The following is a 135,043-nucleotide window of genomic DNA, read 5'->3' on the forward strand; positions in this document are numbered from 1 at the left end:
ACAAAAGAAGTCACTGGAATTGTCAATATTTTACTTTCTATATGTCTGCATTTGTCCAGCTATAAAAAAATTATATTCATCATTTATTAAATCACCTCAAATAACCAGATTAAGTTTGCTGGAATTAACAATATGGTATCAGGAAAACACAGACTTTAATGTGTAACTGAAAATATGCTTTTATTATTTCACTGCTTGTATTCTATGAACAAAAGTATTTTCTTATCATATGTCGTATATTCAAATTGCTGTAAGTCAAAGTGATCAGTCATAGCTAGCTAGTTGTTTTAACTAAAATTCTTTCACTAAGCTTTTGGTTTCTGCTTTTCTGTCCTCGTTACAACAAAGGTCTTCAGATTTGAAGTAATAAAATGCCGTGCATTCCCATGGATAAAACCAGAGCTTAAAAAAAGCTCAGAAAAGATTTTGCACAGTTCACATGTCAGACAAACTTGTACAGGCTCACGTTGCAGCAGAAGACAAAGATCAGAAATTCCTAGCAGTCTGTACGTATGCATTCACTGAAGTTGTCTGTAATTTTCGAGAGATATTGGTACAATGTTGCATGGGCACAGAAGAAACCATGAGCAGTTTACAAAAAATCTCCTTTTCTAGGAGTCTGAGAAGACAAAAGCAAGCAAAGACAATGAGAAGCCTGCATGCAGATTCCCAAGCTATTTCAGTCATGGGAATGCAAACATGGGTCAGTCGTGTTTTTCAGTAAGATGTAACGAAGTGACTCAAAGACTGAGTGCAAATTAGTGTGGTATTACAATGCCATGGATACTGAAAACATGAGAATTGCATACAAATATTATCAGCTGAAAGAAAAGTCTCAAGTTACATTATTATTTGCATAGATAAATGTATGTACACCATATGCAGACTCCCTCCCTTGACTTCTAGTACAAAAACTCAATGAGAAGCTTTTCCTTCTACTCTTACACTTTTTCTTATGTTGGGCCACTTTGTCCTCCCTTCAATCCCGTTTCCCACAGAAAGGTGGTACAGGTGGTTCCATCAAGAAAATCCAGTCACGGTACACTGAATGGTGAATATAAGGGACTTTCATCTAGCAGATAATTTACCTAAGAGGTTTTACTTCCTTTAGGTACCAATTCTGCAACAAACATCCTTCAAATGATAATGAGAAAGGCTGGAGGACACTGTCTTTTCTATTACTGCATAAAGCTGTAGGACTGCTTCAAAAACATGGTCTATTACAGGACTCACAACCTAGATTTTGATGCTTTGATTGGCTATCAAATCTATGTCTCCTAGGAGAATTTCAAAGGATGGCCCATGCTTCCATGATGCAGGAAATATTGCCAATATTATCACTGCTGCACGCTGTATAAGCTACATCGTACATCTCTGGGGTCTCAGTGAATGGCAAGATAATAGAATGTTTTTATATAGTACTTGAGTGTACATTTTTATTTCCTACACTTATTCTGAAGTCCTGGACACTCCTGTGGTATCATTGGTAGTGATGGCAATGTAAATTACAGTATGGATAGAATATAATATATCCAAGGTAGAGATCATGTTTAGCACTGGTGTGGATTCAGAGTTATATCAATATGGTTTCAGAGGTCTGATAAATATCAAGAGTAACTCAGTAACAGTGAAGGTCTAATGGCTGCAATGGCTTTTTTGCACAAGAATTGCAAAAAGGAACATAAATTGTATACTTGAAGTGCACTTCTTTCTCTAATACATATGAACATTAAGCTCATTAAGCAGGACTAGACACTCAATTGCATTTTCCAAACTGGTCATTTTGTAATTTTTGCCTCACATTTCTTCATCATGAGAAACACAAATTAGACTCATAGTTTTTACAGAGGTATTCACTGTAATATTTATGACTACAGCACTTTCCTATTTTCACTTAGCATCCCTGTGTGGGAGATTGAAGTTCTGTACTATCATTACCCTGAACAGTAATAAAAAATGTTTTTATTTAAAGTGAATATCACTTAGACAATACAGATTTTTACCTGCTATACATGAGAAGTAATGACCCAAGTAAAAATAATGAAAATAGGCATCTGGTGTGATGAACATAACACTTTAATGCACCTTGTCAAGATACTGATTTAGCTTGAGCTCTGGAGTGACTACAGCATCTTTTTATATATCAGTATTCTCTATTTTTTTTAATGGCCTATCTTTTAGGTTTCTGAGAAAGCAGTGACCATAAATAGTAGCAGGATAAAATATGTTAGAGCATATTTAAGTAAGGATAAGATGTTCAACCAAGACATCATTCTGAGACAGTGTGTAATTAATTCTATCATGGCAACAGGAGATCATCTCTGCTTAACTTGCCATGTTTTCCAGACAAGCTTATCCAAAGGACTCAAGCTTCTGGTCATTAATGATCATAAAACTGCCTAATGAATTAGTTACACTCATAAATTTCAATATTCTGTCAAACCATATTTCAGAAAGATATGTTTCCATTAAGTCCTCCAAATTTTCCACTGGGGTTTTAATTTTCATTCCTTTAAAATATGTCAGTCAAGGTACCCCTTCCAATCACCCTTGCCTTCACTTGGTTAAGTTGATGTCATAAATTGGAAGAAGTCTTGTGAGCACCTGTGTTTGATTGTAGTTTGGTAAGCTTTCTTAATTATTATTTTGCTTCCTGTTTCTATTTTTTGTAGGTAGTTTTTTTTTTCTTCAACAGAAAGTATCTGCACTTTATCAAAATATTAAGACATATTCCTGGCTGTCTCAATATTAATCTTATTTGTGGTAAAATGATGAAAATGTTCCCTCTGGAAAGTACAGAAGAGATGTTACAACAACCAGTGGAGTCAGTTGATACTGAATCTATTGTTTGATATGGGTAAGAAATTTTCATAATAACCTCACAAGTGTTACATGGCTCAGGTTCAGAACCTACAACTCGGTGTCATGACTGAAGTTTTAGTGTATGCCACTAAGCTGGAAAAGAAATCAGTAGGAGGTCAGTAAAAAATTACTTTGATTGTATGTCAGTGTGCACAGGCCTCCAAAATATTAAGCTCTCCCAAACTATATCCTTCAGTGGAACTAAAGACTTTGTCATGTGGATTAAAAATGTAGGAGTATGTTCTGCAAATTACTTCCCTTGTGGGGTGCCAGAAAACAGAAAACATCATCCAGATTTCACATTTGAGATGGATGCCTCTGAAGGGAGAAGTCTTAGAGTGGAAAATGGGTTTGTAGCACCATTTCTTATAATTAGTCAAGGGTAAATCTCAGAAAAGAGTGCTTTTAGACATGAACTCACATGCATATGTACACTTATGTCCTCATACACGTGGAGAGAAGAGTAGCAGCACACAAGATTATACCAACATCCAAACGAGCCTCTGTGTCCTTTAGAGTCTGACACCCCTGTACATGTGCACATTAAAACATGCATATACAAGAGCTGCATATGCATAGTTATGCTTGGGATTCATGTCAGACAAAAGCTCACTATGGAAAGAAGACTGATGGTATTAGAGCCTCTGAGGTTTTAACAGATGCTGTTCCTTACTCCTTGTGTATTCCATGAAATTGTTGCTCTCAATATCTTCCCTGTATGCTAATAGTGTTTATGTTCTTATGGGACAGTAAAAAATTTAAAAAATAAAACAAACTGACAAGAAGATAACAACTTCAGAAAAGTAGAAATAAGTAAGGAAATCCAGAACTTCCAAAAGGTATTTTATTGCTTGTGCATGTGGAAAACAGGACTCACTTCTGGCAATTAGTGAAGTTGGTACTCCACTACAGAGATGCTCAAAGATTCAGCACTGGGACACTGATGGCAAGAAATTCTGCACCTTCCCTTCTGCAGCTGTTCTGAGTCTGGGCTGGTTACAGCGTGGTGCCAACAACTGGCATTACAGCACAGTGGACAAGGCACACAGCCAGCAGTGACCAGAGAGGGCCATAACAGGGCTATTTAGAAAGGGTGCAGCATCTCTCCCCTTTGCCTTGTAAACTGTAGCCCATTTTCACTTAAAGGATGCCCACACACGTCTCAATTTCCTTCTCATAACTGTGCAGAGGACACTGAAGTTGTCTCCAGTCACATAAAGTCTGCCCAGGTGCAAACTTCATACATAAATGACTTGAACAAATTATGATGAATCCTGGCCCAAAACATAATCATAAGACTTCCCTTTCCCTAATTTACATGTCTATAAAGCCAATGCCTGCATCTGAGCTAGTTAGTTCAGGTTTTCTAATTGCTCAAAGTTAGAAGCAGGCACTTTCACAGATATGTTCATCTATTTTATTTTTATTGTCCACTTAGGATGAGATGCACTGCACTACAAAGATGCCTTTTCCTCTACACTGTCTTTGAAGAAAATCCAGAATGGAAATAGGAAATAATAAATATATCTTTCATCAGATTAATCCCTCTATGTTTTTCAAGTCAAAAAACACGTTGTAAAAGACACTTCCTCTAGGTGTCCATAGGTTCATCCTGAGCCTCAGTCTTTATGTACAGTCCATGTGACAATTTAATGACCTTAGCTGAGCTTTTCCTATCCTGCTGTGAAATTTTTATTCTGGAGGGCTATGGCAGGAGAAGGAGGGCACTCCTTGTTAAACTACTAAACTTTTTAAGAAGCTATGAACTGTTACATGGCTTCCACAAAGCCATGTAATGTACCTTCAGAGGAGGTTGCCATAACCACCTGAAGAGGCAATTAGCCATAAACTGTGGCTGCACCTTTACAAGGTTTCCTAGAGGCAGCTGGATGTGCTATAGGGATGCAGTCCATGGGTGGGAAAGTGCAGCTTCCCCAGCTCTGTGCTGTGCTTCTCTCCAAGAAGAATCTGTTTCAGTCATTCAGAGGCTGAAATTGGATCTGTTGAGTTGCTGGGGCTCCATCCATTAATTACCCTGAGGATTAAGTTTAAGGCCTTCAGCTGACTTTGGAAATGGTCTGAGGCCAAAAGGAGAGTGGCATGAACCTCTCTTTTGCAAATGTCTGAAGCTAGTCAGCAGAAGGTGCTACACTTTACAACACATGAATGAGTCATCTTCGCCTACACCTACAAATTCTGTGAATTATAGTTACTCTGCATGGAAGGAAACAATTGTTCTATTTTTTTTTAATTAGTCCCATGAATTTTTATTCATATAAAATATCAGAAAGTTACACATTTGCACCTACCTCGGTATTTTAATATCATTAGTTGTCTACTCTGAATACATCTAATTAACTTTCAGCTGAATTTTACATAGAGAGCAAGAAAGTTCTTTTTGTTAGCAGGAGATCTGGTTTTGAATGTTCATATTCCTGTTTGGAGTGATCTACACGTAGTCTGGAATCCTATAACAGGGAAGATTTTGTAGAAAATAGCTGGCTGCCTGATAGAGTCAAAAGTAGCTGCTGCAGCAGTAAATCTCTGCCACAGTTTAGCATAAAGGCATACCTAAACAGGGAAACAGAGCCTTGCATTTTAGAAGCATATACGAGAAATGGAAGTGTCACAGGGGACAAAAAAATGGCTATTTCACCTGGCAAGGGATATATATAAAATCAAAACATGCCATGAAATTGGATTCTATGATACATTTCAAAATGAGGGTGAAACCAGAAGATTAATGTTATTTGTACACTTTCAGCAGTCCTGCAGTCACCTTGTACTTAACATTAGCCACAAAACTATGGCAGAATGAAACTCAGTAAATATTTATTTAGCTCTAAGGTATTAAAGACTAATCCCTTCAGTTTTCCCTTCTGTTGTTCTTTCACACAAATGTGAAAAAGTTGGCACATGCAAACTTCAATTCAGTAGTTGTAAGCTAAGGGGATATAGAGCCATTTTAACTTACTTGCATAAGCACTTACAAAATCATTATGGTGTTGCTGTAAGAGAAAAGGTTTAAACTTTGTAGTGTGGTGGCTCCTAACTGACTGAGGGATCAGAGATCTTCTGTACAAAGGCCTGAACCCCATCCTTTCATGAGGAGAATTTTGTACTGAGGATTTCTGTGCTGCAACCAGGAGCTGACAGATGCTTGGTGGGGTTTTACTGGATCAGCTTTACATCAGTTCAGAAAAAATCAAGTGAAAGAACATGGTCCAAATCCTTTTTGTCTTTTGCATCAGCACAGCTTTTTTAATAGTTAACACTTGTATATCCTGGAATGGTGCCACATATCCTAACTCTTCTCTGCCCATTTTATGAGCCCTGCATGTTCCACTTCCATGCCAAAGCTCTGAAGCTGGGGTCTGGTGTGTTCCAAACACATCTTCTAGATATTCATTTCTGAGTGCCACGAGCTTTCTGTTCCTGTAGCTGTCCCATTCTGCTCTTCAGCAGATCTCCATGAATTCAGGAAATAAAGCAAGCTGACACCTCCCCTTCTATCTGTCTATGTAGGATGGCCTTAAGCCAGTTTTTCAATGAACTCTGTGGGCTCTTGATGAGCTTCTTACCATGGCAGGATTTTTCTGCAAAGCTGCCTGGTCATATCCTTTGCATCTTTCAAAGGATGTTTGAATTAAGCCAGGCCTCCTTGTAGTCCTGACCTCATCCCTTGTTCTAACATACTTCAGTTCTGACAACCTAGTTAGACTGGTCATGCATTCATACATGGTCTAGACACCTTTAGTCCATTGTGTTACCTGTGAACATTGAAAAAACAAATTAATTGCATTGTCACATATTTATGAAAAAAATACATTTATGTGGGTATTTTCTTCCAAAATGTAATTTGATTAAAATTGATATCCATACACTGAGTTATTGACACCTACAATTATTATTAATACAGAGAGCAAATTATGATTCTATTTTGTTCAATAATTGCAATAAAAACATGGAAAAAAATCTTCTACATTGAAATAGAAATGGACTTATTCTGTGTATTTTTCATTGTAATGTTGCATTTTGTTCTCAGATTATATGCCTCCAATTATTTTGTCTTTAAAAAATATAGACCACTTGCCAATAAAAAAATGTTCTTTGAAAGAAGAAACCCAAAATGATTCATTAAAATATGTCAAAATAAGCAGTTGGTGATTTTAAAATGAAACATTTCAGAGCTTTTTACACTGCTTCCATGTTTTTCAGCTGTAATTATTTGCTAAATTACATTCATTGGTGTGAACAATTTTGGTCACTTTAAAACTGTACTTTCAGTAACTTTCACAGTAATTGAAAGAAAAAAAACCACCTCTCCCTGCTGTTATAACAATAAAGAATGTAAAAATATTCTCTGCAAAATGGAGCAGGAACAATAGACACAGTCATAACAGCTGAATAGAAACAATATTTCTGTTTCATGAAAGTAATCCAGTAGGCATTTTCCAACCTGTCTGCATTTAACAGTTGTGAGTGGTCTACAGCTATATCTAAAAGCTTTCTAGCACCTCACATAAAACATTTTTTCATCTCCCAGGCTGATGTTCCTCTCTTGCCAAGTTAGAGTCTGCATTTGAGGCCCAAATACAAATCCCTGTATCAGTACTTTAGTGACTTCTCTCTTTATCAGAGCCCATGCTGTCCTCTCTGTCTACTGAAGACGTTTAATGTAATAAACATGATTTGGTAAAGAGGGGTTTACATGTTTCACTTAACTTTTAGTCTTGGGGATTCTCACTCTCACCAGAAATGTCAGTCTTTTTGAAAATGGTGTATACTCCCTTGTGAGAAAATCTGATTTAAATTCACCTACATTTTCTGATTATAACAATAGATTTTGGTGCAATTTCCCAACTCACTGTAATCAAGTCAGATCAGTGCTTCTGTACTGTTAAGATTAACACATAGGCTGAATTCTACACGTGCCAGAGACATTGTTTTGGTCATACCAGGCATATAAAATAAAGCACATGCATAAGTCTTTGCAGGATCAGGTTACTCGTAAGAAAAGTCGCATCTAACACACCTATTTAAATAAATATATTCATACACAGGTAGAAAGACGCAACATATGAGAATGATGACTAGGTTGCAACTATAATTCTATTTTGCATAGAACACAAGAAATGTTCCTCTGGTAACATATAACTAGAAACCATAAATTACTGTCTGTCTTCTACCTCTGTGACCTTAACTTTTAAAAGACATACTTATGTATTACTGGTCAGGGACATATTTAATGGCATAGAGCTCTGCTCATAATACACTAAAATTAAGGACTACAGCATTTTTCCTCCTGGAAAAGGAGTTGTGCAGTACATCATTTACCCTATATTCCACACATACAGTAGAGGGTACAATGTCATCTCTTTATTGACTGAACAGACCACCAAAATCACCTTTTTGGCCAGAGTTCTAACACCCCAGTTCTCATGCAGGGTTCACATCCTTACAAGTGAAGTTAGTTATTAGCACCTCACTTAAGTTGTTTACTTCCCTCATGGGATCCTTATGGGTACAAGTTATTCCTGAGCACATTTTGATTAGACACAAGATGAAAATTTTTCATAGAGAGAATAATCAGCCACTGGGATCCTGCCAGAGACTTCCCAACACTGGACACTTTTAAGATTCAGTTGGGCCATATTTTTCCACACTATGCTTTTGCCAGAAAAGATTGGACCATATGATCTTGGATGTCCCTTCCAAGCCAGAATCCTATGATTCTATGAATCTGATTTCTGAGACTATTAAAAAGAATATTATCAATCATAATACAAATCAGTCTGACCCTGGAGAAGCTTTTTTATCCATTTGTCTTTCTGAGAACTTACAACCTTGATGGAGGTGTCTCATGGAAATTGCATACAACCAACAAACAATACAGCTAAAAATGGCTGCCAGGGTTTAGACTGAGTGTTTTAGATCAGAGTCAGCCAAGAATCCTTGAAAATTTGATGACAATTGGCTACACATCTTTGTTATCAAAATATGAAACTTTTCTGTCCTGGAGAAAATTTGCTTGGTTTCTCATTGAATATCTACATGTTTTTGGGGGCTGTTGGCATTTATGCTTGAACACCGCCTCTCCCCAACAAGATCTGTTAGAATCACTCTGTTACTGATATAACCACAACTGTTTATGCAGTTTATTTAAACTCCATGCTAATAAAAGCATTGCACCATTATATAGTTCATGACAAACCATCCATTCCTGAAGAGTCAGACTTGAGGTGTCAGGTGTTCAGGATGACCAGGACTACCTGCTACTTCTCTGTATTTCTCATTTTACTTACTGTGAGTTTCATTCAATTGATTGCCAGCAGAGAAGAACATAACTGATTAAAAATAAAGAATCACTATAAATAACATAAAATAATAATTGCAATTTGAAACACTAAGTTAAATATCCAGCCCACTCAAGGCTAATGGCAGTAGTCTATAGTGGAACATGTAATCTTCTCTAGAAATGCAGTTCATGAACTGGATGCTGCCCTTCCTAAACATGAAATCATTTACTCGACAGAACTACAAATATTAACAAGCTTTTGTGATCATATTATCATAAACAGGTAAGAAATAAAGAAACTATGAGAAAAAACCCCATGAAATTCCATGCCCTGCAAAGCCATGAGGTAATGGCTTTTTTTGTCATTACTGCCCATGGCAGAGGGATTGGAACTAGGTGATCTGTAAGATTTTTTTACAAGCCAAACCTTTCTATGATTCCATGATTCTGTGATTCTGGGATTCCATGGTAAGAGGCCTGACAGCTCCCATTGCCCCAAAAGTGAATATGGCCACCATTGTGGTGTTTCATGATGGAGTAACTTCAGGAGAAAAATCTGAAAAACAGGATTTGTCAGGCTGGCATCGTTTTTCATGCTCATCAAACTGCTTAGAGAGTTTAGCTGAAGTAAAAAGTGAAACAGCATAGTAGCTGGTGCAAAAAGATCCTGAAACATTTGATAGACGATGTATGTGAGAGAAAGCATTGCTCTGACTGAGAGAGGGAGAATTGCAGCAAAAACCCCAATTTATTTTTGCCATTCTGCCCATTATACTTAGAATTACAGCAGAAAACAAAGAAATAATGGCGTTGTTCCTTTCAAGTGCAAAGTGTGACTGACTGCACTTCATTCTGCTCCATCCCTTCCACAGATTAAAGCCCAAGAGTGACTACTATATTTTCACACCAAAATATAGATACATAAATAAATCACTAAATAAAACTGATCATCTGCTGCAGGACAGATGTTAACAAAACACTTGTGGTACAGAAATGAAATTGATATTAAAAACATTTGCAAACAACTCAATGACTGGCAAGCATCAAAAACCTAGAGATTCATATTTAATGTTGGTACTTTTCTCTAATTCAGATGTATTAAAAAAAGAGACACCATATGCTCAGGGGTGGGAACAGGGTGGATACACTAAAGTGACATTATATAGAAACTATAATAAAATCACTGTTGAAGAATTGATCCCATATGACATGCTGTTGAATGTGCTTGGATGTAAAGGAACTGACAAAACATAAATAATTAAATATATAATTAGGCCTTAAAACTTGATGTTGAAGGATAGTATTAAGGATGCAACTAATTTTATGAGGCATTAGCAGGTGTGAGTTTGTGGGCAGGAGAAATATGTTTTACAGCCTGTATTTCTCAAGGTATTTTCATCTACATGTCACTTCGAGTGAGTTTTCTTTTAAGTGGGTCTGTCTCATTCCTAAAGTCACATAGGAGTGTGTTCTACTAGTCAGGCCTCTATTCCTCCTGGATCGTGTCTGATAAAGGATGACATGAGAAGAAAGTCAGGTGTTTCAGTTACTGCACACCTCATGTAGAATATTCCTTTAAACTGATATATTTCATGTAAGTTGAACAGAGGAATTTGTATTTCTGTTACAGGATGGACTGATTTGGATTACTTAATCCTTTCTGAGTGGATTGCTACAAATTAAGGGAGAAAAACCTCAGGCCTTGTGAACACTTAAATAAGGTGTAGGTGTACCCTAACTCCACCCTCCACCCCCACAAGCTAAAATATTACAAATCCAAACCTCATCTTTGCAGAATCTGAAAACATTTGTGAATTTGGGACAGCTTCCAGAAACTTGCAGAATGTCTCATTCTGGAGGACTGCAACAAGGAAACAGTAAATATTTCTGAAATGAAATACTGATACTTCACATTTAAATTATGCTTTTGTTTAAAAACTGACCTAATTTGAAGGGGTCAGAAACGTGTACAAATGCCAAAAAATTGAGCAATTTTTTTTGGCAAAACTGAAATTACATTTTTTCCTGGATGACCAAATATAAAAATCCACTATTATGTGCTCTTAATCTACTTAGATTTTGTGCTTGTTACATAACGATTTTGATCAGAGGGTGATTTCTACATAAAATAGTTACATAATTGCAATTTAGGTGTAGCAATAATCAATAAAGGCATTTTTTTTTTTTCCTTACAGGTATAAGGCTTTTTGCTTCTTCATAAATGCAGCTTTCTCTTGTATATGGGAATAATTGAAAAGGTGCACATATTTACATAGATGACGACTCCAGCCTCAGTGATGTCTTCATGTGTAGCAGTGTTGTTTCTCTTGGTGTAAAGACACACCTTGGGACACATCTCAGGTTAAAGCAGAGTTTTTGAGGATTTTGGTCTGCTTGTAACAGTGTATATTAAAAAGATGTGAAGAAATGAAGCACTCTTTGTGCACAGAGACTTGTTTTTAAAGTTTAATAAGATTCCTTCAGGTTTTGGGTTTTTTTCCTCGAAGGATCAAAAAGCGTATAGGTACATTCTGGGCTACCCTTTTCAGGCTGAAAGTAGAAGGAGAAATTCAAAATTCAATAATATATGTAAAAGTGTAAAAGTGAAGTGTAAAATCTGTCTAAAATTAATATGCACTCCTCTTTGCCACTCATAGTTTTAAAATACTTGATCTGTATTATGAGATAAAATGTGCTCAAAAATCATTCAGAGACTAAAACCTTCACTTAGTTTCAGGCCAACATCAATTTTTGTAGATACTCAAAAAAGGCAGAACAGAAAATGTAATGTACACAGGCTTCATACAGTAGAAACCTACAGGTATAACAATGTGGCCTTTTATTACTGAACCATGCAATGTTTCAATCTTATGCTGGTTTTTGAAATCACAGAAGATGGTTTCAAGTATGGATGTCAGCAGCAGGAATACAGCATGTTACTGTAGTTACCTTGTGACTTTAGCTTGATGCATCTTTCATACACTACATCTCCAAGCTGTATCCCTAAGGCACAGGCAGGCATAACCTTTGGGTTCATGCACTCCACTTATCACACTGTGGAAAACCTGCTGCATTTAACTATCAATCCACAGAGGAAAAGATGAGGGAAAAGAAGAAAAACAAAGTTACACCATTTTTAGTAGATAAATTCTTGCCAAGATGTGCTCATTTATAAGGGTAAGAATAAGCACTCTCAAGGAAAATGAAAAGACTAAGGGAGGAGCAGTTGAGAAGATGAAGAGAGTAAGTCTTTTTCTTTCTAAAAAGAAGAAAGAGCAAGCTCCTCCAGGGAATTCTAAACCTGCTTCTACTCCCATAATTAAGTGAAGCTAGTGTAACAGTGCAGATACTAAAAATGAATAAATGTTCGCATTAAAATGAATGTTAAAACTCTCTTTTCCTTTTCCTTGAATCAGGAACTAACCTCCTGCTGGGGCTGAGATCATGTCAGTGAATTGGCATAATGAAAATACCATTGCAAAATGTAGGTACGCACTACAAAATTGTGATCTCATTGAGACATATATTTCTTTTTTGGAAGTCATCTTTCTTCTTTTTTGACACTGTAGAAAAGAAGACTGATTTTGGTTATCTCTAGTTGTGAGAGAGCCCTCTGTGAAGACAGCAATAATCCTCCTACAGAGCTGGACCAGGACCATCTTGGATAATCATCCCTCCTCCACCACTGTGCCTCAGGGTCAGCGTCTCTCCCTGGTGCAAGAAAATCAGCCAGACTGTGGAGGTGTCTCCAGCCAGACGCCTGGAGGCGTGTTTGGCCTCTGGAGAGACCAGTGCCAAGGGCAGGGAACTGCAGTATAGGGATGTCCAGCTGGCAGCAAGAAGACTGGCCACACCCTCTGCTGCTGGCTAAGAGTTTTAGGCAGGGAGCAGCCCCAGGGTGAGTGACACCACTTAGCATCCTCCCTCTGCTGCACCAGCTACTCCCCAGATACAGACCAGGGCATCGTCCTTAGGATTTCTTCCCCTCTTTCAAACTTCTGACCACACACCTGCTTTTAAAATGTCAGAGTACCACAGCAAGCTCTCACTCGCTTGTTCTCTCCTTTTCCTCTCTTCTTCACCTATTTCCTTCACTTTTCTCTTTCTTACCTTCCTGTGCTCTTTCTGCTGATCTTAAGTATATAATGCTGGTGCCTAGAAAGGTTGTAGTTTTAGAAAAAAGTATGCAAATTGTGCATCTGTCCAAACAGACACATATGAATCAAGGATGTTTTGTATTTATTAGCATAAAATATCACACTTCGATAAAAATAAAAATAAATAGTTAAAGAAGAAGAAAGAAAGGCAAGAAAACAAGCGTACAGAAGGAGAGCAAAAGACTACAGTAAAGGGAAGCAGAGCAGAAAGAAAACAGGGAAGCATTGTCTTGCAAATATGCTTCTGAGAGGAACCCTGAAGTTTTCTGTTCTCTTTGTCAACGAGGTAAGTGGAGATAGATCTAACTGGAAAGTCTACCATTTCCTCACTTATTGTTTTTTGTCTGCCAGAAATGTACAAGGAATTTACTTAGTTGGCTGTGAGTTTTAAATCTCTTGGCTGAGACAACAGGAATCACAGTTGCACTGCAGATTGGAGAATAGGTACTCCTGATCACGGGTATGAAACACAATGCTGGAGAGTGATTATTGTCAGTAACTGCATTACTCTTTTGTGACAAAAAGCCTGAGGTCTGGAATATTTCTGAGACACATCGAGAGCTTGACCACTCTGTGAGCAAGAGAACCAATTTTCTAGTTGTACTTTGCAATGCAGAAGGAATCAGATACTCATATTTCTCCTTAAAGGGATAGTATTTGATTGAAACAAGATTTAAGTATGTCATCCTTAACAGGATTGGCAAATAGATTTCAAAAATATCATATACCATGCAACTGTATGTATGTTATTCTTGGCTAAGGTTGTTTGTGATTTAAATCAAAATATTATGAAAGATATTTTATGAGGTGACAACACAGATTGTTTTTCATTATACTGAGCAAAGAGTGGGAAACATGAGAATAATCCAGCTTTATAATATATTCCTAATTTTAATCATTTCTGCATAACAGTCATAGACATAACTCATAGGTTATAGAGCATCCTTCCCCCAAAAATTCCTCAGTGTATCCAACAGTATTAAAAACACATTCTACCAGTGGCAAGCCAAACTTGGGGTGTTGTCTGAGCCCTTCCCAAACACATCCATGGATGATCAGAGCAAGGAATCCACCACTGGGTCAGGAAATGCATGCACATAAATACGCAGACCGTGTCCTTTGGTCTTGCTGGCACTGCTGTCAGTCACGCCTGCTGCACAGCCTACAGAGATGCTTTTCCATTGCTCTCTAGACAAGGAATTGGACAGGCACCTTTCTGCATACAGCACAGAAAGCAGTCCCTCGGGCAGCAGTTTTGCTGAGGCACACCCAGAGACAATTACTCTGACTTCAGCTGGAGGGACGATGCTGAAGCACAACCACCTGTTAGCAAATCGCAGAAACTCCGTGCAATAACAGGCTAAATATCTCACCCAGCTGGAAGCACATGAAAAAAAGAGGCAGGTTTTGTTTGGGGTTAGTTTGGTGTGGTTTTATTTTAAAGGGTCATAACGGGTGGTGGTGCACAAGCATCACCAGGGAGGCCCCGTCCCATCCACTGGAATGGAGGAGAGAGTGTTGAGAAAAGCACATTGTTCTGCCACAAATCTATTTGCCCATTCCCACTGAAGTGAATAGCCCTTCATTCCAGGGGGAATTTGTGCCGTCACTTCAAATGTTATGCATATAAGTTAATTTCACAGTGCTTCAGGACTTTGTTTTCAAACTACCAAAAGGGTTAAGAACTGAGAAGGAAACACTTGCCAAACTCCCCGGTCTAAACTAAGGGTAAGGGATTTTTTTTTTCATGGGGGGAAGGGCAGGTGGGTGGACAATGGCCAGAAAGAGAGGGAAATAAAGTACAGTCTTTTGTATTTCTACAGCTCAAAGATGCTTTTGAATAGGAGTGCTGCCAAGTGTGGAAAACCATCTTTTTATGGAAAAAATATGCCAGTGACAACAGATTTACAAGAACTGAGCCAGTGTGTCCTATACGCGTTTATTCCATATTATGCAAGATTAATTGTTTGGAGCATCATGCCTTCAGGAGTGTTCTAAGCATCAGGGAGCCAAATTTAGACTTGATATCATGAAGTCAAATTTCCTTTTGTACCACAAAGTCCCCAGGATGTCTGATTACAACAGTGCTGAATCTGGCAGTGGAAGATGTTACCTACAGACTGGGCACATTTCTGCTTAAATATGACAAATTGCATTTGCTTCCTTAGCCTGCATGAATTGATGTACATAATTTGGTGCTAGACCTTCAAAACATTTTATTTTAAACAGACTTAATGCTTTTTGTTGTCTTGGAATGAGAAGGAATAAAAATATAGCAGATGGCAATTTGAATATACTTGTCACAAATAGGATTTTAAGGTTGCACTCTCAATTACACTATGGCCCCATTATATTTCCTACCCATCCTAAGAATGCCTTAAATTCAGTGTAAATGTAATTATGAAATGTAATTTGTTTCAACTGCTAACTATAAAATGGGATTTATCTATATAGGACTCATCTACACAGGGAAATGGAATAATTACACCCAATTAAAACATCTACCTGGGATGTTACATCAGCAAAGGCATAGCAGTACAAATTATTCTGCTACAATTATGCTCGTTAGTTTTCCTGGATAAAAAGGCTCTTATCATAAATAAAAATGGGTCTCTAATGATTAATTCGGTATTATATTTATCCAGGTTTATTGGCATGGGGGAATACATTGGTTACCATGGAATCAAAAGGCAGAGTCTAACAGCAGAGTAAAGGACCAGGCATCAAAAGTATCAGCAGAGTGAGAAACTCTTAAACAAAAAGGTTTGCCATATGAACATGTCTGTGAACCTTTGGACAGCATCCTGTGTACCACTCGAGTGACCCCACATTCCTAATGCAAATTGGAATGAGAACAGTTTTGCACTAGCTGAGGATTAGACTGGTAAAATTACATTGATTTCATAAAACTTTGAGTCCTTTGAGTTATGGTGGTTTTCACAGCAAAATGTTCCGAAATTTCCAACATCCATCATAGCCAGCAATTTGCTTGTAGTAACTCTTCGCCCGAATTCTGTTTTGTTTCACAATTACAAATTAATGGGGCCAGTTAATTGGCAAACAGTGTGGCTGAAGACCGAATGAACATACTATTGTGAGCATCTGATAAACTTAGCCATGCATATCTTTGAGAGAAACTGTTCTTCATGTCCACTGTCGAAAGAAATCATCAAATATTACATTATTTTGGGGGATCCGCGAAGCACGTTTGCCACAGATGTTTCAGCAGCAAGTATGGTATTTATAGCTATTAAGCATTTTCCTGGAGGTTTTGCAAGGATAGTGCCTCTGAAATGAAAAAGCACACCTAGACTGTAAAGAGACAAGACTCTCAAGCTACTTCTTTTAAAGTTCTGTATTTTGCTGTTGAAAATCTCACCTAGGGATACGTGCACTGACACTGCACCCACAAAACTGACGATCAGCACCGAGATGCAGTAAAGAAACTGCATTTCCTAGAAAAGTCACCTTTACTTTTGTGACCTGGTTACAGACTGCTCTAATTCTGAGACAGCCCTTCGCTGGACTCCTGGGACCTTGGGCAAAGGCACGAATTCCCTCTTCACCTCTCGGGCCACTCTCCCCCGTCAATACTCGCATCGTCGCTCTCCGCCCGTGGCTGGAGCACCATGGCTCCCTGAGGGGCAGCTCTGCCCTCGCCAGTGGCAGCGTTTCCCAGAGCAAAGCTATGTGCTGTGCCACAGCCAAGAATCCCTGTAGGGGATTAGCGTGACAGAAACGCTGCCTGGTGCCCCCGGACCCCCGCCGGCCCCTCTGCGGGGCTGCTCAGGGCCGTATTTGGTATTCCTCGGTGAGCTCTGCACAGGGCTCGCTCTGCTCCCAGATGCTTTCAGACCTTCGGGTCCTGCCGCCTCTCGCGGGCTCGGCACCGCCTCGGAGCCGTGCGCCCCACGCTCCCCGAGCGGCACAAGCCCCGTCGGGAGGAGCTGTGGTAGCGGGGCCCCTGCCCGGCCCCTCGCTGCCCGGCGCACGCTGCGAGCCCCGCACGGGCAGCGAAAGCGATGAGAGGACAACGCCGGGAAAGTTTATTGTTGGCAAAACCACGGGGCAGGGGCTGCAAGCCCGCAGCCAGCGGCCCCAGCGCGGGGTTCCAGCCCAGCGGCCAGCCGCCCCCGCCGACCAGGAACCGTCCCGGGAGCGGCCCCGGCCGGACCTCCCGGCTCCCGGGAATGCTCGCGCCCGGCGCCTGGCAGAGAGGGCTGCGGCCGGTCCCCCGCCGGTCCCCGCCCGGGCCGAGCACTGCTGGCTGGTCCCCAGCCCGTGGGGCAGTGGCCGCCCAGGCCACCCCGGCCCGGCGGCGGGGAGCGGGGGCGGCCGGAGCCTGAGGGGCGGAGGGAGCAGGGCGCGGGTGCCCAGTCCGGCCGGGCGCCCCCGGCCGCGCCCGGGTGCGGGCGGGAGGGGCGGGGCGGGGCGGGGCGGGACGTACCAACAGCCCCCCGGGGGAGGACGCCGTGACGCCCCCTCCCACCAGCCTCCCGCGGCCCTCTCGATACCAACGGGAACCCCCCGATGCGCAGGGCGTGTCTGCAAGTCCCACAGAGCGGGGAGGGAAAGAGGAGGGAGAGGCGACTCGGCCCGGAGCGGGGGAGAGGTGGTGGGGGTCGCGGTGGAGGCGCCTGGCACACGCGTCCCGCTTTCCCCCGGTCCCCCCTCCCTGCGGCGGGTGGTGCGGCCCGCTCAGAGAGGGCGGGAGCGGCGCGCCCCGCCCCGCTCAGTGACACAGGCACCGTGTGGGGAGGCGCCGGCGGCGCGGGCAGCGGGACCGGGCGGGACTGACCGGGCGTCGTAGCGGCGGCGACTGCGAGCCGAGCCCGGAGCATGGCAGGGGCTGGAGCCGCTGCGGAGGCTGCTGCTGGTTTCCCTCCTTCGCCGCCTCCTCCCGCCCGCCGGGAACTTTTCCTAGCGGCTGGTGGCGGTGCCTCCCCCCGGTGGTGGCAGCGGCGGCGGCGGCTGCTGCGTTCGGCAGTGCCTCCCGGGCCGGGGCTGGGGCTGCTGGGGCTGGTTTTCTCTCGTTTCTGCTGCAGTAAGTGGAACTTTTCCCCTTGGCGGACGGGCGAGGGGGCGGGTGGAGGAAGAGGAGGAGAGAAATCCGAGCCCCAGTAGTGCCGGGGGACGCGGCCGAGTTGAGGGAAACTTTGTGTGGCGCCCGGCGGCGGGGAGGGGTGGCGGGGGCTGCCGGCCGCCCTGCGCGGGGGGAACCGGGCCGGACGCGGCCGGGATGGTGGAGGAGGGAGGGATGCGAGGCGGGGTCCGAACCGCAGCCCGCACCGCGGAGACCCACGGGCTCTTTCCCCCGGGAACATCCGCTGCGGCCGCCGCCGGGAGAGCGAGTGTCCCGGGAGGCCAAGTTTCCCTGGCAGTCGGGCTGGGGTGGCCGCGGCCCGGGTGGGGCAGCCGGGGAAGTTTATTCTCCGTGGCCGGGGCTTCCCCCGGCGGACGGCAGGTTATCCGCTGTAATTTCCGTCCTGAGCGGCGGGATTTCGCTTGTTTGCGGGAATTCACGGGCACTTCCCCCCCTTCTCCTTTCCTAACCTTAGAAAGGACAGAAGGATCTTGGTATTGTCCGGGTGCGCCTGGGGGGAGGAATAGTACGCGCTTTGCCTCCGGCGGTATCGGCTCGTTTCGTTGTTCCCTCTCACCGAGGGTGAAACCCGTGCTGGTTTCGGTCACTCGCCGCCGCTGCTGAGGTGGGACCGTGTGCTTGCTGTACATCACCCGCATCCTGAGCAGCTGCTGCCGGCGGCACTGCGGTGCGGGGCCCCGCCGGGCTCGGCGTGACCACCCGCAGGAAAATGCCATCACCCACCCCCCTTCCCGTTCATCTTCCTGTAGGGAACAAACAAGCGATGTAGCAGCTGGAAACTGAGCAGGAATTTAGTTATTTAGTTATGTTGTACTGGATGCGGTGTGGTGTATGTAGTGTCATTTCTTTTTTGCAGCAATGGAAGATGAGAGGGGATAAAAGTAGACTTGGACAAGAGCAAATCGAAAACCCTCATCCTGCCGTTGTACTCCCAATGCAGTAATGAATAGTTGGCAAGGATGTTTTATTATAGGAGACGCCGTGTCCCTTCCTTCTTTAATGAAGGAGGAGCAAGTTAGAGAAGGTAGTCTCTGGAGGTTCATGTGATAAAAATACCCAGGAACGAGCAATCCATGCCGCCGTAAAACACTTGTGTAGTATCTGAGAAATGCTTTCTCAGGGAGGGAGTTGAGGCGCTGTCGGATTGTGCCTCGTGCATGTAATAGTCTCCCCCCTCTGGCAATGATGTAGCTTTCAAAAAGGATGATTGTTACTAAGTTTGTAAATACTGAGAAGGCATCATATTTCCAACTTTAAGGCTTGAATACTTAGTATGGTTGGCAAACTTTTTGCACTAGCACTTTTCTCCCCTCCCTTTGTTCAGAGTTATTTCTGCTCTTTTGCAATTAAAAAAGTGAAGTTGCAGACTTGACATAACCTTGAGAAGCTATTTTTACATCTAAATGTGAAGTTAATAGTAACAGTGAAGCTAAGAGCATCCGTGCCTGGTGTTATACAGCGACTCAACCATTTTAGTCTTGATGAGTGTAATTCAGATGTCAATCTTCCCAGATTCTTTTTTTTGCATAAGTGAACTTGACTGATAACACTTCAGAACATCCGCCAGAAGCGGCAATGTTGTGTTGAAATAATCTTGTTCTTCAAGCACAAGATTTATCATCTCTGGATAAACGGGAAAACTTTAAAAACTGCTATGGATTTTTGGACTCGGAGGTAATCAACAGGGGAAGAGGTTTTTTATCAATATCTTAGGTTTAGTTACCTTTTCACCTTGAAGTTTCCCACAATTGTTTTCATTATTACTGTAACTTGTGACAATGAAGGAAAAATATTATTACTGTGGATCTTGAGTGCTCTCAAATATATTTTAAGTATGTTTACATGCTGACAGAGCCCAAAACTGCTTGTTACTTTTAGTTGCCTTTTTTTCCTGCTACTCAGCCAATTCTGATAATGCTAGCAAAACGAAGATTTGAAAATGGTACCACAAAAAATCCCAACCTTAGTAGGATAAAGTCACTACAAAACCAAATCAATTTTTATCCAGTCATTTTGATTGACCGTTAGAAACAATGATTTATTTGAGCTGTAACTCCTCAGAGAAATATTGCCAAAAACCTCTCAGCACTCACACCAAAAAACTGAAGGGGGCAAGAGAAAATATATAAGGAACCTGGAATAACAGCAACTTTCTATTTTTGAGTAAAAATAGACCTGCTTTAATAAATGCTGCTTCTTTTATGAAAGCAAGACTACTGGCTTCAGGTTATACGTCCAAGTACTTTTTCCCCTTCCCGTCAAACAGTGCACGATGCAACGAAGTGAGAACTAAACTTACATGATCAAACTAGTGTAACCTTGGACTAGGGGACATGCATGGCATCCTTAAGAAGCCTCATCATAACCTTTAATCTAGAAAGTAACTTATTTTGCATTGCAGCAAGTATTTTTCAGCTATGTTGTACATGAGGACCTGTGTGCTACTAAATAATTAATTCCTCATAATACCAGTGCCTCGTTAGTTTGCACACAGTGAAAAGTTTTTTGCAAAATTTTTTTGAATGTAAGCATGAATTAAAAATAAGCAGAACCGTAAAGTGAGGTGAATAGAAAGGAAAGACGTATAAGATGCATTTTTCAGGTATTTTGTTGAAGAAATAATTATTTTTTTTTCAATTTAAATTGGTGGTGTTATGTTAAGCTTCTCAGACAAAGAAGTATGCACATGTCTTCTAAGATTCCAATAATTTATTTTTTTTCTTAAAGGAACCAGGAATACAGAACTCCAGACTAATAGTAGGGCTGGAAGGATTGGGTAGATAATATAAGTGTGCAGTGTACCATATGCAAAAATAATTTAAAAAAAAGAAAATTCGCAAGTAATTATTGACAAGAACAATCTGATGAGAAATGTTTTTACTAATTTTTCGGGTTAAGTCATGGCAAATCAGAATGTCAAGCCAAGCAGGTTACTAACTTGGAAATGAGAAGGTGTAGTAGACTGATAAGAAAGACAATAAAATGTGTTTTTTCTTCATTATATGTTAAATGTTATGTTAATAGTTTAGAAATTGGTGTCTAAATATGCATTTATTTTTTGAAAATGGTATGGAAATAAATGCCCATTTGAACAGGTGTTTGGTGAAGCAATATGACAGCAGTGAAAGAAGGAATTGGAATGCTATAGAAAGGTATTTGAAAAGTTGGAATGAAATAGTGGTGAACCATATACTAGGTTGGGCAGTGTCTGAAACTGCTGTGTGAAGAAACAGAGCAGCTGCACTGGTAAGAACAACTGATAGGAGAGTTTAAATCTGGATTGCTTGATAATTAACAAAAAATTTGTAAAAAGTTGCCAGAAGTTTGTCCGGCTTGTACTCGAGGATAACTTGTTGGAGTATGAGGCGTGATGTTTTAAAAGAATTCTTAGATGTTTCATTGTGGTAAGTCTGCCGTTTTTCAATGTTACTGTTCGACTGTGATGCTTTTGGTGTGTAAGAGCTCCTATATATATGGAAATGAAGTACAATGTTATTTGAGTTAGGATCTGAACGCTTGGAGTATCATGAAAGAATTGTGATGGTTGTTTAGCCACATGTGCTACATAAAAGTTGAACCATTACATGATTTAAACAGTGTTTCTCACCTTCTTAATTTTATGTCATGGAATATGAAAACTGTTTGACAGTGAACAAAAGGTAGCTCTAGCAGAATTTACTTTTTGTGAGATTAGAGAGTCGAGTATCCTGTTTAGAAATATGATCAAATTTAGGTTGCTTTCTTTCTTATCTCTTTTGTGTAGTGTTGCTGACAGGGTGATACTGAGAAATAAAGGACTGTTCTGTAGCAGGAAAAGCAAAAATATGTAACCTTTATAGAGCACTTGTACCAGCTGATTACCCTTCAGGTGCTGGTAGTCGAGCTTTTAAGGTAGGCACAGTCTGATGTAAATTGCATCTGATGTGAGGAGGGAGAAGGCGTTTAGAGTGTGTTTCTTCAGAAAGCAGTGTGTGGGACTAGTGAGTGGAGCACTTGTGGAGTCAAAGGAAAAATAAGTTGGTAACTCTAGAATCAAAAGTCTGAATTTTAATTTGTAGAAACAAAATCCAGAATAAATGAAATTAAGGTAAGAGAAAAATAAAACCTGGTGCACAGAAGATAGTCTTGCTAAGTGCCTGCAGTGCTGTTGGTAAATGTTGTCCTTTTTTAGTGTTGATTTGGTTGTCTGTTGAAGAGCTTTGCATCCGTTGTTACACCATCCTGCTGCTGTGGAGGTGGCCTGCCCTGCTGTTGTGTGGCTGAATTCAGTTTTGTCCAAACTGCTCTTTATCAGAAGGTGTGGCTGCAGACTGCTTGGATTTGAGAGTGCTGAGATTGTGTGTACTCTCTGCTTGTTCTGGAGCCCCTGTGCACTGCCTCTTAAAGGTGGCTCTGTGATGACAGATTGCTTTGCTCCAGCACTGTTTGTGTTTGCACTTCTTGTTTCCAGCTTTGAATGAATGTGTTTTATTGAATGAGGATTATTGGAACTTTGGTTGGTTAGTTGGTTTTTTTACCCTGATGACTTCTGTTTTGATTGGTATGTGGATTGTTATGCAGCAGTTTCTGTCAGGAATTTCCCAAGGCTATAGATAGTTGGAAGTGAGAAACCAGATTTGCTAAGTGAAAAATAGTTATAGGTGCAATTATTTAATTACTATTATTTTGTTATGGCACGTGTTCTTGGGTTTTATGGTCATTAGAGGTAGAGGTATCTATGGTCTTTAAAAGTACCGTTAGCCAAAACTCTTCTGTGTTTCCGTGTTTTCTTTTTGGTAGGGCTAGCCTGTCTAAAACGAGATTTTTGAGCAGTGCATATTTGAAGGGCAGTTGTATTCAGTGCCTCAGAATACATAGGTATCTGAAATACAGTAATGTATTTTTATTGAGCGGATGGAGATGATGACTTTTTGATTAGGCGTGAAATAGATTGATCAAGCTTTCTTGTTAAAGGTAAAGGGGTCATTAGTATTCTTTATTCCTGGTTAGAAAGCAGAAGGATTGCCTGGAAAAGAATATCATCTGAGTATGGAAATCACAAGAAGAGCAGGGTGGAAAGGTGGGAATAGCTGAATGTGGAAAAATGCAAGGAAATATATAATAAGCAAATAGTGACATGTGCAGTAAAGTCTGTGTCAGGGGGAATAATTGTTTCTGTCTCTGTTGTGGGGAGAGATGATGAAACTGTTGGCTGAAAGCTTGTCTTACTCTGCTGGATGTCCTGGATGGTGAAGGTGCAAAGCAGTGTGTTAAAAGGAGGTGGAGGTGTGTATGAGTGAGGCTTCTGAGGGGGCTCATGGAAAATATTTATATTGGTTCTAGAAAATCTGGCCCGTGGTTGCTTATTACACAGCTTAGTACATAAGCTCGTGATGAAGAGAGCTTCAAGGTGTAGCACAACTTCCAAGTCATGGTGAAAACACCAAACCAACTTTTTTGTGTTATCCAATACATGAATGCTTCAGAAGTTGCTTTTCAGGCAATTAACTTTCAGACTTTGGACTATTTCAAATGTGAACCCAAAAATTGGTCTTTCTGTCCATAAGTTAGCAGTAGAAGAAAATTAGCAGCAGGAATGAAAAAAAAAAACTTTAAAGTCTTAAAGCTTCTGTTGATGTCCTCTATCCTTTTGCCTTGTTTTTTCCAAGTGTATGGGAAGGTAAAGTTTAGCATATTATCAAGCTTACTTTCCGTTCAGGTAGTGAAAAGCATTAACAAGCTTCCAGACAATCTTTTATCATAGCTGTATTCATTTGTTCAGTATTTTTGCTACTTTTCAGTTGTTTTTCAAGAAGTATACAGGAGTAAAAGCAATTTTAATTTTTAGTAGTGTAAAATTGCATCCATCTTACTCTCAGTGTGAAGGCTTAGTTGAGTGTAGCTCTTGAGTTGACAGGGATGCTAAGATTATCTGCAGCAGTAGACAGCTCTTGCCCATTTCCCTTCCCACATCAGATTTTCATTATCTGGCATTTAAGATAACGTTATATGTCTACAGGGATTCATTGTTTTCTCCTTTTTCATTAGTTAGGGTTTGTATAACATGATAGCTCTTAAACTAGTCCTGGGATTAGTTTGTATGGAGCAGAATGTTTTCCAAAAGTGACTGTTGTTTTAAATGCTTGGCAGGTGCCAGTACTATCAGCATAATGCAGTGGCATGTGCAAAATTTGGAGTCATTCAAATGGCAATCTCCTGCTAAAGGTGAATAAAGACTAGTCAAGCAGGTCTCCATAGCTGAGATGTGTACGCATGACTAGACAAAAACAACTGAGCTAGTTTGATTTATTTATTGGTTACTTCTGGATTTGTTATTTTTATTAGCCCCTCAGAAGATTACAGATTAGTGGTGGATTTAAGTTTCTCTTACTCCTGCATTGTGTGGGCATTCTTTGCCCACTTCTGTTGCTTTTCTTGCTTGAAATACCACCCATGCTGCATGTGGTGTATTGGTATAAGCTGAAAGCTAATTATTGCTGGGACAAGCAAAACCAAAACCAGCCTATTGGATGAAGAGGTGCTGGAGAAAGAGAATATGAAGAAGTTGACATCAGGTTCAAGATGGGTAACTTAATTTCTTTTCAGTGTATATAATTTGGTAGAGGAATAGTAACTTTAATCAAGTATGAGTTAAATTACATCCAATACCAAGTCACTTCTTAGCAACAGATTAACTTAGGGACCAAGACTTCTAACTCATATATAACTTGGGCATATTTTTTTTTCCCCAAATTCCTTTAATTTCTCCAACATTGTCTGTTAGCCCTTGCCACGATGAATAACTAAGTCTACTAAAGTTGATTGCTAACAGTTGAAGAAGGGAAGGCAAGAGCTGTTAAACTTAACATAATTTTTTAATATATTTGTAAAGATTGATAATTGCGTTGTAAAAACCCACTTAGCCCTTCACCAGTGCTGCTGTTCCTGTGTTTTAAACACTCCAATGCACTTTTAATTTCAACAGATAAACTTTCTTGAAACAGAAAGTCATAATGTTATTATGACTTCATTAAAGCACTGTATCATTTAAAAAGACACTATAGTTATAAACTAATCAGCTATGAGAAATTGATGGTTATGACCATACTATTAATCACTTTTTGGGTACTTTAAATGCATCCTGTTGAAAGTTTCAATGTGTTACTGGTAGCTGCGGTAGCATAAAATAATCTCCCTCTGGTAACTAGCAAGTGTAATACAGCATTTATGCAGGGTACTGTCTATAAGGAGAAGCATACTAAGTTCTGTGTAGCTGTTTGAGGTATTAGAGGTAGTTCAGGCTTCTGCATGTGGCTTCTATGGTCTAGTTCCTATCTTTATGGTCCCTTCCAACCTAAGCCTTTCTGTGATTCTCTATGTATAACACAACTGTTAGGTTTAACAACTGTAAATTAGTAAGGTTTTTTACTATAACCAGATTATTACAACTGGTGTATCAGTGACTTCACCTGAGTATTTAATAACTTATGCTACCTCCTGATAAATCAGAATGTAATATTTTGTGGAGAAACAGAAACAACTTTTGTATAAACTTCATGGAAAATTTTTAAACGATTCTGCAGAGAGTGTTCTACCTTATAGAAAGAGGTGAGGACTATGTGACTCTTCTATAGAACTGTTAGGGAAAGTTATTTTTGTGATGAATTTCCAGAGCTTCTCTTCAACTGTGTATTCCGAGTCTCAGGAGACATGGTTTAGGTATAATAAATTGATGTGGCTACAAATAGGTGAAAACCGAAGTGAAGTGTGGAAGAGCAGCTACGATGGTGTCTCCACAACCCGACACTGATGTGAAAAGAGGTCCTGAATTGATTGCTGTAAATACGTGGGACAAGACACTGGACAAAGGAAGAACAGTGGGTGTTATTAACCTTTAGGGGCTTTTAATAGGATTTCCTAATATTTCCTTGTAGCCAAACTGGTGAATATGTTTTGGGAAGTGGATTATTATGGGTGAACATTTGTGTGTCCTGCTGAACTCACACGGTTCTGATCAGTTGTATGGAGTCCCCCTGGAGGCTTGTCACTGGTGGCACCAGTGCAGGGGCACTTTGTCTGCATGCTGACCTCTCTTCCAGGTTGTAAGGAACTTAAAGCAAATTTGTGGATGACTGTGAGGGTCAATTCATCTGCTGGATACTGGGGCTAATTGAGTGGGATGTCCACAGGTCAGAAATAAGTGTTGGAAACCTTGTGAAATTGAAAAGCAAGTGCCAAGCCAAGTCTCTCTTGGGAAAGATGACCCCATCCAGCAGCAGAGGTGTGGTGCAGGCTGGTGATAAGTACCTTTACAGGAAAGAACATAAGGGTCATTGTGGGACAGTGTGTGTGCCTTTGTAGTGCAAAAGGTGAAGAGCACACTGGGTATGGTCAGCTAGTTGAAAGAAGCAATTTGGACCTCTGCTATTTGGAGCTTGTGAGACTGTATCAAAAGTACTGCGCACAATTTTGTGCTCCCAGATATGAGGCAGGTGCTGAGGTGCCTGTGAAAGGCCACTAAGGTAGGAGTCACCACATGATCTATGAAGAGGGCTGGAGAAGTGAGTTTGCTCAGCTTTGAGAAATGTCTGAAGTGGGGCATCCTAATTGCTGCTGGCACTGTGTAATAGGCAGTGAGAGGGAAAATGAAGACGGACTCTCCTTAGCTATGCAAAGAGAAAGGATAAGAGGCAGCGGACACAAGCTACAACAATGGAAATCACTATGATGTGTTAGCAGTATGTTTTCCCACACAGAGAATGAAGCACTGAAACAGGTTGTGGAATCTCTGTCCCTGAAAATATTCAGAACCTGACTATGGCATGACCCCTGAGCAATTTGATCTGACTTCAAAGTTGGCCCTGCTTTCAGTTGAGGATGGGATTGGATAACCTCCAGAAGTCCCTTTCAGTCTAAATGAGCCCTCATAGTGTGCATGGACAGGCAGGAGCTGGTATACTACAGTTGCTAGCCCTGGAAGAAAAGTAGAAGTAGTTAGGAGTCTTCTATTTAGATTAAAATGTCAAAGTCTGAAACAAGTTTTTCCTATAAATCAATTAGACTGCTAAAAACATACTTCAAAATTAGATCCCATTGTTACTTCCTAATGTAAGTTATATCTATTAGAGAATTTGTTAAATAGAGATCTGGCTACATCTTTTCTGTTACTTCACTTAGCCAGTAAGACTAATCCCATACAGCACAGAGCTGGGTGACATACTGAAAATATAGCTTAGCAGTAAATCGAGCAGTTATTAAACAGCATTCCCTAGGCTAGCTGTCCTGATGCAGTTCCTGGACAAAAAAGGGTTAACATTGTGGAATGGCCTGCAGCGAGCTGGCCTTAAGAGCTAAAAAAAAAGCCAGCAGTGTCAGCAATGCAGGGGGCAGCAGGCATCCCGTAACTCTGTAATGTAACTAGTAACTCATCAGATTTCTTTTATAGACAGCTGATATTTGCTGCTGCTGACAAAATAAGTTTGTTTTATATTTCTTTGTATGACCAAAGCTGTTCAATATTGGCAGATAACACTAAAAACTTTCCAGGTAATTGAAAATGTGAAGTTAATATTTAGCTGTCCTGCTGAAGTTGAGACTTTGCAACATTACATAGTTCAAAGTACAGCCTCCTTTCTCTTCCTGCGGACCTCAGTTCTGCCCGGAGTGGGTGGTGTGTGGAAAGACAGCATACAAAGAGTGAAGGAGTGGTCGACTTAAGGCAGTCGGGGCTTTCCTAGGGATTGAAGGTCTTGTTCCTTCCTCTAGAAGGACGTCACACACATCAGTGCTCCTGACCGGTTTTTAATGGCTTTCTGGTTTCAGTGTAGGAAGTACAGTGCAGAGGACAGGGAATGCTGCGTGTTTACAACTTTTACTGAATGCTGAGAATTTGAGCTACCACTTACTGAGTTCACAGAAAAGCCAAAAGAGAAACTCCCCAGAACCCCAAATCCTGATAAGTGTTTATTTAAAGCAATTCAGAAACTTGGCTTGTACAGAAGTTTTTGGTAGTGCAAAATGCACTGGGCAGTCTCTCTGATTCTGCTGTGTCCCTTTCTCCATTTAAAGTTGAAGTCATGTTCAGTTCTGTGTGACTTGAATTTTTGCTTTAGTGTTCCTGTGTAAAAGTAATATTCTACTAAAGACAAAGATGTTAATAAAACAGTATTTTTTCATTTGCCTTATTCTCGCCAAAATGGCTGAAATACCCTAGATAATTGGTTTTGTGGTGTATTTTGTTTGTTTGTTTTAAGTTATCTCAAGCCAGGAGGGTTGTGCTTAAAACCTCTTGATTAGGTTAGAAGTTTCATAGACCTTGCTTTTCAGTATGGCACACCTTTAGATGTCAATAGTTTTGGCTTCTCAAAACCTGCTAGCATTTCTGGTGGTAACTGTCAGAGTTAGTTGGAGGGGGTTTTTTTTGTGTTTTTTTTTTTACTTTACTGCATTGTTTATACTGGGTGAACTAAGACAACGGAAAGCAACCTGTGTACTCTGACTTCATTGGCTTCATTCATCTGAACTGAACAGTTCAGAAATCTTCCTTTCCACCCCTACCTTTGAGTAGGTAAAATACAGCGTAGTTCTAGGATATGTAGCTTGAATGTGATCATATTTTTGTTAGGCCTTATGTCTAATAAAGTTGAACAGTAATTGTGAAATTCAGAAATTGCCAGTTAACTGGCTCTCTGAGTTAACTATAGTATTGGAAGAACAAAATATATACATATGGAAAATTGCATTACTGAGTAACAAAATAATTAAGTACTGATATAGCACTGCACAGGTCTGTAAATAAATACAGGCACAGAAATATGCTAATTCTTGATTTATGTCTTCATTGTTTCTCCTAGCCAGCTGGGTTGACTGTCATTTCAGCATGTGTTCTGTGCAGTCTTGTAATTAATATGTAGATTCTGGCTGACCATTGCAGCTTTCCTGTGCTGCCTGGTGTAAATACTGTGAAATGCATGAAAGATCAGGTATTAATTAATTAGTCTTCTCTAGTCACTGAACTTTCTCTGAGGAGCAAGGACTACTGAACCAGGGGCAGGGTCTGTCTGATGAAGTAAGGTGGACAGCTCTTTTCCAAAAGCATTGCTAGCTTATGAGGGGGGTTTTAAACTATGCATTTTGAGATGGCCTCTGATTTTTCCCTAATCTGAAAAGGAGCAATCAACAAGTGTCCAAGGGGATGTGATGGAAATAGTTTTTATTCCTTGCATTGTGAAGGCAGCACAAATGAGCACAATTGCAGACTTAGGATTTCATTGGGATTCCAGCAATGTTGTGGGATAGCTTGCATGGCTGGAGTCATGCAATTATCTGGATTTGTACCTTTCAGGAAAGGCAGGCTGGCAAGGCGAGGAAGAGTGTCTAGAATGCTTGGAGCTAGATTGGTATATGGCTAAACAGAGAGCTGGGATTCAGGAAAAGGAGAGTTCGTGAAATTTGAAAGAAGGGGCAGGCAACTCAGGAGGACTACAAGGATGTGATGTTTGCATGTGGAAAATTAAAAGAGCCAAAACCCAACTGGAACTTAATCTGGATATTGCTGTAAAAGAAAGTAAAAATTATTTTTATGAATATACAAGCAACAAAAGGAGGGCTGAGGAAAATCTCCATCCTTTATTGAATGTGGGGTGAGACAGTGACAAAGGGTGAGGCACATAATGAATTTTTTGCCTCAGTATTTAATGTTAAGAATAGTTGTTCTCTGGGTACCCTCTGACCTCTGAGCTTGGAAGACAGGGATGGGGAGCAGGATGAAGCCCCCATAATCCAAGGATAAATGGTCAGTGATCTGCTGTACCAGTTGGACACACACAAATCTATGGGGCTAGATGGCATCCACCCAAGACTGCTGAGAAAGCTGTCAGAAGTGCTCACCAAGCCACTTTGAATCATTTACCAGCAGTGCTGGTTCTAGTTCACTGGAAGTTAGCAAATGTGATGTCCAGCTACAAGAAGAACTGGATGGAGGATTGAGGAGACTGCGAGCCTGTCAGCCTGACCTCAGTGCCAGGGAAGATTATGGAGCAGATCGTACTGAGCGCCCTCACTCAGCATGTGTAGATGTGGCACTTAGGGACTTAGTTTAGAGGTGGACTTCGCAGTCTTAGCTTAATGGTTGGACTCAGTGATCTTAAAGGTCTTTTCCAGCCTAAATAATTCTGTGATTTTTAAGTCCCACATCTGTACTCCATTCAACAGCATAGGCTGTGGTCTGAGGGGCTGGAAGGCAGCTTGGCAGGCACAGGTACAGAGCCCTGGTGAGCAACAAACAGAGCAGTATCAGCAGTTTGTCCTCAAAGCAAGGAAAGGACACCTCATCCTGGGCTCTGCTAAGCATGACAGCAGATTGAGGTAAGGGATCATTTACCTCTCTTCATCACTGGAGCACTGTTTCTGGTTTGTTGCTCAGCGTACCATGGGGACACTGAGCTACCAGAGCAAGCCCAGAAGTGGGTCACTGTGTTGACTGGAGCACAGGGTGTGCAAGCAGAGGCCACAAGAGCTGGGCCTAATCAGGCTGGAGAAGGGAATGCTGTGGGAAAGGAGCCCTTATTTGCTGCCTGATGAGAATGTATCAAGAATATAGATCAGTGCTTTCTTCAGAGATAGCCCATACAAGGGAATCAGAAAAAGTTGAAGTATGGGAAATCCTGAGCCTGTCAAGAAGTAAAACTTCTATGTGGGGGAGAGGGTGCCCAAAATATTTGAGGAATTGATGTCCTATGGTGATATTCCAAACTTGACTGGATGAATCTTCAAGTCTGATATAACTGGACCTACTTTGAGCAGGACTGAGTGGCCTCTCGAGGTCCCTTGCCTCTTTACCTACATGAAATCATTTTTCTCTACATCAGTATTAGATCTTGTTTGACTTTGCCAATGATAAATGCAGTATGAAGAAACCAGTGCCTAGGAGTTCACTTGTGTTTGTGGTAATTGCTAGGTGACCTGGTTGGAAATGATTGCTGTAGCTTACATCTCTTTCTGACATGACCTCTTGAACACTTCAGAGATATCACAGGATTTCTGTGGAAGTTTTGGTTGGTTTGGTTTTTCCCTCCTCTCTACAGGCAGGCACTGATGAGCAGTGATTCCTGTGGTTTTTTGAGTCTGAATGCTTCAGTCTGACAAATGAAGTCAGAGTGATTAAATCAAGAATATCTTAATAATGCTCATAATTTAGACTCTGGGATAAACATGAGCTTTTTGGGTAATCTAAGCAAGATGCACATTATAGTTACCCTCATGGTTAGGATGGCAGCTTATGTAAATATCACTGTGTAGCAGAAAAGTGACTTGCTACTTTATGATGAAAGAGAACAAATAGCAGAGACAAGAATCCTGTACTGAACACTATATTGTATTTTTGGGTTCTGATTGAGTTGCCTTGGTTTTTTTTCTGTTCGTCTGTGAAATGGCAAGTTTATTATATGGTAGCATTGAAACAACAGCCATTTAAGTTGGAAAGAAAGCTGTTTTTTGGGCTGGGTTGGCATCAGGAGCACCAACCCATGTTTTTGCAAGTTTGCGGCTTGGTGGAACAGAATATGCTGCTATGTCATTGGTAACTTCCACAATTTGAAATGAAGCAGAAGTGATGGGCAGTAACTCCTCAGACTTCTGTGATATTTAGTGCTCAACCCCTCACCCCCAATTTCTCTTCCCCTCAAAAAAAACCCAAACAAGCAAAAAAAAAAAAAAAAATAAACCAAACACAACCAAAGGTCGCTATTGTAATAGCATTAAATTGCTCTTCTAAATAAGGAATGGAGAGGTCTGGAGTGTGGAAGGAAGTGGCAGGGTATTTATCTGACCAGACTGTTTAGCAGTCACCGTGGTCTGGGAAGTTTTTCTGGAAGAATTCGTGTGGTGGAAGCTGTAGTTGTAGGTGGTGCTGGAGGATAGTGGGATTTTGTCTGTTGAATTTCCTGGAGTATGAGGTGTCCTAATTATATTGAACTGATAGTAAATTTGAATAAAGATGAGTTACAGAGTTTTGAAGTACCTTAAGAAACTGAGGGATTGAATAGTTACGCAAGCTGAAGTGTAGATGGTTGTTCAGTGATGCCCATGAGGCATCCTTTATGGAGGAGAGTGTTAAACTTGGTGTGTGAATTATTATAAATATATATTTGTCTAATTGCAGAGAAGGCCTTGAATATGTGATGGTCAGTTCTGTGAGCTTTGCCAGAGGTCTGGTTTGAAGGAGCTGACTGTACAAGGTTTGAACTAGGCAGTGCGCTGTTGGGAAGCATGTCCTCTGCCATGATGTTGTATTGGCATCCTCTTTAAACTTGAAGTGTAGTAATGCCAGCTTTGAAATTTCTTAGCTCTGAAGACTATGCTAGAATTGAAACCTTTTAAGTATAAACTGATGTCCAGCAAGTGTCCATTTTTGTGTAATGTGTGACATCCATATCATGAGAGGCAGTTTATATATAGAAAAAGCTGAAGCACTAGCTGACTAAAACTACGTGATTAGGTGTTCCTGTATATCTCCTGAATGGAATTTCTTTCATCACCTTGAACTCACAGCCCTGCAAATAAGTGAAGAGATAGAGCTTTTAAAATAAAGTTTAAGCAAGCAACATTAGAGTTACATCTAAGCACAAGTTTATAACTCAACTTATTATTGAACATGCTCAGAATGAGTTACTTTGCTGAAATCTGAAGGCTGTCGTTTCTCCCAAATCTTACTTGTTGCTGAGAACAAGACTTGTTTGTAAGGAGTGATTTGAGGATGCCACAGTGACTCAGCTGAGGATAAACTGAGGCTAACCAAGATTTCATGGGGAGTTAAATATAGAACTTCGAAGAGTTAAAAGCTTTTAACAAAATGCATGACAAAAGATAATACATCATAATACATCTGCCTGTGGATCAGAATAAAAAAAGGAGTAGACAGGTCACCTGCTGTGAGCTGTCTGTCCCTCTGATCAAGAGAAGAACCTTTACTGCAAAAAGTTACTAAAGGATACAAATAGAAGGAAATACATTCGATTAGAAAGTAGCTATTTATTTTAACAAGTTACTATAGCCAAGTTAAATCAAACGCAAGCTGACCTGAGGTTGAAAAAAGTATCTCAAAGTGCTCTAAGTATGTATGTGTTAGCTGAAAGCACTGGTGCTCTGTTTCATAATGTATTTCAGGTTCTACTTACTGAGTACTAAAAATGAAATGGATTTGCTGTTCTAGATAGCCTCAGTGTTAATTTCTATTTTGTGTTTTCTTTATTTCCTTCATGTATAACTGGGCTGGTTTTTTGATTTGCAAAGCAAGTGGAGGATAGTCTTAAACACAGTTGAAGAAACGGTAGGTTTCTAGGAAGAGGACTGGAAATGAGGCTTGTAAAAGCAGTGTATTCTGAAGTCTTCTCACTATAGTGAGGTCTGAGTGAGCCCAATGTTTCGTACTAGAGCAAGTGGTATAAATGTTTGGGGGTGGAATGTTGCAAGTTCGTTCCTGAAGTGAGAACTTAAGTCCTTCAGTATGTGTGCCATATTGACTAACAAGAATTTTAAGGAAGACTGGATTATTACTTTACTAAAAATGTCTGTTAATCGTAAAATAACAAAGCCAATAAAATCCTTAATCGTGTGCAGGATTTAGCTCTAGGTTAGTTTGGGAGCTTTTTAAATTCCTAAATATCAGACCGTTCTAAAGGGTGTGGAGGTTTGTCATTTTGTCCAGGGTGTTCATTTGAGGAATTAATTTTCTGTAGCATCAAAGGTTTTCTTTATTTCAGTGGGCTTGGTTGCTTGTTTTTTGTGCTTCTGGGTTTTTGTGGTTTTTTGGTGGGTTTTTTTTGTTTTGTTTTGTTTTTTTACTGGTTTATCTCCTTCCTAATCTTTGCAGGCATTCTCTTTTTGCAGTACAAGTACTTTTGGACCTTTATCAGGTTGCCTTTTATAAGAATACATTTGAGTTCTTCCAGTCCTTTCTTGTAGGTCATGTTTTCTAGGCCTTTGAGCACACTTCACTTTCAGACTCTCTAGATGGCTAATATATGATGTGTGCTGTTCAAGCTGAACAATTCCAGATGGAGTCTCACTGATGTTGGCTGGAGGATATACTTCTATATTAGCATATTCTATAGTGTCACTTTCAATTCTTGAAATATAATCACCATACACTTGCTGTGGTTTTCAGAACACTCTTTGCTCTCTGACCAGTTTTTTAACATCCTTCATGTGTTACTTAGACCTGCTCCTGCTGGCTGCTAGTCTAATTTGGACCCACTTCAGCTTGAAGGTATTTTTCTGCCTGACTGGGAAAGGTTTAAGTGTAACTTTTCTTTTTCTCTGTGTATAATGCATTAGTCATCAGCCCCACCAAATTTCAGATGTGCAACTCTCCTTTTGGCCTCCAGTTTTCTGTTAAATATTTTAGCTATGTGTTTAAACTGGATGCCACATAGAAGGACTTCAGTCTTTCCTACCAGATTAGTTTGTCAGAACGATTGACTCATCTTTTGTGTTTCAAAAGATTTCTAAGATCATCTGGAACTCTTTAACAAACTTTCCAGTAAGAGGTTTGAGTTACATTAAGGACTGCCCGTCTCAATCTCTTATACCTATTGCTCTGATAGTCAGGGGTTTGAATTTATTTAAATGGGAGTGTGGGGCATTTTATGGTGATTAGGCCTAGTAGTGAGTATATGGATAAGTTTTGAACTAATTGTTTACTCTTACTACTAGTTTTATGAGGGAATGGGACTAGAAATGAGATGTTCTCCTCCATTCCTGCTTTTGGGCCTGGCACATTTATTGGAAAAAGAGTACCTCATTGTCCTGCTTATTGCCTTTTAAAGGAGGTGAGATTGGAAGATTTGGTGGAACAGAGTTGGAAATATTCATTACGAAAGAACTTCCATCTGCCTCATAGCATGCCTTACTTACTAGTTCAACATATTTTCTAAACATCCATAAGTTTAGTGTCAAGATAAACATGAATGTCTTAATTTGCTTTGTGTTAATATGTCTAAAAGATGATAATGTAAAGACATGTTAAATGGACATCGATGTTAGTATGGTCTAAGTCAAAATTCCACACGAAGTTTTAAAGTTCATGAGACTTCGTAAACATTCTTAGTGAGTAGTTTGTTTTAAAGTTTCAACCTTATAAAATTGGCTTTCTAAGAGTGTCCTTCCCAACTCCATTTGAATCATGTGCCTAACATTCCTTTCCAACTTCCTCTAGTGTCTTAGATTGTCCTGCTGCTTGATACTGAAGGTTTGTGCAGCATGGTGGGAAGCAGAGTATGTAGGGGCACAGGTGCTGTCTTATGTGGAGTTAAACTAGAACAGGAGCACCAGTTCACATGTGAAAATGGCATTCTGAAATGAGAATGGTGGGTAACAGCCATGTCTGGCTTCAACGGCAGAGCTTTTCTTAAGCTCTGTGACTCTATGAGTTGGGCTCAAGCTAATGTTAAACTCTTGAGTTGTGACTACTTTGACTTTGTGTTGCATTGGAGTAAAGTGTCTCTTTGAAATCAGTTTCTTTGCTTTCTGTGTTGCAAATGTCAGTCTTGTAGATAATTGTTTATTGTGGAGCTGAAGAGGTTTGCATACTTTGTCATCTTTGACTTCGTTGTGCTAGGATGACAGTTCTTTGTCCAGTGTTGCATTACCTGACCTTTTAACAGGCAGTGTGAGTCCTCTCACTGGGCTCTGGATGCTCTCTTATGAATGGTAGTTGTAGCCTTCCTTACAATTATTTTTCTTCCTTGCTCCCTCTATGTAAGTACACATGTTGATTCAGAACTAGAGGGAGATAACTGACAGTCTCTTCCATCAGCTGTGGGAAATGAAGGAGCAGAGTAACACAAGCCTCCTGGCTGAATGGTATGATATCTTGTCAGCTGTACCCTTAGGAGCAGCCAGATGGTGATTCAGAGTGTTTCAGAATTCGGCAGAACATCCTGTGATAGCACTTAACTGAGAATCCGTCTGTCTGGAGCTTGGTGTTAGTAAAACCCTTCAGCAGCAGCTAACTTTTGAGACAGCACTGAAATTGAGACTGACCTCTTCATGCAGTTCTTGTTGCTAGTCTCTTTGATTTTTAGGTTGATTGGAAAAGATGCAACTTTGTGCAACTTCATTTTATAATTTCCAACTAGAAATTGTTCTCCTTTCTATGGCTTTTGTAAGAAGTCAGACTGTCAGTCACCTAGAGGAGAGCTGCTCTTGCAATAAGCCAAGTCAAGACTGGAACCTCATTTTGGGCCATCTGCAGGTGTAGAAAATTAACATTCAGAAGTTAATAGAATCATTTCCAAGTGATGGATTCGCATGACTTACATCATAATGTTTTTAGTTTCCTGTTGGTATTAGGTAATTTAGAAGATAGAATCCCTTGAACTTCAGTAAAATGAAAAAGCAACCTGAGAGAGCCTGAGAATTTCAGTAGTCTTGGCTTCAGAGTATCAAATTGCTATGCCTCATTTCACCAAAACCTTTTACATTCTGGTAGGCTTTTGTATGCCTATTATATAGTGTGTCTTAAACACTGAACGAGGTTTTAAGGTTTGCTTCCTGAGATGGAAGTAATACATTGCTGCTTTCTTCTTTAAAAAAAATAAGGCAAGTACTGTACCAAAAAAAAAAAAAGGAGGGGGGAACTTGAACGGAGTCCTATAAATGCAATGCTTATGGAAGCTAATCTCGTGCTGTTCCTGATCCCAGCTCACTTGCCCCCAAAAAACTGATTGACACTCCACTTCAAGCAAGGATTGTGACAAAGCGGATCCTTAGGTGAGAGTAACACTAGGTTATAACACTCTCTCTTTGATGTAAGTGCAGTTTTTTCCTAAGTACTGGCTTAGCACTTCTAATTGGAAGCAAGTGTTGAGGCATTTTGTACTACTTAATCTTGAATATCTTCCATTCCTTGGTTCTGATCTTTTTTTGACACAGTAATTTGATTGTGCCCTGGTGCTCAAGAAACACACTGACTTCTTCCCAGTCATTTAAGCATATATTTTTATAAAGCCTCAAGCTGAGGTTTCAGCTTGTTTTCTACGGTATCTTTAAGTGATTTGCTTTTCCAGCTTAACTAATATGAAATTGCCACTAGATTTGTGGAGTTATGCTCATTGCCTATCTTGCATTGCCACTTGTGATTGACTGAGCTAATTAGGAAGGTTAAATCAGGAAGAGAACAAGTCAGTTTTTGTAGGTAGGGGTCTTTTAGTGCTGACACAGGAGGAGGACTACAAGAATAAGCTTTCTGATGTCAGCTGAAATTAAACTGACCAAACAATATTGACCTTAAGAGTGTTCCATAAGAAGTTGTGCTGACACAGCAACTTGCTGTCGGCAAAATGGGATGTTCTTATTGTTTTGCTCCATTTTTGATTGGAACTCTTCTGAGTTCCCTGCCACTTGTGTGTGCTAAGGCCAGTTATACCCATGAGCTGAATGACTTGCTGGTAGAGGGAAAACAATTCAGTTTTATGCTCTTCTGTAGTTTGACTTTGTCTTGTGGAAACAGTTGGCAGATTGTGGGAAATCAGTGGCTAGAAAGTGTCAGTATGGTCACCCTGTCTTGCCAGAAGTGTGCTGTTAAGTGCGTAACAAAAGGCATTGCTTTTGTAATCAGACTTGTGCATGCCTGCTTCATATAGAAAATCTAAATCTGCTGTTTATTGCAACAAATAACAAGCCTGTAAATGAGGAAAGCATTCTGTCATTCCATAGCATGAATACTTTGTTGTGTTAAGAAGATTGTCATATAATTCCTCAGTATCTTTTGTTTCAGTTAGTGGTAGAAACTTAATTCAGAATTGATATTGAACAGATTGTTATTATGGTCAGTATTGGTAATACCTAGTTCTGTGGCTTTTAATGCTGCAAGTGAGCCTTAGGGATCTTTTTGTTTTGTTTACTCTTTAAACTTTGTCAAGTTACATGAGTAGAGTCAGTGCCTTGCTGTTTCAGGTAAGATTCTTGACTTTATTGCCAAGCATGGCATTGGATCGCTCTGATCAAAAATCAGTTAGTGCATAGGGACTTAGCTGAAATTGAGTCATGTTGGTGCTTAAGATGGCAATTTCATTAGGCTGCGTGTGAAGCAGCACAGGACAATCTTATGTATTCCAAGGGAGCAAAAAGGAAAGGGAAGGCAGATCTGTAAAAACTTAGACAAATGTAAAGAAAAAAGTAAGAACCTCATGATGCTGTAATATATCTTGAGAAGCTGCAAAACATCTTGATTACTAAGTACAAAGTCTCTCCATAAGGTTTGTTGAGAATGACAGATTTCAGTATTGTGAATTTGAAGCAGAGGTCAGGCTTCAAGAGGAGGAGGGCTAGGCCTCATTAAAACAATAAGTGTATATCCTATGTGCCAGTATTTTGGATCAGTTAAGGACCTGAATAGTGTGCTCTTGAAGTGTCTTGTTCTTCAGAACCTTGTGCATTGTGAGCCTCTAAATGTGTTCCTTTGGAGGAGAGGTGTAGCTCCTTATTCAACTGCAATCTGTGAGTAGAATACTGGCTCTGAGGTGGAAGTCTTTATGTCAAAGAAAATACCTTAAGAGTCCTGAATATCTGCATGGTAATTAGCTTGCTAGTTTGAACTATCAGCTTGATTGTTCGGCAGCTACAGCTAGTTAAATAATAACTGGATGGAGATGAAGAGGTACTGTTCCAGGTTAAATACATAGCATTGGCACTTCAGATTTAAACTATTTCTAGTAAACACTTTGGAGTCAATATACTGTTGTATGAGCTGTATGTAAGTTAAATTTTCTGAGTAGATAAGTTGATTTTTTTCTTTCTTTTGTCTTTGGAGTCTGAACATGTATCAGAAGATGAGATAAATGTAAAAACGTTCAATTTGGAGTAGTGATCTGTTAGGTCTATCTGCCTTGCTGGAGAAGGTGAAGGAAAATTATCTAACTGATCAACATTGTGTAGCTGCAAGTGTTTATGTCTATAAATATATATGGGTCCTGCTCAGTTCAGTCTGTAAATCTTAAAAATAGCAGCAATGAAAAAGTTTGACTTCTGAAAATATTAATGTAATTCATGTGAGAACACAATGTGCTTATGGCACAAATGAGCTGTTAGAAGGATTCCTTGGTGGGAAGATGGTTGAGTATTGACTTTTTAAATGTACCATGGTCATCTTTCTGTAGCTAAAGCCCCCAATTACTGGGAACAGTTGTCAAAAAAAAAGGAAGCAAAAGAGCTCATGTGTTCAGTTATCTGGGATGTTTTTTCAGTTCAGTTTGTTACCTTCCTCAGAAATCTGAGCAGTTTTTGTAAGTTCACTTGTGGAGCTTTTTTGTACTGTGTTGTTTGGAGTTATACACAGCTAATCACTATGTTAAAGTTTAATATATGTTAAGAATCAGCAGATTTAACTGTTGCTAAAAGCTGATTGCTGAATGAAAGTGTGCTTTTCTTTGTTTAAATTACATTACAGAAATGGATATCCTGTACATTCTGAAATACATTTCACAAGTGTAACTTGTGAGCCTTATTTGTAAGGCAGAAAGCAATAGTCAAATACATTCCACAATAGTCAAGGAACATTCCACCTTATGTTTAAATGTATCAACGGCAGGTCTCAAAGGAGATGAAGTCTGGGCAGAATTCTGTGCATGCCAGTTGGTAAATAGTTGCCCTCTTTCCAGTGTCTGCCACAATAGTGTATTAGATAAGAGGCATGAGGAGAATAGACACAATGTTCTTGCATTACTTGTCATGGCAGATACTCTCTATATGAAACATGGGGTTTTTTGTTTTTTTTTTTTTTTACTTTTTTTTTTTCCCTCACCAGCCCTGCTTAGCAACTGATGTACCCACAATATTGGTCCAAATTTCTGGCTTAGTTTGACTTATTTGTGTAACTTCAGGTCTTCATACTATTGATGTTAGTCAGTAGTTTTATACTGAAGAAATCCATAGCTAAATCACTTTTTTTGGATGACTTCAGTGACTCAGAAATGGTTTGAACAATGAAAAAATCAATTGATGGGAAGCAGAAAGCTTTTAACAATGGACTCCTAGATAAAGGCATATAAAGACGTCTTCCCTGAGCACATGGCTTGCCTTTTGTGTGAACCTGGTGAGTGAAAAGGCAGTTCATGTCTCAAGTTGAATGACTTCTTCATGCTTAAGAGAATAGGGCTAATAAAATTTATACTTGACTTTTGCTTCATTGGTGAACTTCTTTAGTAACAGCTTGAGTACTAATTTGATATCTGAAGAGAGAATTGGAGCATTTGAAACAGCTCTGTTGAAATCTGAGCACAGGAAGAAGAAATACCATGTGGACTAAGACTTTGGTTCTTTATCAGGTTAGTTTGTTCTGAGAGAATTAGTGAGTGAAGTTGCTGGAGCATCTGTTTGGCAAAATAAATTGTGACCCTTTGGTATATTGAATCGTTTTGTCCTAGTGGATTTCCTTTTTTGAAAGGAGGATGGTGTAAAATGCTGAGCTCAGAATGTAGTTGCTACTCTGGAAGGCATTTTAGGTATGAAACAGAAATACAATGAATCCTAAACAAACTCTTGACTATGCCTACTCTTGCATATTTACTGTCTGAGAGGAGATCTTGTGTGAAGACACCCCACTACACTGAAGCAGAAAGATTGCATATATGTGATGGTAAATGTCTTCATTAGGAGGTAGGGTAGGAAAGTTTAAGTTGAGGTCTTTGAGTGACTATCACTGTAGATGTGGAGTGGTTTGTGGGGTTTTGATAGGGGCTTTTTTGTTTGTTTTTTTAATTGTTGCTTTGCTTTTTAAGCATTTCCTGGTATGGTAAGGGCTATAAAAGGGCTACTTATAAAAGATACAACTTAATAAATATTATTTAAGGAGAAACATGCAAGTGCAGTAGTTTAACTTAAGTTTTTGCTTGATGCTCTATATCAGTAATCAGACCGCCAGAAAGTACCATGTCTTTTTGGTAAATCTGAATTCACTAAATGTTCATATCTAGTTAAATTCCCAAAAGACTGTTATACCAGTTACACAATTGTCAGGTCATTTTTATATGAAGTTGTGTATTAGTGGTAGTATTCTCTGAAGAATGATTGATCTGTGCCTAGATTTGATATTTTTGCTTGAAATACGTTTCTGTAGTATTTCCACACTGTTGTGAATCAGTTATTCAGAAAAAATGCAGGGATTTCCTTCTAAAAAGGTAAACTAATTACGGAAGAAGGCTTACTGTGAAAACCAAGCGATATAACTTTCTTGTGTAGCAACTAACAATTGCTTTGTTTTTAGGTGCCTTAGCTGGACCAGTTGTCGATCCACACGTGACAGCAGTTTGGGGGAAGAAGGTTTCACTGAAATGCATAATTGATGTAAACGAAACAATAACACAAGTTTCTTGGGAGAAGATATATGGTAAAAGTTCACAGACTATTGCTGTTCATCACCCTGAATATGGAATATCTGTTCAAGAAGAATACCAAGGAAGAGTGGCATTTAAAAACTACTCACTTACTGATGCAACAATCATCTTAAAAAATGTAAGCTTTTCTGATGCAGGAGAATATATTTGCAAGGCAGTTACATTCCCACTTGGAAATACACAGTCGTCAACAACCGTAACAGTATTAGGTAAGTCAGCTTCTTTTTGAAAGGAAAATTCTTCAAACTTACTAGTAAGTTTATTTTACCATTAACCCAAAGAAATGCAAAATATGTGTTTGCTGGTCTTTCATTACAGGTGTGCTACTTTTACTAATGTCATAGAAGAGGCCTCTTTTGGGTCTTGCTTCTTTAGAACTTGTTATTTGAGTGTCTAGTTATTAAAAATAAGTAACCAGTTTAGGCATTATGCTGAAACAAACACTCAGTTTGTACTAGCACAATGTTCTAGGGCTTTGACAGACAATGCTGATACCAGGGACTTGTCTGTATGCACTGGAAAGCTGCTGAGCTTGGCTTTAGCTACTGCCTTGGCTAAATTCCCTCAGTACTGAGTAGTCACTAGCCTTCTTCAGAAAAAGCAGGTATTTCTAAGCCCTGTTGATAAGTGGTTGTCTCAGTGAGTCATCTGTAATGAAGTTAGAGAGTTCCTGGTGAGGGTCGATGCCCCACACCTGGAAACAGTCAGATGGGACTCTGAGCACCCTGGCATAGTTGAAGACATCCCTGCTTACTGCAGGGGGATTAGACTGGATGACCTTCAAAAAGTCCCTTCCAACTCAATTCTATGGTTTTATAAATGTGCTGCTAACATGATAATTAAATATAACTGTTTGGGTCTGGTAATGCAAACTGTTCTTTGCACAGTACAAATGTAAAGCAAAACTATTTAGATAACTGCTGGGAGTTGTGGGAAGTAAGAGTCAATTTAAGCTCTTGACTGTTTGTGGATAGTCATAATGTGAAGCTTTTATAGACTTGGGGGTTTGTTTACATAATTTTGTCCCTCTTGTTGAGGGCTGAGTATTGCTGTCATAAGGAACTAGTGCTGAAGTGCAAGTAACCCAGGGGTTACTGCAGTGTAAGGTAAAATGATTACCCTGAATCTTGACAGACTCTTATTAACTTGCCCAGTCCTTACAGTAGTGTTCCTCTTGTACCAGTGTAAGGTACTTCTGTATGTCCTGCCAGGAGTCAAATGATATTTTCTGTAGCTGAGGTGGTTGTCTATGGCAATTTCTGTAACCAGATGTGCTTTTTAGGATCATCTCTTGGTCTTTGATACCAGCTTTTCATAGTAGTAGAATACTCTGTGGGATTAATCAGATGGCTGTAGCACAGTATGTAAACTGACTTTCACCACAAGGGGGGGCAAAATAAATGCATCAAAGCAACTGGCTTAATCCAATTTGAAACCAGTAACTTGACCAAAATTCTGTGTGATGCATCAAGCATGTGGTCTTATGACTCTCTTTTTCACCTGACTTCCATCTGTACTGCAAGTGGCTATGTCTGTGGTTATCGTAGCAGCCTTTTGACTTCAGATTTCAGTTACTGTGCTTTACCAATAAACAGTGGGAAGTTCTTTTACCTCCCCTCACCTTTTCTAGTCAGTTCCTCTTTCTAAGATTGTTTTTTTTATTTTTTTTCCAGGTAGAATTAGTAATTTTGTCCATTTTGCACTCATAATATCAGGAGGAACTTGGGAGGCACATGTATATCCCATGTGCTTATTATTTCACATTGGAAAGAGTAGAGGGACCACAACTTGTTTCATAAAATATACGAAAAATTGCACTTGAAATAGACCAAGAAGTATTAGTCAGGCATGCATTGACTCTGATCTTTGCTTTTTTCATCATTAATGTAGATGGTTGGCAATTGCTGTCAGTCTCTCAGGACTTGGTATCAATCTCTAAATGGCAAAACCCAGATGTTATTTGCAAAGCTTCACTTGAATGTACCACTAGGTAGCCAGCCGTCTGTTGGACTTATGTTCTTTGGCCTTAGCAGTGTATTTTCTATCCTTTTAGAAACTTTTTGCTACACTCTCTTGTAGGGTTAAATTTAAAAAGTACGGGGGAAGTAGTGATTTTTCAGAATGTGCTTGTAAATTAATAACTTGGGAACTTTGCTGGCCTGAACTCAGCAATTCCAACTCGTCAGAATCTTAAGGCATGCAATCGCTGTAATTTAAATCTTGATGTAACTTAAAATCATCTTCAATGATGCATTGACTGCGTTTTCCCACTGGTCTAAAAAAACTCTCCCTTAAGTAAGGAAAAAAGTTCCTGTCCTAAGGCTGAGGCTGTTTCCAGTTGAAGCAGGATAGCCTTTTTTCCTAGTCCCTGTCTGTTCTTGTTTAGCAGAGAATTAGTTTCCTTCCACATGGGTAGTGGACATACTTAGTCATGCACTAGATGCTTTTACACTGTAAAGTGGAGACACTGAAGATAAATGGAACAAAAATAATAACTACAAGATGAAATGAAATGCCCTGTGTTTTGCCACACTGCACTGATTGCTTAAGACCATATCTAAAACCTCTTATGAGCCCCAAGTTTAACAGACTAGCCATGGTTGGTGACTTTGCCCACTGCCAGTTTGCTTTGTTTAGTGCTTCATGTTGTCTTAAAGAAATGTACTGTAAAAGGAGAGGTTAAGACAGTGGAAATATGAAAATGCTTTTAGGGTCAAACAGATATATTGACCTTTTCTCAAACTTTGGTTTTTCAAACTTACCTTGTTAAGCTTGTGCAGAAAATGCCAAATAATTTCTGTGTCAAGCTGTTGGTTTCCCCAAGATGCTGATCAAATGAGGCAAAGTGGTGTCTCAGGGCAGAAGAAATGGCTTGTCCACAAGGTGGCTTGCAGAGCTGACATAATTTTTGTTCTTAACCTGAGTGCTGTCCATGACTATTTTAAATACTTGATTTTGGTTTAACTCTGTATTGCTAAGTTGGAGTTCTCATCATGGGTATTGATAAAGTAGGTCTTGTTCCTCTGCAGCCTAACTTAGCAATGCTGCAAGTGAGGAGTGAGTGTACAGAAAAGCATCAAAGGTGTAGGTCTGTCACCATGAATTAGATCCCAGACATTCTAATGCAGGAAGTCTTCCAGTTAGGAATTAAAAGATGATGGATGTCAGGCACTATAGATACTGGGTTCTCTCAGACAGTTCTGATGAAGTAATGGTAGTCAAGAAGTGCTGATTGATGAGATGTACATGTTCTTCTTAGCTACCACAGAATATTGTGGGCCAATAAAAAATATCAAGTAGATGGCAAATTAGTGAACTGACTGGCCTTAAAAAAAAAAACAAACCAAGCAAACCCCTCCAAAAACTACTAAAACAAGAAAACCTGAAGTTTATAGTTAAGCATTAATTAGCAAACAGGATAAAGTACACAGAAAGATGAAGCTTCTGGTTTTGAGGTGAGAGAAAATAAAAATTTGAAATACTCTTTTGGAAAGAAATTCATCAAGTACATGTCAGTTGTGATGAAGGGGATTGCAATTCCCAGTGTCATGCTATTGCCAAGGAATTAGTGAATTTAATGTCAGGAGGAAATAATTCTGTTTGTGGTGTAATCATGCCAACTTCATCCAGACCTCCTGTGCCCAGTGTGCACAGAAAAATAGTTTTAAACTTAACAGAAGCAATTGAAAATACTTAGAAAGTACATGAAAACCAAGAAGCAGCCTTTTGGCCTCGAATCTTAAAGCACTAGGATTTAAGGCTCTTGTCTGGATGCTGTATTATGTTCTTCTTCTGTAAAGAAGTATAAGAACTTGAGTAGTGAGAGATTTCTGATATGTCCATGTTGAATGTAAGGTGAAGGTAGAATAAGCTGGGTTAAATTAGGTGGTGGTGGTGAGTCAGTAAAACGAATTTGCCACAGATTGGCAAATTAGTTGAGACATTTTGAACATCTGCACATCTAACTTCCATGCTTCAGCCATCCTGTCTTTAATATTCAAGTATAATTCATGCCATAATACTGCTTTAGATGGAACTCTTACGCTGTGGAAGTAGGTCCTGCTTTTGGATCTTGGGGGATCAGTGGCTTCCTTTTCCACACAAAGCATTTTCCTCGCCATCTTTTACATTTGGCCTGAACAGAGCTCAGTGTTTGTATGGAGTGGGTGTAGCAGCTTCTCTAACACTCTCCCAGCTGCCTCTTGGGTCCTCCACCACCACTGTGAGCAGAGGAAGTGAAAATCACATTCGTGTGGTGCACTGAATGGTCCTGGGATAAGAGGACTGCATATAGAAATTACACTTTCAAAAACCAAAAACTTTCTACCAAAAAAATTCTAAAGCCCAACCTTAGGTAATCTCCTTTCCCAATTGAAAATGGTAAAACTTTTTCACACTGAGAGACACAAGATGCCATGACCCTTATAATTACAGATTCGTTTACCAGATAGTTCTTAATCCATAACTGAAAAATTTAGAAAGGCCATAGAAAAGTAGTCCTGAATGATAAGGTATAGAAATAAGTGTCCTAACAGCAGTTGCTTTCCATTTTTCAGTACATGGCTATTTAGTTATCTTGCAGTTAGTGTGTGGTACAAGAATCACAATTTATGGGAAGATGTGACAGTAGAAAGTTAAACATTTGTGATGTATAAAAAACCTAAAGCATGGAAACACATAGGACTGGGAATAAGTATATTTTATGATGCTGAGTAGTTTTGAATAGTTCACCTTTGAGTCTCGTTGACAAGTGTAAAACCAAATATTACACAATGAACTTAAACTGACAACTCTCTCATATCACTTGAGAAACTGGGTTTTTAAAATTAGTCTATAGTGTTTCTTTGGCTACTTGAAGATTTCTTTTTCTAAAAGTACAGTACTGAGTAGTCTGCTTTGGGTCTGGACATCTCTTCAGCTCAGTTAAGAGTTTTTGTTTGTTTATCTATCCCTTCACAAAGAGGTGGAGGAAAAATTGCGCAGTTGCATACTTTTTTTTTTTTAAGAAAAATCAAAGGAATAGAACATATCAAGCTTTTATTTCCAGCTGAAATTAATGGAGTCTGCAGTTTTGGCATGAACTGCTAATGATAGCTGCTAATTTAATTGATTTTACTGTTATGGAGATGATGGGAAGGGAAGAATACAGCAAAAATCAGAATTTTCATGCATGTAAAATTCTAAATATAAATTTGGATGCTTACTTCTGCATTTTGGTAATACTAATGAAACTATTGAAGAAGTCCCTACCAGTGGTTTGGGGAGAAGAAGGTAGTATGTTAATCAGGAAAACCAAATTGTGGGTCAAATAACAAAGCTATATAATGTCAAGTTCTCCATACTAGGTTTTAAAGGCTTTTTTTGCACATGAGACAATATTTATGCACATGTACATCAGTTCAGATATAAACTTACTGCAGAAAGCTCTAGCTGTTGATAGTGTTAGAGAGCAGGGAATCAGATTTTGAAAGAAGCTGTATTAGAAATGCTTCAGATCTCAAGAAGAGTGAGTGTACAACTTGGCAGAAAAAACCTGCTATTGGTTTATTTTTGGTAGGGTAACTAACAAATCTCAGAGGGTAGGCATTCATAGAGACAAAGTAGAAAATAATTTGCTCTCAGTATCTGCCCAAACAATCTTCAGTTTCATAACAACTTGTACTCTTCAAGCATTTCTAAGCACAGAACAGAAAACACACATTTTAATAAGGTTATCCATTTAATACTTGCCTTTTCCTTTACTGTAATTGAGCAAATAATAAACCAACTTGTTCAGACATAAGCAGTGTTAGAAAACAGTCAAAAACTGATCCTGTTACTGAATGGTCTGAAGCTGAAAATATTTGTTACCCAGTTATCTTTGGAAGTTATAGGTAGTTGGAGAACTTGCCAGGTACAGTGAACTTTGCTCTATTCTGTCACAAGATGTGTCTGTGGGTCAGCTTCAGTTTATTGGAAAGAAATTCCATGAACTAACTTTTCTCCTTCTGATACTGAAAGGCACAGAAGTTGCAAGACTTGTCTCTGCTTTGTGATTAGTGAGGGCTGATCCACTGAGGTGGATTCTGAAGCATTATGGTGAGTAGCAATGACCTTCCATCAGAGGACTCCAGTAGCCAGATTAGACCAAAAGCCCAGGATTGTGGCATAGGCTGCTACACTACTGCAAACCTGTCCCTTACAGAGCTGGTGACACAAATGGGTATTCTAAAACAGCCCAGCCATGGTTTGTATCTGAAGCACCAGGTAGCTTTTCTGACTTGGGCTGCAGCTGGTGGGTGGCTTGGCCAAAAGTGATTTGCTAAACCAGAAGGAAATTTCTTGAAGGTTTTTTAATCTATGGCGCTCAGCAGTAGACTTGTACATGAGGAATGCAACTTCCTTGTAGAAAGAAGTGTGTTCTCCAAGTTTTTAAAATTTTGGGGTGAGCAGTAGCTTTACAAGAAGGTCACATCCTTCCATTGTTATATTTCTTTAGTCTTAGTATTGAGTTCCAGTTTTCTAACTCTTGTGGGGATTGATGCATAAGAGTGTGTATATCTATAGGCAAAATTTTATTCATATATAAACCAATGAATTTTATTTTATTTTGTTATTGTAATTTTATTCATATATATTACTTTATACATAGAAAACTCAAATTTTCTATACAATTGTGTATTTCTGTGTACATATTAGATCCTTTATTCAATGCATGGTGTGTGTGTATATAATAAAGATGCAGATTGGAAGTTCTTTGTATTGTAGCCATCAAGAAAAGCTTAAACTCTTAGTGTTGGGTGTTAGAACACTGAAGTAGCTTTCAAGTGACACAAACTGACAGTATAGATTAATTCTTGAACACTTGAAAATGCAGCAGAATCTAAGCTTTTTCAAAAAGACTGCAGTGTAGCTTAACCTAATACCTTAAGCTCTCTGTCAGACACTGCAACTGGAGCACTGCAATTAGTGTTTTGGACTTAGAGCACTCTGGATTTCCCTGTCAGTGCATTAAAAGTGAATGAACAGCACTGTACTTGAATGAATGGACAAAGGGGGATAGTGTCAGAGGGAAAAAAAAGCCTTGTAAAGCTATCATCTCTTGAGATATGTGTGGTCTTATATCTAGGATGTCTGATTAACATGAGCCTTTGCAAATTGATTTGGTCTTGCCTAACTTTTAACTAGTGACACTTCCAAAGAAGTGGAGTTCTTGTTTAAATCTCCTTTTATTTTTTCCTCCCCTCCTTAGTTGAACCTGTTGTGAGCTTAACAAAAGGACCAAACCCTCTAATAGATGGTGCAAATAGGACAGTAGCAGCCACTTGTACAGCAGCCACTGGAAAACCTGCTGCACAGATTGACTGGGAAGGAGGCCTTGGTGAAATGGAATCCACCTCTACTTTGTTTCCAAATGAAACAGTGACAGTTGTAAGTCACTATGTGATTGTCCCTACACGATTTGCAAGAGGAAGACACATAACCTGCGTTGTGAGGCACCCTGCCTTTGAAAAGGAGCTGCGATACCCTTACGTGTTGGACATACAGTGTAAGTATTCAGTGAGGTAATTATTCCTGGTATAGATCTTGCAACCTCCCCCTTAATCTGTGTGTACTTCCACAGGAAGGAAATGAGCACTTCCTGCTTCAGGAAAATAAAGATAGAAACTGTATAGAAAAGCTGTGATCAGAGGCAGGTCAGGCAGGAGTAAAAGCCTAGGGTCTCTGTATTGAAAATGAAGCCATGAAGTTAGAATACTGTTACATTTCTACTGTTTTGGATGTTGAATCATGGGTAAACCTGAGAGTTGATCCATAAGCATAAACATAAATTGATCCATTTCAGCAGTATTAAAAAAGAATACTAATGAAGATTCATATTTGAGATGCTAAGTTGAACATAGGTAGTCTTGTGGTAGTCAATAAGTTATTTTCAGATTATTCACCAAGTTTTGTCCACTCTAACTAGTGTAAGGAAACAAGAACATAATACATACACGCCTAGCATTTGTTATTCAGCTTCAGATTGCTCATATAATTCAAACCTATACCAGGCTTCTTTAAAAAATGTATCGCTTTTAAAAGATGTGAATGCAAAGCGAGGTGGCTTATAATGTTGCTTAATTAAAACCAGTTAATACAAATAAGCTTTAGGCATGTAGTCCCTTTTTGTTAGACAATGCATATATGAACAAAACCAACTATTTCTGTGTTGTTCCTTTGGTGTCCTGTTTTGGCTGTGTGCTGCTTTAAAGTTCCTAAACACAGAAGTCTGTCAGTTCAAGTAGAACAAATATAGGGGCTGGAAAAAGTAGATTTGGCTGTTTTGATTTGACTAGAATTTGATTTTGGTTTTGTTCTGTTTGGTAAAGAATCACTTATTTTGGCATAAAATAATGATTAGCATTGCTTTATTTTATTGATCTTGAAATCAAGTTCTAAATTGGGGGGCCACCGATACAGAAATAAAACTAAGGAGTATTTGAATTATCTCAAACAGTGAATAAAATAATTGTTTCCTATTGAAAATGAAGTGAGGATGCAAGCTGGACTTAATATTTTCATCTGAGATGAGTGTTAATGCATGTTTCAGAATTTCTAACAAAGCTGTATAGTAAGGTACACAGCAGCAATTGAGAAGCAGTGTGTGTTCTTCAGTCTTCCCTGACACTTATTAGCTTTTGCAACTGCTTCTCCATCTCAGCTCCAGAGCTTATCCCAAATCATGCTGGTTCCTTGACTTTTGAATATTTTTCCAAGGTCTCCCTGAAATAATCTCCTGGCTTTTTGGAGCCATAACATAATTCTACATTTTGTTGGATAATTTAATCTTTATAGTTGGCATCTGTGAACTTTTTGGTGATTTCCTGATTACCTGGTTTCTCCCAAGGTTCTTTCTGTTCCTTTGCTGTATCTTTTTAATGAGTAGTGGTTCTAAGTTACCATTCCTCACTTCCCCAAAGCATGAAACTGTTGGGTTTTTTTCTGAAGTCCTCTTGCTTCCTCAAGGTGCTGTGTGGTTGCTGAAAACACACTGGGAAAGTTGCACCAATTAAAACAATTTGTTCACTGCTGCATGTTAATGTCGTAGCATGGAACTATATCATGTTTTCTGTATATTTTGGTAGTGGTCTTTAATAACAAAAAGGCAACCAACAACTAAAGCACACATTCCCCTCAAAAAAAAAAGTAAAAAGTACCCTTCTGTTCTATTGATCTTACATGCAATTCATTTTTAATGTAAAAGTTGTGATTGTTCATAGATAATCTTTTTTTGTCAGATGCCCCAGAAGTTTCAGTAACTGGCTATGATGGAAACTGGTTCATTGGAAGAGGAAATGTTCAGCTCAAATGTAATGCTGATGCAAATCCACTACCTATGGAATTTATGTGGACCAGGTAAATATTTATGGAAAGGGACTTGCCACATGATTCAGTCATGTGGCATGGTATAATCACTTTGCTTACAGTAAATGCATGTTTTGAAAACAAAGAATATATGACTTGTATTGGTTGTAATGGTTTTATCCAGCTTTTTAAAAGGAGAGTACAAGATGTATGTTTGTATGAATACAGGTGAGAGGATATCTTGTAAATTTATGTACCTAAACATAAATTTACTTTTGTCATTACTCTCAGGGTAAAGTCTCTTTAGTTACTCGAGGCAGATGAAACTCTGTGTGTTGCAGCATGTAGAGCAAAGACCACTAAATCTAGTAAGGATCCAAGTATTATTTACATATGCTTCTAATGAAAAAATTTAAAAGCTTACATAGCATCCACATTTCATGAATCTGTCGACTGCTAACCCCATCTCAGGCTTAGCTCAAAATCACTGTGATGAGAAATTGCAGCATATAAAAATTCCTATGTTTAAAAAAAAACTCCTAACAGCAGTACCATTTGCTTCTTCAGATGCACTGGGTTCTCAGTTCTCTCATTTGAATTTGAAACATATGTAAGAACTAACCAATACTACCAGTTTTCACAATTCTAGAAGAAATAAACCTATTTTAATACATTTAAAGCCATTCAAGCTTCAGAGATGACAGTTAGATTTCCTAACATTAAAATGGAACCAACTTTTACAGGAAATGTAAATTTTTCTGGAATAAACCTGGTGTACCTTTCTGAGCAACAACAAAACCCATTCAACAAGTTGTAGTACTGGTGAATGAGGAGCTTCATGTGTAGGGAGGGAATCCATGTAAAAGAAGGGTAGCTTGAGCTTGGAGAAATGAAAGAAGTATTGTGTTGAACTGTGTGCTGTTTGGCTGCTGTCAGATTGCAATAGGTTGTAGAACTGCCTTTCCAACCAGTTGTATCCCTTGGAATCCTAGATGATATTGTATTTACTGGGATACAGAAATATTTATGGTTAGTAATATTTTTTAAGTGTTTGAATGAAAATTTTATTAGAATAGAGATTTCAAATCAGTTGACTGTTTTATAATGTTTCTTGAAATTAATATTTCTGGTACTATGAATTATGAAGTATGTGCCTGATGACTTTTATCAGCTTTATGTGGCTGAAGCAATTCTGGGCAATAATCACAGCAAAGAAGTAGGAATGTTGTCTTGAACCCCATTTTTTGAAGACTGCATTTAGTGTTAACTGTGAAGGGTTTTTCTTTTCCTTTGAGTCTTTGTTTTAAAGTGATGGGTGCCTTTTTGTTCAATACTACTTTAAAAATCACGCTTACTAAATGCTTTCAAGATATTGTCATCTAGTGATCTAGTTTGAATATTGATTTAGGCCTGCTTAGCTGTTAATAGGTACTTAGATAAATCAAAATGGGTTTCAATGGCGTGAGATTACACAGGTGTTTAATGGGCAGTTGGCAGCCCTGGTAATATAGTTCCAGGGCCTTTTGCCCTTCCCCTTTTTCTCTTGTGTTTACACAGTTGTTACTGCGATCTCAGGCAGAATTGTACAGGGAAAGGATAGACTTAGAAAAGTCAGTTGATTAAAAAAAAAAAATTGACCAGTTGTTTCCCTAAGTGTATCACCAAGTACCACATTCCATTTCAGTGCGGTAATTTAGACAGAGAAGTGATGGGAGATGAGAAAAGGCAACTCAGGAGAGGAGAAACTGCTTGAATTCTTGCTCAGAAGGTCTAGTCAAAATGTCCTGTAAGTTAAGCATGTATGGACAGAAATAATTGCAAATGAATGGGCAGCTAATTCTGACAGCAGAAGTGCTTCTTAGTCAGACTGCTAGTTTTCAGAGCTTGGATTGTCTTCTTCCTCCAAGTTCTTTTGAGATGCTGTTTTCTTAGCTGTAGTAGTGATGATTTTAGACAGCTTGCTAGTTCCAGCAGATATGACATTTAAAGGATTTGGCCCAGAAATGAAATACTAAATAAATCTTCAGGTGTACACTGAAAATATTGAAGGAAAGCCTACTGGAAGTGTCAGAGCACAGTGAAAAATTCATTCCATAGATTATTGCCAGTATTATTTTAAACTAGGTGTAAATGTACACATTTGAAATATAACTGTTCTTTTAGGTTGGATGGACAATGGCCTGAAGGATTGTTGGCTGTTAACAATACTCTGCAGTTCAGCAGCCCTTTGACTTATAACTACACTGGGACTTACATCTGTAAGGTGACTAATGCCCTTGGTCAGAGAAGTGATCAGAAGACTATCTACATATTAGGTAAGTCTTACTTCTTATCAGAGACAGTATGTTAACTTGGAACTCTTTATTTGTCAGTGATTGAATTAGCAAACTGAAGAGCCAATTGTTGCATGAAATATATTAAATATATAATTTCTTTGTGTGAAAAGCCGTTGAAAGTGTGGATTTAAAAGCTAAAGCACAATTTGGGATTAAACTGACTCTTGAATAGCAACATATAGTGGAAATTCTTACAGTTGAGGTGCTTCTGAAATGATTTTCTCTTGGTAGTTAAACTTATGTTTTTTGCAGTGTTATCCTATGTTTGATAAGACATACTGACTGCAATAAACAGTACCTTTTCTGTAATAAATTGAGAAAACAGATGTTGGTGGAAGGGAGCAACTGCATTTAGAAAAGCTAAAGATGCTGTTTTAAGGGTTATGTTCTGAATGTGTGCATTTTACACCAGTTACCTGTGTCATTTTCTTGGGGTGCAGATACCCAGTAATCATCAAGTGAAATATCTCATGCAGAACTCTCGATGATCTACTTAGTACAATGTAGCAAATTTGTGTGTCTGTAGTACTACTGCTGTTGGAACACTCATTCTAGTATCATTAATGCAATGTAATTAATGTTTTGCTGTGACACCTTTTTTGTGAAAGGGCAGCATGACTTACAGTAAATGTGAATACTTCTGTACAAGTGTTAAAAAACTGTTCAGATTTCCATAAGGGATTAAGTAAATTAAGTTAAACTCTAGCTTGATCAATAAATGTTAGTATTATAGGGTTTTTTAAGGAAGATAATAGACATGAAAATTAAAACTTCATTCTGTTGTATTATGTTGCTGCTTTTCATTAAGCAAATCAAGTGTTAGAGCACATGTTGGCCTGTTAGAGGATACAGAGATGATGGATACAAACGTAGATGACTTTGTTAAAACTCCATATGAACCCTTAAGAGTTAAAATGAGAATGAGAATTTAAGACAAAACTTTAAGTACAAGATGTTTGAAACCACATCAGTCAGAATTCACTTTTGACAGTTTTCTGCATCTTTAGAATGAATGAAAATGTTGCAGTCAGTGATATAACCACACTGTAGGCCACTGTGGAAACCTAGTAACTTCTAATAAATTGTCTAGTCAATGAGCTAGTTAATTGGAAACTTATAAATAATTTGAGACAGTTGAATTAGTTGTAAACTACTTAATAGCTAAAATTTTATATCATTTAAAAGACTTCATGTGCTGCCAATTGTTACGCAAGTTATTTCTGTGAGAGTTACTTTTGGATGTTTTACATGGTTCTAATGCTGCTTCTATGGAGAAGACTTCATAGCTGCATAGCAGTCTCAAAACAATTACAAAAACTGGCACGTTATAAGAAATAACAATTAAAAAATTAGAATATCATCATTAAATAGGGTGAAATGTTTGACTAGAATGTAAATTTCAAATATACTTGCTCAAAAAATAATGCAGTTTATAGCTCTCTTCTCAGCCCTACTGTAACTCTAAGGAGTGGGGAGACGTTCTTTCAAGTCCACTATTATTCAAGTTGTCAGTTCTGTGAATATCATGTGCTGTAAATAGACCTCATGCTTTGTACTGTGACTACATGCTCATGCATGAAAATTAAAGGCTGTCATTCAAATTACACTTTCAACTAACAGACTAAAACAGGCCAACCAGGAAATCATAGATAATATTTCCTAAAATTTTGAAAAGCAGCATGGGCATACAGGCTAGCTGGGCAGTGGTGTTGGTTTATGTTCTAGCCTAATGCAAATGTTACAGAGTTTAAACCAGCTCAGAGCAGAGATAGTTAAACTGCACGGTTGGCCTTTGCTGTGTACTGATGGACCCTGTTTATATGTGTGCTGTTTTTCAGCTGTGCTCAGCAACTTTGTTGTCCTGTAGCAATTTAACTGCAATTAGCAAACCTTAGCTTTTTTCTGGGAGCTATGAAACTGAGCCTCACTTAGTGCAGAATCATACAGGGTCATGGTTCTGCCTGTTAGGTGCACCAGTAACAATAAAGGTTTTAGCTGACAGTAAATTTCAGTCTTTTAAAGTTTTATATTGATCATGCTGACAAAATGATTAAAAGCACTGTGTACAAACTTTTTGTATATAGGAGACTTGATAAAAATGGGAGAGGTGAAGCAATTATTAGTGTAACACCTATATTGTTTTCAGAAACAAATGCTAAGCACACTTTATTGTAACTCTCAAGAATAACTTCAGAGTGACTGGTTCTTTAAATAACTGAAATGCCCTTAAATGATGTAGGATGGGCAAATGACTAATTATCAATCCACTTACCACCTTTTAATATTTCACTTAACTCACCAGGTATCTATTAATGGTAAACATGACAGTGATGTACTGTAGAGCAATAAGCTGAAATAATCAATTAGCTTTTTTTCTCTCTTTGCTCTTAGCCACTGTATAAAACTTGGCATAAAATGTGAAGTGAAACTTGGAAGCTAACAGACAAAGCTGCGTAATCACACCATCTTTCAAATTTTAATTATGAAGCTGTCAAAAAGGATTTATGAAGTTAATGTTCTGAACAGTCACCATGCTCGTAGTTGTTAAGCTTTTTAACTGAAAAAAAGAACCACCTATTAAGTTGAAATGTGTTGTAAGTTTGGAATGTGAGCTGAACAAAAAGTTGGGTTTTGTCCTGATATTCATTGTTTAAAAAGTCAAAGCTATATTTTTAGTAAGTTCTGTTGTTCTCCTAAACTTTAATATTCTTGAAGTGAAATACAGAAATGAAAGAGAAGTAGTTGACAGGAACTAAATGGTAAATTCAGCTTTCAGTTTCAGGAAATTCTGCATATTTATATGAATAGAGAAACACTCAAATGGTGTTTGAAGCCCTCTTTATATATTGCTTTTAAAGCACAGCTATCATTGCTATTTTTATTAATTAATTTGGTATAAAGTTAACATTTCCATAGCTGTCCAGCAAAAGCAAGTCATGCTCCTCATGGAGTTCAAGTATTGAAGTAACAGTTTTCCAAAACAAGCTGTCAGCTTGAGATATAAAACACTTCTTCGTACAATATTGATTTACTCAGTTTTCTTACACAAGGAATTGAACTTTGTTTTCTTGGCTCTGTGTTCCTTCACCTTCATGCTGTTTACTGAGGCTTTCCCTTTCTCCCCTTGTAAGGGAGAGGTGACCTGTGAGACTCGAAATAAGGTGGGAACATACTTCTTCTGTCATGCCAGTCTTTGGAAGAGATGACTTTTGTTCAAGGTAAAGCCGGCCTTTGTTAGGCAGCAATCCTAGGAAGGTGTTGTTTGTAAGTACAGGGTCACCTTCTTGTAGAGTGGACATTGTGAGGATTAACTTAGCAAAGACCGATCATTGGTTTTAGTTTTTGCTGCTTCATATACAAACCTCTGTTCTGAGAGGCCTTGTGAATACAGGCACTCTTTTATTTTCTAAATTACACATTGGAAGAGATGTTGACAAACTGCTCTTTAGCAAAGGGCTTTTGCTCCCTGGTCTAGCAGGCTTTGAGTTTCCAGTGGTTTTCCTGAATATTCTTCCATGCTGGAGGTTATGTTAATAGTAAGTTTCTCTTGTGTCCCAAAAAAATACCAAAATCTTTTATTTGGTGCATGAAAATCCCAGCTAGAAACCACAAAAGCACAGTCAACTTTGAAAGTAGATGATTGGTGAGAGAAATTGTTGGTACCAATCTTAGTATTATGCTGCAAAAATAGGGGTGGGGGGACACACACTGAAAATAATCCTAAGGAAAATGTTTAGCTCCAGTGTGGAACCTTTGTAGGCAAGACACTGTGGGGAGAGTGTCTTGCAGTGTCCTCACCAATTACTTGACATGAGAGTAGCAATGGTTGGAGAAAGAGAAAGAATGATAAATTTCAAAATCATTTACTCTCAGACATTTAGAGTCTTCGTCCATGGAAAGCTGACTTTCCTTGCTGTCATAAAGGAGTTGCTACGTAAGCTTTTCAGCAGTTGAAAGAGCCAATTTTTAAGACCCAACTACGCAGAATTATTATTTAATTTTTAAGTACTTAACTTATTTGAGGATAATTTAGCAAGAACAGCAAGTTAAGACACAGTAGTATGTATGTATCTGCAAACATACAAGTAATACATACACAGGCAAATATTTGCCATCAATAAAATATGTGTAAAGAGAGATCTTGTAACTTGTGTAAAGCCAACTCACTTTTGGATTAGAAGTAATTGATAGCTGGTCCTTGTCTTGTCAGAGGCTAAAAAAGGGGACATTTGTATTGTGAATGGTGTGGGATTGATTTTTTCAAATAGGTAGAACTATTTTTGGCCACTCTGTGGCTTTTGGAACCAGACAGACTTTGACTGTCTATGTTAACACACAGCAACTCTCCAAGGAATCTTTCCTTCCAAGACTTTGTTTCTGTAATGCTTAAAGGACAAATTTTAACGCAAGGAAATTGTGCCAGTATTGAATTATCTTGCCTGTTGTAGCTTACTTTACCTCTCAAATGCTTCATAGTGGGCTAAATCCAAAATGGTTCATGGTTTAAGAATATTGTGTTCTCTAGTTGACTTTTTACCATGATAAGCTGATAATACCAGGACAGAACTTAAACCTAAGACTTTGAAGATAGTGGTCTGGTTTTTAGGGATGATTCATCCAGGTCTTTCAACCTCCATCTCTCTGACACTTGGTTTATTGTTGGCTTTGAATTGGCACAAGAAGCAGAGGTGAGTCCCAGACATTTGAAGGATGTGGATTGAAGTGGGGACATGTAGTGTTTGGGACATGAAACATGTCATGTTAGTTGGATGCCTTTACTAAACTTAGTGGTAGAAACTCCCCTGCCCAAGATAAGCTGTTGGTATTGTAAGAGCTGAGAAAACTATATCAAGATTAGTCATTGAAGGGAAAAAATAAAAATATCAAGCTGACACTGTTGAAAGTTGGTATTGACTTTGATGGGAAACATCTGGAAAATAATTAAGAGTGTGAAAACTAAGCAGTGCACAGGGACTGTGGTCCTTTGAGGTGGTATCAGAGTTTTATTTGAAGTCAAGAGCAAGTCTTGCTTTTATTGGCAGAAAACTGTGTCAAAGGCTTTGAAACCAACTAGGAAAACTTGGCTTCTTTGTGTATGGAAAGAGCCAATTGACTTGCTATATTCATACCAGAAAATTGGGTTTTGCTTTCTTCAGTTATGTCTCTTATTTTAATGGGCGTGGTAGCTATGTAAAAGTAGAAGAAATTTTGTTGGGGGTCTTTGCTTGTCCTCATCATTGTTGCAGGGTACATGTAATATGGATTTGAACAGGGCCCAGAACCTAGTAAAAGACAAAAACTGAAATCAAGATGCATTTAAACTGAACCCAAATATTTTCCAGAATTTCTGCTACTTTCAGCACCCTGACCCACATGGATATTTTAATATGTTGTGCTTTGTGCAACAACAGAAGCCTACATCAGTGAAAGAGACAAGCTGTTAAACATTGGGTCCAAAGTAAAATGTTGAAGGAAGTTATCACTAGGAAATGGTTGCTTTTGAATAATGTGCCATATAAAGCAAAATTTAAATGAAGCCCTTAATGTTTTGTGGAAAGCATTAAGAACTCAAACATGTATTAGTGAAATATGTGAAATGTTATCGTTAAAGAGCTTACTGAAATGAAATACTAGTCTTTCATAACCACAGATAAGAGTGGCATTGTCTTAGTTTGGAGATGGCATTTGAGATGTGATTTGCAAGAAAAATGTCATGAGGTAGACATAAAACTTTGGCATTCCTCATCTTCAAGTTGTTTTCTATTTGAGAAACTTGCTTGGTACAGGAAGTAAAAGAAAGTTAGTTTTACATTTAGAAAGCTCTGGATACCATCAGAAGTAAACTCGCATATTCTTAGTTGCAATTGGCCTTATAAACAAGAAGGGACAGTTTTAATTTAGTCATTACTCAACAATAAAAGGTACCACAATAAATAAACCTTAGGTATATCATATGTATTGCAGGAATGCATATAAACACATGCTTAATTGATCCTGTTTGCAATTTATTTAATATGTTAATTAGTGCTTGTTGGTGATGCAACCTGACAACTGGTGAATGAATGGGAAGTTTTGAAGGAAAAAACTCGTTGTAAAACATTGAATTTCTAATATATGAATAAGATTGTAATTGCCACTGTGCTTATTTCACATATGCAATGGTCAAATTTGCAAGGATGCAAATACTTGTGGATGTGGAGGGATAGGATTTATGACCTCCATATCAGAGGCAGAACAATTACAAAGACAGTTAATTAAAGCCAAACAAGTATATATAACTTAGAAGGATTTTGCCGGTACTGTTTGAAATTGTGTTTTAAGGTCTCAAATCTTGTATCTAAAGCAATACCTTTTCAAGGAAGAGGGATTTGAACTTCATGACCTAGGAGTGTGTGAGACATAGAACCCTGGTAAACTTGGATTCCTTAATCTCTACTTCTTTGTTAAATTATCAAACTCACTTTAAATCAGTTTTTACTAAAATCATAATCTGAATCATAATTCCTCTTATTCATTTTGGTAGTGCATCTTTCTTGTTCAGTTTCCTGTCTTCTGTCAAATTAATTCAATTTATGTATAGTTCCCTAACGAACCATCACTTTTTACATAGTTAAGGAATATAATTATGCCTTTCGAAAATCTGTGTAAAACTTATGTCATGCTTAAAATGTTGCATTCTGCAGCAAGGTGTGTAGTAATCATGAGAAATGTGAGAGTTCTGTCTAGTATGAGAAAATTGTATGTCTGTCTCTGAGTAGTGAGATTAAAAATCTTGTTTATGGCTATTTAGTTGTGATTTGTCAAATAACTGAAAGCTTGACAGAGCTCTAGTTCTGTCTGGTTTACTCTTAGTGGTGGCAAATTTAGGGTGCCTCTAATGTGGTGGTAGTACTGCTTTCATGGATCTTGCTTGTGGGCATTTAACTAAATAACATGATATAATGAGCTACTTGGCTGTTCATGTAATATTCTCTCTGAAAGGTTCAAGCTATAATAACATGTTTAGAATTGCTCGTTGGATTTTAAAATAATTAACTTGGATTGGGCAAGGCAAAAAGTAATTTCTTTTCAGCGTGGCATAGAAATAAGAAGTGGAATTGTATCTAATATTGTGATTGACTGGTATAATCTCAGTGTCATCAGCCCATCACTTGGAACCTTGTTTGCAATACAGATGCACACATCTCCAGTAGACCTAAAGAACAAAGGAAAAAGCTGCATGCTGGAGAAACTTGGTATCTGGCAGTCTCTTGTTTATGTGCATAACCTGACATGAAATCAGTTTATATTGAGGAATGAATATGGAAATTTCTTTGTGTGTGAAGGATCAAATGGCTTATAGAAGGAATACATAGAAATAATTTTTGGTTCAAATGTTCCAGTTTTTTATTATTTTAAAAACCTGAAGGCTCCTTGCTCAGCATAAGTGTTACTTTGAGATTAATACATGCCATTTTTAACTATGCTTCTTTCACTAATCCCAAGGTGAGGTTGAGTAAGTTTTATTAATGAAACAAATGTTTTTGGAGAGAATAGCTTAAAAATCAGTAGTTCATGTGACTGAGCACACAACTCATAGTTTTTCATTCTTATATTCAGTGCCCTGAATTATTTCTGAAGGGGGAATTTAATGTGGAATAATTGATTCTGTGGCATAATCAATTAATTTGATTCGGAATTCCCTATGGCTGGATGGAAAGACGGCTGTTTGGGTTTTTCCTTCTTGGAGGATGAGAATAATGATGAACAGTCAACATCTGAGTGGAAAAACTCTGTCTTTACTTTGAGGAGGGCAAATTGCCTCCCTGAAGGTTATTTTTATTTTGTTTGCTCCCTACACTTTCTGTCCTGCTGCAGCTTAATCAAAACCTTGTGTAAGGACGCTAGTTCAAAGCTTGTGAGTAATTTAAGACTTTTATAGTGCCATGAACTTGAGAATGAAAAACTATTCTTGTAGAACATACCCATCAACTTTGCTTTCTTATAAACCCTTAACTGATTTAGCTCGCATTGACATTCTGTGCCTTTTCTGTGTCTTGTCTACTTCTTTGCTCTTTCCATTAGATCCTCCTACTACTACCACTCGACTGCCCACGGTTCCCTGGCATCCTTCGACTGATGGCACCACAGGTTTAGCAACAGAACCTAGAATAATAAATTTCCCAACATCAACCTTGCCAACAAAGCAGGACGACACTTGGGGTATCGTCGTCGGTTGTGTGGTGGGTGGGGTTCTTTTACTGTTACTTCTTGGTACTCTGGTTGGAGCTGTCTACTATAAGAGAAGAAAGACGTTCCGCGGTGACTACTTTGCTAAGAGCTACATTCCACCATCAGATATGCAAAAAGAGTCCCAAATAGATGTTCTTCAGTCAGATGATATGGGTTCTTACCCTGGCAGTATAAAAAAAGAAACAAAGCATCCAATGAACTTAATATCTAAAGATTATTTAGAAGACCCTGGAAAACCTGAGTTGAACAATATAGACAATACTAACAGGTACCAGGACCGTTATGAAAGACCAATGGATTACCATGAAGGTGGAACATTTGGAATGGGTTTTATGCATGGTGAATTTTACGAGGATGATGACTTTGTTTCTCACTTAGATGGTGCGGTAATATCTCGGAGGGAGTGGTATGTGTAGTAACCACTGAAAACTAAACATGTACCTGCAGTTCACTTCATTGGCTGGTCACTTTCAGATTGTTTATACTTAAACAAGAGTAGGAATAAACTTTTTGAAACTTTTTTTTGAAGGTTTTTATATTGTGACTTGACACAATGGAAATACTGAATCTGGGGAAAATGTATTTGAGCTGCTTTTTTTTCCCAATGCTGTACTACTGTTTAAGATTTGAGTTTAAACGCAGAGTGCTTATATTGGTCTATGTCAGAGTTAAAAAAAAAAGGCTAAATTAAAGTTGCCATTCAATATTGTTTAAGAATAAAAAGTGGCTGTCTTGGTTCTCTGTTCTAAAAATAAGTTTACCCAAGGCAATGATCAAATATAATCTTTGGGGGCTTTGAATTACTCCAACCTAGGTACCATCCATGGTAAACTTAAGGCTTCTATATAGCAAATACTTTACCAATTAAAATAAGTTGCAGCAGAATTAAAGCTTTATTTTCTAGGGTTTTTTCTGCATAAAAATGAATACCTCTTAGCATTTTAATGAGCCTTCTTGTAACTATATACTTAAAAGTTAAGTCATTGCACTGAAACTAACTTATGAACAACATTTTGAGGAGTAACTGTACACAGGTCAAAGGCTTGTATTTGAATAAGATGAAAAGTTATTTTTTTATAGTCATTGATTTCTAAAGCTTATTCTAGTGTCTGTATATATACATACAGCAAGGTGTTTTGTTAGGCCTGTAATTGGCAGGATGTCAAAACTCATTAATGCATTCAAGATGCTCTTTGCAAGTTCACAGGGTGCAATTTTTGAGACCTATTCTGGAGGCTTTGTGGGAATCTTATCATTGAATTTAAAAGCTGGTTAATTGGACACAACTAAGGAGAAAACACCCGTGTAGATTCCGAAGCTGGAGGCTAATGTGAATGTGCTTATTTTCCCAGGTGCCAAAAAGCATTAGAGTTTCTATGACCAGAAGTTAAAACAGCGGTTTTACGCTGCTTCCGACTAAGTTACAATGCCTGCTTTGAAGAGGGTAACCAGAGTTTCAGATTATTAGTAGGGAAGTGGACACTTGCACTGCTACTTCAGGTATTGAAAATGCACTCTTCAATGGTGCAACTAAAGAAATTAATTAAATGAATAATTATTAAATAAAGGAACTCAGATGATTTGTGCAGTCTCTGTACCGCAGTGGATTTGTTTTCCCTGCAAATAATCCGTACTGATTTCACAAGTTCTTTAAAATAACATCGTATCCATTATACGTAGGAAATCTTGTCTGACATGTGAAATAGTTCTACTTTGTCTTAAGCAGATTCACCCAACTACATCTGCTGATTATGTGAGGAGGAATGAAACAACTTTAGATGAATTGCAGAACAACAATAAATTCATAAGTAGAATAGTAAATCTTTTGAAGTGCCATTTGTAAGTGTTTAGCTTGAGGAAATTGAAGCTGATAAGACTATTAGTATTTGAAACCTGAAAAGGGAAAAGTCTCTGCTACCGTTGATGTGAAATAGGCTGCATAATTACAGCTGCTTCATGAGCATTGAGGCTGGAAGTTCTTTTCTATCCTCATGATGTTTGGTAGCTTACAGCATTTAGAGCTTCACAAAAATAGTCGTATTGAGCATTGTAGACAATACACTGTGATTGCATATGACTGCATGTTTCTAAAAAAGATTAAGACAACAGCTTTATTTGAAGTTCAAATGGAAAAGCATCCCTAAACAACTTAAGTTTGGGTTTGGATTAATGGAGTGCTGATACGTGATTGACCAAAGTCTCAAAAACAATAGCAAGTGATATTGTGGTTATCTGTAGTTTGAGTGCAAACACAAGAAAAGGAGTGAAATTTCTAGCAGAGAGTTCTGATCCAAATTATCTCTGGAATAAAGAGATCATACCTCTCTTCAAATAAAACTTGATATGTCATCTTTAAAAGATGGTGTTACTTGGAAATAAACATAACCATAAACCAGTTTTCCACATGGGATATCTTGCTTTTGTCTCTGTGGATTTTTTTGCTTTGATTTTTAAGATATATATATATATTTAATTCCTATGGGTTGAGAAGTTGAAATGTTCTGGAGTTGAAGTTATTGATAGGGATAGGGCTTATGCGCGTTGCAATGTTTTGTACATTATGTCTGCTGTAAAAAGAATTGATTGTACGTACAAATGGCTGTTGTGTGAATAAACTTTTTCTTACATTCTGGAACATAGGTAGTGTTCAAAAATGTTTCCCAGGTATGTTCTTAAAAGTTGGAGATGGAAAAGCACAATAAACCCAGAGGCTGGATAGAATGAACTAAAGTGTTTAAGCTGTTTGAGATGGGCTGCTTAGTATTTCCCCGTGGAGACCCTAAGCTTATAAAACAAGTGTATTCAGAAACTCATTGAAGAAGATTGAGAGAATGATAAATGGAGGTGTTTGCTGTCCAAAACATTTCATTTCAAGCACAGCTGATAAACTAACTAGGAATTGCATACTTAAAATCAGTCTTGTTTTTTCATTCTAGTGTCTTTGTTTGCTTTAACCGTATTTTTTGGAGTTAATCAATTCCCATCTATTTCTGACCATCTGAGGGGTTAAAATGCTTTGTAGGTGGCACCATACATCTTAGGTCCTCTCTGGCTTGTTTAGCTTGGCATGGTGGTCTGGGTTTATGATCATTCTGCTGGTTAGACTGATGTTTTGCCAAAGCAATTCAGAAAATCAAATTAAGTGTGCCCTGTGGTAATTGTATTTAAGTTACTGTATGTCACAGTGCTGGGATATTACTATTTTTCCTGGTGTTCAGAAGCAAATGGGCATTTTTTGTCATCTCACCCAAAATGAGACTCAATGGGTGGACACTGGTTGAAAGTATAATACTTAATGATGTTTTAACATTATAGCAGAATTTACTAGAAGAAAAGGTGCCATGAAGTTAGGATGAAGCAATAAAGAAACTCTTCTGATGTAATCACAAGATCAAAGCATCTTCAAGAATTCTGGACCTAAGAATGTATATTACTTAGTTGAGACTTTCTCACTTAAAGAGGAAGGCTCCCACTATAAACTTAAGCCATTTAAAATGCAGTGGTTAAGTGACTTTTCCACTGATTCATGGGCCCATTCTTCGGGAAAAACTATGAATTATGCTTGTGTTGTAGTTGAAGCCCAGCTTGCAGCTAAGCATCGCACAGCTGCTTGCTTTTTCCACCCCTCTCTTCTCCCACCCCAGTGGAATGGGCAGGAGAATCAAAAGTAAAACTTGTAGGTTGAGATAAAAACAGTTTAATAATTGAAAACAAAATATAGTGATAATAGTAATGGATAATGAAGGAAGGGATGCAAACAAGTGATGCACAATATTTCTTTCTGGGTAATTTCCCCAGTTTATATACTTGGCATGGTGTTCTGTGGTGTGGAATATCCTTTTGGCCAGTTCCAGGTCACCTGTCCCAAATATGCTCCCTCCCAGTGTTCTTTTGTGCAGCTCCTCACTGGCAGAGCGTGGGACACACACACACGCAAGAAATAAAAGCCTTTGACTTAGGATAAACACGACTTAGCAAAAACCAAAACGTGGGTGGGTTATCAGCATTATTCTCATGCTGAATCCAAACCACTGTTCCAGCTCCTGAGAAGAAATTATCTCTATCCCAGCCCAAGCCAGGACAGTTTATAGTATCTGATGGACACAGGGATCTTATGCCAGGAAACTACAAACTAGGGGTGGTACATTGCATTCGTCTTTGAGGAGCAAAGCAACTTCCTCAAGTTGTTACTCTAGGACTTTATTCCTTAATGTTAGGGAAGTCAAAAAAAAAAAAAAGCTTATTTCAGCTTTTTTTCAAGTTACTTAAATATGCCTTTGTGAGTGTGTTCCCAGGGGAATATTCATGTCAGATATTTCATAAGCAGTGAGGGGACAGGAATTGCTTTATTAGAGTGCAAGTCTTGTATTGTGGGATTTTTTTTTTCAATTGAGGGATTTTGCTCAGCTTTCTAGCATACACAGAGAACAACATTAGAAATCTGAGGAATTGATAAATCATAATGCATAGTTTCAGGGTTTTTATCTGTGAATAGAACATACAGCTGAAGAGGCTCTCAAAATTGCCTTCAGTAAGAGATTATAAATAGAGAATGGTCATATTGCATTTGGACAATAGCTGAAGTAGACTGCTTTAGAAATATGTTGCAGGTATAGAACTGTTAATTTTCAATTTCTTAGTTCAATTTTCTGATTCAGTAATCAATGTAAATCAGAGCATTATTTAAAGTATGCTGCCTAAATTTTGTAGGTAAGTGTTTAATGCAGTTGACATGAATTATTACAATTGTGAAACTTTTTGTTGAGCCTGTTGGTGCAGGTTTGAAGCACTGATGATTTTAACTTAAAGTATGCTAGCAGCTTTTTCAGTTTTGAGACTTTAAAACTTTATTTCTAAGCATAGTGAAAGGAGTGGCCTTTGAAGACTGACAGGTATGTTACTTCAGTATGAGAGTTGTTCAGCATTGGATTTGACAATACTAAAGTCAAAAGAAAAATGTTCTAAAAGGAAAAAAGTCAGCTTTTTCTCTCCCCTTATTAAAATTTATTTTAGAAAATTACTTTCTTGTATCTTGAAGTATGAAGTCCTAAATATGATTGGTGGTCTTAGGGTTTGCTTTGATCAGTGTAAGCCAAGTATTTAGCGTGTTCGTTGCTCCTAGTATATGGAGGTTTTTTTACACTCGTTTTAAGTTTTTCTTTTTTGCTTTCTGCAGACTTAAGTGTCTTTAAAGAAAGATTGTCAATAAACCATAGTTGCCCAGGTTTTTGAATTAACACCTTGTTAGCTCATATGTTTTGTAATGTCATCTTACCTTGAAAGTGAGAATGAAAGCTGCTAGAACTTAATAAAAGTAGTCCATGAAATTTTTTCTATCAGGTTTTTATTTAATGAACTCTCTTAATTCCCACAGTTTTTTAGTTGGGTAAGTTGAGGCAATACTGCAAAAGTGGTAGTGCAGGACAAGGCTTTCTCTTTGGCAGTGGAAGGAAGAAGCATTTCTCAGAACAACACTGAAGTAGTTTATCTGACTATTGAAAGTATTTGAACTTCTTAAAGTTGTAATCTATGCTATCACATTGCAGATGTGCCCTTTAAGCAGACATCTTCTGTTGCTGTAGCAGGGGCTGTGATTGGAGCAGTCCTTGCTCTTTTTATCATTACCATCTTTGTGACAGTGCTGCTGACCCCAAGGAAGAAAAGGCCAGCCTATCTTGACAAAGTGTGAGTATGTGTTGGGCTTTCTTTTTTAATTCAATTGAAAGCAATATGCAGAAAGCATTTGTTCTATACAGGAAAGTAAATGTCTGACTTAATTTAGCAGCTATTCAGCTTTTGTAATTTCAGGGCTCTATTTTCAGAGTAGACAAATGTGCAATCACACTTGCGTTTCTGAAAAAGAAATGAGGAAGGTAAGAACTACTTCAGAAGTAATATAATGCTTTATCTCTTGAGAAGTCTGGCATTTTTTGAAGGAAAACTACTCATGGATTTAACTGGAGGGCAAAGAAGAGTTCCCTCTTGACTGATGCCAGCGACTGCTAGTTTGTTGTAACTGCGAGTCTAACTTGCAAGTAAATTGCCCATGCTTTGCAGATGTGAAGGCTCCCCTAAAATTAATCCTAAAACGTTTGTAAAATTAAGCAAACTCCCACAGATATGTGCTTAGAAATTACTGACTTGTGCTTTCTAGAAAGTTAGTTGTTTCTTCAAGTCTCTGGCACAGACACACAGTTTACTTTATTCAATGTGATCAAACAAAAAAGAAGGAAACAAAAACATCTGAAAAGATGTTATCAGTTAAAGTGGATGATGTCTAGATCCTGTTTGGAGCATGCATAAAAAAGTGGCAAGGGCTTAGAATATTTGTAAATGTGAGTCTTCTTGCATCCCACATGCAGTTTCTTACATCCTATATACAGTTAACACTTAAACTGAATGAGAAATGTCACTTATTAATTACTTACTAGTTAATGAGAACTAGAGTAAAATAACTTAGAGCTTTTAGCATAAAATAAGTTTCCTCATTTGCATTGAGCTAGCAGGATGAGTCAAAAGTCTTCTTTTGAGCGACTTCTAACATTGTTAGAAATGCTGTTTCTTGTTTGTGTCTCTTAAATTCTGTATCTGAAGCATATTTATAAGAATGATCTTACATATTTATTTTCTAACCATTTGCTTTCACTGAGAAAGTTAAAATAGAAAAAGTCTTGTAAGTAAGGCTTTCTTAAAAGCTTTTTAAGGAAAGGCTATAGTTAAAAACTTTCTTCAAGCTGTATATCATAACTTAGAAACTATGTTAGATACCAGTAGTGTCTAAGTTGGAGTGTATGGGGGGAAGTTCAGTCTGCCTAACACAGGATGCAATAAATTACAAATTCTGGGTGGAACTTTTCTACAAAAAGTGTGTGGCTGAGTAATAGCCATTGGTAGACATGTTCCATTACAATATGTCATATCTGAGTCATTGCTGACTGAAAGGTGTTTATCCCCGAGTACTGAGAGTTGGGTGATTGGGCAGTTAATATGTGACCATTCGATTAGAATTCACAAGCATGATGTGTCATATTCATTCCCTCTTTACTATAGGATTGATCTTCCACCCACTCACAAACCAGCCTCATTTGAGGAGAGAACATTGTCAGTACCACAGAAAGAAGCTATGCTGCAGGTGAGTGTGTTTATATGCATCTTCAATTGACTTAAGGAAAGTGTTAACTTTGCTTCATTATGCTGATTTTACTTTCCTGGTAATATATGGAGCCCTTCAATGGTTTCACAACCAAGCTGTTTCCCTACATATGTGATATCCAAATCTCTTATCTGTATTGTTAAAGTCATCCTTAGAGGTCAGAAACTGGTAGACAGAGCATCTTGCATTTCTAACAGCCTTTGACAGACATGGCTCCTTTTGAATTAGAAAAACCTATAGTTGAAATTCAGTGGTGAAAGAATATACATATCTTTATAAAGCAGTCTTCATAAGGGGGAAATTATGCTTGGTAAACTTAAAAAGCAGCCTTATTATCAGCTCCCTTGCTAGTAGCAACTCCCATTCTTTTGAATTATTAACATTTGAGGGGTGGGGATAAATTGGAATTTGGGCTTTGATATGGCTAATTTACCAAAGTATGAGTTTGATTCTCATTGAAGACCACTATTTAGATCACTTTAAATACTTGCAATAATGTAACTTCTATTTTTATCTTCTTGCACATTCCAGCAGCAAAAGACCCATACTAATTTTGTGACAAACAGTTGGATTTTTAGTGTGCTTTCAGGGGTAGCTTCTCATCATCTAAAGTAATGCTGTCCAAGCAAGACAGCAATAGGGAAAAAAACTTCTTTACCAGCATTTAGTGTTTGTGTGGGTGTAGTCTGATCAAACAGGCCTCGTAGAGGTCACACTGGAAAGCTAGATTTCATTCTAGCAAATTAAACAGTTTGACTATGTGGGGAGCAAGGAGAGGTAGGGCTATATTCTTCCTTACAACATGGTTTTGAGGTGCATTGGACTGCTTGGGAAACTCCAGGTGAATTCAGGCTTCTCTTGCACTAGGCATTATAGAGGAGATCTGTTCTTGAGAGATGACTTAAGCTAATATCATTCATTATTACACTTCCTAGAATAAACCAGTCAGTTACAGATCCTGGCCATGGCCCCTCAAGTGTCTTTTGTGTGTGTGTGTGTGTTTATATTAAATTAATCAGTCATATTTTTTTAGTTCTGCCTACATTGAAGAAAACTTCCATCATCTGTGACGATTTGTAAGAATTAGATTGTAATTTTTTTTAGTAAAAGTTTTGTTCCATCCTCAGTACATGCCATAAATAATGTGATTCTAACCATTGATGTGCTGAATTGTAACACTGAGCTAGTTAAAGCAATCATTTGTTTATAAGAAATATAATTTTTCAGATACTCTGGTGTATCTTTGCAGCTTTAAGGACCTATAAAAGTCCTTTCTCATAGAGGGAAAAAAACTTTACCTACCTTTAAGAAGGACTTTGATGGAGTTCTTAATAACATTGAAAATATTCTTGTAGGTTTTCTTTCTGATTGATGGTTACTAAAGCTCACGAAATATCAGTTGCTGATAAAAGCTTTCCTTATGTTGTAAATGTTACAATAGGTAATACTTTTGTATATTGTTGGTGGGTGAAGCAGGAAACTTCTGAGATCCATTGCTGCCTTTAGTAGCAGCCTGATTATAACATTGTGAAGGTAGAAAACTTTTAGTTAGCATAAAGAAAAATGGGTTTTCACCTTCTTACCTTAAAGGTGGTATAGCACCAAAGATGACGGAAAAGAACCAGTGCTTTTCTGTGCTCAGATTGGGCACCATGGTAGTTATTTCTTCTGTTACTACAATATTCAACAATTGCAATTTTTGATGAATCATTCTTCTGCTAATGTCCCTGCTTAAAGTATTTGAGGAATATTCTCTTACTTATAGAATCAAAAGATATGGTCTATTGTGGTATTTGTGCATCTGTAGTGCTGCTAGATGGCAAAATGACAGCACTAGGAAATGCAATTATTTGTCCTTTACAAAGCAACTTACAAAGGAAGTAGACGTAAGAAAATGTGTACCTTATTGCTTTCCTCTTCAGAACTTTGCTGTCTTTGAGTTTTTTCTAGGTTGTTCTTACTGTGGCTTCTGTTAATGGGTACTAAAGCACTTATGTTGAAGCTGACTGTAGTCTAGGAATGTTTAATTAAACGTTTTATGAAAATATATTTTGTAAATAGAGATAAAACCATAAAGAGACCGAATGGAATATTTGTTTTCCTCAAGTTGGATAAACAGAGTTCTCAGTTGTTTTGGGAGGAGAAAGATTCCTCTTCAGGTTAGGCCTTAACTGGGCTTTATTTAAGAAATGGATGTTGGCATAGCACTGTTGGTGTAACTTTTTCTCTCTGTGGAACTCCAGAACTGAAAAGACCTGGAGCTGGAGGCTGTCTTCCTAGCTGATACTGCCTCTAATCATATGTACTCCGTTATGCTTGAGGCAAGAGCTTCATTTTATCTAACAGAAATAAATGTCAAAATACTGGCTTTAGCCAAGAGGTGATTGTTTGCATTGTTTTGGTGTAACAAGCTATCATTTGGATGGATGTAAAGAGGCAAAAGAAAGAAGTTAGCCTGTCAGGATGTCTTGTCCTGTGTGACTAAATGTCTGTACTCACCACTGTGCTACCTGATGTTCCAGTTGCTGCCTTGCCTACCCAAAGTGAGATTCCAGGTGTGCCTCTCCCTGGGTAGTTCAGATGTTAACTTCTGGATCCTCTGAAAACAGCTGTAGGGGAAGTGTTACTGCTTTGTCAAAAACAATAGATGATCAGTTCAGCCTGAGTGGAAATCATAGGCTGCACAAAGGTGCAAAGTAATGAAGAGTGAGTTTAAATGGTGTCTTCTGCATACACACAATAACTTAGAATTGAAAGTGGATTTATTCAGTTTAGGCTGATTCTGGTAAGTTGTTATAAATGTACTGTTATTGTTCAAATCATGGACAGTAGCTTCTTTTTTGATCTTGTAAAGTATTCTAGATTCAACTGATGATGCTGAAATTTTCCTGTTTGTATCCCAGCAGTCAGTATTTAACTAATTTTCTGCATATCTGAGTCAGCAGGTGATGGTATTAAAATGAAGGGAAATGTTCTGGACTTGTCATAATACTGGATAGCCAGTGTCTTTCATGGATAGTTCTTGAGACTTGAGAACTTTCAGTTTACTTTAAATGTATGTTATCATTTACATGCTAGTGTTAAAAATTAGCTACCAGTATGCACCAGTACTATGTAACTGAGTACTCATAATTTCTCTGTACTGGTATTTGCAGATACCAGTTCATGTATTCATGTGAATCACTTCAGAACTGAGAAAAACTGGTTCACTTATGTCCCTAAAAGAGTGAGGCAGAAGTCCAAAACATATACTATAGAAAATAGTATAGGAATATACACTATTCCTATAGTATACATAGGAAAATACATAGGAATACTATGGAAAAAAATTACATTATAGCTTTATTTACTCTTAAGGCTGTAGGTTCATCTTTGTCAACTCTTTTGCCAACAGCACTGTTGCTTTTGTCTGGCTGTTCTTTTAATAATCACTGCCATGGAAATACTATTCTGTTAGTCAGAACTATTCATTACATGTAATGTGAAACAGTGATGAGCAGCCTGAAGGTTACATCCTTGGTGAGAGAGGAATCTCTGCTTGGCAATGTGGTTTTTGAGGACAATCAGGAAGAAGTTGAGCAATGGAAGAATTCCAGTGGCTTAAAGAGGAATTCTTCTATTGCATAATATTTTAAAAGGGAGTGTAAGAGGGTGGTGCACTAATTCCAGGAGTCCTTGGAATCATTGGAGTTAGCTTCACTGTTTCAAACAATATGTTACTAAGATGCAAAAACTTCTTTGCTTTCCTCTAAACATGCTTGAGATGGGCAGTCTTTGACAATGTGAAAGAACTGAAGCTATTATTACCTTGACAAGTAGTTCTGAAGGAAAGAGAAGCATGCACAATGCAGTGCAACCTTCAGAGTTTTTGAAGGATTCAGAATTAAATAAGGCTCTTCTGTAGTAACAGGTGTAGGAGTGGGTAGGGAAAATGCAGCCCAGTAGGTATGTCTGGCCATGAGAAGACTGACTTTAGACTTGCAGCTTGGAAGAATGCCTCACTTACTTAACCAAGCAGAGCTCTTTAACTGTTATATTTGTATTACTGATCAAAAGAGGAAAAAAGAAGGTGAAGTTGTCATAGCACCATTAAAAGCATCAAACACCATTTACCAAATGATGATGTTCCTGAATCAAATTTGAAAACATCAGCCACTGAACTCTTAAACCTAGTATAATACTGATTCATTTATAGATTATGGCTCTCTTGCACTCTACTCGTTCTTTTCACAATGCTTTTCATACAGGTGGGAATATCTCTTCCTTGATGAAAAAAGGAAGCATTATTATTTATCATTTGCCTTAAACCAAAGAACTGTTTAGACAAACAAGACTGAATGGATGGGAGCACAAAATGTGCAACCATAAAATCATCTGTATTGATAAAGGACCTTGCAATAGGAAAAAAAAATTCACCAGATAGGGGTTAGAATGAGGCAAAAGCTTTTTTTGTTAGTGGATGCCTTTGTAATGGGATTTCTAAATTGGAAAGGATCGGAAAAAGTAAGATTAAGTTTTTGGTGAGATAATTGGTTTTAGCCAGTTGAATAACTGTTCAAGAAGGAGAATTCATAGAGTAAAACTGAGGTTTTATGAAACTCTGCAAAATGTAATAGTTAGACAGTGCAAACTTCTGTTAGGAATCCCAGCACAGAACCTCAGAACCTCAGATTGTTTCTGTGCAGGAAGACACAGACTGTGTAGCTCAGCACCAGTTTTGTTTGACAGAATCCGATGATCTTGGTTGTCACCTGCTCCGTGTCTGTAAAATGTATCATTTCATTATCTAGCAAAGGTGTTGTCTTTTCATGCCATGTGAGATTATTTCCTTTGACTTACAGTTTTAATTGAATAACCAACTGGACTGTTATGGTTTCTAGTGTGTCCACATCCACTGTTGGTAGAATTTCTCAAGCTAGCAGATTTTTTTGTTGTTTTGTCTCCTTGTGTGGTGAACTTATGCTCTTAGCTCAGGTAGGAAAGAGCAATGCTGCCAGCTAAGTGGTAAATCACATATTCTCAGAAATGCAGACTGCATTTTACAATTTGAGAAGCAAAAGCACATTGACTTTAAGGGCAGGAGGGGACACTTTAAAATGGAATTACAAGAGAAGTTTGACAAACTAAAGTTGGAAAAATAGACCTGTGAAGATGGTGAAAAATAACTGTTGGAGGAGTGGAGAAAGGTAGGAAATATTAGATGATTTTTTAAGTAATTTTACACTGCTTTTAGGGGTCATATTCAAACTTAAGTCAAAATTGCTTCAAAACTTTATCTAAACAAATGTGGAAAGGTAAAAAGTTAAGGGGAAGGAGGAAAAGGTAATAAAGAATGAAATATTACTGATTGGGTTCTCTTCAAAATAATTCTTGAAGGTAAGAATATGGATGTATGACAACTGCAAATGTTACCTACCTGTATGAATACTTGTTGTGGAGGGACTTTAGCACAAAGATCAGCAACCTAGCTACTTTGTGTTGTTGCTACCACTGTGAGACTGTTGGGAAAAGAAGGAACTGCAAAACAAAAAATATGTACAATTGTGCAAAGATATTGCTTTAGTCTATTGTGGTCCTATACTAAGTGTGGCATAAAGGAAGAATTTAATTAGGAGTGATGATACCATAGTACAAACTGAATCCTAAATCATAATTCTTAGGTGGCATTACTTGGTGTGATTTAGATCAGCTGTTAACTCAGGCAGTTGGTGATTAATTGGATGTTTGGAAACAGCCCATTTCACAAATGAAGTTCTTCTACCATAATGGTGAAGAACAAAAATAAATTTGAAAAAAGGGAGATTTCAATGCTTCTGCATGTAGTAACTTCTCATCCACAAACATTCCCAAGTCCTTTTCCTCAAGGCTGCTGTCAATCATTTCTCTGCCCAGCCTGTGTTTGTGTTTATGATGGCCCCAACCCAGTTGCAGGACTTTGCTCTTGGCCTTGTTGAACTTCATGAGGTTCACACAGCTCTCAAGCCTGCCAGGGTCCGTCTGGAGGCCATCCCTTTGCCTCCAGCGTGTCACCACACCACACAGCTTGGTGTCATTGGCAAACTTGCTGAGGGTGCTTTGATTCCATCACGTTGCCAAAAAGATGTTAAACAGTGCTGGTCCTGATACGGGCCCCTGAGGAATGACGCTTGTCACTGGTCCTTGCTTGGATTTTGAGCCACTGATGAGCCGTCTCTTTGAGTGTGACCATCCAGTCAGTTTTTATCCACGGAGTGGTCTACTCACCAAATCCGTGTCTCCTCAGTTTAGAGACAAGGATGTCATGTGAGACAGCATCAAATGCTTTGCACAAGTCCAGGTAGGTGACATCAGTTGCTCTTCCTTTTTCCACCAACATTATGATCCTGTCATAGGATCATTGACAGTCACTAAATTTTTCAGGCTCAATTTGACCATGTTGATGGTCACCAACTACCTCCTTATTTGCCATATGCCTTAGCATAGTTTCCAGTAGAATGTGCTCCTTCATCTTGCTGGACACTGAAGTGTGACTGACCTGTAGTTTCTCAGGTCATCTTAATTTCTGTTTTTAGACATGGGGGTCTTATTTGCCCTTTTCCAGCCCAGTGGGAACCACAGGCCTGCCACTACTTCTAATGTAGGATGGATAGTGAGTTAGTCACTTCCTGTGCAAGTGTGTTCAGAACTTGCAGATATATCTCGTTAGGTCCCATGAACTTGTTCATCTCCAGATTCCTTAGATGATCTTGAACCTCATCTCTTAGGGTTGGCAGTTTGGCTGGGATGGAGATAATTTTCTTTGCAGTAGCTGGTATGGGGCCATGTTTGTTTGTGCAACTGTGTAAGCAGTGTTGATAACTCAGGAGCCATTCTGCTTCTTGTACTGCCTTGCCAACAGATGGGCTTGGGGTGTACACAAGATTGAGAGGGAACACAGCTGGGACAGGTGACCCTGACTGATCCTCATCTTTTTTCCACCAGCCATTTAATTGTAATAAGAACTCTAAATGATACTCAGTTAAGACACTTCCTAAGGCAGAGTGTATTTTGGGATGACTGGTGTTTTTTTGTATTAACGAAAACTGTTCTGCAGTGTTGAATCTTGTTTCCCCTGTAACTTTTCTTCTTTCAGAAAGAACATTTTGCTTTGCAGAGCCCGTACATAGAGAGAGATGCTGGAAACTTGCAGCACATGGTAAATAATAACATGGCTTGAATTCCTGATTGAAGCTTTGATTTCGTCTTATTCCATAAAATCAACTTAGAATGTGGGTTTTCATGAAGAAAAAAAAATTGTCCATCCTGGTCAATAACAGTTGCATTGTGTGGGTGAAGTGAAAAGTGGCAGTAGCATTTTAATATCCTATAGTAGTTTGCTGATTATTTTAAGTACTTTAACACTCCAGCATTCATTTCTTGGTGAGTAACATAAAGCAGGGGAGTGTTGACAGGCATTTTTGTAGTTGGTGATTTGCTCTTTAGATTTATTGAGCTTTAGAGTCCAACTTCATTTGGAACAAACATTTAAGGTTAACTCTGTTAGTGGAATTTTTAAGTTCCTGTTTCTTTATTCATAGGATTGTCTTGGAGATCATGTACCTTTGATTTTGCTTAAAGCTCTACCAAGTATAGGAATTCTATACATGAACTGTGAAACTTATTACTTTTTATGTGTGTTTAGAAAGCTGTGAATGGAAGGCAACTTACTTGTGAGGCTGAAGAGCCACAGGAACAAGAGGGTCTTCAGCCTATGTATCCTGTTTATCAGCAATCTTACTGCAAAAATTGGAGCAACAGATACCCACAAAACTCAGGACCTGGAAGAGTCTACATCAATCCAAGGGAACATTATGTATGATTCTGTGCCCAGATGCCTTTAACAAAGTTTTTATTACCTGTTGAATATATCACCCTCATGTCTTGTTGGCTTTCATCTCTAAAATAATTGTAGTTGGAGTTTTTTTCATGTGTGAAGAAATTGTATGGAGAATTTTAAATAGGTAAACCACATGGAATTTGAGGCTTGCCTCTAGTCTTTGATATGTCTGTGTTCTTGTAGTAATATTGATCTGCCAAATGAAGAGAGCCACTTAGCTTTATTCATCTTCACATTCATAACCTGTATTAATTGATTGGCACATGCCAAAATGTAGTTAAGCTTTTTCACTGGCTATCTCTGGGAGCATTCTTTCTAGATATTTTGCAATAACCTTACCCATATAAAAGTGAATAAATATGAGCAAGACAACTGAATCCCTTGTAACATTAGCAGTCTCAGGCTGAGACATTTTTTCCATCTTAGAAAACTTGGGATAGGATTTTGACTGGCCTTAGCTATTGATTTCTCAACCATCTCTACCTCTCTCAGTCAAATGAACAACTAGACTACCTCTCAAATACTGACTGGCTGGTCCATAAACTACACTGTTTTCCCACCTTGTTAAAAGAGAAGCAATTGCCTTACTTCAAAATCTTTTTAGTCTCTTGATTCTGCCTGTTGCTGGCTTTACTTTTGCAGTTAGGTCTACATGAAACTTAGCTGAAGGCAGTAGATGACTAGGCAGACAGAACTTTCTGTGGGTGTCTTTTGTGAAGCTACATCTTACTCTTAAACTGCTATTTAGCTGTTTTACCAAGTATGACTCCTATTTTAGATGCTGCAGAGATTATTTTCCTTGGTAATAAATACATCCCTTGTTTTTTTTCTCAGTTTGCAACAAAATTGCCTGTGATGTGTTCTTATGTCTTAGCAAGAAAAGAAAAGCTTCAGTCAACTTCAAATGCTTGTCAGCACTATCGTTTAATATTAGCCAGTGTGAAGTAGCTGGAGAATGTCCTGATGTTACCAGTGCTAACACATAAATCCCACATAAATCTTTGTGTGTCTGTGGTAATGCTTTAAAAATGTGCTCAGGATCTTTCTAGAAAAATAAGTTTTCCTGTGAACTAAAAAGTAAATATTTAGCAAGTAAAAAACATGTATATAATGTGTTAGTGCTGAAATGAGCTCATAGGACCATCTTAAAATATTTTAGGACAGTAGAAAAATGAGTTGTGTCTAAAATTTATCAGAGACTCAGACTTGAGTATTCTCTAAGTATGTATGCACATAAGTACAGAATGATGATTTTCAGTCAGATGACATGAAGGACAAAATGTTAAGAATGGCTGTGTCATGCTGAACTAGATACTGTATAGAACTGAGCATTACTTCTGGGATATTAGTGTGTTTCTCTGCAGATGTTTGGATTTTTTTAGAGGCAAGAGTCAGGCTGTAGAAGCAGCAGAATTGAAAGCTAGCATGGGTGAGTGTGCTGCAGGCAGGGGCCATTGTTAAACCTGTATTCAACCTGCATTCATCTTAAGTTAATGAGATCTCTGTCCACAATAGGGCCAGGTAAATTAAATGCCTCTCGCTTGTTGCAGGTAGCAGCTAGAAGATTATGGCTTGGGTGCCTGTATTCTGGACACTGTAGAAGTAGGTATTAGCTGTTCTCTTGCTAAGCAGCTTTCTGGTAAATGATGTAGTTGAAGTTGACAACTGAAGGAATGGCAAAAGGAAGGTTGGACAGAAGCTGCTTCTTGGGAGCTGTGTTTGAAGCATTGTCACCTTGCTTTTTTCTTAGGAACTGGGCACATTCTTGTAAATTGAGCAGCTGTTTTTAATTTTAAAGTTTCCTGCTGTATTTGAGACCTAAAGAAGGACTTGTGTCCCCCAAAAATGTTTTTCCGTGTTAGTTTAAGTAGCTACCTCTTCACATGAGCACTGCCTCACCTGTCCTTCCATTACTGCAGCTCCAAAAGGCATCAGCTGTCAGAATATTGAAAGAAAACAGTGTCTTAGCCAAATGAATGACAGGACATTGAGATGAATTATACTGGTTAAGATAATTTGATCAATATTACTGAGCAAAACTTGATACCAAAAATATTTGAATAGACATCATGGTTCAAATGGTTCAAAACTGTTGCTGTGGCAGTGCTTCCGCTGCATTCATTAGTAGCAGGTGATCACTTCAATCTCTTTTGCAAAAAACAATTATTTTGGATTCAGACCTCTTCTACTGCTTTTTAAAACTTTGTATAATTATTTGCAGATACTTCTCTTTTTTCTTTTTCTTGGTTTTTTTTTTTTTTTTTGGTTTTTTGGGGTTTTTTTTTTTGGTTTTTTTTTTTTTTGGAAGAGTAAAAAATTTTGGGGGAAGGAAGAATGCTATCAACTATAATTTGTAAAAATAGCTTAAATAAAAATTTAAGCCGACTGTGTTGTCCAAGCTACATATTAACAAACTACAGAAAGTTTGATTTGCAAACTACCCATCAGTATGTAGTTTGCCCTAAAGTCTTTAGGGAAGTATATTATCACCTACAGGCTTATTAACTGTGAGAAATGGTTTCTTTGTATCTGTTCAGGGACCTTTAGTGTATTAGGTTTTTGAAATGTTGCTTTTAGTTTTAAGTGTGGCTGCATTTGAGGGGGTGGGCATTTGGCATAGAATGCTCAGAAGAGAACAGAAAAAATGTCTGCTGATTAGGCTTTCTCACCGAAAGGATTGTACATATAGAAGTAAGTTTGAAATGCTTTTGTAAGATGTAGAAAATGTCCTTTTTTTATTTTTGTACATTTTCAAATGCTTGTATTTGTAATTTGACTGGAATAAAAACATTAAAAATATAAAATTTTCTTCTGTTGTTTAGATTTAAGATTGCTTAAAATGCAAAGTCTGGTAAAATGCATTTTGGTGGTATGTTTCTTCTGTGGTTGTATACGCAGAACATATTTTATTCCTAACAATACCACTTTGGAATATTGTGGTGTTGCATGCTGAAATCTTTTCAACTTTTGTCTTACGTAACAGGAAGTATATAGTACTGTGTGAAAATCCTCCACTTAGGTGAACTGAACACCCAGAATCACTGGTGAGGGAGGTAGGGAATGAGGGAAAGATTGGTAATTCACATCTCTAGAACTGGTAAATGTAAATTATCCTCTCTGCAGTATCTCTAAAGACTACAAGTCTAAATCTCTAAATACTACAAGTCTGATTATAAAACGTATAAGATGCAATGTTTCGAATATGTCCAAAATGATTGTGGATACAATACAAATGGAAACTAAGAAATTGTACTACTAAAAGTAAGGAAACGCTTAACAAGGTATTATTAAGGGACTCCCACTGTTCAGTCACAAATTATTTAAGTATTGTGTATTGACCTCAAGGAAAGCACAATAAAAATGTGTGATAATTCATGTAGAGCAAAGGGAAACTTTTCGCCTTCTGAGTTGTTAACTTTGCCTTTTTTCTGGCAATGTTGCTACTCTTTTGTCCTCTGAGGGACACAAGTTCAGGTGCTATGTTGTTATATAGGTGATTAAAATTTAATTCAGTAACTTTTTAATGCCACAGACCTGAAACCACTCTATCTGAACCACTGTATTGTGTGAAGGCTGAGTGACTGCTCTACCAACAAGTAGCTGCAGAGCAGATGAAATTGTTTTGACAACTTGGGCCACTTCAGAGGCTGCTGACAAGGACTGGTAAAGCTCCAGGTGAAAAAAGAAATGTCTTTGTAGTTTGCTGCTTGTCTGCCCTGTGGGAGGTGGCCTGGGGTTTTTTGTCCACCTGTGGTACATGTACAGAGTATTGGAGACTGGGTTTGACTTTCTGACTGAAGGTAAAGATGCAATATTTCTGCATTTATTAAAAGGTATGACATGGTTCTTGGTGAAGAGCTTAATACCTTTAGCTGAATTATATTGAAAATGCACAAAGAATACATTGTCAATCTTAGTAGTAATTATTCAAACAGTGTAAGAAACCCAAGTAGGATGTGTTAGGCATTTTAATCTGCACTGACAACCCCACGATTAAATTTTATCTATACTTGTTTTGTGATCCTAGTTTTGATTTTATGCTATATCTAAATCTAGATCCTTCAACTGGCACCAGAAAATAAATTGTATTTAAAAGCCTACAAGTCAAACTGTGACTCTTCTACCCCTTTGTGGGACTAGTAATCAGGACTGTAAATTGGAATTTACCTATTTTGAGACCAAGTTGGAAATCAAGCAGATTCCAGCTTCCTCATCAACTGAGATAAATTTGCATTTCAGTGCAGGGCTACACACAAAATACTTAGTGTGCTAAATATATTAACACATCATTTCAACTTGACTGAGTTTAGCCACAGATATATTATATTCCAATCTGAAATTTTATTAGGTTAAATTAGACTTATCTTACAGAGATTTACAGGCAATAACTTCTCTAATACTGATTGTCAGAGGAAGAAGTTTAAGATATGCTGTAAAAGATTCCACTGTCTTTTTTTTTTTTTTTTGTCCTTTTCCCAGTGTTAGGTTTATTTGTTTATTACTGTCTTGGATCTCTGAATTATTACTTCTAATACTGTTGCCACATTAGATCCTGTTCTTAGGAAAGTGTGCCTGCAGGTTCAGTTTCCCTGACACTTCGTCTTGCCTGTCCTATTCAGAAGTGTTACAGTCCTCTGTATGACTTCAGATATTCTGTGCTTGAACAGCTCCATTCCTTGACAGCAAAATATTTTGTGCCAGTATTGTTTACCCAGTTCAGCTTCTCACAAACTCCAGAAAATGACGCTTTCCCTGCTGATGTATGGCTGTATGAGCAGGAGGTTGTGTGCAGTGCAGCAGTACCCACAGAAAATGCTACAGCCCTGCCAGTTGCCTCCTGGCTGGTCAGTGGAGAGGCAGATGGCTGTCCAGGTGTGGTCTCTACTGTCACCACAGTGTTTTGTACTCACAAGAAAAAGAATTCAGAGATGTGCATGACTTTTCTGAACTGCCGTCATAATTTGGGAATAATTGCTTTCAGGCACTATTTGTGGCAAAAGCTTAATTCGTTGTCAAGTAGAGTAGTTGGATTTCTGTCTTACATTTAACTAACCTGGCTCTTTTAGGATGAGACTTCAGCCACTGGCATGATTGTTCCTATTAAGCACAGAAACTGAAGGAGCCTGACTTTAATCCCACAGCTAACAAAGTTCTTTGCTTCTCTGATGTGAATTGAGAGGTAAGAGAGAAATGGCTATGGGCAAATAAAATGTCTTTATATTAGCTTTGAGATTCAGATTGCTGGATAGCATCAAATTGAGATTGGTTTATCTAGCTAGGCTAAGCAAATGGACAAAAGGCTTAAGAGGTGGCCAGGGGAAGGAACACATTTCAGAGTGCAGTGTTAGCAATGTATGTGACATCTCAGTGCATTGCTTACTTTCATCTGGATTAATTTCCTGTGGCCATAAATACTGCTAATGACCTTGCATTAGTGACAAAAAAAACTAAATATTGGGCAAGGCAAAACGTCTCACCTATTTGGATGTGTTTTGTGTTGGTTCTTAAAGAAATTTTAAAACTGACTACTAAAAGATTGGTTCTTAAAAGTCCCACTAACTTTAATTAAAAAATCAAGCCATCTGCTTAACACTTCCCCCTGTCCTGAATTCTTCCTGGGTGGACTTCACACATTAAGTTATATGACATAGATGTATCTACTGCATAAAACAAAATTGAGTGGTCTCTAATTTTCTAGAATTGGTGTGGTCATTACCAAGATTTGTGTGGACAGAAATATGGTTTTCCAGAATATCACACTGTGGGAGTGTTACTTGTTACACGGGCCAGCAAAGCCCGTGGTGTCCTCTGACTTTGTACACTCAGTGGTATAAAACAGAACTTGCAAGTTCTTCTTGCCTCTGTTCTTTCACAGTGTTTCATTCAATTCCATTGAGGATTAGTAATGAAAGTATTTCACGTTGAAAAGTTGTCAGGCGTCTTAAAAATGCCAGCTTGTTTCTCTTAATACGGGAGGTTGTCTGTCTCCTATCCCTTCCCTATACCTTTGCTCCTTCTATGTCCTTAGGGTTTTTTCTTTTTTCAGTCATGTCATATCTCTCTTTTTTCCAGCTGGGAGAGGTAGCAGTCTCTTTCCTAGAACTTCTATTCTTTTTACATTCTCAGCTAAATTATTTCTCACTAATACACCTAGTTAGGGCTTTATTAAGAAGAAAAGACCTAAAGTTCTAAGATGCAGAGTAGGTTCTATTTTGTTCCATATTTGTCTCTTACCTTTCTGCTCTGGCTTCTTGGGGCAGTTAGTTAATTTTCAAATCCATATGGAAATGGTTGAGATTCAGTGCTGCTGAATTCTTTTTCTCTTCTTTCCTGTTCTGTAACAGCTTGAGAGATGTGGCGTGTCTATGTTTAACTCCAAGAAATTTTCAAAGTGGAAAAGGGAAAACCTGTTAACCTCAGATATTCTCATTATAGCTGCACAAATGACAATCATGTGACATTGCAAATGGTTGAATTACTTGACTTTCAGGTGATATGTGAAGTAGAGTAAGCAAAAAAAAAAAAATACACAAACATGGAATGGAGCTTGGAGGAAACAGTTCCTGCTTATACAGGAAGGTGACATTTAGACTATTTGCCTGTCGCCTTCTTGAGACAGGATAGCTGGTGATAATAAAGCATAGTAAAGTATAGTATAATAATTAACGTAATAGTAGGGCTAGGAATCAGCAAACAAACAGAAAAAGATTTTTCTCTGTCAAAGCAGTGACTCTGTTTTCTGAAACAATTTTAAGTGACCCAAAGGTAACCACTGTCTAGAAAGCTCCTCAATTTTGGATGTGTCCTAATAGCAGGAAGAATCTGGTTAATTTGGATGTTCATTCTACTTAGCTGATTGTTGCAGGTTATAGTAGGTTATCCCGAAGCCAGTTTGGAGACAAAGTGAGAGATTTATAATTGTCACTTTCAAATGTGTTGCTATAAAATCACATTTGAGTTTCACCATCTGCTTAACATGGGATCTGTATACAGATTAATTAGCCACATAGCTGTGCCCCAGTCCATCCAAAGATTCATCTAGAAAGCCAAAGATAATTGAATTTCTAGTGTCACTGATCACACTCAAGTGCATGATTTGCAGAGCAAGTGTAATTGACCTCATGGGTATCTATGTGAAATAAAATGCCCAGTGGATACTCGTATCTAAGACCATTGATTATACAGTAAGTAGTTTGAGTTACTGTATTGGGAAATAATTCAGTCTTTTTAACTGAAGAAAATCGAGTTAACTAAGAAAATCTATTACTTTAAAGAATGCTGAGGGAGGGGGGGTGGAAGAAGCTCCTGTCAACACCCCAGAATACAAAGGGTCAGCTGAAAGTGGAAAACAACTTCAACTACAACTGATTAGTCACAGCAAGTAGTGGCATTGGTTTCTCCTGTAATGGAAGCTTCAGCTTTCAGACAAGTCTTCGTCTTGCAAGAATACCAGAAGACGATTCAGAGCTTTGCAAGCTTTTTTCCTTTGCCTGGAAAAGCCATCAGCCTTTTGTGTCTAAAGACAAAGCTGGAGATGCACAATGGAGATGCCTGAATGCTGCATGTGCTCACTGCACCTGGGAACCTCGAAGAAGGACTTCTGCAATTCAGCTTCACTTGAATTGGATTTAACTCTGGTCTGCTTTCTCCCTCCCCTTGCCCCATCCCCTCTGCTGACACATTTACTTTTTTTTCATTACTAATGTTCTAGGGTTAAAGGAGCTGATGTTGGTGAGCTTCTGAGGTGGTGACCTAGACAAACTACAGCAGACCACGGTATGATTATGTAGTAGCAGGCTAAAGGATGCCCTGAAATGTTTGGAGCTGCTTCGGACCTACCCCAGCACCATTTGACAAGTACTGTCTGAAACAGTCCTGATCTACATTAAAAGGAAGAGCTTCCTTAGGAAACTCCACAGAGTCATAGAGGTCGTAGTGCTTTTTTTCTGCTCTTAACATTTGATTACAGCTCACAGCATAATGTTCATAGGCAGGTGGCATCTTAATTTGATCCCAATTCATGTCTTCCAGTTCCTGATTCAGTAAAGAGGGGAAAAAGAACCCACTGAGGTGATATGCAAGTAAACTTGAATCTGAAATGAGCCCATTAAGGACTATGCTTAAGCAGTTTATAAGGGAGCTCGCTGATAGTTTAGACAAAAGACAAGCTGGGCAATTACCATTATGTGCCGAGCTGTAGAGATGCCAAACCTTGCAAAAAACTGGGAGGAAAAGTTTTTAAATTACATTGAACTTCCCCTAACTCCAGCTGGCCAAGTTGCTGCTTATGCAAAAAAAAAATTCATTGGTCTCACACAGTAATACTTTTTTGGTTTGGTTTTTTTTTTTTCTTTTGGTGTTTTTTTAAGATTCAGGGAAATAAGCAGAAGAAAATTATTGTAAGCTTCCTACACACAATATGTGTGTGATGAGATGCATGTTGATTGATGCAGTTCAGGAAACCGTCTGGTCCCTGTCTCACAAACTCCATCTTGGCATTTCTTACAAGTTTAATTGTATCAATAATAGCACACTCCAACAACAAATGTTTGCTGGCTTTTTTAACTGGATTTTTGGAATTCTCTAGGAATTCTATGCATTTTTCATATTTCTTCTGAAGCCTATTAGCTACTTCCTCTTACAAAGATAGGCTTGCTGCTCCTCTGCATTTAACTATGTATTGCTTTGTCTACTTGGAGATGGAAACTTAGTTTTGAAATATAAAGTCATTGTTGTCCATGCTTGACTGACATAAAAAGTTCTAAACTAGACCCCTCTGTTCAGTGCTTTTGAATAACCTGTCCCCTTCCCTTTGTGACTTAGAATCTGAAATCTTTTTACTGAGCTTTGTATTTTGTGTAAGCCTGTGCATTTAGCAGGTGTATTTGTTTTGAATTACTGTTAATTTAGACTTACTTACCTGACACTTTTGAAGATGAAACTGAAGAGATGGGGCGGGGGGGAAGCCTATGTAAAAAAACATTACCAAATTGAATGCTGATATATGCTACCGCCCAAGTGCCATAAGGCCATTTTAAGGGCTGCCACTGAAGTCCCACTTGTTTACTGGAGCACTAAACAAATAAGGCTGAAGGGAATAGTGATTGTTGAGGACTACTGTGCATCTGGATAGCACTCACCCTATCTCAAGATAGTTTCCGTGTATTAAGAGCTTGTATCTCACCCTGATTAGCAACAGGAAATAATTAAAATATAATCAGGCTCTCTTCATTAGAAATGTTCTTGAATACTTTGAAAACTGTCAAATAACTGTCTTCAAAAAGGAATGTTCCTATAAATAAAGTAAAAGAATAATGTCGTGTCTCCAATATTTTTTTTCATGCACATTTGGCTCTAATACCAGAATAAATACATGCTGGTTTTGTAAATGCAGAAGACTTGAAGCATTTTGAATATTTACACAGACTCAGGCTAGCAGGGCCAGCTCTTCTGTAAGGCTGAAATTCCAGAAAGCTGCCATTTGAAGTCAGCTGGTGAAGGGATAAAGATGGAGTTCAGCCTAGGTGTGAAATGTATTTAACTCCGAGCCATTGGTACATTAATACAGGTGAGCTGCTTGTCCTGCTGTTTGGGTCTCCCCTGCCTTGGGTGAGTGCCCAAACCGAAGTCTTTTGTTTAGATAAAAAGTATCAAAGGTACCTTTTTGTCTGTTTCCCTCTATGAATTGCTCTGCTGTTATTGAAATGCTTCTTGTTCACGAAATATGTTCAGTGAACACATGGGGCTGCCTATAATAGGTTTTATGTCTCTTCAATTAAAACAATAAATGTCAGGACAAAGTGATTGTGTTTCCCCTTAGGCCCGTTCAGTCAGTTACCAAAAAAAGCTGATGGTTAGTGCCAGGTAGGTGGTCAGTGCTGCTGCCCTCATTAGGTCTGTGATTGCCTGGAGTAATTATTGTGCAGCTTAACATTTGTGCAATCAGCTGGAAGATACAGAGGAATATAAAGTGTTGTGACCCTCGTGATACAATGCTGCTGTGCCCCTTCAAGTGAATTTTCTCTTTTGAAAAATAGCTTTTTCCAGCTTTTTCCTATTTGAGAGATCACTGCATGTACAGTGAAGTTGCTTAGACGAAACTGAAACACTTCTTTGTTTCCCAAATTGCAAATCTTGGAAAAAAAAATAGATGAAATTCTAATTTAAGCTGATACTGAAATTTTTCTCAAGAGATCCTACACTTCCATTCAGCCTTTGTGAAATCTGAAGGTGCATGGTTTTATTGTGAAGTGAAACCCAGTTGCATTTTGCAGTCTTCTGCAAATTCTGCATATCAGATTACCAGGAAAAAAAAATCCTGCAACACAAGTAAGTTTTAGGTTTATTTCTGTGCTGTACCAAGTTTGTGTTCTTCATCAATATCCTCCATCACTCATGTCTCTTTGCCCTTAATAGATGTGTCTCAGAAATTTATTTAACTATAATATTTCCTAATAATTAAGGGGGTTTTTTTCTGAAATTTTCCTTAGGTTTTTTCCTGGTAAATGAAAGTTACAGTCTAGCCAAAGAATCGATCTCCCTTTAATTGCATATTTGTTGATAATGCCACATCTTCCTGTTTGTGTGAGTGCACCTTGGGATGCAAGAAGGAACTGAAGAAAGAAAATCCTTTTACATCAGGATGAGACATCTTCAGCAACTGCAAATGGTACTGCAAGGGGCTGTTTGTGCCCAGAAATGTGCTCCTCTCTGTGATGTGGTGTGTCACAGGTATAGAAGCTGTGAGACAGCACAATGGCTCTGTCTGAAGCTGATGGCATAGCAGGTGATTTCGGTTAGTGTGTCACCAGTGTGAGCCACACTGAATGTGCCCTGTGCACCCCACACGTCCCTGCTGAGTGCCAGGATGAGCTGTCAGCCCTGGCAGGCTGCTCCTCTGCCTTTGAAGCTAAACCATATGGAGCATGAGTGCAATTAAGGCACTACTGCTTTTGCAGTTGCTTGCAGTTCCAAATGACTAAAGATGCCCTGAGTGCTTAAGGAATTGCTTAAAATATAATTATGATCATCTTAGTGAACACAGCAGAAACTGGTGGGATGGTCTTCCCGGATAGAATCATATATGGTGCCAGAATAGCCTACCAATACTGAACTGATGTGTGAATTTACAAATGAGGAGAAGGTTTTCTGAAAAAAAAAAAAAAAGTGTCCTACTTTAGCTTCAACTGTATGCTTGCTTCACTTTGGAAGTCTGGGGGTTTTTGTCACCCATAGTCACTACAAGAGATTTGCCAATTTCTGTCTTGTATTGGAAGGGCCAAGATAGAGTGATCCACGAGGGGCTTCACAAACAGAGGGTGGAACTGGCCTTTTCCCTTGGCCTGCTGACCAGGGCACACTGCTGCAAGGTGGAGTTCACCAGCACACCCAGATGTTTTCCTGCAGAGGTTAACACTTGCTTTCCCAGTTCCTGCATGTTTTATTGTATGGATCAACCTGAGCTTCCATAACTGAGGAATTGAATCCTGCCGTACACCTGGTTTGATACAAGTGTCCTGTGTGCAATAGTTTTGATGGGTAGTGGTCAGTGAATTCAACATTGATAAAAATGTTGACTTTCTTATAAAGGGAAATTTTTTAGTGTGTGTTTGGTCACACTGTGGGTTTGTGGTTTATTTGTCACCACTGCAGGAGCATGGTTCACTCTTTGCTGCCATGGTAATGAATCAAAGGTTATCAGCAACCCAGCAGTTGTGGTAGATGTAGCTGCACTAAAAACTTGGTCTCTTATAGTGCCTTTAATATTACTTTAAAATCTCCAGAGACTTGCTCTGAAGATTATATTTCAAAACAATTAAAATAAGTCATTATTTGTAGATAGAAAAAGGAGCAGTGATGTCATTTATTGCCCCTATTTCTTCATAATTCTGTCGTAAGGACAGAATTACTTTAAAAAGTGATCACCTAACTTGGCTTATTGCAACATGTAGTTTCATAACAGGGATAGCTTCTAGTAAATATATGTATTGAAGAGTATAACTGGTCTTTTATCTTTCTCACACATCTTGGGTAATTAATTTGTAACTTAGACATTCTACCCAACTTTTCCCAGTGTTCAGGAAGCTGTCTCTAACTTGTAGGCTTATTAAACTCCTTGTACAATAAAATCGTATTTCACAATATCCCCGAATCTGCCTATTTATTGTGCTCAGAACTGGAAGGTGGAGGCCCCTGAAAGGCAAAGCAACTTTATTCAAGGAATTCTGCTGTCCTGTATGTATCCTTAACTGTTGGCAGAATTTGGATATAATCTGATTTAGGTTAAATCACGGTGGATTTTGCTCTCAGAGTGAGTGCAACACCCAGATTCAGGCTTTATGGAAAAGGAAGACCAAGGGTTATGAGTGGAAAAAGACATGGCTCACTATTTCTCAAAAGAAAGACTGATGTACCTCTTTGTGCATGTAAAGTCTAGTAAAAAAAAAAAAAAAGAAAACAACAAATAGCAATGTGGTATATACACACCCCGAGTCCCAGGAAAGAACCCCTTAAAGCAGCATGATGGAGTTGGGGAACAAACTGTGTTGTATCATAAATAATTATGTCAAGGGAGAGAAATGGCCCACTACAAAAGTGTAGAATTTTAAAGTGTGATTTTATTCTCTTCTTAACTGTTGATCCATTCTGCAGTTTCTGAAAACATGAGTTTTGACCAGCAAGGAAAGAGTAAAAGGTGCAGCAGTTTGCTCCTTTGGGTGAGTGGCTCAGTCTAAGGAGGCATGCTCATCCCAATTGTAATGCTAGCAGTGGAAGATGGCTGTTCCCAGACTTTACTAAGGCTGCCTGAAAGTGACAGTGCAAACAAGCTTCTGAATGATGTGAACGGAGAAAGAGGGACGAGGATTAGTTTTAGATTGCTAGTTAAACATGCTGGCAGACTTCTGTTGGAAACTCACTTAGGTAACATTTATGAACCTGGGGACAAATGCTGTCTGAGCTGACAGCGAAATGAAAGCATGCCTGCTGAATTGCCCAAGTTATAAAAGAAATCAGAGAGAACACAGGCTACTTGTTGCTTTGGGTGTAACAGATATTGCACTATGTACCTCTCCAACCTTACAAAGTGCTTACTGTGACTTTGAAATTTTTTGTGTAGTTCCAGATATTTCATCTGTAGAAATCCTAAGTAAGTAGTAGCTGTGCTTCCCAGAGAGCAGAAATGCTTTCATCTCTGTGGTTTGGATGATGGGTAGATCAAAAGCCTAGAGAGTGAACTGCTTCCCTGTTGTTAAATGCTTGAGCTCTGAGACATTGGTGTCTGGGGGAGGTATGTGAAAAATGTCCCAGTAAATCTGCTGGGACATATGGAGTACTTAAGAACTTAAAACTAAGACTAGAAGAATATCTCAGGCTGTGAAAGTAAGCTTCCCTGCTGTCACTTCTAGTTGCTCGTATATTCACTTTCGCTGACTGGCATTGCTTCATGTGTAAAGCTGTTGTTTTGTGGAAGGCTGTTTAAACATGTGACAGCTCTGCTGGCTGGGAAACCCTAATTTCCAGCTTACAGGTATATTTGGTGAATCCATACTATTTGCTCTTACAATGAGTCTTCTTCAGATTGAGTTCTTCCTTCCTGGTGTTATGGCTGCTGTAGCTGTATTTCTCCCTTGCCCTTTGCAGGGCTGGGTTAAGGAAGTTCAGCTGTCTGTTGGCAATGCCAGACTATTACATGTAACACCCTAAAAGACAAAGAGTTCCTGAGCCTTTGGCTGGCCTGCTTTGTTGTGAGCACTTATAACTTTGTTTTTTTGAATCTCATACCAGATATCCCATCAAATCTCACACATAGCACCCATGCTTTAGCTAGTGTTATTTATTAAAATGCAGAAGATGGTGGGGGATTTTTTTTCCCATCCAGACACATGGGAAACAGTATGAGGTTCTTAGCTGCATGGGGTTCCATTGCAACATGTGGTGGCATTGTAAGTGTTCCCAGTGGCTGACAGAGTAATTAACCTGGCTTTAACTATTTGAAATGCTATATTTCCAGGAGGAGGATACATAATATGAACAATGAGGCATTAGGATGAAATTAATTCCATCAGAGTGGCCAGGAAGTCCTGCAGAGCAGGGTTGTAGTGCACTTGAAATCCTACCAATTAGTGCTGTGAGCTCTCTGGACCTTGATCCTGTCGCTGCCTGGAAATCTGCTGGTTCTGGAATTGACTGGTTTTGCCCCCACCCAAACTTCTGTGGCCTGCAGGGCACCTGCTGCCAGGGGCTTACACAGTGATTTGTGCTGCTTTTAGAGCCTGGATGGTTTTGTATTTGGAATAGATCATAGTTCTACATAGATGCTTTATTCACCAACAATGGAGATGGGAAGCTGGTGGTTCTAACAGCAAAGGTGCCTTTGGAGGAGACTCTACTTCAAGAGTGTGCAGCAGGATCTGAAGCAGTGTGGCTTAACTCACTCGGAACAGTGCATCCCCAGCATTTTTCACAGTAGTGGTATATCCAGTGAAGATCCAGGGGTTAGCCAGTGCTTCCAGGGACTGTGAGGTTCCTGTGGCTCCACCTGACAGGGGCAGGAGAGGAGCTGCAAGGAGCACTCTTGAAATGGGAAGGTTTCTTCTGGTGGGAATCTGTTATTTTGTACAAATAATGGGCTGTTTCCTATAAAGGCAAGAGGATTTAACCACCCTCATTTAAGCTACTTGGTGGGCAGAAAGCAAAGCTTTTGTCTCTGCTCCAGTTAATTTTTCAAAACAGAAAATCTTCAGTAGGGGATGTTCAGAGCCAGACTAGAACAGAGTAGCCATTACTAATCCTGAAGTTTAGCAACCACATACAATGGAGTTGTATGGAAAATGAAAATTTGGGATTGGCTTTTTCGGCTCCATAGTATGTATTCTCATATTACAAAACCTCAGGAGAATTAGTAAGTATCTTCTTACAAAATAGCAGTAGTTCCCCAATTTATTGAAGTAATGAGGAAGTATTTGCAACTTTTGACTTTTTCAACATCCATAACTCTTTACAACCCAGGTAGAGTCATGGTCAGTCTGATTTTTGCTATGTGAGTTTAATGCTTTGTGGCAGCTTTGATGTCTGCTAAGCTTCTGAGTTCTACAACTCAGAGGATTTAATTGCTGGAAAAGTTATTAGGTGTCTTGAGTGTGTTTCACCAAATGTACAGACTGTCTTAAGATCTTCCAACATAGAAAACTAAAGCTTAGGTGCTATTTCTTATTATTAGTGTAAAGTATTAGATATCGGAGGCGTGGTCAAGCCAAACAATTGGGAATGTTTTAAAACCAGTCCTCCCGTACAGGAGCAAGAAATAAATGGCCCTTCCCCAGTAGCTCAGCTGCTTAGATGAGGATGGAAGCCAATATGTTCTGTCCCTTCCTGTTGGCTGGCTTTCTCACATGTCTGAAATAATGAGTCAACACTAATGAGCTGCAAGCCCCTAGCAGAGGGCCAGCGAGGCACTGGGCAGTGCTGAGGCTGCCAAGCACTGAAGCACAGCACAAGCTGGATAAGCAGCTCCTGTCTCAGAGGATTTGCAGCCTGAGCGCCCTCGCTGCTGGTGGAGCTGAAATCTGAGGGTTTGTGGGTTTCTTCTCTTTCTGAAACTAAACTTCACAAATCAATGTTGCCATGGAGAAGCACCTCCTCATCATCAAGGGCAGACGATGAACTAATTAATTGCAGAAATCTGACTGCAATAGTGATAATACTCCTGGGATATAAAACAGTTTCCATTAAATTCAAATAGCCATTTTCAGGGAAGCAGTATTTCCTTCAACATAATGTAGTGCTGGCTAATCAACTATGATATGAAAATTTAGGCACTGATGGATGTGTAACCAAGAATGTGGATGCTCAGCTAGTTATGAGTGAATAGATCTGATTTCTACCTTCATTTCTACAGATGTGAGTACAGGAAAATGAAGAAAAGATTCTTTTATGCACATTTGGAGCACAAACTGAAGATACATTATTTTTCTTCCTTTCTTTGACATTTTATTATTGGTAAAAACATGATACTCTGATGCAAGGAACTTTCTGATAGCTGTGGGATTTCTACATCACTGTTCTCCCTCTCTTTTTTCCTTGCTTACCATTTTATTTTTGTCTAGCAAAGTCCTTAGCCTTGTCTCTGCTGTCCTAAGCTGCTTGCTGAAGAGCATTATTAAGGAGCAGAATATAACAGGTTTAAATAGAAGTGTTATTTTAAATCTTGCTAACATGAAGACATTGATCAGTCTCATATCAAGGGCACATTAAGAATGTCAAGCAGCTGGAGAAAGAGGTAAAATATCAAGTGGCTTGCAATTTGAAAAGGAATTTTTAGTTGTTAAGGAAAGCAGGTTAAGCATGGGAGGGAACCTGCCTTTGCAATGGCTGTGGGAAGAGGAAAATGAAAGATGCCAAAAACAGCAATGGGCTGGTGTGTCAGATGGAAGCTGGGATGCCCTTTCAGTGTTGTACTCTGCAGCTCAGAACATGCAGGCTCCTCAGTCACTGCAGAAAGGGGCAGGGAGCATTTCTTTACCTAATGTCCAGAAATGCCTCTGAAGTGAAGACTGAGGTTTTTTAGAAGAATGCAGGGATGAGTCCTTTCTGGATATAAACCTAAAGTGGCACGTATCATGCTTGTCTTGGTCTGGTTATGTCCCATTCATGTCTCCTCCTGCACCTCAGTCAACAATGTCAATCTGTAATTACAGTGGCAGAATCTGGAAAGCCATTATCTGGACCTTTTACTGAATAATAAAGAAAGTTTCAACTAATCTAGAGGTCCACAAGAAATCCTTCACAGTGCCATGGCATGTTGAGTAGGATGCTTGTAAGGCTCTTTAAAATACTGGGTGAACTGAGAATTTGCCCAGTGTCTGAAGATGCGTTTCTGCAGCTGCTTCAGGGTTTGAGCTTCACTTTCAGCTCTAAAGGCGGATTTGTCCATGCCTAATGAGGTCTGTCTGAGTTCCAGCTGCGTGTGCCATTGCAAACAGTGCTGGCCTGTCCCAGTTCTCTGGTGGCTCTAAGGAGGAAAGCAGTGCACTAATGAGGGGGCTTGGCAGTGTTTCCTGCCCCCCTTCTGCAATTAGGGGTTGCCTGGCCGGGCAAGGAGGGCAGCTGGGTGCTGTGGGTTGGTGTTGGCTCAAGGCACATGGAGAAGGGTGACCTTGGAATGCAGGGAGGAGGATTCCTCCTGCCTGACACCTCTGTGCCTTGATTAGAATATAGAATTGATTTTGGGGGAGTACGTTCAGCAGGGAGGGCAGGGCTGGCATGTGGACACTGTGAGGCTGCTGCTGTGATTCCAGGAGGGAGTGCATGAGGACTGGTTGACATCAGGTGGCAAACCTGCTCTGTTTTGCATGTGTCTGCAGCAGGAGGAGCTGGCTGTTGTTACAGTGAAGTTTCTGGGATGGATTAACCAATGGTTTGAACTGGTGAAGCAAATGGTGCTTTCTCAGGACCACCTGTCATACCAGTGTTTGGAAAACTAGCTCATTTGTAGTGAAGAAAGGCTAAGAGAGCAGGCATTTTCAGCAGACCTCCCTACCTGGAGGTCATGTTACTTCTAAAAAAATGTTTTTACATTAAAAAAAAAGAACAGTAGATGCCTTTCTCATAGTTATCTGCTCATTTTGCCTAGTAATTGCAGTAGGGCTGAATGGAAGTGCATTTGCATAGGATTCCTCCTCCTTATCCTCTGTAGCAATGAGTTCATACATTATCCCTTCCTGGGATAACTCTGAGAAGGGTAGTGCTTGTAAAAGAATGGAAAAACTAGTAGTCATTGAAACACTTTAAGGATACTCTGGTCACAAGACAACATTTGAATGCAGATGAGTAAATAACTGAACAAGAAATTTATGAGAGGCTGCTGCTTGTGGTTAAGGAACAGTGAAAAGTCAAATTAGCATAGAAATGGATATGCATAGATTAGAGGAATGAGGAAAGCAAAGTTGCACCTGTACTAAACGGAATTGGTAGTATAGAGTATTTCCATTGACTGTGAAATAAATAAATAGGAGTTCCAACCAAGGTCACGTTGGAAAGCACTTACTTAGAGGCTAATACAGCCTTTGTGCTGCCAGAACAGCTCTGTTGGATTCAAAGCTGGGAATTAGGTGCCCTAGGTGAGCTCCTTATAGAGAACAGCCATAGAAATGCTGAATTCAAAAGTCATACAGTGCCACATGATAAAACAGTAACAAAAACAGGTAACAGTCACTGTGGTTGTCTTGCCTGATAAGACTGAGGGGTTTGCATCACACTGAATTCCAGAGGCTAAAACGAGTTCTTCACTGTCTTGCCACACACCAGAGTGATCTCTGAAGACCTACCCTCTCCTGTCCTGTGTCACACCATGCCTCAAGGCAGTTCAAGCAGCTAGCAGGCTCATAAAAACCTTCCTCAGGAACTGGAAGTCCTCCAGAATGTTTAGATCTGACCTTCCACCATATATGTTTTCCAAAGACTGTTCTCTGCACAGAGTACATTTGTACCAGCAGGCAAGAAAAGCTGAAGAGAGTCCTGGGCTACTTTGTATTAGCAGAAAGAAATTCTTTAAGGAGCAGGTGAAGTCATTAAGATGTTAAGGTACAGATGTAGTGGGGTTTCTTTTCCCTGTTAACAGGTGATTTCTTTTAGTTCTTGACATAATTTTCATTGTCAAGTGTCATCTTTAATTCAGTTATAATCAATCTCTCCTCACCTCTTTTCATGAAAAGCAAAAAAAGCTTTTCAATGGAGAAGATAAAGTTACTTAGGTGGAGTGTGAATAAGCTTGAATCTGAAGCACTGGGGTATTTGTCTCTGTGATCAAGTGATGTCTTCTCAGTTCTGATGCTCACCTAGGAGAATATCCGTCCTGTTTCAAAATTCTGAAATTTATGAGAAGATACCCCATTTCACTTGACTGTGTGATTCAGAAGTTGCTATTTTTTCATTTTAAAAATGCTGACGTTTCCTCTGATTTAGAATTTCTGACACATCAAGTGCAATTGTGATCTACTCCATGGCAATACTGAAGATGTAGGTGTATTCTCCAATGTTTTTATTTCATTTAAATTGCTTAGGCCAAAGGAACTGTGGAGTAAAAGTTGCTGAGAAAGAGCAGCTTTGCCCATGGAGTTTTCTGGTTTCTCATTTTACTTGCCTTGCTGCACCTTCAGCAAAGACCAACCTCTGAGAAATGTTTTTACCAAGCAGGTTCATTTCTGCCTGTACTAAGCAGCTCACCAAGATTTGCTCATCCTCTTGTTTTGCCTGCTCCCTCCCACTGCCTCTCCATGTTGTGACTTGCCACAACACGAGACAGTAGTTTCAACTCCGCTGTGTAGTGACTGATTTTTGCAAGAGGCTGTACCAATCTCTCAGCTGCTTCCTTGCACTGGGCATCAAATCCAACATTCATCTTGTCAGCTTGTCAGGAAACTGACAGCTGAGCTCACTCCAATCTAATCATGAGTGCTTCAGGGAGGTGTTATTTTTCTGGCTGGATCAAAGGTTTGCACTGCAGCCACCTGACTGTTCAATCCAGTCAATGGGAAACTGTGAATATTTAGGCAGCACGAGGCACATTTGGGTAGCCAGACCACCCCTTTGGCAGTAGCCTCCTGTTTGGATGGATTAGACATGTTCAATCTGAACACTATAACCACTAAAATTTAATGCCATATATTCACCTAAAGCTGAAAAGATATAATTAGTAAAATCATTTCAGTAGTGTAAATCCAGAGACTTTATTGCTGCTTCTTGCTAAAGACCAGACACAAATTAATTAACCTGACTGGAATTACTGGCCCTCAAAATCTTTCTTCCAGGATGACCAGTAATTACTGAAAGAAAGAGATAGAGGAGGATCTTGAGCATGTTAATCTATGTAAGCTTTCAGGATTTAATCTATTTCTGCTAGAAATTTAAAATACTCCATACTTTGGTAATATTTTAGAGGGCTAAAAGTGGAGCTGCTTCTCAAAGTAAACCAACTTCATTAATATAATAGTTCGGGTTCACGTTGCTGTTCCCAATGTGAGAATCTGGCCAGGATGTGCAATGCCTTGTATCAAGTACAGTCAGAAGAGACTTCACAATGCACAGACAGATAGAAATGGGAAGAAAAATTAATTGTCCATGTGCAGTTCTGAACCTTTTCAGATGTTCTCTTGCATTTTCTCACAGGGGTCAGTAGCAGAAAAGTTAAGCATGTGTCAGTGGCTGAGATTTATTCCCCATGAAAATATTAAAGCTCACTGGAAATTACAGAAAAGTTTTTTAGAGGCCAATAGTGTCATGAGGTGATGTTCTCTGATGCATAGATGTTAGATTTGAACATAAGGTTGCTACCTGTAAAAGTTTGATTAAAAAATCTCCTTCCTTACCAAGGAAACAGATCTCTTAACTTGATTTGTTTAGGCTTGAATCTGTAACATCTATTATCTCTCCTTAAGCTTAGCAGAATGATCTCTGAGCTCAAGACAACCTGGTTTGTGACTCATGTTGTACAGGAAATTATGAACCCCCTGAACGGTGCTCATGGCAGCAGTGCAGCATTTTAGAAATGTGAACATGTAACCAGGTACATAAAAAAGCCACTTTTGTCAACAGCTCTAAAATACAAGTTAACCAATGCAGCCCTTGCACAAATCACTGGCTGGTAGAAAATCTGTCCTCCATGAAGTTTTCTCCGGAGAAATTTTTCTTTCATAATAAAATTAATCATAGTGAATGGCACACTTGCCATCTCTCCTACTGAATTATTTATTCACTTCCAGCACTTAGTTGCTCATTTGAAACCCTGTGCTGTCATGTACACATCAAGGAAACTGTTCAGTCTGAGGAACTGCTCAGGCTGCCCACATCCAGTTTAGCCTTCTTTGAAAAGAGGATGTTTTGGAAGAGGAAAACCTCTTCCAAAGAACTTCCTCTCATCTCCTTTGGAACTCAGAAGAAAAGGAAGAGGAAAATGTGGTGTGGAGAAGTGATGGGTTTGGGATCAGAATGGAAATAACTGTAGAAGTGTTGGATCCTACAAAAGGCTGAGGAACTGATAAATCTGTGTGTGTCACTGTTCTCATGATGTGGTTGTGATGGCTGCATAGAAAAGCCAAGGAAGAAGCATCTGTGAAAGATAAAATCCAACGTATGAAAACTCAATTTGATGTCACACTTGAAATTATGGCTTGGGATGTGGCTGATAGCTCTGGTAAATGAGTAACAGGAAAGCCTTTCAGAATAAAATTGATGCTGCTGTTGTGAATCCTGCTGTCCAGTGTTCTGTCACTGTGAGCTTGTTCCAACAATTTTTGGACTGAAGTCTGAACCTGCTTACTAGTTTTCTGCTTTTTTAGGACTTGAAATAGGTCCATTTAGTGTCATCATGGGTGTTTTTTTATTAGCTCTTTTAAACCCTATATTAACAGCCCAAGTGTTTGTTGTAGAATCTGCCACTTGTGCAGACTAACATGATGTATTTCCCCTGCACGTCAAGCATGTCCATTCTGTTTCCTTTCCCCAGCTCAACATGTGGGAAGGAGGGACAAATTTTCCATCGTGTATAGATGTGTTCCAGAGGCTGTTGAGTGTCTCAAATAGGATGCTCAGACTCTCTCAGGAGTGATGTTGGAACGTGAGGCCCTTGGGAAGATGATCTCCTGAGTAATGTGTTGTAATCTGTGCTCCTGTGTTTTGCAGCAGGATAGGTCCAGGATGGATCTGCACCTTTTTTCATCACCCTCCTGCTGAGTTCTGTGCCCCCACCAAGGGCTGGAGTAAAAACAGAGCTTAAATGACATAGTTTGAAGGGGTGGGGGTGGGAGGGTAGTGAAGAAAAAAGCACCAAGCTCTTTGTTCTTACAAAGAGTCATTTGAGCATGACTGGTGATTGACAGCATTTAAAACTCGTGTGCTCAGGCTACTGGCCTGGGGAGGCTGATTTGCAGACAGATGCTCTTGTGAAATGTGCAGGTAGCCCTGGCTTGTCATGGTATCACAGGATGCCAAGAATGCTTGTAGATGAAGTTAATACCATGTGAGCTGGCAAACAGCAAATTCTGTATGAGTATGAGCTAAAATAATTAATTATCAATGCTGTTGAAAATGAACTGTTGAAAAATTAGATTTCACAGAATTTCTACAGAGTTTTTTGAAGGTTTCCTGCCTTGTTAGGGAGGGTGATGCCATCAATTAAACTTCACTGGCACTCTGAAGGTACTGCTGGTATGCTTGGCTTGCAAACAAAGATTTGTTTGTGAAGATGCTGGCTTAATCCCCATTTGAGTTCTTCTGGAAAGATAGTAGGGTGATATATTTTTCTTTTCATTAAATTATTCCCCGGTAGAAATGGAAATGAGGAAAAAGCATAAAAGCCTTTTAAAATAGCTTCTACCTGGAGTCAACAACATTTTTGGTGTGCCAGATAACAATTTGCCTTGCCAAATTATACATGAAACATGCCCATAAACAGGGCTGGAAGCTGGAATATTGCCTCTTGGATGCCACTCAGCAGCCCACAAAGCAGTGTGCTGTCCCTAGAAGGAGGCAGGGCTCCTGGCTAACCTGGCTCCAGAATGTGCCCAAAGCTGGAGGCTGCTGCCTCTCCCTAAACACCACAGCTTCCACCAGTGTAGGATGTCACTGCAATCTCCTCACAGGCTGTGCTGGGCAGACATTCCACAGGCAATAAAATCCAGAGACTGCATTGACCCATCTCCATTGTGAAGCTGGATCAAGGAAAAATTGCAGCACAGGGGAACTTGCCAGAAATGCCAGTCATGGAAATCATACGTGTAGTTGTCTGTGTGGTTGCAAAGTCTATTAGATCTGGACACTTAAAGAAACTGCTTAGAAAACTGTTGCTCAGGCTGGAATAGATTTTCCTGTAGAAACTTAAAATTAATATTTTGGGAGAAAGGTAAGCTTTTCAGTTAGTGCAAATAATGATAAGGAAATCATAAAAGGTAATTGCAAAGCCCAGGCAGGTGTTAAAAGGGATGAATCATTGTGTCTGGCTTCTTAAAAGTTATTGTATTAATACTCAGTGTGTATTGACATAATCTCCAGGAAGTTTTCCAGCAGTGTTTTATCTCTAGCATTTTTGGATCAATAACGCAAAATTAGAAATGGTAAAGCTTTTTCTCTAATGGCCACTGCTGACGGGCTCAAAAAGGATTCCAGTCAACAATTTTATTCAGAAGCCATTGTCTCTAATTGTAAGATGCTGATTAGTTATAATAATATGCTGCCAACAATTGATGAGTCATGCCAATAGTCAGATCAAGAGGTTTGAACAACAAACCTAAATATAGCAGATACAAACAAACTGGATAGTCTGAAGTCTATTACCAAGGGCATTGCTAGCACAGCTGTTGGAATACATGGGGGAATATAATAAAAATTGTTTGCAATACAAAAATGTCATTAAAAACCTGTTGTTCCTTACAGGGATTGATCTGACAAATAACTCAGAAACTTCTAATTCAAACACTGGTCCCAGGCTGCTTATTGCACATGAAGTTTAATTTTTGCTGCAGATGATCAGATTGGTAACCTCAGCCTCAGAGCACATACCATGAAATGTGGTGTAAAGCCCTGAGCAGGTTGTAGGAGGACTCATTGGCTTTGGCTTTGTTTGGGTGTTCAGAAAGGGACTGCATGTGGTCAGCAGCTCTCTAGGGGTGCAGAGGACATGGCCCAGGGATGCAGATGTCTCAGTCAGCCCTCGTGGGGCACAGGCAGGTGATGGAGTCTGCAGATGGATCTGTCACACACCATCCGAAAGCCTCCTGGGATAGAAGAACAAAGGAGTGCAGCTGCAAAAATTCAAGCAAGAAGCCTGGAAGAAAGAACATCCAAATGTAACTTGGTTAAAAGAAGAGAATCAGGTGAGCTGCTGGTCCATCTACTAAATATAGAGGAGAGGGAGAGCCTGGAAAGACTCTAACTGGTGATAATGGCATATTTGTAGGTGTAAGAGGCTGGAACATGGAAACACACAGCTTCGTCTAACAAAACAAGTATTTACCAACCTGTCCAAACATTAGGGAATCTATAGATGTAGAAGTGCTGCATCTATTCACTTTGCTTTATCTACAGATAATTTAAGTGAAGGGCTTGTATGGATCCAGGTGATGCCAGTACAGGAGAGAAAATATTGAAACACTTGGTAAAATATGATAATATTCTTTTTTTAGAGTTTGTATCTGAAACTATCTTGGAAAGTAAAAATATTTCCAAACAGTGGCCTCATATTTTTGCTTATATGGGTGTAAGGGAAGTAAATATATGGCTGCAGAAAAGGCTTTGCTATGAGCACGTGTTAACTCAGATTATCTAAGCTGTGTGCAGCTTGTCTCAGAGGGCTCAAAGAAGCCTCTCTGCCTTAAGAAAATAAGCCAAAATAAGAGTTTGAGGGAACAGTTACTCTTTTAGAATAAAGGATTGCATCCCTCTCTGCTTCATTTAGAGAACAGGACTTGCCTGAATTCCAGCCTCCATTTCTACTGCTGGAGAGTGGTGTTTCTGTGCTTTTCTTCCCTCAGCTGTAGCAGATGAAGAATTTGGGTAGCGTGCCAGATGAATGAGAAGGCTGAGGTGAGCCTGTTCTCCAGGAGGAGTGTGTCTGACTTGTGTGGCTGCAGGGCTCCTGTGGAGGTTATGGAGTGCCATGAACTGGCTGCTGCTCCTGAAAGGCAGAGTTAATTCCCTGAAGAGCCTGTGGCCCCAGCACAGGTCATGGCTGAGGTACTGAAAAATTGCTACATGTTCCTGTAAGCAGCAGGTGAAGCAGGTCCCTGGGCACTAAGGCAGTGGGAGGTTTCCTTGCTCAGCCCACTGGTTATGTGCCAAGTGGGTGGATGAGTTATTGTAGTTATTTCATGGCACGTTGATCAAACAACTGTGTTATACGGGGGGGATGAGGAGTGATGGCAAATTTTACAAATTCAGTTTAGATCATGCAGGAATTGCCCTGGGTGCCATATGAAGTTAAAGGTTTGAAGGGCTTGGGTGTGGAAAGTGTGATCATTTCAACACTAGAGCTATACTGAAGGGAGAGGAAACATGCTCATTGCATATCCACATGCCTCAGTAGGTCAGGAACACATTTGTTTGATGTAGATGTTATTTAGCTTTGTAGATTGAAGAAATATGAGTAACGAAATATTTTCTTTGAATGCTACATTGAACACACGTGTTGCCTCATATAATGAAAAAAGGAAGATGTTAAGGCAATAAGACAAACGTTAATCATAATTTTCTTTCTTGGATCACTCTTAAGCAGCTGTCTTATTCATTGCTTCATTTCTACTAGAGGCCAATGAATTGGAATTACAGTACTTTTATAGCTGCATCTGCCTGAGCCCACTTTGGAAATGTTAGCTCATTAGCAGGAAGCCACTCTAAAATGCTCCACCTTGTTTGTCTCTGCCTCAGCACAACCAGTAAGCAGAGAAAGCACAGATTTTTCTCTTGGATAAAAGGAAAAAAAGGGATTGCTGTTGAGCTTTGTGTGCATGGGTCTTGCAGCACGGACTCAGGCCCTCATGGCATGTGGTGGATTGCAAATTAGTTCCAAACAGTCCTGGAGGGTGAGTGCTGTGTGTGTGTGGGAGGATCCACATAGCTCAACTGGAAACTTAAGATCAAACTGTTTCATAATGTTTCTGTTGTTTGCATTTTCCAGCTGGGCTGTTTACACAAATATGTCTTTTTTAGTGTTGCAACATGTGTGCTTCCCTCATTATTTTCCTCTGCCACCTCAGTGAATCAGCTATGACTTGTATAAAAATGAAAGGAGAAACAACTCGGCAAGTACTCAAAGGCTCTCAAGGTTTAAGAAGGGATGGAAGCAGATGCTCAAATGTGACTAATCCTGCTTTTTGTCCTTTGTCAGCAATGGATGTTTTCAGGCTGGTGCTTCTTCTGAGTCTGAAGCACGGGAAATAAACACAGTGTGGGCATAATGCCATACCAACTGAGGAAGTATTTTTGCTTAAATGCAGCCCTTTGAGGGTTCCTAGGATGAGATTGTAGGTGGTTTCAATTTCAATTGCTGTTGGCAATTTCAAGGCATTTTCTCAGCTTCTGGATCGAGAACTCACATTAGTGCATGTAAACCAGGCATGTGGACAGCCAGGTGTTCTCTGGCTCCCTGGAAAGAGCAGTTTATACAGAAGACCATGGGAACAGTGTTTTAAGAGAGGATCAGCCAGTTTTAGTTGAGTTGAAACGATTTCCAACTGCTGCTCCCTGCCATTCTTTGGAGGAAAGTAAATTGTACCAAATATCTCAAGGACAATGAACAAATGCCAGTCCTTGCTAGTCCAGCCTTCTTGTGCCATGTTCCCAGTGTGACACTGGCACATCCTCTGGACATGGGTGGTCTCTGCAAGAAATGAGGACTCTGTGTCCTGCACTCATGTGAGTTCATGGGCTCAAATCACAGATCATGCTGGAAGGCAGCTCTGCAGACAAGGATCTGGGAGTCCAGGTGGACAGCAGGGTGCTCCTCCTCTGCCCAGAACTGGGAAAGCTGCATCTGGGGAGAGGTGTCCAGTGCTGGGCCAATGGAAGAGAGACAGGGACATGCTGGAGAGAGTCCAGATAAAGGCCACAGAGATTACTAAGGGGTCAGAGCTTTTTTCACGTGAGAAAAGGCTGTGAAAGAGCTCTTTGACTTATCAGCCAGAAGACAAAGCTTGGGAAGATCTCATCAATGTATATATGTTTCTGATTGGGAGTGAAGAGCACATAGGCAGACTAGCCTCAATAGTACTTAGTGGCAGGACAAGAAGAATTGGGCACAAATGAAACGGAAAATTCCTTCAGAAACCACTGTTTTACTGTGTGTGTGGTCCAGAGACAATTTGGAGCCACAATTCTTGGAGATATTCAAAGCCTGGACACAGTCCTTTGCAACCCACTCCAGCTGACCCTGCCTGAGCAGGGGTTGAACTAAAGGAGCTCAAGAGTCTCATTCCCACCTCAGCAATTCTATGAAAATACAGCTGGATTGTGTGACGTGGAAGCTTGAAAGAGGACAGCTTTATTTAAGTATAAATTGGATTAAGGTGAATAGGTTTAGCTCAAAGCAGAGCAATCATTCTGGTTTTGTGAATGTATGTAACAGTAGAAGATCTCCTCACAGTCTTCAGTCTTCTACAAGCTGCTCTCTGCGTGGTGCCTGGCATAATGAGGATGTAGCACTGCAGACACTGCTGAGCATAGAAAGGTATGTTCTTCAGTGGCTTTCTTCTTTTCCTCTACGTCTCAAAAGAGCTGTAGGCAATTACTTGCTTTCACAGATTGGGCATTTCTGGATTTCAACAAGTATTCCACTGTGCAGGCTCTTCAATATGTATTAAGACAGTGTTTTGCCTGGAAAAGTAGCTTTTTTTTCTCTGCCAGAAGGTGGTAACATCTGCTTCTCCGAACTACATTATACTTGAAAAAAAATCTATTTCATTTGGTTTACTCTGTCAGGACTTGACTGACTTTTTCACAGCCTTTTAGATTAAGATCCACTATATTTAGTTTCTGTGAAAGCTCCTTAGTGTAGGCAAATGACAAGAAAATCTGCAAGTACTTTCCAGACTTTAGATATTTCCCAGGTATTCAGGAGGGGAAAACAGACCAGCAGCTTCCCCTGCCAACTACTTGGAGATGGACATTGAAGGGGTGCGTGACAAGTGACATGGACTTGTTTTGTGCCCTCCTAAAGCTCCAGTTTGTTTTCTCATGGCATATTTCAGCAGAACTGACGACGATTTTAACTAAAATTTGGTGCCAAACTTGTGTAAAGTGAGGCCACAACAAGATGACAACTTATGTGGATGAAACCTCATCACAATGAGTGCAAATTATAAACACATCAACAAACGTTAAAGATCTTGTATCCAGCAGAAAAGAAAAAGAATAACTGGCTGGCTAACAGGTGTAATAGGTGCACAGGGGAGAAATACACATGTGACTGACCTGTCCTGAGTGTTTGTAGTCCACTTGCTGTGGAGGAGATGCATCATTTCCACCTTTCCAGCTGCTCACATCATGATCTCTGTCCCTGTCATCCTGATCCACACCCATAGCAGCCAAAGCAAACCCAGTGACCATCTGGAGCAAAGGCTGCAAGTTAAAGAACCTGGTGCAGTTGCATCAATTTATAGCTGCACCTGTGTGGTTGGATTTGGGGTGTTTCTTCCTGTTTTAGTTACCTCCCAAGCATTTTCTTTGCCTTTGAAGGGATGTAATTGCCTGTATGGGACTGGAAGCAACACAGGCAAGTTCACTCTACCTTTTAGTGGCTGCAGCTGTGCAGGAGTTCCAGGACACTGAGACCTGAGTCATGGTGCTTTGGGAAGAGTGGGGTATCTTGGTCATTATAGCCCTGTAACCTCAGGACTGATCCTTGTTAGGCTCTTCCTGATTTTGGCTTAGCCATCCTAGTGCTTTAGGTCTTTTTTGTTAAGCAGCAACATCTCTTTATTATTTTTTTAATGACAAGGAAGCTGTTAACTAATTTGTTTTGCTCTTACCTAATTTTGTATAAGCATGTGGAATTAGCTTAATTTTGTATAGGCAATTATAAGAAGCAGTTATTAGAATTTAACACTTATTACCACAGCATAAATTAACATGGGATAATGTAAGTGTGGTATGGCAGTAGAGGCCACCAGAGAATCAGAGGGTGTGGTGCAAAGGAGTAGAGACATGGGGTGACAATGGAAAGAGCAAAGGATGATACTGGAAGCCTTAAGGCTATTGACAGCCCAACCATGCTCAACTGAAAAAATGTAGAGCTTGAAAAAGCCAGTTGTAGTCATAACAGAGAAAAGGAAGAGGTGTTCAATTCGTGGAGAGAGTTCCTCACCTATAGCAAATCTGGATGTAATAACAAGTTGCACATCAATGAAGAAAGATTTAAGTTTAGAACTGTCCTAGAAAATGTATTAAATTACTCAAATGGAGGCCCTGGAGCGAGAAGAAAGAAGCCATTGATGGCATAATCATCAGCAAAAGAGAGGAAGAAATCCCATCATGAACATCTTTTCTAGCAAAGGACTGGGAATGCTAACGAAGTGTTTCAACCCTGGTCCCCTGTCCTTGCCCATGAGCTGATCTTTGAGGCTGATTTATGTCACCCTTGAGATCCAGAGGGGCAGGGTGAGGGAGAGCAGAGCAGAACATCAGGGAACATTCCTGTGTAGCCATCTTTGACTGCACCACTGAGCTGTGCATTGTGCTTTTTGGATAATTGGGACTCCGAAGGTTAGTGTCATTGCAACTACACTGTAATAACAGTTCATTGTATTTTAGTTAGGCTGTTAAGATTTTAATTAGTCTAACATAGAATTCCTGGCTCCCCAAACGAGGCGTTTCCCCTTTTGCCCATAATAACACTTTGAGTGTAATAACTTGTCACATGGGTACTACAAGGATTGAAAAATGGTAAGTGTGTTCACAGAGAACAAAGGGCTGTACTGAAGCAGTGAAAGAAATCACAGAGAGGAGTAGACAAAGCCAGAATGATCCTCTTCCCTATGACTAATGATAGAATACTTGTGCTGTATTACTTATGTTATTTTAGCAATCTCCTGAGAAACCCAGTGGGAGGTGTTCCTGGTGATGTATAAAAGAAGCCAAAAAAAAATAACAGCTGTCTGAAAGAATTTTCCTGCATTAGGTAAAGCAGGGATATGATGATGGGAAAAAAAGAGTTCAGCTGAGATATCTTGGTAGTTCATGCCAATTTCTGCTCTTAGTTTAGCTCACAGTTGATTGGCTTCATTTGCAGGGAGGGGAAGCACTTGATATTCCTAGGATAGTCTTGCTAAGTATTTTTTTTCCCCAGATGGGCAATTTCAGCCATGTGATAGAATTGGGAATTGACATGAAGTTGGCATCAACTAGAACCAGACACAAATTTAGGCAAAGTCAGCTGACTGATTAGGTGCAAAACTGTAATAAGGCAGCAAGATGTGAAGGGGACTCAATCCAGCACTGTCCATGCAGATTCTGACCTCCTTGAGAAATATTCCAGAGCAGGCATCCTTCACATAAAAGCACTGAGTGTAAATAGCTTCCAGTAGCTATTCTAGGGTGGTTTAGATCATACACATGTGCCTTTACCTGATGCTGGTACCTGAAATTACTGAATAAAAGATTGTGTCAAATAATTTATAGCTACATACTTGACTATTCCTGATCAGCAATCAAAGCCTGATGTGTTGTTTGGATATAATAGGAGGCCTTAGACTTCTTGGAAAAGATACTTTTTATGCTTTAGAACTTTACTGACTTTTACTGAGACACACAACAGAAACTGAGGGTTGTTACTTAAGCCTATAGATGGTGAAATGTTGCTTGTTTACCCTGCAAATATTTGGAAACTACTATTCCTTTTATTCTCACCATGAATATTCTCAATATCTCACCATGAATTTGGGGAGTGTTTTACACATAGGGTAGAAACCTTAAAAACAAGAAACCAAAAAACCCCAAAACACCCCCCAAACCCAAAAAAAACCCCCCCAAACAAAAAACAATTCTCAATCTCCAAACATGGCAAAAGTAAACAACTGCAGACTAATGACAATGTGTTTGAGGTAAGTGGAAAAGGTAAATTTGGGAGTGTAATTTGCATGCTTGGATACTTTCTTGCTGCTTGTAGTTTAAGATATATCTATATTTTATATTATCTCTCTAAAAATCTTAGCATTTTTATAAAATATTAAACTGAAAATTTTTTTCCCCTCATGATAACAAGGAGGAAGAAAGCTTTTTTCCATATGTTTAATAATTTAAGTTTCTTTTGAAACAAATTTAAGGGAAAAAATTGTGGAATGATTTGATTTGTCCTACTCTGCATTTTCTGTGTTAACCTCCAGGAAAAAAATTGTCCATGTTTCCAGCAAGAGGAGCCACAGAGCAGTGCAGTGGTGATCCTGGTGGTGTTCCCAGCTCCCAGCCTTCACTGAAGGGTGGCAGCTCTGGAGGCACAGCAGCGAGCTGGGAGCACACTGCCGAGTGGGGAGACAAGTGAGCACGGGAAATAGCACAGAAACCGCATGTGGATCCTCCGGGGCACGGAAGGAGGAGGAGCTGGGATGGTTCATGAGCCGTGCAGGCTCAGCCAGGGGTGCCAGTGGCCACTCCTGAGCAGGGCAGGGGGCAGCGCATTGACTACCCGAGCTCTGCCCTTGCACACGCACCAGGAGCATCTGTGCTGGCCCTTGGTGGCTTTTCTTGGACATGGGGCAGGCTGAGGACAGCAGGGGTTTCAGTCAGTGTCCCTGGGCCTGTCCCATGGAATCCTCTGCAGCACACCGGGAGAGGAGATGGAGGAGGAGGGAATGGTGCAGCAGCTCCAAGGTCTCAGCTGGGTGATGGTATGCTGGTCCAGCAGCTCCAAATTATCTCTGGTGGATGGTAGGATGCTGGAGCAGCAGCTCCAAGGTCTCTCTGGTGGATGGTGGGTGCAGGGCTGAGAGCCCCTCCTGGGTGCAGTGAGACCCCCTAAGCTTGGGGCAGGGCTGGGAGACCCCAGGAGCATCACTTCTCCCAGTATGGGAGATGCCAGTGTCACCAGGAAGAATTGGAGGCAACCTGGTGTGCTGAATGTGCAAAAGGATGCAATTCTGGATCAAATGCTCCATTGACATTGCTGGGGCAATCAGCAATGGTTGGTACAAAACCTGGTAGAGACCCTTATGCTGTGACAGAACTCGGCATTGTGCAGCACCCTGCTCGCTGGAGAGACCTGAGCTCCATCATCACAGCTGAGACAGCACTTCAGGCTCCTTTCCTGAAGCAGGAGGGCTCCTGGAATACAAGATTTTCCTCTTTGCACACAAAGCAGGCACAAGGGAATTGATCTGATCTAACAGCAGGAGCTGGTACTTTCTTGTGCAGAACAGCAAAAATCTTTGTTCAGTGTGTGTGGAAGAGGGTCAGACAGACCTGCTCCACTGACTGGTAACAAAAAACCGAAAATATTGATTTCCTTTTACCCTATACTGAGCTCCACAACACAGGGGCTGTGTTTTTTACCTGTTTGTTTTTCCCCCTCATGCAGAGATGGCTCCCAGGCTGAAGCTGTGGTGTAAGTGCAGGCTGCTCTTCCCCTGTGAAATGAGGTTCTGACCTCAAAATCAGGGTGAGGTGATCTACAGTGTCTCCTCCTCATGAATTACCCTTAACCTAGAAAAGAACTTTTGCCTTCCAGTGATGCATCTGCTTGGCTTTCCCAAGTTGACAGCGCTGCTGATGGAGTGTGCTGTTTGGTGCCACAGATACGCCGTTTAAGAGAAAAGTGAGTTTCTAAATTATTGTTAGTCCCTCGGCATCCACAGGTGCAGGTGAGTGGTAATTTGGTCTCCTCCACTGCATGAATTATTCAAAGATTTGTTAGAATTTGGAGGTAGACACTAAATGATTCTTCTGTACCCAGGTGAATGATGGGAACGAACATAAAAAACCACAAAACCAAAAACCATGCCTCTGCTCCAAAGCGAAAAGCCAATACATATTCTCATAATGATTTTCAGGGTTATATTTTAGAGCTTTGGGTCATGGTGATCTGTCTAATGAATTTGAGGAAAGCAAAGGTGTTTAACATGATGGAAAAAGACTTATTAAAAAAAAAAAGGAAAATTTAATAGGAATTAATGAATCTAGTACTACTTGGAAGCTGGTCTGACATAGATATATATTCCTCCTGCAGACAGTTTGTTGGAGAGAGTCTATTTTAGAGGGAAATGGTTAAGCATAAAGTATGGCATTAAGTCTCCAGCCTTGGAGGTATGATTGATTTATTTGGAAATGATGAGTGATCATGTCCTAATGATGTTTTGAAAGCCATGAAATGAAGCGTGTTCCACTCTGTGGATGACCCTTGGCTCCAAATTCCAAGAGATGACAGTTACTGGGCACATCAGTGAGGGGACAGAGGGAAAACTGGCACACTATGCCACTGTAATCACTGTGAAACTGTGTCATCTGTTTGATTTTAGCAGCAGACTGTCCAAGAAACCCGAGGAAACTGTAACTAGGGGTGGGTGGGCATAGATAAACAGGAGTGCTTTCATTGTTCTTTATGGGAGTAGCCCTGATGTGTTTTTATACCTCCTGGTCTTTTGCTGAGGTGCTGGATCATGTGAGGTGTCTGTTTTGCTCTGTGTGTATTTTTTGTGATTGATTTCTTGTCGTAGTTTGGTTATCTGCAGTCCAGTTCCTGTGCCTCCACTAATACTGCTGTGCTGTAAGAAAATCCACTTAGCTTAGTAGCTCTGTGACTGCTCCTCTTTCCCACCTGATTTTTTGAGGTAAAGATGCCAAATAAGCAATAGTCATGATTCTTGCATATCTCTGGGGATGTGTTTGATCAGAAATATCCTTGAAGACAAGGATTTCCTTTGAAAATAGCTGCTGAATGGAGATCAGACCTGCATCTTAGAACTCCATCCCAATAACATGACAACCCATGGGAAAAACATTTGGGAAGTCTCCACTGTTGGAAGTCATCTCTTTCCAACACAAAGAGATAGCATTAATGAATCAGCTTGCCAAAATACTGAGAGTCCTTTTCAAGCGTGAGGCTAAGAGATTTTAAACTTAATTCATAGTGCAAGATCTGATTTCAGGTTAAGCAGACCTGTTGTGCTTTCACTTGCACTAACACTGCAATGAAGGTGCAGTAGTCAACAGGGGAACCAGAAATATTATCTATAAAGATGTTGGCTGGCAGGTCATCTCTCCTCTCACTCTGCAACAAAGGTGCTATATCCAGATTTGAACATCACACTTGCAGGAAGAGAAGGATCAATCAGAGGGAGCTTTGAGGAGGAAACTGAGAGGGCAAGGTCTAGAAAACTTGTGGTCACTCAAAAACACCCCAAAGAATAGACTGACAGGGCACATAATTGTAATCTGCAAATGCTTAAGAAGATATTGCAATAGATAGGAATTTTTTTTTCCTTGGTGGACAGGATATTCTGCAGCACAGGAGGTTCACAATGGACTTTGGTAAAGCTTGCTAATGATAAAGACAGCAAAGCCTCAGCAAAAGTGGCATGCAGTGGCATGGCTGTGGAGTCTACATTAATGAACATTAAAAAAAAAATCCAGCAAAGAGACTGTCTGGAATAGCTATAATTAATAGATGTTGTTATCTCTGCCTTGCTGCCTTTAGTCCCTTCTTAAAACATGATATGATATTTCTCTGTTATATATAATGTATTTTTCTCTTTAAACATTGTTAGTGGATTGTGTGTATTAAATTACAGCCATTCATCAGTAAATTGCCCTTCCATATTCTGTTATTAATGGTGTTATGCAGCTCTAATGTGAAGGCCATAATGCATAGTGGGAGCTTTATCAGGCCATAAAAGCCTGTAGGAAATCCTCATGCTAACAAGCTACAGCTTGAATAATAACCAGGTGCAAAGCATGAGATGGAATATAGTAATTTTTGCAGAAGGCCAAGTTTTCCTTAAAAAGCTGTGACCTGAAAGATGTCTTTTGAGGCCAGGTATCAATATCCTCTTTGAGGAACTTTAAAGCTGGAGATGGCAAGTTTTATTTGGTTTCTTTCTGCTTAGTGGTGGACTACAGCTGAAAAATCCTAGCAAATTCGTGCTCAGAAATTATCTGTTGAGAAAGATGAGAGAAAGGAGAACAATGCAACCCAGCCATATGGGCTTTGTTCTTACACATGGTTTGACTCTGTGGGGGACATCATTCTCCAGCTTGTCAAAGCTCAGCAAAAGGCAAAAAAGTTCTGATGGAACAGATATTCCTTTATGAGCAGACAATGCCCAAAGGAAAATTCTCTGCTGAGAGCTGACTGCAGACAAACAGCACTGGAGTTCTAAGCATTTCTGGTATCTCTGAAGGATTTGGGTCTCTTTTTTAGTGTCTTAATTATAAAGGCTTTGCTTTTAGGATTGCTCTTAATTGAATACACTGGTTTAATGTATTCCTGGTTTCCCAGCTCCAGCCAACACTGGCTAGCCAGAGGTGTTCCCTGCAGGCTGAAAATCATTTAGGTTTTTTTTATTACATGCTTAACATTTTGTACACCAATGTATGTATCAGCTGTTTGATTTGAACCCAGCAAATGGAGATGTCAAATGCACTTGGTGATCCTTATGGATCCCTTCTAACTTGAAATATTCTATATTTTATCTTCTCTGTAGAAAGATCACTAACAAGAATGCACACTTAAAAGCTGGGCTCACAGCTCCTACTCCTCAATGCTCTTTCACAGCTTGAGATTCAAGCTCAGAAAGATGGGGTGGAAACTGAAACAACCTTTAACAGGAAGTATTTCCCTAATTAGCAAACCCTTGCAGTGGTGCTGAAACAGTCCTTACAGCAGAGTGAAGAAATGCAGCCTGCACTGGAAACAAACACTGCAGCTAGAATCAAATGCCCACGGTGTCTTCCCTTGGCACAGCTTCCTTTGTGCTGGCACAGGCATCTGATGAACAAATGTCTCTGATCCCAGGGGGGAAATTTCCATCCCATCTGGTGCAGCTCCACAGCCATAGCTGTCAAACAGGGCAGTGGAGGTTGCTTAGCACGAGTGACTTTGCCCATGGAGCTTTCTTGTTGCACAATTCACTTGTCAGGCTACACCTTCAGCAAAGACCAACCTCTGAAACAGGTTTTTACAAAGTCCTCTGTGAAGGAAAGAAAAAATGTGGCTTTGAACAAATGCCATAAGATGGAGAGTCATGTCTGCTTCTTGTTTTGATCCCACTGCCTGGCCAGTTTAGAGGCTTTGTGCAGTTCAGCAGAATACACTGCTTTCACTGCATCTTAGCAGGGGAAATAGAATAATACTACTCGTCAACACATTGATGATAAAAGAAGTTTGTCTCTCATGGTCGGGCATATACTGAAGCTTTGGCTGAAAGCCTTTTCTTTTTGCTTTAAACATGGTGAAGGGAACAGAATATGGAAAAAATGAAGTAATTCTGATTGCAGCATAGTTGTCTGGTTTTAATGCTTTGATTTTTTTACACAAATTGACCAAAAGGGAAATGAAACTTGATTGTTGTTTACTAATGGGGTTAGTAAATACACAATAATTTTTTGAAGTTTAAATTTTCCATAATGAATGCACCTACAAGCCTTGCAGTTTGTCATTTTTCTATGAATTATCCTCTCTCCAACTCCACAATGAAATAAAGCAAAAAAAAAAATTTAAAATCTGTGATTCAATGCTGCTTCAGAGGCTTTTCCTTTAGCTCTGAACAGGGTACTAATTGCAGAGATTTGACAGCTCTTGGATATTCATCACATGTACTTGCCCTTACTTTAGATATTTAATTTAGTTGCAAAATAATTCTTCGTGAATTAGTAATTGCAATAATTGCTGTTAATAACCTGGCAAGGTAGTTGGCCTTTGACATTACACCAGGGGGAAAAAAATGATCGAGTAAGATAGCTCTTGCCTGAAGACTTAGAAAGCTGGAGAACATTAGGGGTTGGGGGTGGATGGGGGGTGGTGAGGAACAGAATGCCAGAAACAAGACATCATGACAGGCGTCTCGGGGTGTTTGCAGTTGGGACTCACGCAACAGGCTTATGCAATTTGGCTGTACTTCTTTATAGAAGAAGGAGAAGAAGAAGACAAGGTGTCAGATGCAAAAGAAATAACAGGGAGGATGAGGAAGGTGAAGGCAGGAGAGGGTGAAATGGCAGGCAGCTGGGAATATTTTGGAAGCAGAACAAAGCCACGTGCTGAGAGCGCTGTCAGTGGTGGCTCATGTGACAGCAGAGCAGAAAGTGTTTTTCCATGGCTAGGCTGCCCATCCCAGCTGGAATAAGTCATCTCCACTGAGGTGTGATGATCCTACAGGGCAATGGAATGGGTGGGCTTCCCAAAGCAGTCAAACAGGAAGGATTTCAAGGCAGTGAGACTTTTAGTGGCAGCTGTTACCCCACATGTTATCTTCTCTTTCTCTGAGGCTAGCTCTTCCTCTGCTTCTCTCCTGATGCTGCCTAAAACACCAGTGATTTTGAGGACATGGTAATGGATCAAATGCACAGGGAAAGGTGTGTGCCAAAGGCTGATGCTGCTGCAGCCGTGGCTGGGCACAACTGGGGGTGAGGACACCTGAGCCAGAGGGACTGGAGATGTAGGGCAGGGTTCACAGGAGCTGTGTGCTCATCCCTGTGTCCCTGCCAGTCTCCAGCCTTCTCAGGCAAGAACAGACTGTCACAACTTTTAGTCAGCAGGTGCTGCTTCTGGCTTGGGACATGAGCATGTTGTGGTTTTGTTCTAACCAAAGATCAAGGTTGTTCCCCCTTCTTGTCCATCTTGCTTGCCTTTTGTGATGGTTAACAAAGCAGACAGAATACAGAGAAGAGGGACATCAGGGGCTGCAAACTAAGCCTTGTTTGTAGTTCAGCCCTTCTCTGCCCTCATTGATGCTGTGTGAGTGCCGTGGCCACCAGAGGCTGGAGAGGTCAGCCTGTACCTGGCAGCACCTGGCAGCAGGACACCCTGGCTCTGGCCTCAAAAATCATGTCCAGACTGGTGCAGCCAATGGCTATTTAGGGCACAGAGATACCTGGTCTAGCTAATGAACTGCTCAAAGTAATTTCTTTCACTTCATTAGAAAGGAGAATCATCTTTCCTCACTTCATGGAGAACTTGGAAAAGTGCAGTATCTAGTTTTTCTTCTGCCTGAGAGCAGAATTTAAATCCTATTCTATAATTTGAAACAAGAATATGCCTCTCATTCATAGAAGTTAAAACCTTCCTTATTCACTCAATGAGGAAAAAAATTCAGCTCTGCCTATCCCAAGCTGTCAAAGCATGCAAGAGCAGCATATAGATTGTGGGTGCCATTAGAAAGCATTAGTGTCTAATTGCTTCAACATGGACCACAAGGGAAGATGAAAGTTATCTATTCCTGGGGCTGCTGTTGTTTCATTTGTCGATAGGCACGTCAGCCCTTGGCACTCATTATGTCTGTGAAGGAGTATGATTGATTAATAAATGTGTGTTCCTTTGTAGACAATCACAGAATGCTGGAGTATTTCTGTAGCAAATTCTTACTGGAGAATCTCAGGAACAATTTTTTTCCTCACTGATACAAGGGGAATAAAAATCTATTTTTACACTCCTCAGTTTTTAAAACCTGGGCTGCTAAAGCCTTTGTCTATCTTTTTTTGTTTGCAGCATAGTAATTTGAGTGTGTGACCTCTAAGTTCTGTACAGAAGTTGTAGCTTGAAAGGAGCCATAGTGATCCAAGGGATGGCCAGACCAGGCTATGTATAGAGGAAGTGGAAATGTTTCACTGGCTTTTAAATCCAAAGCAGTGGCCTTTGTGTGGCTGTTGAGTTTGTGAGCAATGGAAAGTCAGCGGCTCTGACTTTAAAAAGGATGCAATACCTCGGTAAAACACAGCAATGTGTCCTTCTGTAATGTTCTGGAACACAGCAAGTGTTTAATATGATTTTCTTCCACCTGAACAAATACTGCCAATTTGTTCTTGGACACTTATAATTTGCTCCTACATAATTTCTCTTTCTTTGCTTCTACCTCGCTCGACTGTATGTCAAGCATTCCTTGATGAAAAGGGGCACTTATTGAAAAAGAAATCTGATCAGGAACGTAAGCCCTTAAAAAATGAGACTTGATGCTGTGAGAGAAAGTTTGTAGCAGATCAGAGCAATGGCCTGTGTAATTGCCAAGTCAATCAAGCCATGAAGCAGAAGGCAAAGGCTTTGATTTCTGCTGCTCCCATTCACAAGTACATGCTGGGCTGTCATTGCCTTCAGCTCTACCCTTAAAATCTCTTGAGCTGCCTTTCTGCTGCTGATTCATACTTGTAGAAATAAATTTGCAGTAAGAGCATTAATGTATGTTTAGAAAACACACCCATTAAATTATTTTTTAGAAAAAGGAACAAGATTTAAAGGAGCAAAATTTTCTTTCCCAGACATCTGACGAGACACCTTGCATGATATTTGTAGGCTTCAATATTCAATTATTAGAAGAGGTACATTTTGTTTTCTTTTCATTATTTTTTCCCACTGAGACAGTCAATCTTATCAGTTGATTTCTCTGGGTTATCAGGGACATGTTTAGATAGAGGGCAGCTTTTGAAGCAAATCTACGTACAAAATGTTCTGCTACTGTCTGATCTTTAGCAGTCAAATAAACCTGGTGTACAGGATCCATCTTCACCTTTAGATTGATTCCTTTCACTTTTTTAATTTCTTGAAAAGGAAAACATGGCAAGTTAGAGAATGTTCCAGAACTAGCTCAACTCAACAGAAAAAGACTAATTGCTTCTTGACTCCTGTGGTCTATTTTATCCCCAGCTAAGTTTTTAAGGAGTGATGTAAAAACCGTTTAACATTGTCACGTTTTGTGGTAGTAAATCATCTCCTGAGCAACCTCACAGAGTAGACACAAAGACTTAGTGCATAAACCTAATAAACCACTGATGACTTTGCAGCTTATTGCCCCAGGCAATAACCAGGGAAGGGTTAGTGTTACAAAGCTGTTTGGTTCTCTCAGAAAAAAAAAAAAATTAAGGGTTTTGGCAGTCAGCCTGGGACCTTACTAAACAACCTGAGAGGGAAAAGATTGTTTTCCTCTGCTGGGGTGGAGTGAGTGCAGCTCAACTGAGCCCTGGAAGCAGGAGATGCCTCTTGTTTGGACCAGGCTGGAGCAAGGCAGGCATCCTGCAGCAAGTGCTGCCCCATGGACAGGGTTTTACCCGTTAGACAAAGTCACACAGCAAAGGGCTGAGGTTGGAAGGTTCCTCTAGAGAAACCATTTAGCTCTGCTTCCCTGCTCCAGGACAGTGACTCCACAGCTTCTCTGGGCGTCATGTTCCAGTGCTTGACCACCCTCACTGTAAAGTGATTTTATCCTTCCTGTTCAAGTATAATCTCCTGCATTTCATTTGGTGCTCACTGCCTCTTGTTGACAAACAATGACAAACTTCTTCCACTTTCTGACGCATCTGCTGACATTAATTTTATTTTCTTTTTAGGTCCTAATTTTTCTCTTCTCTGTTTACACTCCTAGCCTTTTTTTTACTGTTGGGTTTATTGAGTCAACTTGTTCTTTGAGGCTGCAGTCATGTAACTTTAAAATTCCTTTGTTTTGCTGGGAATTTCTTCTCCCGTGAGGTGAAGGGTAACAAACTGTAAAACATGATTTTTCCATGTGCAAGCAGCAGAACTAAAGGTCTGAGCCCTGCAATTAGTAGGCTGTAAAAAATAGCAGACTTGATCATATTTACCAAAGCTACTATTGTGACAGTGTATTGCTGCTTTCCCTGTTTTGTTTTTTTCCCTTTAGAATTTGTCTCTTATGATTTGATCTTTGCATATGACCATCCAATTCTTTTCTCCAGACTAGAGAAGATTTTTGTTGTTATTACTAACACTCTGGGGTGTGCCTTTAAACCTTTTATATGTGACTGTATATATTTTCAGAAGATTAACAATGCATAGATTACCTTGAAGACTGCATATTTTAGGGAACTTGTTCTCAGGTTAAAAAGAAAATCAGTTTAAAAAAATACCTGATAAAATCCTATGTTTAATCCTAAGCACTCTTGGAAAATAGCTTGCTTCACTTGGAATGGAATAAAAAAATCAATCTTTTTTTAGATTTCATCAGAGTGATTCTGCAATGTTATATATATATATATATATATATATATATTTCTAGAAAAGCAGGAACAGATTTTAACCCTTATTGTAGAATTTACCTCATATTTAATAAATATAAAGGTACATATTGATTTTTTAAAAATGTAATTACCCTTGCAGAAGCCAAAAGGATTGCTGCCTTGACTTTGCATCCTTTAAAATCCTAATTACCAATCTGATCCACCAGTCCATTTGAATTTGAAAAAAATATTAACCACTTAGCTTGGAGCTACATTTCCATTTCCTAGAAATGCTATTTTCTTTTTTCCTTTGCAGAAGAAAAAAAAAAAAAAAGGGAAAAAAAACCCAAAAAAGCAATAACTTCATTATTTTTTGTGGTTTAACTAATATTTCCCCATCTGTGCCTTGCTTCTGCACTCTCTGTGTGGGGAAACTGAAATCACAACCAGAATGCCTGGCAACAGAAGCAATGGATTGATATTTATATTAGCACTGTAACGCATGGACATCTGTTCTCTCCATCCTTTAGAAGATATTGCTTCCAAGGCCTGATATTTGGCTTTTTCAGCTGTGGGCTGCTGCTGATAGGTGAGGTTGGTGGGAACCTTGGAAAGGACTTTCCTGTAGCCCAAGGGGCAGCCCCTGCCCAGCAGGACAGACAGAGGGAGATGGATGGACAGACAGAGGGGTCTGTAATCCTTTCCTTCTGCCTGTTTCCTGAACACTGTTTCCAAGAACACTGTAACCAACCTATTTTGATCAAATATTTTGAGCTCTACTGAAGGAAAAGTGCTGGTGGCAGAGCTTTTCATCAGTACAATATTCACCTATAAAAAACAGAGGACCAAAGACATTTCAGTAGTACAGAGAGGATGCATTCAGCCAGAAATTAGTATTCACCCTTGGTATGTGTAAGTGCCTAATCAACTCAGTTATTTTCCTGCTGATTTAGGGTGAGATTTTCATGGCAGTCAGCTTTCTCTAAAAAAGCAGTTTCGATTGAACAGGTGGGCTGGCATGTCTGCCCTTTGCCTTTTCCTTTGGGAGCTTAGTAGCTGTTATCCCAAAATACCAGCTCCCTTGTTAAAAGCTCCGTAGGTGCTGGGTTCAACTCCCAAACACACAAATTCATACAGCAGCTGAATTACAGAGCATTGCAGATGTGGATGCTGCACTGTTTCCTACCTTCCTTCTTTAAAGTATGTTTAAGGCCTGAACCCTGAACTGTGATGATAAAAATGCCTCCCAGCTGGTACCAGATGAGATGGGAATGCCTGCTCCTGGCTAGCACTGAAGCTGTGTTGCCCATCCTTAGGGTAAATGTGGCAGATAAGCCTGTTCTCTTGCTAAAGAGGTGTTGGATAGTTTGCATACCTGCTCCTGCATTACTACCAGCAGGTAACAGGCTTAGTTACCCAGAGGCAAAACGAAACTGGTTGGTGAGAGGACCCTATGCACAGAGCTTTTCATGAGCCACAGGAGCCAGGCTGCACCCAAACAGGTGCCCTGCCTCCGAGTGCAGAGTGACTTGGGCTTCAGGAAGTTTATTTGTGACATTCCTGTCCAAGTAAGAGCATTTTTGAGGGGTAAGCTGAGGGGTGAAAATTAGCTCAGGGAAGATGGAAAGAATGTGTCACCCTGTTTTCTTCCCACAATTCTATTATTTAGTTTTCAAGTGCCATCTAAGACGACATTAGAGGTTGTGATGCCCAGATATTTGTCTAGAAGGGGTTAGCTCATCCTGCCTACATTCCTTCCCTCCTGACTACAGCACTGTACATTGCTACCACCTCTGCAGTACTCCCTGCCTAAAAATGGAACATCTTGAATGAGCATAGGGGTGAGGGTAGGCAAAATTATTTCTATGCAGTGGGAGATGGGGAAGTTACAGCATTCCTGTATTGTAAGGCTGGCTTGCAGTGCTCAGGCAACAACAGTAGGGAAGAAAAATGCTGCTTGAAAAGGGAGACAGGGCATTTCACAATGGCTGTGATTCAATGATAACCTTGACATGAAACGTTTGGGAACTGACTCACAGATTTGCGACTCATATCACAGGAAAAAAAAAAAAGAAAAGGAAAAAAGAAAAAGTACAGACTTCTCTGTGAGGAGTTCTTGAAAGCATTGATGTGCTGCTTTTCACCTTGGGAAAGCTTCCTCTCCTCCCCTGTACACACTTATGCCAGCTGGTAATTGCCTGAGCTGGAGATGTGCCACAAGCTGGCACCCTGTGGTCCTTCATCTAGTTCAGAGGTTATTCATCCCTAACTGAGTGTCCTAGAAATTACAGCAGGCAGAGCAACAGAGCACTGCAGTGACAAACCAGTCCCTTCCCAGCTCAGAGCCTTGGGGAAGGAGGAGGCAGAGCCAAGGAATCAGGGTGCTGGGAACATCTGTGGGGATTGAGTGACAGCTGCAGCTCCCTTGTGATGGAGAGAGCTCAGTGCACGCCCTCAGCATGCAGCAAAAGGGCTCCCTGAGTCCTCTGAGACCTGACTAGGGAGGGGAGAAAGGGCATCAGGCGTCAATCTCTGCCCTGTCCTTTCTTTGGTGACTAATGCTTATGGAATTGCATTGTGTGGGTTGAAACCATCAGCATGGAGGCACAGCAGCTTGTTTCAGCACCAACAAAACTAAACTACTTCTCTCAATTTCTTGGACTTTTGTGAAGACAAAGGTACAATCCTTCTAATTAGGGCAAAGAAAAAAGTTAAGTTAGCAACCAATCTGAGAAATCAACTATTTGTGTAGCTCAATTTAATATCCTTGTTGCAGGTAGTGCCAAGCTGGTTTTGTTCAATGTCGTTAGCACAAAGTGGAATCTTAGCCATGTTAGTCTGGAGTTCGATTGCTATCTTTTATAATTGGCAAAATTCTGAGGAAAAAGCCTATGACAGAAGCTTTCAATAAATATAATTGCTTGCAGACAGCTAAACAAATCTCTGCTTTAAACAGGTAAATCTTGTTATAGTAAATAAATGTAAAATGGTGAATGGGAACTGTAGATTGGCTAGTTCATCAGCTGAACAGTTCAATGAAACAGTTAATTTAGAATTCTGTCCACAAAGCTTGGACTAAAACTATTATGGTAAATCTGCATCATACATTGATGCCTTGGAAAAATTAATTTCATTGTTTTGTGGGATTACATATCTGATGAACAAGAGAAATTGAGTTGATACAGTTCACTTGCATTTCTCTGAGACATTTGGCTGCAAATGCTATATGACATCTAATTTTTGGCTTTGGATAAAAACTCCAAAACAAAAATACTCTAGTTAGATCATACAAGGTGTTACCAAGAAATGGATAATTCAAAACTGCTTTGCTTACTGGCATCCCTCAGCCTGTCAATGGGAGGTCGTTCATGAGATCATATTGATGATTTTTTTCCTGATTTAGCATTACTGGATGTTTCTACCATTTTGCCAATGATTTGAAATCCGAGGCAATATATAACTTGTAATAGACAGGGTGGCAAACATTAAATATGAGGTTACAGAGGGACTAATCAACATTTTCTGCTTATGTAGATTCAAATGGCAGAGCATCCCTTCCCTTCAGTTCTGCAGTTTTATGTCTGCTCAGGGATTACATCAGGCCAAGAGGCTGGGGCTGTGAGAGGTGTCCTGCCAGGCTGCCCTGGCAGCCAGCTTTGGTGTGTGTGCTGTGCTGGGATCCAATAGGAGAAACAGCATCCCTCAATTTTGACAAAGTTACAAATACACAAATTAGATTGTGTTTTATTTATGAGAAGCTTGTTCACTGTTATAGAGGGGCATGTTGTTCTGAGCCATACACAACCTTGACCTATATATACAAGCAAAGTTGTCTGGTTAATTGAATGGATTTCAAATGCTTTGACAAATGCTTTGTTCTGTATCCAGCCAGATATCTTGGTCATTTTTACATTTCCTTCACATATAAACCCCAGTCCTTTTCTTGTGGCACATAGCTCTGTGTTAATAATCTGCCACTTCCCCTCAACCTCTCGTGCCCCCATTCCATGTTCAGAAGGAGGTAGCACAGTTCCCTCATGGCTCAATCCTAAAGCAGCTGTTGGGGGAATCATGCTTCCTGATGTGCTGTGTATAGTCAAAACAAAAGCAGTCACCACACTTGTTGCAAGGTCATAGGTCAAACTGACCAAACCCCACCGAGACTGGAGTTCTCTTTCTAAGTCAGGAGCATTATCCCAAATAATTTTACGAATCTTAGTGGGAAATGTTCCTTCCACACCTTCCCTTATAATTGAAGCAGCCACTGATTTCATTCACAATTGTGCTTGTATACACTCAAAAGCCAAAGAAATGTTTTCACTAGCTGTACCAAGAGCATTGGTTATCAATTCATGATCTCATTCTTCCCACTCTGGTAATATCTGGGATAATTTCCAATGGTTAGTACCTAATGCTAATTAGCATGATTCTAAGGGTCACTGTAATTCTGCTGTAATTCAACCATGTCATTACCAGCTTCAGTCAATTTGTTCATTAAAACCTCTGAGTCCACTGTGTTTAAGATCCCTAATCCTGTTCCCAGTTTTCCTGTAAGGTCTCTTTTTTGTTGGAGTGTGTATGGTGCACGCTTCTGCAACCAAGGGGTCCATTCCATAAAAGAGGTCTTAAGGAATGCAGCACACTCTGGTCCAATGACAGGTGTGCTTGGTCTGCCCAGCTTTTTGTCCTTGTTGGCCCTTCAACCTCCAACAATTCACTCTTAGGGACTGACTGAAGATTTTGATTCTCTCTTTCCCTGTTCAAATTGAAAATTATTCTGAGAATTTTAACTATGTTTGCTCACTGAACTGTCACTATTGTAGGGGTATTTGTTGGGGGATGAAGACAATGGATGATAGTTACAGTTTTCAGTTCCAGGCAACCTTTGGGAATATCTTGGTATTGGTCTTCCAGTACTAACTTGATTTACAAAAAATGTGCCTGCTTTGTGGGAAGACTTCCTTATGTGTCTTGTTTGTGACACCCAAGACCTGAACTCCCCTCTCTTCATCTCCAAAGTCCCTGCAACTTCCTAAGCTGAAGGAAAACTCACACATTTCTGCAAGTAGCAGACTTTGTAGGCAAGAAGCAAAGATGATGTGTCTTTGTTCCAAAAGGTGCGATAAGTTTGGGGATTTTTCATTGCTGTCTTGCTTCCCTTCCAGGGATTGAAGTAAACATTTCATGAAATAGGCTCATGAGTGATGATTGGAAGGAGGCCAGGCAAATCTAAGACTGTTTCTTTTAAGAAGCAGGCTTCCAGCCACTAGAACACTTATTTGAAGTTGCAGCTGGTTGCAGCTGCACACCTTTCTACATCTTTATTTCAGTAACTGATGTAGTCATGTTATTTTGGTGAATCACTTGCTAATTTTCTGCAGTGCAATTGCTTGGTAGAACATATTTTTAGAGATATGACCTCTCTGAAGCTCATGACTGCAGCTTAGGATGTCTGTTCTTGTGACGTGTGAAATACATTCTAGTCCATTAAGGCCAAATGAATTGTCACAGGGGCAGGGTCTGTAGCTAAAGAATTTATACTGATTAACTGCTTTTTGAGAACCACGTGGATGAATTTCTAACTTTTAAATAAATCACCACTTAGGAGATCATTGATGACACAACCACTTGTCTCAAAATTCAGCTGCTTGATCTTTATTGAACTTGATGGGCAAACATTTAAATGATAATTGAGACATTAATTAAAATGCTGTGTCTGTACTCCTGGTTCAGTATTGGAAGGAAGGACTAAATTATTTAATGACAATTTGGGGACTTACAGGCACAGCTCTTTAGCAGACTTGTAAGAAAGAAGAGTTTATTCAGATGTTTGAACTCTGCTGCTGCTGCTGTCTACTGCTCCAAATATCCCAGTTGATCCTCTGGCTTTACAAAGGCATCACTAGGATCCCACTCACCACAGTTTTCTAGCAAGTGCCAGGACATTATATTTACTCTGCTGAGCAAAACTGAAGTGTGAGGCCTTGGTTTTGTTTCACCCTTTCTAGTCATTCTCATTGTGCGGTCTTGACACTATTAATCCATGTTTGCATTCGTAAATTCGCCTTCCTAAAACATGATCTAGCTCGTGACTGCAATCAAGTTGTCTAATTCTATATTTCAAATTATTCCTTATTACCCTAATATACATACCAAATAAATTAGTTGCTTCTTCCTACATCTTCCACCCTGCCCTTTATCGTTGTTCATGCACATCCTTACATTCTGTTTTTCTTCCCTACTGACACACTAGTGGCATCTGTTAAGGTGTGAGGATATGAGACCTAATCAAAATGTCTCAAGCTCTTTAATAAGTCATATATGACTGTATTCACAAATTACTTTAGATGACTATTCTCCCAGTGCAGTCACTTATCTCTGCTCCCCTGTCCAGGAACCAGGAAAATGAAAATCATGCTTGGCACATCCACAGGGATCTCAGGGGTAGGTAAAAATTTCGTCATTGCCAATGATTTGTGCCCTGCACAGAACAGATTTGTCAACAGGGCCTGCAAAATACTCACAAGCTTGGTACAGCACCAATTTTCCTTCCTCCTTTCCTATCCTTTCCTAACCAACAGCGTGCAGCAGATCAATTTCCTTCGCTGGGGGGAGTCAGGAACTGCTATGGGAACAGATGCTCGGGAAGCAGATGGGGCAAGAGTTGATTTGGAGCAATGACAGCTCTGTAACCTTTTGGTGTCCGCCTGAGACTGCAGCTTCCCCTGTATTCCATAGCAGAAGGCAAGCCCAGGCACAGGACAAAGTCCGGGCTTGGCACTGTGCTCAAGCAGTGGTAGGTGGCAGCTGGGCTTCTCAAGCACAGCGTGGTGGCCCTGGAAAGGCAGCTCATGCTCCAGTGGGGCTTTTTGTGCGTTAGGTTACAGCCTGTATTGCAGGCAGCACCTCAGGCTTTTTCAGGAGTTTGGTCTCACAGGGCTTGTCAGCCCAGCAGTGCTGTGAGCTCTTGTTTCATACATGCTGAAACAGAGACTCTGTGCACTGATCAGAAGTTGCTTTTTTAGTAAGGGACATCAACTTCTACACTGATTTGTCAGCTTGGATGAGAAGTGTGTGTCCCAGGCCACCCAGCAGGTCTGGGGCAGAGCAAGGTGTGACATGTAGGCACACAGTCTCCCAGCCCCGGACAGCAGGCAGCTCTCCTCCACTGCCACAGGGACAAAGACAGCATTTTCATTCCTGTTTTTCTTTTTTTAGGGGGCAAGGTCATGCTTGGTGTTTGTGTTTGCACATTTTGTAGGGAAAAAATCGAAAAAGATTTTATGACTTATCTGGATGGTTCATAGTATAGTGGAGAACTTTAAAAGTCTAAGGATTTAAGTCTTCAGCAGCAAAATTAAATTTGTTCTTTCAGCTAGGTAAAATGCCATTTAGATGTACTCAATTAAAAATCAGGATTTACTAAGGTTACAGGGAGTTGTTGTGTGTATCCCAGATATACTGGGTAGTTTATTCAGGATACATTGCAAAAGATTTATTATGTCAAACTACAGGGTTAAGGCCAAATAAGTGCTTTTTGGATCAAATATTTATTCTTTCTGGTGATTGATAAACAAGAAGATCGTGAAGATTGAGAGGTACTCTGCATTTTATTTTAAAATGTACTTGAGACCTGGCCAAGTGATCATCAAAATAATTTATATTTTTTCAACTTGATCTTTACCTTGAAATGTGTTTTAGTTAATGGAATTTCCTCTTCTGAAGTTGAATGACCGTTAGCACAGAATCTGACTAAAAAGCTGCCTTCCTATGCATGATTTATTTACCAGGGAGCCAATGATAATGTATTAGAACATACCAGAATGTGTTTGGTCCCACTGTGATGAGAAGTCTTAAGAGCAATGGCATAGATGTGATGGGACTGAAACTAAAAATGTATGTAATTGTGCATTTAGTGTACTTGTTCACAGAGCTCCTGTAGATTTTCTTTATTAAGTGACTGTCACTTGAGAAGCAGCAGAAGAGCAAAAATAGATGACTTTGTACAGCACACCTTGGCATGCTGTATTACTCTTCAGCATAAGATTTTACACTGTGTCTCAGGACCACATGAATCATAGTGAAGGGAAGCTGACAGCTTCCTAATTCTCTTTTTGCATGTGCCTGTCTATGCCCTTACCCTCCATTCACCCAAAACCCGAAATTAAACTGAACCAAACCCCAATGAGATGCTTGCCTGAAATGTTTTTCTGTAGACTTAAGCCAGAGACTTTTCCTAAGGTGCTGTGTGTTGGGTAAATTGGAATAAAAATGCTGTCCAGCTGATGGCTCGTGCTGGTGGCACCTGTAATGTCATCAGACTTCAGGCTCTTCATGGTGCCAAGTGGAAGGTGATGCCAAGTGTGCCTGAGTGTGTTACCAGCTGTCAGGCTGAGCTTGAGAAGCACGATTTAGGCATTTCACTGCAGGAAGCTGGGTCACAGTGTAGGGTTGCTGTGATTTGCTGTGGTGGACACAGAGCAGGCTCCTCTGAGGAGATGTGATCACAACTGAGCTTTGCAGTCCACTACAGTGGTCAAGGTTCCTGATGTGACACTTGTCACTGGCCAACTCAGAAACATTCCCTAAGGTGGATGAGCAGTTTGGAGAGTTACTACAATATTAGCACAATATTATAACATATGTCACTGCCAGACATTGTGCACTGCTGATTTACAGCTTTAAAAAAATCTTTATTGCTTGAGAAGGCTGATATCAGCTGATAAAGCTGATCTGTGTCATTCTGAGTAGCCCAGTCTCATCCTAAAAACTTGTGGAGGAACAGGGATGGGTCAGCAGTCAGCAGTTCGGAGAAGTGTCATAACCTGTGAATATGTTTTCTTACATCATGAGTTCTAGGAGACAAAGATGAAAACCAGCTTACAAGGATACAGGCAACAATTACAGAGGAAATGCTGGGTGTCAGAAAAAGGGAGGGAAGCAACACCCACATCCAGGACACCTTTGGGTGCTGCAGCCACCAGAAACCTCATAAAATCGCTCAGCCCCACTCGAACTGCTTTAAGTAAACACGTAACTAAAATTCCAGCAGTGCCTTTATAAAGCCTCTTGGTTTCAGAGAAGTGGATCGCTGTCTGACAGTTCGCCAGGAGGTTTTTCTTCCGAGATTGCTCCCCTCCTTCTCGGAGCTGCTTGGAGCGCAGCTCGCCCGCTGGCAGGCTGTGCCAGCCAGGCACAGCTCACTCCCACAGGGGCCACCTGCTCTGCTGAAAGCCTCGCCTCGCCAGCATCTTTGTGCCTGATCTGCAGGGCAGCTCCTCACATCGGGCTTGGCTGCTCGCCCACCGCAGAAGCAGCTTGAGGAGCCCTTTGGCTCAGGAGCACTTGGCAACCTCCGGAATGCATTCCGCTGGGCAGCGGGCACACACACATCCGGGGGGCTGCTGCGTGTCCCATCCCAGGGTTCTGCTGTTCCCCATCCCGTGGTTCTGCTCTGTTCCCCATCCCGTGGTTCTGCTGTTTTCCCCATCTTTGGGTGTTGCTTTATTTCCCATCCCGTGGTGTTGCTTTGTTCCCCATCCCGTGGTGTTGCTATGTGCCTCATCCAGTGTTCTGCTGTGTGTCCCATCCCATGGTGCTGCTGTGTTCCCCATCCTTGGGTGTTTCTGTGTTCCCCATCCAGGGTTCTGCTGTGTGTCCCATCCCATGGTGCTGCTGTGTTCCCCATCCCGTGTTGTTGCTGTGCTCCCCATCCTTGGGTGTTGCTGTGTTCCCCATCCCATGGTGCTGTTGTGTTCCCCATCCTTGGGTGTTTCTGTGTTCCCCATCCAGGGTTCTGCTGTGTTCCCCATCCCGTGGCGCTCGCTGTGCAGCTGGCACACCCCTCAGGCATCGGGCAGCTGGAACAATCGCCACAGAAGGCTTAGCAGGAGAGCACATCACAGCCAAAGTCGAAGGCTGAATTGAGATATCGGTGGGGGAGGTGGCTATTATGTTCCAGCTCTCTTTAAAAGCCATTCTGAGACTTGTAAGGCATTGTGCTGTGCTTGTTGCTGGATTTAAGACTGCTGACTGTCAGGCGGTGAAGGTCACTTTGTGCTTCCTCTTTAAGGCAAATTGCTGTTTATATTACCCAGAGACCAGCAGCGCTGACTAACTCTTGGCATGTTAACCTGGGAAGCAAGTTCTCTCCTCGGGAAAAGGTCTCCCCTGCACTCCCTCAGGACCTGTGTAGCTGGAGAGTTGTATATCATGTAGGTGTCAAGCCAAATCAGAGCTTCCTTGTCAGGATGTGTTAGGGCAGCTGCCTGCAATTTGTGTGACAGTGCACATCTCTGCCAATAAACTACTTTTTGCTCTCCCTTATGCCGTGTCTGCCGTCTGCAGGGCTGTTGGAATGCTGCCAGGGAGAGAGAGCAACTGCATGCACAGAGGTGTCTGGGTGGCACCTCCTGTAATCTGCGTTCTGCACCGTGTATTGATTGGCTTTGTGGATGGATCTCACGGGCTGAACACGAACATCACGTACCAGAGCATGACATTTTAATCAGAGACACGTTTAACTACCGGGAGCACCTCGGGTAATGTCTACTTTAAAAAAAAAAAAATTGCACCAAAGGAAAAAGAAAATGCATACGCTGGTTAAGAGTTATGTGTAGTTAAATGTAGAATACAAATTAGTAGGTTGTGTCAGGGCCAAGAGCTCTTTGAAATAAAGCTGTAGTAAGTTCAACTCAATGATAAGTGAAGATACTGAAACAGGGTTTTTGCACGTGCATGTGCACAGACCATGGCTAAGCAGCAAAGCCTGCTCTGTGCAGTGCCATTCTTGTCTGCCAGCTGTAAAATCACTTGGCTCAGAGGATAAAAGGTGTTCTGCAGGATTTGAGGTTGGCAAGGAGCAAGAGAGATTAAAAAAAAAAAATTGATGGAATTTTCTCTGTATTTGCAATGATAAAGAATTGTGAGAAAAAATGGAGCTCTTTTGGGGTTGGTATGCCAGCTGGTCCCACCAACATTTGAGTAAGGGTTGAAAAGTGAACGCCGCAGAAACATCAGGGAAGGTTATCCTCCTCCTCCTCCTCCTCAGCCTGTAACACGCGGTGTAGCAGAGTTTACCCGTCTGTAGTGCAGTCTCGGGGTCCCTGGAGAGCTCTGCTAACCTTGAAATCTGTGTGGTAGGTTACTCTCTACCTGCAGAGTAGAAAGCACCACTTATTCACAGGCATGAATGACACCAAATCCAGTCCAGGGGTAGACTTGAAAGGACATTCATCTGCTGTTTGTGGGAATTTAACTGAGAGGAAGCTTCTGAAATACCGAAACAGAGAGAGAACAGTAAAATTATTCCCAAAGCGCTGCCTGCCTGCTAATTGCTGGCCATCTCCTTTTGTAAAAAGAAGCGAGATAAAGCGTTCACGCAGGCGAAAGTGATTGCCGACTTCTGGGGGAAACTCTTCTCTTTCTTCTCTTGATTTTGGATGCTTAAAACGAGGAAAGCAGCATATCAGATTAGAGAGAGAGGAAAAGCAGCCAATGTTACCTTGGTATCTGATGATCAAAGGTATGACCCCCCTCTGCAGTGCCCTGAGAGTGGCAGCCCTTGGTTCCTGAGGGAATTGCTCTTAGTTCAGAGCAGGCGATGTCCCTTCCCTCCCTGTGTTGCCACACAGATCAGGAGCTGCCTGCCTGCCTTGGGAGAGCAGGATATTTAGCTTTTCCCAATAGAAACAGGGCAGCTTAACCAGTTGTGCTCTGCCAATGAAAAGAAGCAGGAAGGTAAGTGTCAGAGAATGATTATTCCCTGGGTGGTGACATAGCTGACATGTATGTTCTTGTGAAGATCCAGTGAGCTACAGCTACTAAGTACCCGGAATTTATGAAATTCATGGCCAGCTTTCCTATTCAGCTTCCTTTTGTCATTTTAAAAGTCTGTGATTTTGTTCTGACTACTGTACTTTAAACGCAGAAAATAATAGTAGCTAAGAGGAAAACGGTTTGTTCTTTACATTGTTACCACTTTACTGTGCATTTTAACACTCAAAATGTACTGGCTCTGGCTGACATTTCCATCATGTTGGAGTGCCTGTATGCCCCTCATGTTTCTAATGAGGCACAAAGTATAGAGAACATAAATGACAGGAAATAGGCTGCAGGTTTTTTAATTTCCAAAATCATACGTATTTTAAAGCTCTAGCTTAAGGTTACAGCAAAACAAAGCCAGCAAAGTCTCTTTCATCTGCAGTTAACTTGAAAACTAGGGACAAATTTCAGTCTTCCCCCGGTGACAGAAAACAGCAGAGTCCCCAGTACAAAAGCAGACCCAGTCATGCTCCATCCAGCACTGTAGAGCCTATTCTCCAAGAATCCAGTGACACCTTTCTTTGTAAAAATAAAGCAGACAAGGGCAGGACAGTCAGAGAGGTAATGAGACAAAAGAAAATGGAGAAAAAATTAAAAACAGTCAATACTGTGAAGACATTAGGTGAGGGTGTTACAGCACCTGATGTGAGAGACCTTAATCGGGACACACATGACATTTTCCCCCACCTCACCAGGCAAAGGGTTGCACTGACTTTGCCATCAGAAATGATGAACAGCATCAGCTCATCTGAGTTCTTAATATGCATCACACCTTTTGTATGAAATTTTTTCCAGAGCTATGGGCCAATTTTCTAGGATGAGAATTATTTTTTGTCACCTGTAAATTGCACTTTTGTGAGGAGCTGTACTGAGGAAAAGGTAGGTGAGATGTCGGTGGGGTGAGCTGGTGCACCAAGGCTGCACAGCTGACAAATGAGATTTCTGACAAGGAGAGGTGTAGAGAAGAAAAAAAAAAAAAAAGAACCAAGTTCAATTCCTGGTGATTTGAACAGACTGCTGAAATTGCAGGCTGTCATTGGGAAAATCCTTTTATTCAGGCACAAATGGATAGCGGACATCGACATGAAAATGCCAGCGTGAGTCAGTCTCTGAATTATGTTTTTAGGTGTAAATAGTCTTTACCTGGGTCTTAGCAAAGGGTTAAGACAGGGTTTTAGCAAGCTCATGGTTACTGCTTGCATTACAAGGCATGTTCAGGACCCATAATTCCAACTGCAGTTTTCACAAGCAGTATGCATTGAAGCTGTTGTGTAAGTACACATAAATACATGTATTCGTGGTGAAGCCCCCTGAGAATCATTAAATCCATTTGGAGAGATTAATGGCAATCAAAAGAACTTGCTCATATTCTACCTGCAGAGTTGCACACGGGGAGGAAATAAACAAAAATAAACACTATCTAAAGATCCAGATTTCTCATTCCTTACTTCCATGTCCTTTGTATTTTACCAGAAGGTGTTATTCAAAATCTTCAGTGGCAAAGAGTCTGTACAATATCAAGATTTTTTTTTTTTGTTCTTTCTGGTGCATGGTAGAGTTGCTGTATGATGATGGAGCAGAAGCAGCCCAAAGGCTTTTTGTATTGTGTGGACACATAGTGTTGGCACATTAATCTGTTCCTTGGGTTTGAACTTCTATTAAGTCAACTCATGCTGTAGTACTAAAAATGTAACAAAATTGAATTTGGGGGAGGCGAAACTGATAAGAGATTTGCTGCTACTGGGAGTGTGAATCAGACCTTTTCTGCAGCAAAGTTGCAAACATTATCTGAATGTTGAGTACACAGAGACAGTGACCTTCTTTTCTTGGTTATAGCTCTGATCTGATAGTGGGGAGCACCTGTTTGTTCCTGTACTTCAGCGATTGTCTGCAAACCAGCAACAAAAGGAACTACCCAAGATGCTTTTGATAACTTTGAGGCAGGACAGCACAAAGAGCAAGAAGCTATAGATGTTTGCTCTGATATCAAGCAGTGAGTGCTTTTTGAGATAGTGAGGTGGATTTTGTTCATATTTAAGCAGTGCCTTGGACTATCATTTCTGAGACATTTTCATGTCTACCTTTGATCTGAAATGTGTTAATCTAATGAGTGGGTAGAGAAAATGAGTTACTATGGGAACAACATCTTTCTCTAACTTACTGGCCCAGCTGGTTGCTCTGGCAATCCAAGCACGCAGCGAAATGGAGCGAGGCCACCAGAGACAAGCGTGCATTTCAATCTTAAAGGGAGCATTTGGGGCTGGGCTTGGGGTGTGAAGGATAACAGCAGACCTCTGGGAGCTGCATCCTGTGCTTCAAGCAAACTGAGAGGAGGGGGAGCGTGCTGGGATCTGACTGTGATAAGGAAACAGAAACTTAGCTGGTGGGAAGGAAACAAAGGCTCTGCTTCTGGGTTTCTTGGGGTGTAAGTGATAAACGATAAGTTTTAAAAGTTAAAGCTTTTGAATCTGAACTGTTGGTCATCAGTAAGGTGTTTCACCATTGAACAGCTCTGCCTTTGCTTCCTGTTTCTTTCTGTAGGCTCACAGAAGAAGCCACGAGTATGAAAAGCACTGAGTGTGTCTTCCCCTGACCTGGAGAGCAGTGGTGCCTGCAGTGGTGGCTTCTGACCTCTGTGGAGGAGTTGTTGGCTGGGAAGCAGCATCCTGTATTGCTATTCAATTTCCTCTGGTTGCACCTTCCTAAAAACATAGCACATGGGGAGAGGGAAAAGCTGAATTTCTTATTACTGCTCATTAAGGGGAGAACTTTTCTCTTAGTGGGAAAGTCCTAATCTTCTCTTGTTTGATTCCTGTCTTTGGCCTATTGCCTGAACAAGGCAAAGGGAAAATCCCGTGGGCATCCTGCCTCCCCACAGCTCACTGCCTCTCGACAGCAGGTGAGCATTGGATGAGTGCTCACCCCAACTTCAACACCTACAGGTGGACAGGAAATGTTCCTCTGGGCATTTTCTTTGATATCTACATTCCTCACTGTGTAATGTGTGTCCTTTTTTGCCTACTTTCTCAGGAAAAGCACTGTACCATTTACGTGGTTAAATCAAATCAGGATCTAAGCATTTTGATCTGCTTTTTTTAAAATGAAAACTAATTGAAGAACAATTAATGAAATACATCCAGGCTCAATATCAACTATGAAATACAATACTAGACGTGCAAACATTATCAAATTCCCATGACTTGCTGGATTTCTAGCTGGATTTTGACCACCACTCTCCTATTCCATTGTTTCTCTCAACAGTCACAAATCTTTTGTACCTTCTTATTTTTTTTCAAGTTGATTTCTGCCCTCAAGGTATCTTAGCAGAGAGCTTGTTTGCTGTGTAACCAGGCTGACAGTCAACCTGAGGCAGACTAATCATTGCTAATTTCCTCCCAGCACTGTGAGCTTTTGGGTGATGCCTTCTCAGAGAGCTGCAGTTCTTACACTGCCCCAAGTTATGCCAGTGTTGCTCTCCTCCTGGCTGCTGCTGTGCAGGAATCACTTGTGGGTCTGTGTGGATCCCCCACACCCGTCCTCAGACTGGTCCCTGCCCTATTTGTGGCACTGGGGCCACGCTCCTCTGCCCCTGGTGCTTGGATTCTTCTGATTTCTGTGTTTATTATGTTCCTGAAATTAGAACTTCATCTCTCTGGTGCTATTTCTGAAGTTTAATGTTCTGCTCATTGCTTGACTCATTTATTTGCTAATTTTGTGTGTACTCATCTCTACTGGAAACCTCAGGGACTTGCCTAACTTTGAGCTCAGCTGCCCAAGAGCTCCTAGCTGGGGTGGGCCAGGCTGCTTTTCCATGTGGCAAGGGAAGAGTCTCACTGTCTCCTGTGCCACAGGCACATCCCCAGGCCAGGCAGGGTCACTCTGTGGATTTGAACACAACCAAGGCTGCCTTTTTCCCTGTTTGAGCCCCACTGATGAAAACAACATTGATAACTCGAGCACCCTGAGCTCAGGGCTGCAACACCTGCATTCCCAGCCTGCAGAAGTGCAACCACAGCATCTCCCTGCCTGCCTTCAGCAACTGTGCCTCCCCACCTCTGGCTTGTTCCCAGGCTCCTCTCCAGAGAGCTTTCTGTGATGCAAAGAGGTCAATAATAGAAATAATTAATGTCAAGTGGCTGTCAATAGATACTAGGGCTGAAAACATAGCACGTGCAAGCCCATATTAAGTAATTGCATCCCACTCTGAAATTTGAACATTAAGCAAACTAGGAGGGATGGTGTGGTGATAATGATCAATGCTTATTTTTTTCCTGGGAGATGCTGAGAAGCAGAGCAACTTTGACACATCTAAGTCCTTACTGAGTTGGTTTATCTCTCCCTTCTTCTGAAATGGAATTTTTAAATATTTGGTAGTTAATGGAGTAATGCTTACTTTACAGAAAGTTGAGGTGCGCAGTCGTAATATCAGAAATTCCTTTAATGTATTTATTTTAAGTACAAAAAGATTTACACAGGAAAGCAGCAAATGAGAAATTAAATTTTTATCTTGACACACAGACTGCTTTTTCATGTGATCTGATCCATGTTCTTGCTACTTATATTTTGTATTTAGTCCTTGTATCTGGTGCATTTAACCCAATCCAATTCCCTGCCCTCAGAAGCATTTCATCAAGGTGTAGGAGCAGGGATCTCATCCTGGCACAAACAGACCTTGAAGAGGGTAATAGCAAACAAGGCATGTCAGACCAACAGCACCGTGTTAAAAAGAGCCCATGTAAAGATCTTTCCCACACAGACATATTGATGACTCTATTGATTTGTGGGGTGGAAGCTGTTGGACTTTTTTTCTCTGATATTTCTAAAGCAGATACCTGATAGTGACAACTTTTTTGTGTTGCAAAACTTTTTTTTGCAAATAGGAGGGGAAGAGCTTTATAAAGACCCTGATTTTTAATATACAAAATAATCTCACTTGAATGAGCAGGAGGGGATACATGGGGAACAGAGTAACACATTTTTACTTTCAGAACAATACTGATCTTTAGTCAGGTGTAGAAACATTTCAATACAAGATTTTTTTCTTTGCACACTCAATATGACACAAGTCCAGGCTGCTGCCCACACCAGCCCCTGTCTCTCTTTCCTGCCACTTGGAACCTGGAATCTGGAACCCATCTCTAAGTGGTTAAGAGTCAAGGAGCCTGCCTGTTAGGTGCCACTGAACTGAAATTACTCTGCTGCTATGAAAATAAGAAAAGTTCTCCAAACGGAGACCTTAACTCTGGTCATGCTGGATATTCTTCCAGCTAAGCAGCAGAACTTGTTGAGCACACCAGTTTCTCAGAAATTGCTCTTTGGAGTCCCTTTGAATGCTGAGAAACTGAGCAGTTGCTCTTCAGTCTCTGGTGGAGTAGCAATGTTATCAAAACGCGGTGAATTGCAGTAATTCCTACAATTACTTCTGACTGATTTATCACTTGATTGTTGGAATTCAGTTTAAATAGATTTTTTTCCCCATCTCCCTTGCTCCCTAATTGATTATTTTTTTGAATGTTGAATCTTGGAGTTTCTCTCATAAAGTAGATTAAAGTCATTATAGCTGTGTGCTTTTTAATCATTCTGCTGTATAATTACTGTTGCTTCCACTGTCTTATGGTTTACACTGCCTCTTTACTAGCAACTCTTATTGCCAGAAGCTTTAAACATTTGATAATCTGTCAAGGTGGTAATTTGTTGTCTTTTCTAATTTTTTTTTTTTTTTACTGAAAACCTTTTCAGCGATGTCTTCAAGCACCTGGCCTTCCCAGATGCTTTAATATTCACTTATCTCTGTCTGGTTGGCCTCATGTTATTTTTAATTGCCCTTCTTCTGGATAAACAAAGTTACCCTTTCATCATAGAGAGACTGTAAATGAGTCACACGTGACTGCATCA

The 135,043-nt window shown here is 39.8% G+C and overlaps 1 protein-coding gene and 1 long non-coding RNA gene across 5 annotated transcripts; both read left to right on the forward strand.

The window, feature by feature from the left end:
* Positions 1 to 10,290: 10,290 nt before the first annotated feature.
* Positions 10,291 to 16,238, forward strand: LOC148224604 (uncharacterized). The gene is made up of 3 exons (XR_015799579.1): positions 10,291 to 12,644; positions 12,730 to 13,603; positions 15,141 to 16,238. It is a non-coding gene; the product is annotated as an uncharacterized LOC148224604 (long non-coding RNA).
* Positions 16,239 to 18,081: 1,843 nt separating this feature from the next.
* NECTIN3 (nectin cell adhesion molecule 3) lies at positions 18,082 to 86,011 on the forward strand. Of its 4 annotated transcripts, none has more exons than XM_088156840.1 (9): positions 18,082 to 18,361; positions 41,664 to 42,002; positions 49,025 to 49,321; positions 51,054 to 51,171; positions 53,284 to 53,435; positions 67,235 to 67,373; positions 68,739 to 68,820; positions 75,953 to 76,015; positions 76,502 to 79,500. In XM_088156840.1, exons 1-9 carry the CDS (start codon positions 18,157 to 18,159, stop codon positions 76,676 to 76,678), a joined length of 1,572 nt encoding a protein of 523 aa, XP_088012966.1. In that variant the 5' UTR covers positions 18,082 to 18,156; the 3' UTR covers positions 76,679 to 79,500. The 4 variants fall into 4 exon arrangements, 3 of the variants coding, with proteins under 3 accessions (XP_088012966.1, XP_088012970.1, XP_088012956.1); XR_015799581.1 differs by lacking the exons at positions 75,953 to 76,015; positions 76,502 to 79,500 and adding exons at positions 80,229 to 81,875; positions 84,408 to 86,011 and having other exon boundaries at positions 18,087 to 18,361; XM_088156844.1 differs by lacking the exons at positions 75,953 to 76,015; positions 76,502 to 79,500 and adding an exon at positions 84,408 to 86,011 and having other exon boundaries at positions 18,087 to 18,361.
* The last annotated feature ends 49,032 nt before the right edge of the window (positions 86,012 to 135,043 follow it).

This window comes from Sturnus vulgaris, chromosome 2 (genome assembly GCF_052056855.1).
Source record: "Sturnus vulgaris isolate bStuVul1 chromosome 2, bStuVul1.hap1, whole genome shotgun sequence".
In the NCBI taxonomy this organism is placed as follows: Eukaryota; Metazoa; Chordata; class Aves; order Passeriformes; family Sturnidae; genus Sturnus; species Sturnus vulgaris.

What these genes read in the sequence shown, in the direction of transcription:
- NECTIN3 (XM_088156830.1), top strand. Translation starts at nt 18,157, where the DNA reads ATGGCAGGGGCTGGAGCCGCTGCGGAGGCTGCTGCTGGTTTCCCTCCT. An exon ending in TTACGTGTTGGACATACAGT is followed by an intron (nt 49,322 to 51,053) that starts GTAAGTATTCAG and finishes TTTTTTTGTCAG; the next exon opens with ATGCCCCAGAAGTTTCAGTA. An exon ending in GAAGACTATCTACATATTAG is followed by an intron (nt 53,436 to 61,520) that starts GTAAGTCTTACT and finishes TCTTTCCATTAG; the next exon opens with ATCCTCCTACTACTACCACT.